Source organism: Paramormyrops kingsleyae, chromosome 4, assembly GCF_048594095.1.
Source record: "Paramormyrops kingsleyae isolate MSU_618 chromosome 4, PKINGS_0.4, whole genome shotgun sequence".
Classification (NCBI taxonomy): Eukaryota; Metazoa; Chordata; class Actinopteri; order Osteoglossiformes; family Mormyridae; genus Paramormyrops; species Paramormyrops kingsleyae.
In genome coordinates this window covers 9,336,019-9,470,328 of record NC_132800.1, presented here as the reverse complement: position 1 = coordinate 9,470,328, position 134,310 = coordinate 9,336,019, and the positions used below count along the sequence as shown (strand labels likewise).

The window sequence follows — 134,310 nt, the reverse complement described above, 5'->3', positions numbered from 1 at the left end:
GGGTATTGTTTGTATACCTGTTTCATTCATCACAACTCATGCAGTAACCCTACATTATCAAGATTATCTGGACTTAAACAGTGATTCAAAATCTCTCAAAAATCTGAACTAATTCAAGTTCAAGTTCTTTACTTATACATGTGTTTTATAGGTTTTGTAATTATTTTTTATCTCATTTTTCTCAAAGCTGAACTCAGTAGCTGGCAGCCCTGAGATCCATACCTATCTTGATAATATATACTGTGACTGTCATTGCCATAATTGTCTATGACCTGAAGGTTTGCTTATTATAAACGAAGGCGTGAGGCAAAATAATACATCAATAATTTTGTGTTTGTAAAATGTGACTATTTTTTTTTTTAACAAATTGAACAATGGCTCACCCATTTGGCAGCTGGATAAAAATGAAGGGGTGGCCCTACCTGGTTTACAACTACATCTCCTGTTCGGAAACTGTCAGACAGTAAAAGCATACTGTTCTGTGCAGCCCGTAAAGAAGTGACTTGAGTTTGTGCCATTTCCCTTAAAATGACTGTCCAAATCTGTCTGTCATGCTCCTGTTTGGCCAACAGAGGCCACTGTTGGCAGTCACACCTGCCAATCTCTCAATCCTCATTAGTATATCAGTACCTGTTTGTCTTGTGCTCCCCAGTCCAGCCACAGTCACCATCTTTGTCTCTTACTTCACCGGCCACTGTGCCAGTTACTGTTCCCCAGTTCCCCCAGTGCCATAGTCAGTGCTCTCTCCAGCCCTCTTCTCTGTTCCTAAATCTGATCCCAGTTTTTCATAGTGGCTCCTCGCTGTTCCTCCCTGCTCTTTGATTTAACCCCCATGCGATCTTTTGTTTCCAGTTATTAACATAACAGTTTCAATTTCACCTTTAAGAACATCTGTGTTGTTTTGCTTATTTTGGATACAGGAATGTAACTGGATTGGATCCTCTATTTGTAGGAGGCCTTCAAACTCAGTACATCTCCTCTTCAGCTCTGTTCTCTGCAGTCTGTTTACTTGATTTAATACAACCTTCTCCTGATCTCGGATCAGCACTTTCACCCCAGCATCTGCTTTCAATAAAATGAAAATAAAATTAAAAAAATAAATAAATAAAATCTCAGTGAGGACCCTCTCGCTGTGCTCCTCTGCCTCTTGCACAAAGAGCTGTGGGAGAGTAATAATATATATAATTATGAATGTACTCTGTAACATCTCTCCATGTATATTTTATCTTTTTTTTTTTGCCTAGACTGGGGTGCCTGCAGATCCCGAGAAGAATTTACTGCAAGAGACAATCATAACAGCAAAACAATATTAATAGCAAAACCTATTTCTTCTCAAAGCAACAACAGCTAATCTGGCCAGTTTTGATCTGCTTGCCATTTTTGCCTAAAAAAACAAAAGTTATCAATAACTACATAAGAACATAAGAACATAAGAAATTTACAAACGAGAGGAGGCCATTCGGCCCATCAAGCTCGTTTGGGGAGAACTTAGATAATAGCTCAGAGTTGTTAAAATCTTATCTAGCTCTGATTTAAAGGAACCCATGGTTTTAGCTTCCACTACACTAGCAGGAAGACTATTCCATACTCTAACTACACGCTGTGTAAAGAAGTGCTTCCTCAAATTTGTTTTAAAATGTTCTCCCGCTAATTTCCACTTATGGCCACGAGTTCTAGTATTTAGACTAATATTGAAATAGTCATTTGGCTGAACAGCATCCAGACCCGTTAGAATCTTATATATTATATAGTTATATTCCAGATTTATTACAACCAAACAGATCCTGGCACTCTGACAAACCACCTCCTCCTTATATAACCTTCCTTTCCACCCTCCCCCTCTGCGGCCTCAAAATTGGTTCCATTTGTGTTTTTCCACACTCACATCCTGTATTCCACATTCTTGCTCTGTGGAATTTTGCCTCAAAAGACTGTAAGATGACTCCCCTCCATACTGCAGAACTGCGTGCCTGAGTTGAGGCCTGACTGAACCAGAAATCGTTCAGCTGAAATATTCGGCTCTCAGGTTCAAACTCACGGTTCACAACCTTCCTCAGCTCCTGTAGCTCCTTCTCTCTCTCTTGGATCCTCTGCATTGATCTTCTCTGTCTCACCCCAAGTTGTAATTGCATTTTTTTAATTACTCCATTTTTCTATAATTACTTATCCAGCACAGAGTTACAGTGAACTTGCAGCCTATAACAGGAAGCACAGTCAGAGACACCCGGGATAGGATGTCAGTCCATCGTAGGAACACACACTATATAGGGGAATCAGAAACACTAATTCACCTGAATGCAGATTTTATATCTGGATGCATATGTACCAAAGAAATTTGAGTTCCATTATTTATTAATTCATTTATTTGTTCATTTAAAGTTTTTATTTTAATACTTTCTTTTAATTTTGTGTCCTTTTCATTCTAGTTTCTGTTTACTGTTATGAGTTTTTGACCATTTTTCAAAAATTTGTTTTTACTGAGCTTCATAATTTAGTTTTAATTGAATTTCTTAAAAAGAAAGATGCCCTCAAAAAGTAATCACACAGTATCCAATACATTATGAATAATGGCAAAGGTTAAATGAACATTGTGAAACCTTCTCTTACTGCTTTTTAAACACATCTGTGGGGGCAACAGTCAGAGACACCCGGGATAGGATGTCAGTCCATCGTAGTCCATCGTATTTCTAAACTCTCTTTTTATTCTAAGGTGCTTGAAAAAGTAGTGTTGTCCCAGTTGTCCCCCTTTCTATCTCAACACGCCATTTTGGAGCCTTTTCAATCTGGCTTCAGGACTTGTCACAGCACTGAAACTGCTTTGCTGAAAATAACAAATGACTTGCTCCTTACACTTGATTCGGGCCAAAATGCAGCTTTGGTCCTGCTGGACCTCAGCGCAGCCTTTGACACCGTGGATCATACTATCCTTCTGAATCGCCTTGAACAGTGGGTGGGCATTAAAGGGACAGCACTGCTTTGGTTCAAATCTTACCTGCAATCTAGGACTTTCTCAGTCTCTATCCGTCATTTTTCATCTGTTTCTGTTCCGGTCTCTTATGGGGTTCCCCAAGGTTCGATTTTAGGACCATTATTCTTTTGCTTATACATTCTCCCCCTAGGGAACATTATTCGTAAACATCTTGTTTCTTTTCACTTCTATGCTGATGACGTACAATTATATATACCTTTATCATCACAGGAGTCTGTTCAATCCCTCCTTGATTGTTTGGAGGACATTAAGCAGTGGATGTCAACAAACTTCTTACAATTCAATGATAGCAAGACTGAGGTTGTAATTTTCGGATCCCCTAAATTAATGCCCACAGTTATTGACAAATTATCTCATCTTTCTTTGTTTGTTAAGCCTTCAGCTAAAAGCCTTGGGGCTATCTTTGAGTCAGATTTGGGTTTTAAAAAACAAATAAATACTGTCATTAAAAATAGTTACCATCAGCTGAGAGTGATCACTCGGCTCAAATCCGTACTGTCTTTTCAAGATCTGGAAACAGTTATCCATGCCTTTATAACAACTCGGCTGGATTACTGTAACGCCCTTTACTTTGGCCTTCCCCAGACCCAGCTAGCTCGCCTGCAGTTGGTGCAGAATGCTGCTGCCAGACTTTTAACAGGTACTAAGAGGCAGGAACACACATCACTCCTGTCCTATCCGCTCCCCATCTGTTTTCGAATACAATTTAAAATACTCCTCTTGGTTTTTAAGTCACTTCATGGCCAGGCCCCTTTGTACATTTCCAAATTGCTTCAGCATTATTCTGCACCCAGGTCCCTCAGATCTGTTGATAAAGGTTTCCTTCATGTTGCTCGGTCCCGCCACAAAAACAAAGGGGACCGTGCTTTTGCCGTGGCAGCTCCACATCTTTGGAATGGTTTGCCTCCAGATATTAGATCTGCACCCACGATCACAATTTTTAAATCCAGACTAAAGACTCATTTGTACACTTTGGCCTTTGCTTCTTAGTTTATTTTTTATTGTTATTTTTATTTTTCATCTTGCTTTGCTCTTTATGTATGTAATATTTTTTTTATTTATTATTATTTTTTTTTTATTGTGTTATGCTATCATGTTGCACTGTGTCCACGTCTTTCTATGCAGGTAGTTCTTGTTTGTGTTTACTGTAATGCTTTTAGCATTTTATGTTTGCTGTTTTTATTTAAATTTAGTTGTAGTTTTAGTTTGACATTGTACAGCACTTTGGTCAGTTTTCACTGTTTAAATGTGCTATATAAATTAAACTTACTTACTTACTTACTTTAAATTCTATTCTTAGGGCCGGTCTTAGCCCATGTGACGCCATAGGCACCTTCCCGCCCTTCGCTGACTGCTACCGCCAATCAGAGACGGACATTTCAGGTCCAGAAAGTAAAAATCCAAACTACGATGTTGTTTCAACCAACCAGTTGAGTATAAAGAGTCACAGTCACAGAATACTCAACTGGTTGGTTGAAACAACATCGTAGTTTGGATTTTTACTTTCTGGACCTGAAATTTCCACTTCTGCCGCCAATACATGATGAGTGAAGAAATACTGCTCAGTGCTTACAGTTTTTTCTGATTGCTTAAGCACATTTTTTGTAACTATTGGCTATTTTTGCAAAACTCTACACACAAATAAGAAAACCTTTCACCCAATTATCAAAACATTGTAGTTCTCTTGCAAAAGCGAACACAGCTAGATGAACTCTTCACACCTTCGTAAAAATGGTGTTTTCGTATCAAACAGTACACACAAGCCATCATCTACTAAGCACACAATGCGCCAACTGCACACTGATGGTATGAATACAAAACACATCTGGCTTTTGCTTTCTCTGTGTACAGATGTCAATTTGAGGTCATACTTCTGTCATAGTGTCATGTAAACATACAAGGATCCAAACTTCAAGTATTGGTGTTTATTCACACTCATCAAAACCAAGACAAAGTCAGAACACAAAATAGTAATTTCACAAAAAAAAAGGAAAAAAAAAGACAATCAGCCTACATCATGTCATCTTTCTGGGTCCGGCCACAAAATTTCGTCCACATCGCATGCGATATCCTCCAGTCCAAGGCACCGGGGGAAATATCTCCTTGAATGCCGTATCCAGGCCTGACATGATGCCTGGTCAATATCTCCACATGTCTCCTCCATTGCCTGTAAAAGGGCTACCTGTTGATGAGGATGACGGTCGTACACTTTCCAGCGCCAGGCAGAGAAGAACTCCTCTCCCTCGGCCTCCTCGGCCTCCTCTGATTCTCACTCTTCTCACTCTTACTGCTCCTTCCATTGTACTCCACATAGACAGCTTACCTGTGGCTTATTTATAGTGCTTAGGCTGATTGCAAAGTGAACTAATTCTCTAAAACAGTTTTCACATGTGAAAGTGTGCCAGACAGTTGGCAAAATAGTGTTAATGATAGCCATACATGTGTATAATTTTGCTAGGAGTGTGTTGGAAATTTGGTAATTGAGTGTAAGCAGTGAGTTGTGCCTACAGTTTTGCAAAGTGTGTGTTACAAAATTGCAAACTGAGTGCAAAGCAGTGTTTGTGCTTTTAGTTTTGCAAACTCAGTGAGTGGTTTTGCTATAAGTATTAATAGTTTTAGAAATTGTGCTATAAGAATCACAGTTAGGGTTTAAGCAATCAGAAAAAACTGTAATATTGTTTAATTTTGTGTAATATCACAATATATGCCATTTTCATGTTATAAATAAAGCTGCAAATAATAAGATTATAATATATCTTATTTTATGGAGGCTTTGAAGTGATAACGTATTATTATTTATTTAATCGTGAGCCAGAACAAAACTGACAAGAGGCACCAGGTCCGGGTCTCTACTCATTTTTATTTCTGTTAATTTTTATTTTATTTCAGCCAGTTTGGGAGTTTGTTCTTTTAGTTCTCATTTTCTCTTTTAGTTTCATTTTGATTTTGAATGACAGAATACTTTTCGTCATTGCTGTAGTGTCAATGCGTGTTAGCAATAAAAATCTTGATTTGTTTGAAGCAGCTTTCAGTAGGAAATCAGTCAGACCATTTTTCATCACGATAAGGTTTTGCCCCTTTTGATAAAACAGCCACAAAATTTCATTAACTAATTTTCTGTACATTTTCCCTTTATATTACATAACCAGGTGTAATTTCTGTGTTTTAATAGCTGATATACAAACATGGTAAAAGACAGAAAGCATTATGTTTTCATGTTTAATTAATTTTGAATATACCATATTAATTTTATAAGAGCATTTCTGGCCAGACCTGTATCTCTGCCCTTCCTGCAGCAGCTGAGACTGTATCATGGCCTCTGTGTTCATACATCATACAGAGATAACAGATACACTGCTGGTCGGTACGGCAGTAGACCTCCAGGGGTTTGTCATGCTGGTAACAGACCTTGTCCTGCAGATGTCCAGTGACATCAGTCAGCTTGTGCTTCTTAAAAGCTGGAGACTCATAGTGAGGCTGGAGGTGAGTTTCACAGTAAGAGGCCAGACACACCAGGCAGGACTTGACAGCTTTGTGTTTTCTCCCAGTACAGACGTCACACTCCACATCTCCAGGTCCAGCATAATGGTCAGCAGGAGTAGCTACTTGTAGTCCAGTCTTCAGTTTCTCCACCACCTCAGCCAACATGGTCTTTCTGCCCAGAACAGGTCTGAGCGTGAAGGTCTGTCTGCACTGGGGGCAGCTGTAAACTGCAAGATGATACTCCTGATCCCAGCAGCTCTTAATGCAGCTCATACAAATTGTGTCCACAGGAAGTAGCCACTGGTCAGTAGATCCAGACTGATTGGACTGCTGATCCACTGCAGCACTGGCTTCTTCCATTTTACCATGAACACTGATAGGATTCAGAAAGTGGATTTTTCATTGGCTCCAGGAGTCCTTGGTCACAGACAAAGAAACAGTGATGTTATGAAGAATAAGGAATTGAGTGTCAGTCTCCACAGACCTGAGGTCAGTGAGACACAAGTAAGTTTATTTTATCTGTAAGAATCTCTTTCCTCAAGGACCCAGATTGTGTGTCTCAATAAATTAAAATTGGATTTGCGAACTGAAAATGAATTGAGAGAAACAACTGCAGATTCAAATATAGACTATTCATATTCAGTTTCTAGTGGCACAAATATCCCCCCATATGTAGCCCCTTGGTCCCCTTCTGGGCCTGTCGTTTGTGTCAAGAAGTCATGCATTGGGGGTGGGGGGGCGGTCATGTATTTTTCTACCTGACCCTCCTGTCTCCTCCTTGGTGTGGTTCTAACAAGCCATGTCTGCTGTCCGCTAGCCTCCCTTCTTGTTCCTGCACTCCTGTTGATCACACACAGCTGCCTGTTCCCTCATTACTCCAATATTTAAGTGTTTCCCAGTCTAATAATCCCTAGTTCTGCACTTGAAGTTGTTGCCCCTGGTAGTTGTGCTCTAGCCTCCGTCAGAGTTAATATGTAAGAGTTCTCATGATGGGTGGGTGCTTTGCTTAGGCCCTGATGTGATCCCAGGCAAGGTTCTGAGGGACTGTGCACACCAGCTGGTCCTGATGGACATGTTCAACATCTTGTTGTCCCTGGCCAGCATTCCATCATGCCTCAAGACATCCACAATCATCCCTGTGCCAAAGACCTCCGCAGCTTTGTGCCTCAATGATTACCGCCCCATTGCACTCACCCCTATAATCATGAAGTGCTTTGAGAGGCTGATGATGCAGCACCAGCACCATCAATGTGGCTGAGGACTTTCACCAGTACGCATATAGGCAGAACCGGTCCACAGCTGACCCCATCTCTGCTGTGATACACCAGGCCCTCTCTCACCTGGGGTATAAGGACTACATGAGGCTGCTGTTTCTGGACATTAGCTCTGCATTCGATACCATCATTCCGCAGAAGCTCGTGACCAAGCAGGCAGCATTGGGTACCTCCTCATACTTGTGTAACTGGGTCCTGGATTTCCTGACCTGCAGGCCACAGAGAGTAAGGATCAATAACAACATGTCCTCCACTATCCTCCACTGGCTCCCCCCAGGGCTGTGTGCTCAGCCCACTGCTGTACACACTAATGACCAATGACTGCAGAGCTCACAAGAAGAACAACCTCGTGGTGAAGTTTGCAGACGACACAGCAGTGGTAGGACTCATCACCCTCGGGGACGAGACGGCGTACTGGCTGGAGGTGGAGGACCTGATACAGTGATGCAGGGACAACAGCCTCATCCTCAACATCCAGAAGACCAAGGAGATGGTTGTGGATTTCCGCAGGACTGGCACCGCGCCCCCTTTACATAGATAGAGCTCCTGTGGAGATGGCCCCCTCCGTCAAGTACCTTGGGGTACACCTGACCAACACCCTCACCTGGCGCACCAACACCACGGCTGTCATTAAGAAGGCCCACCAGCGCCTCTATTTCTTGAGGAAGCTGAAGAGAGCAGGACTCGAGGCTGACGTCCTCAGGTCCTTTCACAGCTGTGTGGTGGAGAGTGTCCTGACCTCCTGTGTAACTGTGTGGTGTGGCAGCTGCACTGCGGCAGAGAAGGAGGCGTTACAAAGGGTGGTAAAATCTGTTCAGAGGACCATGGGGTGCAGCTTACCACCCATCGAGGACATTTACATCACCAGATGCAGGGAAAAGCTACCTGCATCCTTCATGACCCCACCCACCCTGCACATGAACTATTCATCCCCTTGCCATCGGGAAGGAGGCTGCGCTGCACCAGGGCAAAAACATCCAGACTGAGAATCAGCTTCTGTCCAGCTGCAGTCAGGCTCTTAAACTGCTCCACCACCCAAATACTGAACGTTTTGCACTGTAATACCATGCCTTGATGCTGCAACATGTCACTTGTTACCCTTATTTCCATCTGTGAAACGTTGCTGCTGATGTTTCTTTGCTGTTGTTACTTTTGCAACTTGCACTGATCACTTTAAGTCGCTGTTGTTCTGCCATACAATTGTGCAATATTGTACGTCTCTTTTTTATTTCAGAGGTTTTATCTTGGTTTATTCTATTTCATACCTACTTTAGATATTTTATTCTAGCATTTTATTATTTTATCTATTTACTGTTTAGTAGCCATGCTGAGCACACCGAGACCTGAGAAATTGTGTTTCATTCTATCATGTCAAGTGGTTTAAATGACAATAAAGCTGATTCTGATTTTTTATTTATTTTTCTTTAAATCAGTGTAATTTCATGCTGCACATTAAAATGTTTGTTGTCTCTAATGATATTTCATATTACACTGAATGAACATTTTTTACCCTTGTAATAAAAGTGCACAGTACATACCCCGACTATTCCAATCCTCCTGTGTGTCATGCCCCCTCATTTACCTTGTGTGGAATCCCCATGTTATCAGCTGTTTCTAGTTATGTTGATTGCTGTGATGTATTTAATTGAGTTTCTGTGAGTGTTTCCCCAGTCCGGTCATTAATGTTGTAAAGTCCTAATGTTGCCACTGCCTTTTGTTCCTTTGTGTCTTGCATTCAATAAATCCCATGTTTACAAAGACCTGTGGACACTCACTCCTGCTTCCCTGACCTGTGCACCAGAGTCGTGACAGAATGCCCAGACTCGGTAAGAAGACGCCTAGCCTGACTGAGGAGGACTACCTCGGTCTAGTTGATGAGGCGATTTACTGGCTGCGGCAGCCTGAAGTCCAGGAGGACCCAGCAGGTAGAGCCCTCACTTTTTGGCCAAGGGAAATCTCCCCACCCAAGGACCCATATCTCGCATAGGAGGTGTGGCAGAACCTGGACCAGCTGAGAGGCAGGGCAAGTGAAACAATGATACGGTGGCTGCACCTAGACTGTGGATTGCCTCCTCTCCCATCGTTCGGATTGCCCGAACTTTCTGCTACCCCTGCAGCATCCACTCGAAAAAAGAAGAAACGGAAGGATCACAAACAGGAGGGCATACCTGAAGCCCTTCCAGGATCCGTCGTGATCCCCATAGCGAATTGAGGGGATCTCCTCCAGATTCTCAACCTGCCGGTGTTCGCCACACTGGGATCCCCAGCCACTGCTTCATCCAGATCGGCGCCAAAGTCTCCGCTGCTCCCTCTGCACCCAAGGCTCATCTGCCTGCCGCGCCTGCACCCGAGACGTACCCCTTCCTGCACCCCTCACACTGAATCCTGTGGCTCTAGTCCTGGTTCCTGATCCCATAGCTCCAGTCCGTGCTCCTGTTCCCGTGGCTCCAATCCCTGTCCTTGACGCCGTGGTTCCGGCTCCGTTCCCCGTCTCTGAACCTCTTGTATTGTCAGAGGAGGAGGAGCTGTTGAGGCTAGCCCTGAGACCTACACCCCAACCACATCCTTGTCCTGGAAGAACCCGGCCTGGACCCCATCTTACGCTTACACCGGGGTCGAGTCCCACCAGCCCTGCACCCGGGTATGCCTGCGGTTCCTCTTGCTCCTGCTCGTCGGTTGTTTGTACTGCCTGTTCGCTGTTTCATTAAGTACGACCGTTCAACATTGATACACATCGGAGCGACAAATGCACAAGTCGTGACTTTTAAAGTTATCGACCAGGAGTTGTTCGCCACAATAACTCGAAACCAAGGTGGCGGTTAAGACTCACCCGATCACGCCCGGAGGACGCGGAGGAGAAAACGTGGCTGGCGTGGCGGGATCCAAGCGAGGGCGAAACGCCGTGGACAACGACTTTCACTGCCGAGCATTTGCCTGGCCAATGTCTCTGGACAACAAACTGGACGATCTCCGTGGTAGACTTCGTCTTCAGCGAGATCTGCGTGGCTGTTGTGTTGGCTCACCGCCTGCACACCGGATTCGGCTGTCCAGCCAGATGGCTGCTCTATCTACCGCGCTGATCGGTCGGTCTCCTCATCAACAATGCATGGTGTACGGATGTGAAAGTTATCTCACAAAACTGCTCTCCGGACCTGGAGTGTCTGATCATGGACGAGTATGCCACAGTGGTCACGGGCTTCATCAGGAAATGTGTGGAAGACTGCGTACCCGCAAAGTCTGTATGTGTATTTCCCAACCAGAAGCCCTGGATGTGTGCTGAAGTTCGCCAGCAACATCTCCTGTTGTTTATCCGTCTTGTTGTCTATGCTCACTGTCTGCAGGAGCACATGCAAGCAAGCATTTCGTTGTACATGGTAAAAGAATTAAATTGAATTAACAGTAATTAATATATAATAAAATACATTTTAAAATAAAGAGTTCTTTTAATTATTTTAATATTAATAATAAACCATTAATACATTTAATTATAATAATATTGTCATGCCAAGCTGGGATGGAATGGAGACAAAGGTGCAGACGTCAAGGTATCGGGGAATACGGGGTTTCATTACAGGTAAGGCAGGCAAAACGCAGACGGACAATACAATGACCGGACTGGGGAAACAAACTGAAACGCAGGCGAAATACGGAGGGCTAATGAAAACAACGAGAAACAGCTGATCACACGGGGTTAACGAGGGGGCATGGCACAAGGGAGAAGCGAACGATTGGGGCAGGACACATTGTTTTTTTTAACTTTACACATTGTTTGGATACATTTATTTTCTTATTTTACAAGTTACTGTTTTGATAAATGTGCTTAGATGTGTTTAGTACAGTATATGCTGTTTGTCACGCCCAGCTCCGTCCGCTCCTGATGTGTGCCATGCCCACCTCGTTACCTCGTGCTCAGCCCTACTCGTGATCGCCTGTGTCCTGTTAAGTCTAGCTTGTCTTTTGTATTTAGTCCTCGTCTGAGTCAGTCTTCCCCAGACTTGTCATTGTTGTATTGTCCGTCGATGTCCGTACCTGTCCTTCTGCCTCTAAATAAACCCTTTGACCGGACTTCCTGGCTTCGCCCGCCTGCTTCCTTGGTCGCACTCCCCACCGAAGCTGACAGAATGACAAGTCTCCTGGAAAGCACGAAGCAGCAGTCCGAGCACCACCGGCTCGGACTGCTGCAGGACTTCGTGTACTGGCATTCCCAGCCCGAGGTACAGGAGGACCCGGTAGCCCTGGAGCTGGCCCGCCGGGGCCGGGACCTGCTCCGGAAGGAGCGCCCAGCCGGGCAAGAATACCCGCTGACTAGGGCACGGAAGTGCCTTCAACGCCTGATCCAGCGAACAGCGAGCAGCCGGGAGAAGCGGAGCAGAGAGCTGGAGGAAGCAGCCCCGACACTCTTTGTGGGAGCCTGCTCTCTTCTCCCTGCCTGGGATGACATCGCCGCTGCCCGCCTGGTGAGCCTCCACCCGGAGAAGCCACCTCCTTTGGAGGCTTACTATTACCGGCCGGCGCGCCTGGGTCTAGGCGGGATACGCGCCGTGTGGGACGCTGTTCCCCGGGTGCCCAAAGTCCTCAAAGGGAAGGCGCCTACGCGCTCAGCACCCCTCCTACCGTCTCCGGACCTGTCTGATCCGGACCAGCATGTTCCGGATCTGCCCGCGGCACCGCCTGCTGCTGCCGCCGCCGATCTGCCCGCGGCACCGCCTGCTGCTGCCGCCGCCGATCTGCCCGCGGCACCGCCGTCTGCTGCCGCCGCCGATCTGCCCGCGGCTGCGCCGTCTGCTGCCGCCGCCGATCTGCCCGCGGCTGCACTGCCTGCTGCCGCCGCCGATCTGCCTGCAGCACCGCCTGCTGCAGCTTCCGCCGCTTTGCCAGCGGCACCGCTTGACCCGCCTGTCCTGCCTGACCCGCTTGTCCTGCCTGCTGCAGCTGCCGCCGCTCTGCCCGCGGCACCGCCTGCTGCAGCTTCCGCCGCTTTGCCGGCGAACCCGCCTGTCCCACCTGACCCGCCTGTCCTGCCTGCTCTGCCTGCAGTCCCTGCAGCTGCCACCACTCTGGCTGCGGCACCCGCCGCGGTGCCCCCTGCTGGTCGCGTGATGGCGGCACCCGCCGCGGTGCCCCCTGCTGGCCACGTGGTGGCGGCGCCCATCCTGCCGGCTCTTGACCTGCCTGTCTCGCCTGTCCTGCCGGCTCTTGACCTGCCTGTCTCGCCTGTCCTGCCGGCTCTTGAACTGCCTGTCCTGCCGGCACCTGAACTGCCTGTCCTGCCGGCACCTGAACTGCCTGTCCTGCCGGCACCTGAACGGCCTGTCCTGCCGGCACCTGAACTGCCCGTCTTGCCTGTCCGGCCGGCACCTGAACTGCCTGAGGTGGCCACGGTTGCGCCCCCTGCTGGTCGCGTGCTGGCGGCGCCCGCCAAGGCGCCCCCTGCTGACCGTACACCCGAGGCGCCTACCCAGGCGGCCCCTGCTGACCACGTGACGGCGGCGCCCGCCGAGGCGCCCCCTGCTGGTCGCACGCCCGAGGTGCCTGCCAAGGCGCCCCCTGCTGGCCACCTGCCTGCGGCCCTGCCTGAGGCCGCCTCTCCCGTCCTGCCCGCGGCCCTGCCTGAGGCCGCCTCTCCCGTCCTGCCCGCGGCCCTGCCTGAGGCCGCCTCTCCCGTCCTGCCCGCTGCCCCGCCTGCGGCCACGCCCGCGGCTCTGGCTGCTCCGCTGGCGGCCACGCCCGCGGCTCTGGCTGCCCCGACCGCGGCTCCGGCTGCATCACCTACGGCCACGCCCCCTGCTCTGCCCGAGTCTACACCCTCGGACACCTCCTTCCTGACTCCCTCGCCCTTGCCCCGACAAGGCCAACACCACCCGGGGCCCCGCCTTTCAGTGTCCCGTAAGGGAAGAGGACACAGGCGTCGGGTCCGGGTCCCGCCCTCCCTGCCCCCTGGCTCGCCCGTTCGGCCCCTGGCTGTAGCTCGGTGGCTGCCTGCGGGTCCTCCGGCTCGGGGTCGGCGGTCGCCGCCGGGTCCCCCCCTGGATCCTCGGTGCCGGTCCTCGGTCCCTCCTCCGGCTCCATGTCGGTCGCCTCCGGGCCCCCCTGCTCCGGCTGGGCGTCGGACGGCGCCTTCGCCGGCTCCGGCTGCGCCTCCGCCTGCCGCGGCTTCCCCCTTCTGCCTGCCTGCACCGGTGTTCCCTCCTGCTCCCTCCGTGTCCCCTCCGTCACTCCCTCGTCCCGTTCCCTTGGCCCCTGGGTGGTCCCCTCCTGCTCCCTTCTCCCTCTCCCCTGCGGCCCCTCCGGCCGCTGCCTGTCGCCCGCCTGGGCTCCCTCGGGCTCCCCTTTTTCCGCCTCCCTTTCCTTTGGTCCCGCCTGTCTTTGTTCCTGGTCCCTCTGTTCCTCCTCTGTGCACTCCTGGCCCCTTTGTGTCGCCTGTGGGTGCTCCCTCTGTGTCTCTTCTTTCTCTCTGCGTTCCCCGTCCTCTGTCGCGTCTTGTCCTTCTTCTCGTCCTTGTTCTTGTTCTGCGTCTCCGTTCTGTTCCCCGGTTTGGGTTGATGTCTTGCTTTTGTTTTTCCAGGTCCTGTTCCCCGGTCCCGTCCGTCGCCTCCTCTCGGGCGCGCCCGGTGTGCGCGCCTTTGGGGGGGGGTTCTGTCACGCCCCGCTCCGTCCGCTCCTGATGTGTGCCACGCCCACCTCGTTACCTCGTGTTCAGCCCTAATCGTGATCGCCTGTGTCCTGTTAAGTCTAGCTTGTCTTTTGTATTTAGTCCTCGTCTGAGTCAGTCTTCCCCAGACTTGTCATTGTTGTATTGTCCGTCGATGTCCGTACCTGTCCTTCTGCCTCTAAATAAACCCTTTGACCGGACTTCCTGGCTTCGCCCGCCTGCTTCCTTGGTCGCACTCCCCACCGAAGCTGACACTGTTCTTGTTTTATCTGGTTCATTTTGTGTTTAAATGCTAAAAAAAACATATTTAGGTGTAATTTTTTGGGGGGCCGGGAACCAGTTAATTGGTTTTCCATTATTTCTTATGAGGAAAATTCGATCAGGACTCGAACTTTTTAGGATTCGATCCGAAGTTCTGAACGGATTAAGTTCGAGTTCTGAGGTACCACTGTATTAGATATCTGACTGATATACCTGCTATCTCAGCACTCCTGAGTGTTGGCTTTGAATTTGACCATGACTGTGTCTGTGTGCAGTTTGCAGGCTTTTCATTTCTCCAGGTTCCAGTGCCCTGCAATGGACTGATGTTCTGTTGGAAGTTTACCTCACTTTACTCTAGAAAATTAAATAAATAGCTATGATAAAGCAGAGTTGAATCTTTGAGGTAACAGGGAGATCTAATTATTAGGTCTTATTAGAACATTTTATAAATACACAGCAACTCTAATTCATGAAGTCTCTTCTAGTCATGCATATTTTTTTTTTGTTGATGAAGGATTCTATGCATTGATAGTTTATTTTATTCTCTACAGGCTAATAAAAATGGTCTGACTTTCTGAAGTGCTAAACATTCAGCCTTGTGGTTTTGTCACTTCCTGTTTAAAGTTTCCACTCCCCCTTCGCTCTGCCTGCTGTGTGTGAGAATCGAAACGAGAGAGACAGTGAAGGTACAGAGAATGAGAAAGTGAGAGTCACTCTCCACAGATCTGGGCTCAGTTACACACACACGTATGGATCCTCTGATGCTCCTGTTTCTTCTCATTGCTGGGCTCACTGGTGAGTGTCACTCATTACAGTGGAACTGAGTAGAGATCTCTCTCCTGCTCCTCCACACACTGTCAGATACAGAATGGAGATCAGGAGAAATTGCAAAACTTCAGTTGTGAAAAGATTCAGCTGCTTTGCATAGTATGAAATTGTGAATACTTTTTGGATTCTTACAGGTGTTTATATCAAAACATTTGTAATTGCTATGCTATTATTTTAGAAATGATCAGTGTACCATGAATCAGATTATTGATATAGATTTAATATCTAAATATTCAATGTAATACTGTCCTGTCTTTCCTTAGTAATCAAGCAATACAAAGACAGCAGATGAAATGTCATTGTCATTTGCATCCTTTGATCTTACTGAGGTCATTTCAGCAGCACAGGTGGTTATGTGAGCAGACAGCCGGGATGCCATCAGTCATTTCTGTGTGTACAGACAGAGGGGTCTAAACACCCAGCTTCATGTGCTACTGGGGCAGGTCTCTGTTTATCAGGGGTCAAGATCAGCCTCAGAGTTATTTCATACTTCACTTTTCTGCGTGTGCTTTCAGGCTGTGGACGGTCATGTATGTGGCAATTTATGTTCATACTGCATTTGTCGGTGGACACAGATGGTGGTGGTCAATGCATGCATATAGCAGCAATATTTCATCAGACCAGGAGAGGGCAGATGTATTGCAAAAAGCAAATACAAGTAGTGTAATGAAATGGGTAAACTTATTACAAACAGTTTTAAAGTTGTTAGTTAAAGCTTGGGCAGAATTGTGTTGCTTTTGCAAACACCATATATGTCAGGACAGTATAAATTATTTGGACAGATATTTAAAAAGTAAATATGTGGATTCCTCCTCACCTCTGACAACAATTCTCCTTCCTCTGCTCTTTCTTGGTTGGTCTTCCTCTGCTCTGTGAAAGTCAGTGCTGCCACCTACTGGAAACACCTAGTTAATTACCTTGTACAAGTATATTTGATTCAGACTGATGTGCATGATCTCTCCCAGACATAAAAATCTGGGCTACACAGGCATCATCCACAGCCATCTGGCACAAACCCCTGATGACAAAATTAATGTCATCTCACTCTATGTGTGACCAAAGATGCATGGAGAAAAGTGAAGTGTAAATTGGCCTTCAAGGATTGAAATTAGACCTGGTTATCTTTCACTCTGCAGCAGGTTTGGAGAGCTGTAGTTAACCTGTAGCTGGTAGAGACTGGGGGCAGCGTGGGGGCCTCACACCTCCAGGCTTGAGGTTTCAGTATCTGGCCCAGCTCTCTGTGGACAGTTTGCAGGTTCACCCTCTGTCTACATTTGTTTTCCCTGAGTTCAGGTGAATTGGTGCCTCTAAAAGTGCCCATAGTGACTGTGTGTGAGTTTTTGCCCTGTGACAGACTGGCATCCTGTCCTGGTTGTTCCCCTGCCTTGTGCCCTGTGACAGACTGGCATCCTGTCCTGATTGTTCCCTTGCCTTGCACCCTGTGACAGACTGGCATCCTGTCCTGGCTGTTCCCCTGCCTTGTGCCCTGTGACAGACTGGCATCCTGTCCTGGTTGTTCCCTTGCCTTGCGCCCTGTGCTGCCTCAGATCAGCTCCATGCTGCCTGTACTGTTCTGACCCTGTACTGGATAAGCATGTGGCGGATGTGGCAAACTCTGAACTGAAACACAATTCAGTCCAGTCCCTCCCCCATCACAGGTCAGTAAGTCATGAATCTTAGCCATTTGCCCCTAATGGGAACGATAGCTGAGTGACCCTGCCCGAGAGCAGCAATTCTCAACCCATGGGTTGTGACCCAAATTTGGGTCGTAGTGCAAATAAGGTTAAGAATCGCTCCCCTACAACACACCTGCTTTGTTTTCCTGTGTCTTTCCCTTGTTCTTATGGCAACATGACAGTCTTGCTGTTTTACCTCCTCACTGTCCTCTTAAACCCATCTCTCTGTGCCATGACTCCTGGTACAAGTGTTACACACACTGATAATATATAATATTAACCAGAGATACTGTGATGCTAAAAATGTGAATTCAGTTGGTTGTTTTCCCCACAGGTGCTGACAGTATGTCCTCGGTGACTGCACAGGGAGGCGGATCAGTCACCATCCCATGTCCCTATAATGGCAAATATAAATCTCATGTGAAATACTGGTGCAAAGGGAGTGACTGGAGTTCATGTACAACCATAGTACGCACTGACATTCCACAGAAGGGTAAAGTGTCAATCAGAGATGATCCTGGCCAGCGAGTCTTCACTGTGACTATGAACAACCTGGAAACTGGGGTCTCTGACATCTACTGGTGTTGTGTGGAAATTACAGCAGCTCCAGATGTTGGAGAACAAGTTTACCTGTCAGTCACTGAGGGTAAGATGTCTGTACTGCAGACTGTAGCCTATGAGATGCTCAGTATGTAACATGTCACTCGGATAGAAAGGAAGGACATAAGGGGAAAATTATTTAGAAAATATTATATTTAAATATTTTAAAACTTCATTAATATTTAAGTGGGACCAAATTTTAGTTTAATTTTAGTACCTGCACCACACTGGTGTCAGACCTGAGGATAAAGGTGACAGAGCTCAGCAGGGAGCGGCATGACATGGGGACACGGCCGACCGCGGTGAAGGCCCCCCTACAGCTGCCCCAGTACAATGGGAAATGGCCCCTGGAACCCTCCCTCATACAGGTCCGGCTGGTGGTGCGGCTCAATCACTGGTCCCCAAGACGGGGGGGCACCTGGTGATGTTGCTGGAAGGGGGGGTACTGTCAGCTCTCTGAAGCAGAGCCCTAATCACCGTGCTGGAGCGGCGTTTCGGCCCGGAACAGTCTGAGGGGAAGATGAGGGAGCAGCTTGGGGACCGACAGCAGCACACTGCCGACAATCTGGGGGATTCACAGCCGACCTGGAAGACTGTGCACTGGGGCTACCCTCACTTCCCCAGGGTGGTGCAGGACGAGCTGGTCCTCCATGCTTTCCTGTAGGTGCTCTCCCCAGAGTGGCTGCACCAGCTTGTGTGCCTGCTGAAGCCAGCCATACTGGTGACGGCCAGGAATATCCAGAGGATGCTGAAGACGTCCTCGGCACGGTGTCTTGTCCAACTTGGAGCTGGGCCTGTACCGTGGAGAGTATAAAGAAAAAGTGGATCTAAGAAGCACACTCATGTTTGCCTGTGAGCTGCGGTCCCCAGTGGAGCTGGTGTTTGACTCACCCCCTGAGCTGGAGGTCCCGGTGATGTCAGGATTGGACTTCCTGTGCCAGCATAAGGGGCATGTGTAGACCGTGCACGAGCTGGCCAGACAACATCAGGACACGGCCAGAAAGAGGCGAGCCCATGACGACCGCTGCGGGGAGCAGGTCTTCCAACCTGGGGACTGTACTGTCTCATCAGGAAGATGGGGCGGCTGTCCCAGCTGGACAGCCACTGGAGGGGCCCCAGGGTGGTCCTGGACTTGATCTCCAAGGTGGTCTATAGGGTGCGGATGTCAGCGCGGCGCAGAATTGTCGTGTTGCATCAAAACCGTCTGGCTCCATACTGACCCTTGGCCCACTTGGAACAGCCATGGCCAGGACCTGGGGTGAGTCCTCTAGCAGCAGGGGCTGAGGAGGATGATGTGGAACCTTGTGCTGTGAGAAGAATTCCAATGTACTTGTACACATACACTGTAATTGTGCAAATGAAGGATTTATCACCATCATGCTGGCTGTGACAGATGCTCCCTTTCTCCAGCTGATCTAGCACATGCTTTCTGCTCTTGCCCTCAGCTTGAGGGCTACTGGACAGTGGTTTTTAAAACCATCACTGAGGTTCTTGGGGTGACACTGAGACCTTGTCCACTTGTAGCTGTAATTGGGGTAGCAGATGACAACTTTGACTTAAATGTAAACCAATCTGCCATCATTGCATTCACGTCGCTTTTGGCCTGTAGGAGAATCTGGCTGCCCTGGGAATCTCCCACTCCTCCATCTGCTGCTGCTTGGCTGGAAGACATAACTTACTTTCTAAAGCTAGAAGAGATTACATTTAGGTTGAGAGGTCTGTGAAAAAGCTCTACTCCAGATGGGAACCTTTCTTGTCATACTGTGACATGTTGCGTATATTAGAATTAGGTGATCAGTGTTAACACACCACAGCACACAGCGTGCAACAACGAAATGTGACCTCTGCATTCAACCCATATGTGACTTTTGTGACATAGCAGGGGGCAGCTAATTCAGCACCCGGGGAGCAGTGCTTGGGTACCTCAGTGGTGCCTTGCGGGTCGGGGATTCGAACCAGCAATCTTTCAATTACAAGTGCGCTTCCCTGACCATCAAGCCACCACTGCCTACAGTGCCCACCACTGCCCATATGTGTGCCTGTGTTGGGGTTTGGCAGTGACATTGTACATTTTTATTTGTGAAATGTTGTGTTATGAACTCATCAGCTGTAGAGGTGCATCGATCTGATATTTGGATCAGTATCGGCGCTGCTCTATACCTGTTAGACGGATCGGGAATCGGCTGTATGTCACGGATCCACGTCTAATATTTATTTCATTTTCATTTAGTTTTAGTTTAATGGATGTGAGCACAGTGACTTACGCCTGCTGTGACATGTCTATTGTTTTATTTTATTTTATTTTGTATAGCATATTTTCACAACATTACATGCGCATACCATGTAAGGAGGAGAACATCAAATAAGTATTTTACGCTTGAAACAGCAACTAGTAGCACAGCAGTTTGCAATCGTTTTAAAACCAATGTTTTGTGAGGTGGCCGTATGTTTAAGGGACAGTCAGTGTTTAAGCGCACACAATTACACACAAGGTGAGCAATATGAAAAAAGCAAATGGCTTGGACTTGGACTGTTTTGCGTACTCACTACAGCTTGCGATATACCAGGGGCGGCTATTGCAGCAAAGTGTCTGATGGCATTTTCACTATTCTAAATCCAGAAGAAAGTGGGGGGGGGGCAGCTCAATCGCTCTCTCTCTCTCATGCACTGCAATGTACAGCACACACACTGCTTTTAGTGATGGAGGCAGAGAGAACTAAACATTCAAAAGTGTAATTACATTTCACTGGAGTCAATGCTGGCAATGACTAAGTAACAAGTCTTTTGCGTGTAAGGGTAGAAACAACAGTAATCTGTCGAAACACCTAGCAAAAGTCCATCACATACATATGGAGACCACACACGGTGTTAAATTATACAAATATGGATTATTGGTTAAAAGTAACTATTAGCCAGCTTATTTTTAATAATAATTCAGTGTATACAATATACATGAGTGTGTGTGTGTGTGTATGTCTGTTACATTCTGTTACAAAGTATTTCAGTCATGTATTTAAGCCTGATGTTTCCATAAACATAACACAATAATCTTAGTCTCCCCCCCCACCGAGAGACATACCGTTTATTAAACACTGGTATCAGATTTAGTTTTGATCAATACCATAAATGAGACCTGGAGAAGTAAGAGGGTCAGTTCAGGAGGTTAAATATAAGTAATATGTTAAGGAATGTCCTTTAATGTAAGTTAATCTACAAAAAAATGCAAAGCATAAATACATAAATTAACGTACCACAAAAGAGCATCAGTTTGGCTCTGTAACTGATGTTTGGCCAATATATGTACATTTAAATAATTGTAAGCAGGCAAAGTAGAGTTTTGTTGCTAGTGTTATACTAACTGATCAGTTAATCATTCATTAAACTTTTATTTTTGCAAATTCGGTGAAATAAAACACTTCAGTAATCTACATAGTGAAGTACTGCAACCTATAGTGGACTGGTACTGACTTTGTGAATATGTGTATATGGTATAAGAGGGAGTGAGAGTTAATCAGCTTGGTAATTTTCATACTGTCCCTGCAGCTGTGTCCACAGTGAACACGGTGTCTGTACAGAGTGGAGGATCTGTCACCATCCCATGTTTCTATAGCAACATGTATCAACATCAGGAGAAATACTGGTGCAGAGGGAGTGACTGGAGTTCATGTACTCCTATAGTACGCACTAATAGCCCAAAGAAAAGTGCTGAAGTGTCAATCAGAGATGATCCTGGCCAGCGACTCTTCACTGTGATCATGAACAATCTGAAAATTGTGGACTCTGGTTACTACTGGTGTGGTGTGGAGATCAGCAGAGGTTCAGCTGTGGGAACACGGGTTTCCCTGTCAGTCACTGAGGGTAAGATGTCTGTACTGCAGACTGCATGAAATGCATAGTATGTAATGTCATTCAGTCAGAAAGAAATGACATTAACACAAACACAGGAGAACCTATTTTAATATATAAAAGAGATTAAGTTATAGTTTTGATCAATACCTGAGCTTGGTGATTTTCATTCTGTCCCTGCAGGTGTGTCCACACTGAACACGGTGACTGTAGAGAGAGGAGGATCTGTCACCATCCCATGTTTCTATGACAATGAATATCGACAGCAGGTGAAATACTGGTGCAAAGGGAGTGACTGGAGTTCATGTACTCCCATAGTACACACTGAATCTCCAAATAAAAGTGGTGAAGTGTTAATCAGAAATGATCCTGGCCAGCGACTCTTCACTGTGATCATGAACAATCTGAAAATTGTGGACTCTGGTTACTACTGGTGTGGTGTGGAGATCAGCAGAGGTTCAGCTGTGGGAACACGGGTTTCCCTGTCAGTCACTGAGGGTAAGATGTCTGTACTGCAGACTGCATGAAATGCATAGTATGTAATGTCATTCAGTCAGAAAGAAATGACATTAACACAAACACAGGAGAACCTATTTTAATATATAAAAGAGATCAAGTTATAGTTTTGATCAATACCTGAGCTTGGTGATTTTCATTCTGTCCCTGCAGGTGTGTCCACACTGAACACGGTGACTGTAGAGAGAGGAGGATCTGTCACCATCCCATGTTTCTATGAAAATGAATATCGACAGCAGGTGAAATACTGGTGCAAAGGGAGTGACTGGAGTTCATGTACTCCCATAGTACGCACTGACTCTCCAAAGAAAAGTGGTGAAGTGTCAATCAGAGATGATCCTGTTAAGCGAGTCTTCAATGTAACCATGAACAATCTGACAACTGGGAACTCTGGTTACTACTGGTGTGGTGTGGAGATCAGCAGAGATTCAGCTGTAGGAACACAGGTTTATCTGTCAGTCTCTGAGGGTAAGATGTCTGTACTGCAGACTGTATGAAATGCATAGTATGTAACGTCATTCAGTCAGAAAGAAAGGACATTAACACAAACACAGGAGAACCTTTTTTAATATGTAAAAGGGATCAAGTTACAGTTTTGATCAATACCTGAGCTTGGTGATTTTCATTCTGTCCCTGCAGGTGTGTTCACACTGAACACGGTGACTGTAGAGAGAGGAGGATCTGTCACCATCCCATGTTTCTATGACAACAAATATCGACAGTATGTGAAATACTGGTGCAAAGGGAGTGACTTGAGTTCATGTACTCCCATAATACGCACTGACTCTCCAAAGATGAAGGATGAAGTGTCAATCACAAATGATCCTGTTAAGCGAGTCTTCAATGTAACCATGAACAATCTGACAGCTGTGGACTCTGGTTACTACTGGTGTGGTGTGGAGATCAACAGAAGTTCAGCTGTGGGAACACGGGTTTACCTGTCAGTCACAGGTAAGATGTCTGTACTGCAGACTGTAGCCAATGAGATGCACAGTATGTAACATGTCATTCAGTCAGAAAGGACATTAACACAAACACAGAGGTAAATTACCTGCGTGAAGTTGCCCCCCCCATATGTATCAGATTTCAACCAAAATGGTCTCAATTGTATGTGCTGCGTTTGTGCCGGATTCTGCCTTTAAAATTTTTGTTTGTGCTGTATTAGTTTGTGAGATATAAATGTTTGTTTACATGGTCACGTGACACCAGCGTGAAGTTAGCCCCCCATTTGCATTTGACTTCCACCAAACCGATGGCAATCGTACGTGTGTGCTGCGTTTGTGCCGTTAAACCTATCCTTGGTGCTGCTTTAGTTTGTGAGATATCAAAGTTTGTTTACATGGTGACGTACGTGACACCAGCGTGAAGTTAGCCCCCCCATTTGCATCTGATTTCCACCAAACCAATCGCAATCATTTCTGCGTCGTTTGTGCCGGTTTGTGCCATTAAAACTGTCCTTTGTGCTGCCTCAGTGCAGAGATATTGCTTATTTACGTGATTGCTGTATAGTGCTCAGGCTCATGTTAACAGAAGGTGGAGAATTTGATGACTCCACGACAAAGCTGCACGTACAGTACAGTACTTAGTCAGCCCCGCCAGCCAGATGCCGCATTTCAAAATCGTGCCAAATAAAGCGGTTAACACCCATATGCGTTTCGTATGTAGCACTTTGTATTCATTTTATGCTGCTATTTAATGAGGGGGCGCTGTATTTTCATGTGAGCAATGCCATTTTAGAAATGGGGGGGGGGGGGGGGTTCATATTTTTGAGGTCTATATCTGTGCATTATCTATACACACACACACACACACACACACATACGTATTCAGACATACATATTTTTCCGCTATATTTTTACAAAGGCAGTAAAACTTCATTATTGGACATTTTTATTTAACCGCCATGTGCAACAAGTAAGAGGGTGCATGGGAAGGTAACTTAGACATCACAATACACAGTGCAGGAAAAATGACAAGAGTTTATTATACATTGTTGTACAGTATTAAGCATTAACTGGTCGCGTTTGGTGCTGGGGCGTTCACTACCTTGTAGCAAAACGCTATGTATGTCTGCCAGAGTCCTGCACCGGGTCGGGTACCCGTAGATAGTTGCTGAAACGGGCGGATTTTAATGTTCTGTAATTTTACGGGCGGGAAATTCATTACACACGGGTGGGTAGCAGGTCAGTCAAAACAGTATTGTAGCCTGCAAAAATAACATATAAGCAAAAATATCTATGTATTAGACTATCTTGTAGTAATTGTCATCATCACAATGTGTTCAGTATGTCGGGGGTACCTTAAGGCTTATGGTGCTTTCGATTATTTCTTTCTTGTTTTTTTTATTATGCATTCAACAATCACATCTACAACAATAAAGAGAAAAAAAACAGCAAACAACAAACAACAATGAGGGTTATATACAATAAACCAAAGCGTATTATATTAACTTAGGTTTTCGATTATTTCTCTCCAAGTTGGAACTCGGATGAAAACGTCACGAAAAACGTCACTTCCCGTCGGAAACACGCCTCTTTTATGACGTTAATGTTAAAGATGTTGTTGTCCGAGTTGCCCCAGTGACGTAATTTCAACATGGCGGCTTACATGCTCAACAATAATACTGTTTTATAAATCTTTAAAAATGTTTATTTTGTTAAATGTATTAATAGTTATAAATGTAACTGCACGTGTTCAATTTAGAGAATACCATATCATGACCGTAAACAGTATCCTATCATGCAATATCAGATTTTTACCATAGTTGTCAGTGCCTTTGGTTTGTTTGTAGTTTGTTTGCCTCTCGAAAAAAGAATATTGCTATGAATGTGCTAAAATATTTTATAAAGCTTTTAATGTGGTTTGACTAGTTTGTGTTTCTTGTTTGTTTGTCCTGGAAAAAATAATCTCACTCCAAATCTGCTAAAATATAAAGCTGGGTCACTGCACTGACTGGCTGGGGTAATTATAGTCGCCCATCGCCGTTCAAATGACATAAGATATACGTACGTCTGAAGTTCATTGTAGTAACTAATATTGGGTAACGAGTATTAAGTAACGAATACTGGACTGCTGAGTACTTGGTAGTATCAATTACTTAAAAGTAGCGGATAACCACATCACTATGGGGGACTAACTTAATGGCGGAATCACGTGACCATGTATATAAGCAATATCTCTGCACTGAAGCAACACAAAGGACAATTTTAACGGCACAAACGCAGCACACACGATTGCCATCGGTTTAGTGGAAATCAGATGCAAATGGGGGGCCAACTTCACACTGATGATGTCACCATGTGAACAAACATTTATATCTCAGAAACTAAAGTAGCACAAAGGATAGTTTTAACGGCACAAACCAGCACAAACGCAGCACACACGATTGCAATCGGTCTGGTGGAAATCAGATGCAAATAGGGGGCCAACTTCACACTGATGACGTCACCATGTGAACAAACATTTATATCTCAGAAACTTAAACAAACAAAAATTTTAACGGCACAAACGCGGCACATACGATTGAGACCAATTTGGTTGAAATCTGAAACATATGGGGGGGCAACTTCACGCAGGTGAGAAACTTAATTTACTGTCAGTTACTGATGTTTCATGGCTATAATTTCAAGTGTCTGGATAAATGTACAGGAAGATCAACTTGCATAACAGCATTACCTCTGAGGGAGACATCCCATAATACAGCCTGATGACCTCATTCGATACAGGTTCTGCTCTTTATCAAATACATGAGCATCTGCTCTGTGTCTTACACCTGGGGGCTGTACTGAGGCCTCAGGATTCACCTATTTCTAGATTATGATACATTTGTATAATTTGACAAGTATTACAGATCTGACTATTGTCTCAATCAGACACACAGTCAATTGCCTGGAATGTATTATGAAAGACATCAGCTTACTGGAAATGGACAAACAGCCATATTCATCTTACAGCAGTTTATAATGTGTACAAATCCAGTTTGGCAAACATGAAATGTACGTTTTCACTGTCATACATTAAAAACTGTTGTTTTTTTTTCTTTTCCTTTTTTTCAGACATTTATAGGGATTAATTGCTACTAAAGGTATACAGGCTGGGTGATTGTCTGCAGGTAGTTTCTAACTGCAGCAAAGGCCAGTGTTACAGCTGCACTCTGTAATGTCTGATCCAGTTCTGCCATAAATATATTGTGATATATTAATAACATCATTTATCTCACCTGTCCACTATCTCTAGTGGCACCCTGTGAACAGGGTTGTTTATTTTTAATTTAACAATCCTTTCTCTTGTTTCCACTGCTGTCCATTTTTGGCACATGATGAAGAAGGATGGATTATTGAAAAACAGAGGTAAGCATTCAGCAGCACTTAGGGCAGTGTGGTGTCCAGCTATGAGCATCTACCTGATCACACAGTGATGGGAAACTTCTGTTATTTTATGAGAACATGGTTTTTCTTTGTTTCATAATTATAATTTCCCTGTGATGGCATCACATGCAGGGTGAAAATGGATGGATGGATGGATGGACGGATTTTACAAAACAATATAACATGCTTAATAATCACAGTAATACTGACAGTTAAAATTCTCTAGCTATTTTTATATTCTTTGTTAATGTCTCCTGTTCCTCGCATGTATCCTGTGTAATAGTACAGATGTGGCTGTAGTATGTTGCTATAAAGCATGTAAGACTTTACTGTTCAAATCCACCCTCTCATTCAGCTCCTTGGTGTAGCTTGTTTCTGTATGTAGGACTGGGCTTATCGGTGCTGCTGTTGATCATCATCATCATCACATGGAAAGTGTGTGACAAACACAGTGAGTATCTGCTGATGCAGACGGTGTATAAGTGACCTGACTGTCTGAGCAGTGATGCTTGTCCCTCTGCACTCCTGTAAGCAGCAGCTACAACTTCATGCTTTTATCCTTTTCCAAAGACGGCTGGACAGAGACACAGACAGCAGCATTCAGACACACAGGTTATACAGTAACATTAAAACACAAAACATGGTCACAGTCCCTTTGGGAACACAGACTAAAAACAGTGCAGAGCTAAAAACCACTGTGGAACAAACAAGACACCAGAGCACAGCAGCCCTGAAGGATCCTTCCTCCATGATCCTGCAGACTTTCCTCTGACCCTCTGAGTCTGTGTCCACCCAGCTGAGCTTATAAAACCCTAAACAAGTTAGTTATTCCAACCAGGGCCAGCTGGGCATCATTAACTGGGTTACCTGTAAGTGTAGGTTGGTAATCAGATTTCACCTGAGATGCCAATGGCTCATATACATTTGTGTAGTTTTATACAGTTATTAGACTGACTAACATTTTCACACTTATGTACATGATAACCAAGAGGAAATTACCATGTGTTTGTCATACAGCAAATTATCAGAATCAGTTGAAAGTGAGTGATGTGATCAGAATAAATTCCTTTGGCTTTATTTCTCATTTCTTTCCTTGTAGAGAAAAAAAGGGCCATGAACCAAAATCCAGGAAGTACAGAATTAACAGTGAGTTCATGTTTAATATGGGGGGAAAACTCTAGAAAATTCCGCAGGGTTTTGTATTTTCTAAAAACAAAAAACAAAACCAAACTGTTAACAGCCAGTAACCCACTGAGAAGTTTATCTCTGTAAATAAAGCTGATGTGAGGAGTGATTGTTTTGAACGCTGAGTTGTGACTTTTTTCTAGTTGAACCCAGACCATGAATTTGCTGTCATAGACAGAACTGGCATCATAAAGGGAAACCCGCTAGAGCAGGTAAAGCACAAAAATAACATACATATGATGGTGTTTATGAGTGTAGCTCCTGTCTCTAAACATTTAATGTTATTAGTGTGTAACGAGACTGCATTTTATGGCTTATTTTATAAGCCAGTTGTTAAATTGTAATTAAAGTCTCTACATGGAAAAAAGAACAAGCATTTGACAGCACATGTAGAAGTACAAATCATTAACTGATGCACAAAATTATTACAAAATTCACCAACAATTATATTTGATTGCTGTCAATTTAAGAATGGACAGGTGGTTCTGTAGAGATACATGGTCATAATGTGTTCCTGTTTGCGGCCTCTGAGACACCACAATGAGAGTAAAACGTGTATCAATAATGTCCTCACTAGGTAGATACATCTACAACTCAACTGATCTGTCACATCCATGTGTAGCAGAATCAGATGTAATATACCATGAAGTCCCATGATACCCTGGAGTTTATGGATTTATGGTTTTTGTACAAAGGTTGGTCTTGTACCTCCACTGTAAACAGTTATATACTCTCAGCAGGTGTCCTCTAGATGTTCTTCTCACCATTCTGTTGTAAGCTCATCCAAGAGTGTGGTCTACAGCTCATTCACCCTGAAGCACATAGAGGTGAGTTTGGACAATCTGTTCTAACATGAGGTGTGATAAATTTAATTTGTGATGCTTCATACATGTTGTATGTTTCATTTGACACTGTATACAGCCATGATACCAACATCATACATGTAGGTTATTTGGCTTCAAATTAAAAGCTAGATGAAAGTGAATTAAACAGACTTCCCAGAGTCTGATTTCCTGTTCCTGTAGCAGTAACATTACCACACCACACTGCCTGAAATGCTAAGGAAGGTGTTACTGCCTAGAGTTTAGATTCTCTGCCCGAGGCCGAGCCCAGACTTGACCCGACCCGACCCGTGGGCCGGGTCGGGCCGATATTTCCTGCCACTATCTTCGGGCCGGGCCGGGCCGGGCCGGGTCGGGCTGGGCGGGGCCATGATCAAGCATTTGTGTGTGTTTTTTTTTTTTTTTAAATCATTACTTAATTAGCCTAATTGGGTGGAGAGCTATGCCATAATTATAAATGTAGCTCCCTCCCGTAAGACACGAGCACAAGAGTCCTTTGCATTTAACTGAGCCGACGGTTTATTCGAAAGACAGTGGCTTCGTTATTATCACCATCATGGCAGACGTGAGAACTAAATACAGATACGGAAACACAAAATCAAGCACATTTACTTACAATATTAGCTAACAAACATTGAAATTCAAATGAAATATAAACATAAATAACAATAAAGACAGCTTAGAGAATTCATATACAGTTAACACGAACCTCAGTTAGCATTTACATGGCTAAATACAACAAACTTAACTAAAACTTAATTAACACATACCTCGTTGGCTGCTTACGGAAGGATTTAACCTTTTTCTTAACCCTTTACTTAAAGTTCGATGCCGAGCACACAAACTGGTTCCAGCAGCAAGCGAACTGGATAAGTGAAAACGTGCTTTTCTTCTAAACGTGTCTTAATACTTGCGGACATCAGAACAACAGTTCCGCTATTACCTATTTTGTTTAAAAATATTCTAAAACTTATATTTATTAAATATGCCATCCAAAGTTAATTACTTGTTCATTTTCTGTGTTTATCATTGTTCACGTTTTTTTTTCATTCGGATCTATTTGCGATCCATTCTGAATAAACAAACAATGCAGTTTACATGCTTCGTCCTTGTTGCATTTTTCATTAAGATAAATCTAAACTAATTTCTGCAGTTCAAACAACTTAGAATTGTAGTTGAGAACGTCTGTTACAACGGCTCACGTATTAAAAAATAGTCGGGTTTAAATCGGGCTCGGGCTCATAATTACAGTTAATGTGTCGGACCGGGTCGAGCTCGGACACAAGGTGCACGGGCTCGGGTAGGATCGGGTTGAATTTTTTGGGCCCGATCTAAGCTCTATTACTGCCTCAACCTGAACTAACGCATCAAGTACCAATGTTCATGCTTATCTGTTCCTTTTCCAGTAGGGGGCAGCAACACTGAGCTGCTGTTCAGCATGACAGCTGTGAGGGACACACAGAAACTGTAGTGATGACTTTGCAGTGACTGCAAAGTAAAAAACACAAACAAAAGAAAAAGCAGAAACAAAATGAAAATGTGCTGCAAATTAAAAAACACAAAAGAAAATCTTGAATTGCAGCGCATTTTCATTTTGTTTCTGCTTTTTCTTTTGTTTGTCTTTTTTGAATTTCAGCGCATTTTCATTTTGTTTCTGCTTTTTCTTTTGTTTGTCTTTTTTGAATTTCAGCGCATTTTCATTTTGTTTCTGCTTTTTCTTTTGTTTGTGTTTTGTCTCTAGGGGCCACCGTGATAATCACCAGAGAGGAGCATCTTACAGTGATGTCAGCTGTATTTAAACGGCATGCAGCTCTCTCACATTACAGTATGACAGTAAGAATCAGCTGGTGTGAAACACACATTCATGGCTGTTGTGCCTTTGAACCACAGTCAATGTGCTATTGGCCTCACTTGTACTTTGCTTTGGACAAAATAGAAAAAATCTATTTTCTTGGCGTTCTGTGAATTGTTGCTTTTCATTCATACAAATTGAAAAAATATCAATGACTATCCTGTTTAATTAGTATAAAATAAAATATCTGTTACCACAATATACAGTTGAGAAAGTATTTGCCAATGTCTGTTTTTCTCTTGTGTATATACAGTATTTACCAGTGGGGGTTTACTGAGGTCTATGGGCTCTGGCTTTAATTTTAAGCTCTTCTTACACACTTTACTGCCCCCTGCTGGAGCAGCTTCACTATTTTGCTGCTTCCCTGCTCTCCTCTGATTGTGGAATTAAAAGCTGCCCTGTTGCTGTTATATTATGTATCAATATGTATCTGACTTGCACAGTATTTGTTTCATACATAACATTAATAAAAATGCTTTTCATCAAGCCTGCAGGCTGCAGTGGTCTCTCAGTGTGTAACACAGATGATTTTTGTCTTTTAGGTGTATGGGTTTGAATCCTGGCTCTCAGTCTGTCATTTTGTAGGTTTTCTCCAAGTCCTATGGTTACCTCCCTCAGTGTTGAAATAAATATCTGTGGCAGTCAGAAACAATAAACTGCCTGTATGTAATGAACTGGCATCCCATCCAGGGTGTCCCCTGATTTGTGTCCCGTACTTCCTGGGATGTGCCCCAGGCTGACTGTGACCCCATCCTGGGTAAGAGGGTGAAAGATAGATGGCTGATTTTTAAACTTACAAAACCCATAAAAGGGAGGCAGTGACGAAATGGAGAATCAGGAAGTGAGTGTCAGTCTTTACAGACCTGAGGTCAGTGAGACACACATAAGGGTCCTCTCATGCTTCTCTTTATCCTCTTATTCACTGATGGGCACCCAGGTGAGGATCACTTACTCTGGGACAGGCTCTCACTCCATGGGGCTGTCATCACGTGACAGCCCCATAAGCTTGTCTATGCAGTCTGAGCCGGAAACAGAATTGATTAAAAAAACAAAACAAGTATGTCTGATACTTGATTTGATCTCTGATAGTACATTCAGTGTAATGGAAAAGAACCATCATGACAGAAATTCACACATTAATAAACTAAATATACACAGACTAAATATAATAAATAATAATAATAATAACAATAATAATTATTAATAATAATAATAAACTATGCACCCGTTTGTAAGGAAGGTTGTACATTAGTAACTAATTTCTATATCCAGTGCTGTCATGTCACATAACATAAGAATGAACGACTCGAAAGACTCGAGGAATTAACTAATCAATTCTCTTTCTGGCTCAGACTGCATAGGTTAAGCTTATGGGGCTGTCACGTGATGAACGAACGACTCAAACCCGAAGACTCGAGAGATGAACTAATCAATTCTGTTTCCGGCTCAAACTGCATACTGTAGGTCAGTGTTGGGAAAGTTCATTTTCTACATGAACTAGTTCAAAGTTCAGTTCACACATTTTAAAATGAACTAGTTCAGTTCATAGTTCATAACTCAAATTTTTTTAACTAAGTTCGCAGGTTTTATTTTTTCCAGTATGTTGCTGCAAGCTGTTACCCTAAGAATACTGGCATTTTCCAGTTGTTGCCCCCCATTCAGTCCACACTCGTATCCAGCTGCAGCTTTCACCCTACAGTATATTCTCAGAAACATGAGGAAGAACGTGCTGCTTGAATGGTTTTTTTAATGAGGAATTAAGAAACAATCTGAGGTAGGAACCAGGCTGAGGTAGGAAACAAGGATGTACCACAAAAAAATTCTTTTAGGTGGACATATGAAGTTTCATTCATCATTGAGACAGAAGTAGTGCCGCTGCCTTCATCGGATTTTGCCTCCATTCATCCTTCGCAATTTAATGACGCATGCGCGGTGTGACTCTGTGGTGGATGGTGTTGCCAGATCTGGTCTTTCCCCCTATATAATAAAGCCCGTTTTAGATTGTGTTGTGGCGGTTGTAACCTAGATATTGTACAGTCAGTGGTTATAGCCGGGATTTTGCCTGGCTCCATGGAAATCTGGCACTCTCTAGAACAAAATTGAACTACGAGAGAACGACGTTCATAAACGCCAGAATGAGCGCGTTCACTTTCACGTTCATCAGGCAGATACTATACAGCACGTTCAGTTCACGTTCACCCAGAATATGAACAAGTTCATGAACGATCGTTCAATGAACTCGTTCAGGCACAACACTGCTGTAGGTTAACTTATGGAGCTGTGACGTGATGAACGAACGACTTAAATCCGAAGACTGGAGAGATGAACTAATCAATTCTTTTTCCGGCTCAGACTGCCTTGGTTAGCTAATTGGGCTGTCACGTGATGAACAAACGCCTACAAAGTTGTAATGCATTTCCAGTTAAAACTATCTGTTGAGCCAAAAAGCTACAGGAAAATTACAGTAACTGGTACAGAAAACATGTCCTCCACCATCTGGAAACATGGTTAACAATTATACACTAACTACTAAGCTACAAGTTTACATGTCGTTTAATGTAAAAGTTTACATTTACATTAAACGACATGCTCTCGTGGACAGTCAAAATACCATTGAAACTGAACCAAGAGTGCTGTACATAGCAGCAAGCTAACGCAAAACGAAAAAATCTGTGCCGTTAAGACATGCTAACTTCTGTAACCACAGCAGCTTTGGGAATTTAAGACAATAACGCTAAACTAGCTAACACTATACGTACAAATGGATATAGAATTTACTGGGCTGACCAAGCTTACCTTCAGTTTACAGGAGAACGATGGGTGGACTCAATATAGGGATTTAGGTAGTGAACTTGCAAAGCAGGCTGAAAAGCCGTGCGGCCGTTTCCATTGCCTTGAACATAAATAATCTGTATTCACATGTATTATGCTGATAACAACAATGTTGATATTTGTAAATAAAAGTATATTTCCTGCACCTGTCATAGACATCCACATGACGTCCAAAAAAATTACGTTCAAATGTTGAATGTCATATTGACGTACAAGTTGGGTCATGGATGGACGTTCAAATTGTGGACCTAGTTTGTACATTGTATAGATGTCCAGAATTGGTCATGGACTGAGAGACCCAATATAGACATGATCTGCACATCTATCCGACGTCCAATGTTTAGTGGTTTAGAGCTAATTTCGATTAAAATTTATAACTATAGATACTAGGGGTGCGACGGTACAGGTATCCCACGGTACGGTATGTACCTCGGTATTTGGACCACGGTTTCGGTTCGGTTTAAACACAACACTACAAATAATAACACAACAAAACTAATAAACTGCCTCTTATTTATGTATAAAATATGTATACATGTATAAAATTCAAACTCAAAATATAAACAAAGACACTTTTAAAAATGTTAAAGTGCCTCTTAAAGTGCTCTAAACACTATATTCCACTTGAAGCTCTGTGCTTGAGCCAAATCGTTTTCGATGCCTTTGCGCGCTTTGTCATAGAGGTCAGGAATTATAACGTCGCTGAAATGTGTACGGCAGGGCACAACATAACGTAGGTTGAGTGTTTTAATTAAGTGGCGAAACCTCGCATCTTCGACAACAGAAAAGGGTTGCAAATCTTTAGCAATGAATGTTCCCACTGCACAGGTTATTTTCTTATGTATGTGGCAGGGTATGTCTGTTGAAAATCTTTTTCGATAGACATTTGTTTACCCGCAGTTACCTTTTTGCCTGTCCTCCGTTCAGGAACCGTTATATCAGCATGACTACGCTTGAGATGCTTAGCCATATTGCTTGTGTTTTCATTAGTGTATGGGACACGTGTTAGGCAATGTTTACAAACAGTGACTTTTCTATTAACTGTTTTGACTCCCTGGTCGTTGTATTCTACAGCGAACCTGAAAAAATTCCATACTGGACATTTGTATGAAGCCGGTGCTTCTTCAAACTTCTGCCTCTCAACTGTTCCGCTAGTGCTGGCCATACTTGTTTGTTTTTCTTTTTTTCCGCGTCTGCATACGGAGCTGCGAGCTCAGCTCCAGTTACGTCAGTGTGAGAGAGAGCGAGTGGGTGGAGCCACAACAGTGATTGGACATTAACTCACGGTGGAGGGCTTTCGCTCATTGGCGCTTACTGCTTAACAGTAGTCTGATAAGCATTAAGCACCATTTTCAAAAGGAAGTGCAAAACCGAAATACCACAGTACACAAGGGCGTACCGGACCGTGCAGCGCATACCGAATGGTCCGGTATTTTACCAAGTACCGTTGCATCCCTAATATAAACTAGGCATATCATAGTGCATGCGAAAACAAATACCATAAATGAATAAATAACCCAAAACATACTAGTCTATATATTTTTAAAAATATGATTCATGCTATTAAAGTAACTGATGACAGTTACACTCCCACCAAAATCCTGTGTGATTTTTAAATATCTTAATGGGAAAATATATTAACTTTGCTATGAATTTGAACTACATCTTTAATACTCTTCTTTCATTATTTATTTAAGATCAGCTACAGATCCAGACTAAAAATGACAGAGAGTAAGTGCAAATACAGTCCCTCAATCTGCCTCCATTAGTGTGACAGTCTTCTGAATAGGGCGTTCAAGGTAAGTAGGCTTGGAAGTACGTCTACCCTTTGGATCTAGTGTAGGATCGCTGATCAACAGCTTCAGCTTCCTCACTCTTCCATCCCTTCCTGGTAGCGCTTCAGTGACCTTGGCCAACTTCCACTGGCTGCATGGAGCCATGTCATCCAGTAGAAGAACAATGTCATTAACCCACATGCATTTCTTTGGTCTTTGGTCCACTTCTGCCGACACTGAGGATTCAAGACGTATTCCTTCTTCCATCGCATCCAGAAATTGTTTGCCAAAAACTGGACCCGACGCCATCTTTTATGAAGATAAAGGTCTTCCCTAACAAATTGTCCAGGAGGAGAAGATATTATTGTTGACTTCATGGTCAAGATATGATTTGGAGTCAGGTGCTCTGGGCAACATGCATCACAGAGATAATCAGTGGTTAAATAACAGCCATGACTTCATACAGGAATGTCCTGAGAGAAGAGCAGTCAAGTTGTCTGGATGACTGTTTCAGAATAGATGTTAAGACACTTCTGATGGTGTGAATTTGCCTTTCCCAAACACCACCCATATGACTTGAAGCTGGCATGTTCATGATAAACTCACATCCTTCTTCCCTGAAGTCCTCTTTCTTCATTTCACCTAATGCCTCAGCAAACTCTCTTCTAGCACCAACAAAGTTTGTACCTTGGTCGCATCTTAACTGACGAATTGGTCCGCGAATGGAAATGGCAGCGCGTAGTGCATTAATGAAGGAGAAGATCATCAAACATCTCGATGTGCACTGCTCTAGAAGCCATTCAGGTAAGCAAACTGTAAAAAAAAAAAAAAAACTCAAAAATTCAAGGCAACATGCTGCAATACATTTTTGAGTTAAGCTAGTCAACTCAATTACAAAAGTTCAACAAACCTATAGACAGAGGTTCAGCTAACTTTGACTTAAGAGTTAAGGCGACACTGTAATACAAGTTAGCTTAACCTAGGTACAAAGTTTCAATAAACTTAGATTGTTAAGTTGTCAACACTATTTTGCAAGTTTGATTAACATAGGTACAGAGGTTTAGTCAACTTTGTTTGAGGAGTCAAATTAAATTTAAATAAACCTGCCTTGTTTAGGTGACATTTTAAGAGTTAATGTTTTCATTAACTTTTTTAAATAGTAAGATTGCCTTGTTTAGAGTACTAAAAAACTTCTATTACCATTAGAACCTACAGGCTAAAAAGGAAACATTGGATCAACTTAAAATATTACTTCATTTTTTCAAACTTTTTTCAAGTTTGGTTAATATAATTTTTTCAGGTCAGTTCAACTTAAAATAGTCAATCTAATACATTAGATTTTTTGCACTTAAAACCAATAAAACTGCTCATGCTCAACTAATGAATATAATTTGAAACAACTAAATAACCCAAAAGCCAGTTTACTGAAACAGTCCACTTTATTACAAGACATTGTTGCATCCTTGCATAAATAGCTATAAACAAGATACAGTGGCCAGAAACAGTACCTTTTGTTTTTAGACCACAACTTGGGATGGGAGAACAAATCAAATAATTTTGCTCATTTAATATTCAGATTTTTTATTAAGCTTAATTTTTAGAAACCCACCACGATTGAGGATGGTATGGCACTGATATTGGTCTTAACCACATGTAATTACAAGTTCTTCGTGGTTGATGAATGCTAATTGGTCTGAGTGGTATAGCTTTTATGTATATACATCCCCAAGGAAATCTTACTATTACGCTTTGCAGCACATTCTGTTAAAGTCAATATATCAATTGCAGAAGTACATATGGTCTCAATGCATTTCCTAGGGAGTCTAGGCTGAGCATGGAAAGAAAGCAGATTATTTTCCATAGCTTTTTCTGATGCCTTCTCTAAACCGCAGAGGCTACGCCATCTCACCTAATCACTGGCAAGCGCAAGTTTTTGTTCTCTTGCCCTATTCATCACAATCACAGTGGATTAAAAAAAAAGAAATCTTAAGTCAAAGACAGTACTGTATCATGCTATGCAAATATACATCCAGCACCATTGGTCTACAGGGGAGTGGGTGGTACCAGGAGCTGCACAGAAAAGGGTATCACAGCTGTCCTGACACCTTTCTGCATATGTTAATCATCCAAGGGCAGGACCTGCAACCAAATGCACTGCTACAACATTAAAATACATACCATTCTGGAGACATGGCCAGTACATCTCCAAGAGTTTTTCCTCTGACTTGACGTCAACATGCTATAAAACCACCAGAACCACAGCTCTCGAATAAGTCAGAACTGAGCCAGCAAAACTTCAATATCAAACAAGAAAAAGCTGTAAGTCTTTTTCATGTCGGTGGGTAAACCTGGGATGGCTCTATTGATCCTCATGACTTGTGCGCATATTAAAATGGGGCAGCTAAGAAACTGAAGTTGAACACATTACAGAAAAGAATCAATCAATCCTATATGAAAATTTTTGGTCAAACCAGCTACACCCTTGTGACACTTTTTTCTGTGGGTTCTAATGATAATATAAGTTTTTTAGTACTCTAAACAAGGCAACTTGAAATATTACAGTTGAATCTTGCTATTTAAAAAAATTAATGAAACATTAACTCTTAAAATGTCACCTAAACAAGGCAGGTTTATTTAAATTTAATTTGACTCCTCAAACAAAGTTGACTATACCTCTGTACCTATGTTAATCGAACTTGCAAAATAGTGTTGATAATTTAACAATCTTTTTATTTATTTTATTGAAACTTTGTACCTAGGTTAATCTAACTTGTATTAGTGTTGCCTTAACTCTTAAGTCAAAGTTAGCTGAACCTCTGTCTATAGGTTTGTTGAACTTTTGTAACTGAGTTGATTTAACTCAAAAATGTATTTCAGCATGTTTCCTTGAATTTTTGAGTTGGCTGAACATTTTTTTTTTACAGTGAGTAATGGTACAGGATTTCTGCATCCATTTAAAGTGTCCTCGCTGTAATTATATAGTGTAACAGTAAATGATACATAATGACAGTGTCCTTTTACAGAGAATATCCTCTCTATATTTATACAGTGTAACAGTAATGGTGCAAGATTACAGTATCCATTTACAGTGTGTCCCCTCTGTAATTATAATGTGTGACAGTAATGGTACACAATTACTGTATCCATTTAAAGTGTCCTCTTTGTAATTACATAGTGTAACAGTAATTGGTACATAATTACAGTATCCATTTACAGGGAGTGTCCTCTGTAATTATACACTGTAACAGTAAATAGTACATAATTACAATATCCATTTACAGTGAGTGTCCTCTCTGTAATCATAATGTGTGACAGTAATGGTACATGATTACAGTATCCATTTACAGTGAGTGTCCTCTCTGTGATCATAATGTGTGACAGTAATAGTACATGATTACAGTATCCATTTACAGTATGTCCTCTCTGTAATTGAACAGTATTATGGGAATGGTGCATGATTATATTATCCATTTAAAGTGTGTGTCCTCTCTTTGGTTATACAGTGTCACAGTAATAGTACATAATTACAGTGCTGATTTACAGTGTACGTCCTTTCTGCAGTTGTAAAGTGTAACAGTAATGATATATGATTACAGTATCCATTTACACAGTTTGCTCCCTCTCCAGCTCTCTGTTGACATCAGGGGTGAAGTGTCATACAGCTCAGTAACTCGAGTTCCATGCCATCAGATGTACTGTTAAATGCTATAAATGTTAAATGTTCCTTTCATGTTAAATGTTTTTTTATGCTTTTCGTGCCCATGATCAGAGGCATTATTTGCAGTTTTCTTGCATCAACTACTATCTGCCTGCAGTGTGATTAAAGTAGTTTTGTGATATTGGCTCATGGTGAAGTTCAAGGCAGTCCTGGAAATAAGTGTATCCATGCCTACAGAAGTTAACCTGAAAGGGATTCTTGTACAATCGGAGATGGAACTGCTGGTTGGACAGGTCATCACCTACTTTTCTTAGCTATTGTGCGTCTGCTTCTAAAGATTGAAAGTGCTTAATATGTATTAAACCATTTTATAATGTGCACACAAAATGAGCTTGTAATATCTTCGCATTTTATGTACCCTAGAATGCTCATATGCATTTTATTCTCCTTCGATTGGAGGGCAACAAGATATAACAGAATTTGATGATCCAGGTTTTCAGCACCACGGACAGCACCGACTTACTGTCACTTAGAATCAGAATTCACTTTGCCAGAATTCACTGGCCAGGTACATCTGCATGTACTGGAAATTTGTTTTGACAATATTGGTACATACATTTATAGACAATATAGAAAAAAAAATTAAGAAATAAAAAAATACAGTGGTACCTCAGAACTTGAACTTAATCTGTTCAGAACTCAGGTTTGAATCCTAAAACGGTCTGATCAAATTTCCCCCATAAAATATAATGGAAAACCAATTAATTGTTTCCCAGCCCCAAAAATTTACACCAAAATATGGTTTTTATTTAGCATTTAAACACAAAACAGGATAAAATAAGAAGAGCATATACAAAACACATCTAAGCACATTTATCAAAACAGTACTTTGTAAAGTAAGAAAACAAATGCCGAACATAACATTTTTTTCTTAATGGCTTCCAATACGATAAAGAATGTACCCCAACACTACCCCAAGTCATGCACCTACACTGCGCCAACACACAGCAAATGTGCCAGTGTTAAATTAACACTGCATGGTGTCTATATGTGACCACACCATTCAGTGTTACCTTTAACACTTTTCAGTGTGCAGTGAGTGTTGTTTTTACAGTGTTAATATTAATTAACTCTTATAGTGTTCAATTTACAACCTAGAGTGTTAGGACAACGTGTCTCCACCTCTTCCCAAATTGCAAGCTCATATGGGTGGCACACAAGTACAAAATGGGTGGCCCATATCTGCCCTATTTTAATGTGCACTCATTTGAACTCATTTGGGCATTCAGCTGCTGTGTTTTACTAACCCACCATAATAAGAAAGACTTAGACCAATATAGCCTTTTTTCTTTTTATGCAAGTTGCATTTCAGTTCAGCTCATTTTAATCAAAAAACTGTACTGAGAACTCTCTGTGGTATGAAAGTGCGTGAACTGTATGGCACCAAACACAGATTTTGAAGCTAGACTCTGTTAGACTGCGGCACATAATTATTTAGAAGGGCTGAAGGAGTGTATTTCCGCTAAAGCAGATGTAATGGGTGGTGGCCTCATTGGTTTTAGACCACAACTTGCAATAGAACAAATCAAATCACTTTGCTCATTTAATATTAAGATTTTCATTAAGCTTAAGTTTTAGAAACCCACCACGATCGAGGCTGGTATGGCACTGATATTAGTCGTTACCACATTTCTAATAATCGCATTATCTGTATTTTTGAGTTGCCTGTTGTATGTTAATTGATATGGGCAGTGTAGTTTTTACATATGTGCATCTCTGATGAAATCTCAATTGTAAAGATACAGAAGATCCAAATGATCTTCCTGGAAAGAGCAGACTTAGAAAAGAAACAAAATGATTGGTTTTCCATAGCATTTTCCTTCCAGCCAATGCCATAGAGGCTAAACCACCCCACCTGGTCCTTGGCTGGAATGTTAGAGCCATTTCGGTGGTTATTGTTCTCTTGCCTTATTCATCACAATTGCGGTGGATTAAAAAAAATCTGTTAAGTCAAAAACAGTACTGAGTCATGCTATGCAAATATACATCCAGCACCATTGGTCAACAGGGGAGTGGGTGGTACCAGGAGCTGCACAGAAAAGGGTATCCCAACTGTCCTAACACCTTTCCACATGTATTAATCATCCAAAGGCAGGACTGGCAATCAAACATACTACCACACTATTAATATATATACACCAATCTGGAGACACATCCTGTACATCTCCAAGAGTTTTTTCCTCTGATGCAATAACAACATGCTCACAGCTCTTTAACCTTCAAGATTTGTCAGAGAAAAGCCAGAAAAACTTTAATACAAAGCAAGAAAAAGCTGTAAGGTCCTGTTTGGTCAGAGTCTTTCTCATGACGGTGGGTAAATCTGGGATGGCTCTTCTGATCCTCATGACTTGCTCGCATATTAAAATGGGCCAGATGTGTGGAGGTGGAGACTCATTGACTTAACACCCTTAACACTTAATGGTGTGGACCCATATAGACACCATGCAGTGTTAATTTAACACTGGCACATTTGCTGTGTATTAGAATATGGCATGCGGTCCATTGTTTATTTTTATTGTTACTCTGCATTCGTTAATTTCTTTGTAAATCTCAGTCTTTTACGTTGTAACATTTGCACAACTGTTGCATAACTTTTTGGTGAGCGATGGCCACCAAAATGATTTAAAGTACAGTGTACCTGATATTTTCAATAAAAAAAGCACCAACAAACGATGCTATCACAGTGAATGCGAGGCTGAGACTGAAGCGTTACTCTTTGTTTCCGCTGAGAGACGTGCCGCGTAACTCATTTCCCGCGCGTAAAAGTCTGATGGTGTAGTGCAGTTTATCTTTGGTCTGCACCCAACCAGCCAGTTACAGATGAGGTAATTTAATGGCTGTTACACCAGAAACCAGTAGATTACACTGGGATATTTTCATTTGGTGTAGACAAATAGTTGTGCAATATCCATCTGTCTATTCAAATTCTGAATCCACATATCCTATTCATGGTTGGAATGGGTCTGGAGCCTATCCTAGAGGATATGAGCACAAGGCAGAGAACAACCAGGGATGGGGTACCAACCTATTGCAGGACACACACAGACAGCTCCAATTAATCTCAGCATGTTTTCAGGTCATGGGGGGGGGGGGGACAAAGTACCCAGAGGAAACCCGACAACAACACAGGAAGAACATGCAAGCTTCACACATGGAACTATGGCAGAGGCTTCAACCCAGGGCCTAGAGATACAAAGCAACAGTGCTAACCACTGCACCACCATGCCACCCCCTGATAGCCATTCCTGTGGGATTTCCTGTTACTTTAACTATGTATACCTACTATTGCAATTTTTTTCCTGGGAAAAATATTGTGTATAATCTAATTCTGTTATACTATTAATAGTATATAACTAACTCCTGCCTATCAAACATCTGAAAGACAAAAATCATCTGTGTTACACACTGAGAGACCACTGCAGCCTGCAGGCTTGACGAAAGGCATTTTTATTAATGTTATGTATGAAACAAATGCTGTGCAAGTCAGATACATACTGATACATAATATAACAGCAACAGGGCAGCTTTTAATTCCACAGTCAGAGGAGAGCAGGGAAGCAGCAAAATAGTGAAGCTGCTCCAGCAGGGGGCAGTGAAGTGCATAAGAAGAGCTTAAAATTAAAGCCAGAGCCCTTAGACCTCAGTAAACCCCCACTGGTACATACTGTATATACACAAGAGAAAAACAGACATTGGCAAATACTTTCTCAAAATACTGTATATTGTGGTAACAGACATTTTATTTTATACTAATCAAAAAGGATAGCCATTGATATTTTTTTCCACTTGTATGAATGAAAAGTAATTCACAGAATGCCAAGAAAATACATTTATTCTATTTTGTCCAAAGCAAAGTACAAGTGAGGCAAATAGCACATTGATCATTGTTCAAATGCACAACAGCCATGAATATGTTTCACACCAGCTGACTCTTACTGTCACACTGTAATGTGACAGTGCTGCATGCCGTTTAAATACAGCTGACATCACTGTAAGTTGCTCCTCTCTGGTGGTTATCCCTCCCCATCACTGCAGTATCTGTTTGTCCCCCACAGCTGTCATGCTGAAGAGCAGCTCTGTGTTACTGCCCCCTACTGGAAAAGGAACAGATAAACATGAACATTGGTACTTGATGCGTTAATTCAGGTTCAGGCACTAAAACCTTCCTTAGCATTTCAGGCAGTGTGTTGTGTTAATGTTACTGCTACAGAAACAGGAAATCAGATTGATTGATTAATCTGGGAAGTCTGTTTAATTCACTTTCATCTAGCTTTTAATTTGAAGCCAAATAAACTGCATGTATGATGTTGAAATCGTGGCTGTATACCAGGGTTCTTCAACTCTGGACCTCGATTCCAAATCCAGGCCGTGTTTTCAGTTCTCCCAGGTAGTTGTTTAATAATTACTGATTCTGATTGGTCAGAGGCATCACACCTGACTGACAGGTAAAGGAAGGCTGCAAAACCAGCAGTGCTCAGACCTTGAGGACCGTGAGTTGAATAACCCTGCTGTATACAGTGTCAACGGAAACATATGACACGTATGAAGCATGACAGACTAAATTTATCACACCTCATGTTAGAACAAATTGTTCAAACTCACCTTGTACAGAAACCACAAATCCATAAACTCCCAAACCTCCCATGTGAATCACTGTGAAATATCAGGGTATCATGGTACTTCTTGTGACATTACAGCTAATTCTGATACACATGGATCTGACAGATCAGCTGAGTTGTAGATGTACCTGCCCAGTGAGGACATTGCTGATACACATTTTACTCTCATTGTGGTGTCTCAGAGGCCTCAGACAGGAACACATTATGACCATGTATCTCTACAGAACCACCTGTCCATTCTTAAACCGACAGCAATCAAATTTTGTGATAATTTTGTGTATCAGTTAATGATTTGTGCTTCTACAAGTACTGTCAAATATTTGTTCTTTTTTCCATATAGAGACTTTAACTACAATTTAATAACTGGCTTATGAAATAAGCCATAAAATGCTGTCTCTTCACACACTAATAACATTATATGTTTAGAGACAGGGGCTACACTCATAAATACCATCATATGTATGTTATTTCTATGCTTTACCTGCTTTGGTGGGTATCCCTTTATGATGCCAGTTCTGTTTATGATGTCGTATTCATGGACTGGGTTCAACTAGAAAAAATCACAGCTCAGCGTTCAAAACAATCACTCCTCACATCAGCTTTATTTACAGAAATTAATGTCTTAATGAGTTACTGGCTGTTAACAGACTTTGGTTTCTGTTTTTGTTTTTAAAAAAACACAAAACCCTGCAGAATTTTCTACAGTTTCTCCCCATATTAAACATGAACTCACTGTTAATTCTGTACTTCCTGAATATTGGTTCATGGCCCTTCTTTTCTCCACAAGGAAAGAAATGAGAAATAAAATCAAAGGAATTTATTCTGATCACATCACACGCTTTTTTGTTTTTAGTCTGTGTTATCAAAGGGACTGTGACTATGTTTTGTGTTTTAATGTTACTGTATAACCTGTGTGTCTGAATGCTGCTGCCTGTGTCTCTGTCCAGCCGGCTTTGGAAAAGGATAAAAGCATGAAGTTGTATCTTCTGCTTACAGGAGTGCAGAGGGACAAGCATCACTGCTCAGACAGTCAGGTCACTTATACACCGTCTGCATCAGCAGATACTCACTGTGTTTGTCACACACTTTACATCTGATGATGATGATGATGATGATCAACAGCAGCACCAATAAGCCCAGTCCTACATACAGAAACAAGCTGGACCAAAGAGCTGAATAAGAGGGTGGATTTGAAGAGTAAAGTCTCACATGCTTTATAGTAACATGGTTCAGCCACATCTGTACTATTACACAGGCTGCATGTGAGGAACAGGAGACATTAACAAAGAGCATGAAAATAACTAGAGAACTTTAACTGCCAGTTTTACTATGGTTATTAAGCATGTTATATTGTTTTGTAAAATCCGTCAGTCTATCAGCCCAATCGTCCATCCATCCATCCATTTTCACCCTGGATGTGATGCCATCACAGGGAAATTATAATTATGAAACAAAGAAAAACAATGTTCCCATAAAATAACAGAAGTTTCCCATCACTGTGTGATCAGGTAGACGCTCATAGCTGGACACCACACTGCTGTAAGTGCTGCTGAATGCTTACCTCTGTTTTTCAATAATCCATCCTTCTTCATCTTCTGCCAAAAATGGACAGCAGTGGAAACAAGAGAAAGGATTGTTAAATTAAAAATAAACAGCCCTGTTCCCGGGGGCCACTAGAGATTTTGGGCCCTATGAAAGCAAATCAGATTGGGCCCCCAGCCCAGACCAATCCGATTAAGTTCCTAATTTCTTAGGGCCCTGTCACTTAGGGGTCCATGGAATCATCCTTATGCCCCCCCTCCCTTTTTACGGCACCCCTGCCCTGTTCTGTCAGTCAGTACAGACTGTGAAAGGTCATTTCTAAAACTAAAAAAGAATATCCAAGAATATTCAATAAAATAGCTGTTTGGATGCAGAATATTACATTAGGGATGTGACCAAAGTGTCCACATCCCAGGGCACTGATAGTGGGCAGGTGAGATAAATGATGTTATTAATGTATCACAATATATTTAAGTACACCTTTAGTAACAATTAATCCCTAAAAATGTCTGCAAAAAGGAAGAGAAAAAAAAGAACAGTTTTTAATGTATGACAGTGAAAACTTACATTTTATGTTTTCCAAACTGTATTTGTACACATAATAAATGGCTGTAAGATGAATATGGCTGTATGTCTGTTTCCAGTAAGCTGATGTCTGTGATGTTTTATGAAAGACATCTAACTGGGTGTCTGATTGAGAAAATAGTCAGATCTGTAATATTTGCCATATTATACAAATGTACCATAAACTAGAAATATGTGAATCCTGAGGCCTCTGTACAGCTCCCAGGTGTAACATACAGATCAGACATTCATGTATTTGATAAAGAGCAGGACCTGTATCTGATGAAGTCATCAGGCTGTATTATGGGATGTCTCCCTCAGAGGTAATGCTGTTATGCAAGTTGATCTTCCTGTACATTTATCCAGACACTTGAAATTATAGCCATTAAACATTTAAAATATTGATACTGAAAGAATTTTCTCCTGTGTTTGTGTTAATGTCCTTCCTTTCTGACTGAATGACATGTTACATCAGGGGTGGCCAATCTTATCCACAAAGGGCTGGTGTGTATGCAGGTTTTTGGGATAACCTGTAGGTCAGCTGCTCAAACCCAGGTGTGAGGACTCTTTCAGCCAATCAGTCCTCTAATTAGTAATCTAATTAGGGAGTTGCAGCGAAAACCCACATACACACTGGCCCTTTGCAGATATGAATGGCTACCCCTGTGTTACATACTGAGCATCTCATTGGCTACAGTCTGCAGTACAGACGTCTTACCCTCAGTGACTGACAGGTAAACTTTTTCTCCAACATCTGAAGCTCCGCTGATCTCCACACAACACCAGTAGTAATCAGAGACCCCAGTTTGCAAGTTGTTCATAGTCACAGTGAAGACTCGTTGGTTAGGATCATCTCTGATTGACACTTCACCCTTCTTCCGTGGAAAGTTAGTGCGTACTATGGCAGTACATGAACTCCAGTCATGCCCTCTGCACCAGTATTTCACATGAGATTCATATATGCCTTCATAGAAACATGGGATGGTGACAGATCCTCCTCTCTGTGCAGTCACCGATCCCACTGAGGACACACTGTCAGCACCTGTGGAGAAAACAGCCAACTGAATTCACATTTTCAGCATCACAGTATCTCTGGTTAATATTATATATTATCAGTTTGTGTAACAGTTGTACCAGGAGTCATGGCACAGAGAGATGGGTTTAAGAGGACAGTGAGGAGGTAAAACAGCAAGACTGTCATTTTGTCAGGACCATAAGTCACTGGTAATAAGGCACAGTGAGGAGAATGAATGGGCTCATCACTTTGTGGTGACCACACCCCTTTAACACTAGGGCTATATTTGTAAACACATTCAATTCAGTCATTTTTGTCTTTTGAATGGCATACAGTAAGTACTGAACTGTATTTTAGCTCAGTTATCCATCTGCCACATACTTGTCATATGAGGAAAGGTTAGTTGAGCTAAATCTGTTCAGCCTCAAGCAAAGGAGACTGAGATGGGACATGATCCAGGTCTATAAGATTCTAACAGGTTTGGATGCTGTTCAACCGAATAGTTACTTCAGCATTAGTTCAAATACAAGAACTCGTGGCCATAGGTGGAAATTAGCGGGAGAACATTTCAAACTGGATTTAAGGAAGCACTTCTTTACACAACGTGTAGTCAGAGTATAGTCTTCCTGATAACATAGTGCAAGCTGAATCCTTGGGTTCCTTTAAATCAGAGCTAGATAAGATTTTAACAACTCTGAGCTATTAGTTAAGTTCTCCCCAAGCGAGCTTGATGGGCCGAATGGCCTCCTCTCATTTGTATAGTTATTATGTTCTTATGTTCTTATCTAGTACAGGGTCAGTACAGTACAGGGAGCGTGGAGCTGATCTGAGGCAGCACAGGGCACAAGGCAGGGGAACACCCAGGACAGTATGCCAGTCTGTCACAAAGGCAGGGGAACAACCAGGACAGGATGCCAGTCTGTCGCAGGGCAAACACTCACACACAGTCACTATGGGAACTTTTAGAGGTACCAATTCACCTGGACCATGTTTCTTTAGATGTGAAACCAGAGAGCTCATAGGAAACCAGTATAGATACAGGAAGAACATGCAAACTGCCCACAGAGAGCTGGGCCAGATACTGAAACCACAAGCCTGGAGGTGTGAGGCCCCCACGCTGCCCCCAGTCTCTACCAGCTAGAGGGTAACTAGCTCTCCAAACCTGCTGCAGAGTGAAAGACAACCAGGTCTAATCTTGACCCCTGAAGGCCAATTCATACTTTCAGTAACAAACAGGGTGAGGTGACATAAATTTTGTCATCAAGGGTTTACGCCAGATGGCTGTGGATGATGCATGTTTAGCCCGGATTTTTTGTTTGGTGGAGATCATGCACATTGGTGCACGTCAACTGCGCTTGTGCAAGATAACTGACTAGGTCTCTCCAGTAGGTGGCAGCACTGACTTTCACAGAGCAACCAAAAAACAGCAGAAGAAGAAGAATTGTTGTAAGAGGTGAGGAGGTATTCGCAAATGTATTTTTACATTTTTACTGTGCAGATAATTTATACTGTCCAGACATTATACAGCTATATATGGTCTTTTCAAAAGCATTCTATTCTGCCCAAGTCTCTACTGAAAACTTTAAAACTATTCGGAAAAAGTTTGCCCATTTCACTACACTGCTTTTGTGTTTGTTGCATCATATCTGCTCTCTCTGGGTCTGGTGGGATATCACTGTTGCATGCAGGCACTGACCATGACAATCTGCATCCAGCAATAAATGCAGCATGACCGTCTGCAGGCTGAAAGTGCAAATGGAAAAGGGAAGTATGAACTGGGCTTGAGGCTGATCTTGACCCCTGATAAACAGAGACCTGCCCCAGTAGCACATGAAGCTGGGTGTTTAGACCCCTCTGACTGTACACACAGAAATGACTGATGGCATCCCGGCTGTCTGCTCACATAACCACCTGTGCTGCTGAAATGACCCCAGGAAGATAATCCTACACCTCACAGAACATCAAAGCATGCAAAAGACAAGGGCATTTTATCTGCACTAACAGTCTTTGTACTGTTCGATTACTAAAGAAAGACATGACAGTATTACACTGAGTATTTAGATATTAAATCTATATTATCAATAACCTGTTACATGCAACATTGTTTAAAATATTATCATAGCAATTACAAATGTTTTGATATAAACACCCAGGGGAGTTTATAGAAATTGAAAAGATCAGGGACTAATTCAAGTTACCGGGGACTTGACTTTTTTCTTTTTTGAAGGAAGATTGACATCAGGGGTAAAATACTTGGGGCTACAGCCCCAACTGATCTGGCCTAACGACGCCCATGCAAACACTCGTAAGAATCCAAAAAATATTCACAATTTTCAAGACAACGTTTCACAAAGCAGCTGAATCTTTTCACAACTGACATTTTGCGATTTCTTCTGATCAGATCTCCATCCTGATCTCCAAACTGTATCTGACAGTGTGTGGAGAAGCAGGAGAGAGATCTCTACTCAGTTCCACTGTAATGAGTGACACTCACCTGTGAGCCCAGCAATGAGAAGAAACAGGAGCATCAGAGGATCCATTCGTGTGTGTGTGTCACTGAGCCCAGATCTGTGGAGAGTGACAATCACTTCCTCATTCTCTGTACCTTCACTGTTTCTGTCGTTTCTATTCTTACACACAGCAGGCAGAGTGAAGGGGGAGTGGACACTTTAAACAGGATGTGACAAAACCACAAGGCTAAATGTTAAGCCCTTCAAAAAGTCAGACCATTATTATTAGTCTGTAGAGAATAAAATAAACTATCAATGCATAGACTCCATTCACAAAATAAAAAATCTGCATGTATAAAGAAGACTTCATGAATTAGAGTTACTGTGTATATATAGATTGTTCTAATAAGACATAAAATATAGTTGGATCTCCCTGTTGTCTCAAAGATTTATCTCTGTTTTATCATAGTTATTTATCAGTAATATAATTATCTAGGTCCTAATGCTGGAAACACACAGAGTAAAGTGAGGTAAACCTTCAACTGCACGTCAGTCCATTGCAGGGCACTGGAACCTGGAGAAATGCCATGTGATCAGAGGAAGCCTGCAAACTGCACACAGACACAGTCATGGTCACATTCAAAGCCAACAGTCAGGAGTGCTGAGATAGCAGGTGTATCAGTCAGATATCTAATATCATAATGAGCTAAAGACACAGAGGGACTTTGAGGAACCACAGCAAGACCAACAGAGGACATGGACTCCTGACAGTAAGGCCTCAAAATCCACCAGTTCACTGCTGCAGTCCAGTTGCTCTTAGCTGCCTTTGCAGCCAAAGAAAAAAAAACTTAAATCTGCAACTTCCCTACTTTCCTGTGTTAAACATATGACTCACAGCCATTTTCTGCGGCTTCACAAGTAAACAGAAATAAACTGTGAGGTATTAAACAATGATGTCATGCCATGTCTGAGACAAAAAGTACCTGTTTGTCTCCTCATTGCTTGTCTCGTGATTAATATCACTTCTCCTGTCAGTCCGTGTCCCTTTTTGTCCTAGCCTTCTCATTCTGATTCCTCTGGTCCCCTTAATTTCCAGTCCCTGTGTGTGTAGTTCAATCAAACCCCCTTTCTGTTTTGCCAGACACCTGCCCTTGAGTCCTGCATGTTGTGACAGAGTGATTGAACTCTGCAATTCAATTCAATTCAATTCAATTCACTTGTATAGTGCATTTTCCCATTATAGTGTCTCTAGGCACTTTAAATTATCCCTGTCCAAAGCCCCCAGTGAGCAGGCCAGAGTCACCTCGCCCATGTCGAGGTCATACAGGGCTCACCTCCACTACGAAGAAGACACGCCCACATTGACCCTCCATAGCCCCGCGTCTCCAGTGTGGGCTGGTTTGCCACTCTATCCTCTATCCCAGTGTTATTCACTGCTGGTTTTCCAGCCTTCCTTTACCTGTCAGTCAGGTGTGAAGCCTCTGACCAATCAGAATCAGTAATTATTAAACTAACTACCTGGGAGAACTGAAAACAAGGCCTGGATTTGGAATCCAGATTTGAAGAACCCTGCTGTATCCTAAGTCCTGTTGTAGTCAGCGGTATCTCCTGGGGCCCAGAAGAGAGGCTGGCTGAGTCTCCGTCTCCATCAGAGGGAGACAGGGACACACTATCCGGATCCGTCACCCAGACTCTTGTCTGCTGGACGTTATCCCGCCTGATGACACTCCTGCTGCGGCTGAGAAGAGAGGAGCCACAGCGTCCTCCTGCTCCTGCCCTGAGGTTCTCTCAGCACCCTCCGGCCTCACTGGCCCTCCGAGGCTCTCCGGTCCTCTCAAGAATCATTGTAGCTCAGAGAATAAAAATACATGCAAGTGAAGCAAATATGTCAGATTTATTTCTGAACTGTTTGATTTCCTTGTTCTTCAGTCATGCATGAGCAGAAAGCAGCTAAATCATGAGCATGATGCAGAAATTATTTTAAGACGGGCACTTATTCTGAAAAGCAGAAATGTCGTCATGCAGTATATGAGGGTGAGACTCTGCAGAAACACTGTGTGCTGCATACAGAGGGTCTGACCTCAGGCCTTTGGTTCAGCCTTTATTATGTGTTATACAGTTTTCTATAGTGCCACTGCAGTAGGTCCTTTTAATCTCTGTGGATCAGTAGGAAACAAGAGGCCTATTAGGAAGGTGTGGGGGCCGTCCCGGGGGGGGGCAAAGTCAGGTGATGAGCACATTGATTCACTTCACCTGGGCCTTATCAGCAGTCCTATCAGACTGAGTGCTGTTTGTGTTTCTCTCAGCCCCCGATAGACACACGCAGACACAGACGCCCAAGTTCATAGCCTGTTTCATTACAGAGATTATGATTCTCCATACCATCACTGTTTCTCTGTCTGTGACCCTGGACTCCTGGAGTCCAATAAAAAACCCACTTTCTCCCCTCCGCTTGGTTTATACTGGTTCTGCTCTCTTCTGTTCGGTTTGCATGGGGTGTCGGCCGCTTCTCACCAACTGACCACAAACTTTATCATCATGCTGCCTTTGCACAGCCCACCTGACTGACATCATCACTTACAGAAATGACTGACTGTGGCCTGTGTGGCCGGGGCTCTACATCACCCTCACCCTCCACTTCTACTTCCTGTTGCTTCCCCCTCTATTGTGACCATGCTGCCCCCCCCCACCCCAACACCTAGATCACCCAGTGCTGTCTAACTGGACCACTCTGCAGCTTCCAGACAGCTTACTGGCTGGGGAGTGGGACCTGGTCTGGGCTGGTTTCCTGTCCTGAGAAGCTGGGGGCTCAGTGCTGGTGGTGGATTAGTGTCATTCTTACAGTCTTGTTTCAGCTTTTGGCAAAGTTCCCTTAAGAACCCATTCCTGTTGGATTTCCTGTTACTTTAACTATGCAACTATGCAATTTCCTAAAGAAAAGATATAATATAATATAATTCTGTCACTGTTGTTAGTATGTAATTCACTCTTACCTTGATCCCTCAGACACGAAGTTGGAGGCAGAATTCCATGCTATCAGCGTATATGAATTTATACACACACCAGCCATGAGACAGAATAAGACCATTCCTGTATACTGCTGCCACATAGTGGACACAAATAAGACTGCAGTCAAGTGTAAAATCATTCTGTCAGTCTACATTTAACCTCCGCACTACAAACAGAAAGTGATTAAACCACAATAGGTCACCCATTATTCTACATGTAATGGAAAAAAAAATCATTCAATAAGCGTCTACCCTTTCAGCTTATTAGTGATTACGGAATACTGTGAGTATTTGATTATACAGCAGAGGTCATTCATCCATCCATCCATCCCCTAGCTGCTTATCCTGTTTCTTCATCTTAATCATGATATTGTGATTTAGTGCAAGTACTGACATTTTCATTTACCATGTTTACAGTGGATATAAAAAGTTTACACACCCCTGTTAAAATGCCAGGGTTTTGTAATGTAAAAAATGAGACCACAATAAATTATTTCAAAACTTTTCCCAGCTTTAATATGACATGTAATCTGCACAATTCAATTGAAAAGCAAACAAATCTGTTAGGGGGGAAACTATATTAAATATGCTAGTTGTGTAAGTGTGCACATCCTTAAAGTAATACTTTGTTGAAGCACCTTTTGATTTCATTACAGCATTCAGTCTTTTTGGGTACACACCTTTTGGGTACTTGATATGCCAGTATTTTATAGAAGCAACAATTTACAATGGTAAAATGCAAACGTTTTGAAAAGTGGGTAATTAATATACACATTTATGTTTCACACCCATGTACATAACTAATATTATTCTGATAGTCTGTGTGTAGACTATGGTAAGCTCAGTATCATTTCATGTGTCATCCGATCATTCATTATCCTTTATGCACTAAAAATTGAAAACTGGGCTGATTTCAGCATGCATTTTTGAGGATGCCCTGACACTAAGTCAGAGAGAAGTTCCTCGAATTCTCTCAGAAACAAAGTGCATGATCCTGGTGGTCTGTATACCATAAAAATATACAGATGGGTGGGTGTGTACCTTAGTATATATGTTCCTGTACATTTATTGGAAAGACACTTTCTAAAATTAAACGAAACTAATCAATCTCCGCACAAGCAGTTCCTCTCACCAGTAAACCGTTATGAATTTCTTTCACATTATCATTTTTATTTTTGATGTGTACACAGCAAATGTGCCAGTGTTAAATTAACACTGCATGGTGTCTATATGTGTCCACACCATTTAGTGTTATCTTTAACACTTTACAGTGTGCAGTGAGTGTCGTTTTTACAGTGTTAATGTTTATTAACTCTTAGAGTGTTCAATTAACAACCTAGAGTGTTACTTTGCACTTGGAGTGTCACGATCGGCTTGCAGGCGAGCCGTGGAAGCAGGAGAGCGAGCCAAACTGACGGGTAATCAGGGTTTTTAATCGTCAAAAGACAGACAGGTAGGGACATCTAATGGACAATACAATGACGGATCTGGGAAGACGGACTGAGACTCGGACTAAATACAAAAGACTAGGCAGACATAACAGGACACAGGTGATCACAACCAGGGATGAACACGAGGTAATGAGGTGGGCATGGCACACATCAGGAGCGGATGGAGCGGGGCGTGACATGGAGAACCTCTTTTTTGTTTTTTTTACATTAGCATTTCAGTTGTTCTTTTTTTCTCAATTAGATGCTGTGAGAAAAAATAGCTGGACCACAGCCTCAGAGGCGTAATCTTCAGTTAATTAAAACATGGCTAACTATAAAGCTCCCGTTCTCTCGCTTATACCCGAAGTTAAGAAATAACCGTTTTTTTCTCTTATGTAGAGAGCACACGTCCCACACTTATTACATGTTATGTCCTTGATCCTCCTCCTCCTCGCGTTTAGCAACGCGGAATATTTTACGACGCCTTCGGCAGGAAGTTCAAGGGTCATTGAACCATCCAATCAGAGTCAGAGATAAAAAGTCAGAATTCTGAGATGAATGGTTTTTTTTCTCCTGCGGGTGGCGGAAATGGGCTTCCACAGCAGTGCCTCCTTGGAGGGCTGTAAGCTTTAACTTAATGTGTGATGTAATGAAGCCCATTGTTTGGTGTTGCTGGCTGCCTCTGCCCTCGCCTTTCTTACTCTTATTTGCAGAAAAGATGTCCATGAATTAATAAAGATTGTCGATCCTTCTACATAAATCTTGGGCTGTGATCATTACAGGCTCGGGTATTTGTTGCAGTCTTCTGCGTTAAAGAACCCACATTTATTACAGTTATGTAGTCGGCATCATTACCCACAAGTCCTGTCAGTAACTGCTCAGAATGTAATATAAAAATATTTTGTACAGAAAGGTTATGTAGTCATTAGTAATACAACTTTCCAGTAGTTGCTGTGAATGCAGTATCTCGTAGGCATAATAATTTAGTGAAGCGGCAAGAACATGCTGTGCTCTCCATGGACATCCCTCTCCCCAACCCCAGCCTGACAACAGCCACCCCTCATCCTGAGCCCAGGTAAACCTCCTTCTGACCTGAGGCCGTTCAGCTTTTCCTCCCCTCCAGACCTGTCTGGGCAGGCTGTGAGGAGACTGCAGCAAGCTGTCGCTACTCCTACTCCACAACCCCAGCCTGCTCCTTTGCCCCCTGCATCAGTCCTGCCTGCCTCGCTGACACCTGAACCAACCATAGCCGCCCCGCCGACACCGCAGGCTCCCTCACAGGCAGACTCCCCCGGCAACCTGCCCGGGTTAAAGACTTGGAGCCGGACCACCGAGTGGAGGCCGAGGAAGGCAGCCTTGGCCAGTTCCCAGGGACTCCCCATCCCACCACGTGTGAGCCATCAGCACTACATGTGTATAAAGTGTGAGCAGCCACGGAGGCAGCAGTATGGACACAGATGGTTTAAAAATAAATTATTCTGTGAAGGGCAGAAGGGATGCCCTTTGAAGAGTGGAAGGCACAGCACGAGGAGCTGCATTAAATTAAATATGATAGGTTAATTACTATATTTCATTAATAAATATATTATATATTTATTTGAATCATTTTTAATTTATTAATTAAAATGTATGACAGTTTTGCTGAAGCAAAGTGTGAGATTTCCCCCCCCCCCATTGGTTATGGCTGCAGCTGGAAGTACTGTAAGTTTTCCTGAATAAGGTGTATATGACTTTTCAGAGCTATTTCAGAGATAAGGCTGGAGCTGGATGGACCCATGACCTCTTGGTCTAAATATTTTATCATAAATATATAATGTGATTATATTTTGCTGAAGCAAGGTACATTTGTTTTATATTTATGCCAAGTTGGGCATTTTCAGTTATTTTAGAGGTACGACTGAAGCCGGATTCGAGCCCACAACCTCATATGCTGGAGCTCCATCTCTCAGCCTGAGACAGATGTCTTAAAGGGGCAATGGCACTAGGGTGTGGGGCCCACAACCTCTGGCCCCCAGACAAGTCAGCTTCGGAGAGGCAAGGCGACCCTTCTGGGGTGAATTTCAGGGGCCCCTGTAGTGGGTGGGGGTAGGGTGGGGCTGGGCAGGGCCCACAGAGAAGATCAGGGCTTAGAGGCAGCAGTGCTAACCACTGCACCACCGAGTGTTTGTCCATATGTTTCATACTTAACCTTCTGAGTCCCAGGCTTTTGTTTGGTGTGCATGTTTTATTTCCTTTAGCTATTTGGGATTAGTAGGACCTCATAATCATAAAAACCAATCATTTTTTTGAACAATTAGTAGTTTTAAACAAAAATTATGTCCTTATATGAGGACGTAGGGTCTCAGGAGGATATATAAAATTAAACCAAAGAACATTTCGTAACAATTTTTAAATATTTTCTAAAACGATACAAAAACAGCAGAAAATAATGTCCTATCTACTGTGTATCTTAATATCTCCAGTCTGCAGTACAGACATCTTGCTCTCAGTCACTGACAGGTGAATTCGTGTTCCCACAGTTGATTTCCACACCACACGAGTAGGAACCAGAGTCCCCAATAATCAGATTGTTCATGGTCACAATTAGGAGTCGCTGATCAGGATCATCTCTGACTGACACTTGACCATTTATCCCCAGAGAGTCAGTGCTTACTATGCAAATACATCCATCCCTATAATACTGTAGTGCCAGGCAGACTAAGGCGTTGTGGTGACGGCAAATATAGAGGACTCTTGCATGCAGGGAAGAACAGGCTCTTTTATTGTCGTCCTTGCAAGGACCGAACACAGGCACCCAATGAGCACCGAATCAAATACAACAGAGGAAAAGCGGGGAGGTTAGATGCCAGGCAATAAGGTACCCATAAGGTGCTAAAGACACACGAGGATCACACAATGTTCATGCAAGACACAGGCAAACACACACTCCACATTCAGGAATACAGCAAGTACTAACAATAACAATTAACGACAGGGCTGTGTACGTGGCTCGCGAACATCCCGGGACATGCAAATTCTGATGCCGTTACAATACCCACTGCACCTGTATTTCACATGTCTTTTATAACTGTCTTCATAGGAACATGGGATGGTGACAGATCCTCCTCTCTGTACAGACACCCGTCCCACTGAGGACACACTGTCAGCACCTGTGGGGAAAATCCATCCATCCATCCGTCCATTATCATAACTGCCCCCGGCGAAAACCCACGCTAAAGTGATAATATATGCATAGATGTATTATTAGGCGTAACTGAAATGTATATTTGGGTGTCGCTGATGACAGGGACACATTCATTATTATAGGTCTTGCTAGAACTCCCAGGGATTCTTTAAGAAGTTGAATCGGGATTGGGTACAGTGGACATTTGGTTTTAGATATAGTTGTTTACTCCTTTTCACAAATTTGTTCAGAAGCATTAAGGGTATGTGTGCATTCTGTTTGCATCAGAGTTATTTGTGAGCCATTTCAACATTTTTGAATTCTAATGTTTGTAATTTTATCACCTGCCGAGTGTTGGGAGGACCCCCTCCCGATTCTAAACCCGGTGGTGTTCGCACTGGCAACTGCTAGCTCCGCTCGTCCGCCCGCCGCTCTGCTACCAGGATCAGCAGCCTGCCCCTTTTTTGGAACGCACCTGTTAGGGATGCCATCCCACGGATCCCTAAGTTCCCTTAATGGGCAGCGCCTGTAGCCAAGGCACAAACCCCAGCTGCCACCCCTGTGGTTCCTGTGCTGGCGGCTCCAGCTCTGCCCCCAGTGGTTCCCGTCCCAGTGGCTGATGCTCAGTACCCAGAGGTTCCTTTGTGGGTGGTGGATGCTCTGTCCCCTGTGGTTCCTGCTCAGCTCCCTGTGGTTCCAGACCCTCCAGCTCCAGCTCCGACCCCTGTGGTTCCAAACTCTTTGGCTCCAGTTCCCCCGGCTCCAGATGCAGATCCCATGGCCCCAGACCCTGTCCCCGAGAAGGTCCCAGACTGCCTGACCACCGCTCCTCCCTCCTTAGTAGAGTTTGAGGAGGAACTTGAGTGGGACCCCTTGGGGATTTTCCTAGCAGCCCAGCTAGGGTGGGTTGTCCATAAATTTTACAGTTTATTTCAAGGAAAAATACAGTAACAGTTATACTAATAGCTGTGTATAATCTGTATTATAAACTTGTCATGATCCGCTCCGTCCGATCCCGATGTGTGCCACGCCCACCTTGTTACCTCATGTGATTCCCTGATTGTTTCTGTGTGATGTGTTATTGCTGCTACCTGCCTAGTTTTTGTTATTCAGTTTTTGCTAATTAATCCCTTTTTAGTTTTTTTTTGACCCCTCGTGGTCTTTTTGTTTTTGTGCTGTTTTCTGTTTTATTTAATAAACCCCTTTTTGTTCCTTGAGCTGCAAGTGGGTCGTCCACCCTTTTTTGTGCCTGCACCATGCCACGCTCCCGTGCCCGAACCGCCCTGATCCCTGACAGAACGAACCACTCCAAAAGGACGATCCCCAGGCTCCACAACGCCTGTTGAGTTGGAGGAAGGGCTGCGCCGATGTTTATCACAAATTCCAAGATGTCGCCGTCAGTCATATCAGTTGCCTGGATTTCAGCGATTTTTTTGCATTTGTCTTAAGCAAATCACGCGAGACGAAGAAGACAACGATATCTTCGGCACTTAAGTTTGCTGGTGGATCACACTGGGGTGTGTATGATGACGGCAAACATGTTTTGTTGAATTTAACATAGCCAATTGCATAGCTCACTAACATATGTTAGCTGGACATGTAAAAGAAATAATAAGTACGAATAGTGTAAGCACCGTTCATTTACATGTACACATATGGCCGTAAGCAAAACAAAACAACGCGTTACCACATGCAGTCAGTTACCGGGTAACGTTATATGACATAAAAATATATTTCCTAATATTGTGCAATCAGTGCTATCCACAAGCAAACTTTAGCGATTTTTTTTCAAACGTTTCTTTACAGAACATCACCGTAAACACAAACACAAGATTGATGGTAATATACATGTAATGAAAAAATGTCATAAAAATCCTTATTAATGGCAAAAATTACTTACATTTATGGGTCTGCTTGCTCGAGTGGGCAGCCATGTTGTAAATTTCTCTTACCCCTTCGTTTGAAGTGAGGTCCCGAAAAATCTTCGTTTCGAGGGCTATCTAGCCCTTCCCCTTACCCCTACCCCTCCAATCAAAAGAGAATTGAGACACCCCTACCCCTACACGTGAACGCGCCAAACGGAGGGGTAGGGGAAAGTGTAGGGGTAAGGGGTAGAATTGGGATTAGGCCTTAATAAACCCCTTTTTGTTCCTTGAGCTGCAAGTGGGTCGTCCACCCTTTTTTGTGCCTGCACCATGCCACGCTCCCGTGCCCGAACCGCCCTGATCCCTGACAAAACTATTCTATTTATAAACTCCAATGTTTGTCCAGTCTGCTCTACTCAGTCTGGCCTCAGTCCAAAACCACACCTACTGCAGCCTGAGAAGCAGGAAGTTCCTCCCGCTCTCACATACAGATGACGAAACTAAATTTGAACAGTGTTCGTGGTAAAATGGCAGCACTAGATCCAAACCAGTTCTGCTGTCCAATTTGTCTGGATCAACTGAAGGATCCAGTGACTACAGCCTGTGGACACAGTTACTGTATGAGCTGCATTAAGAGCTGCTGGGATCAAGAGGATCGTCGTGGAGTTTACAGATGCCCGCAGTGCAGACAGTCCTTCACACCCAGACCTGTTCTGCGCAGAAACACCATCCTGGCTGAGTTGGTGGAGAAACTGAAGGAGACGCCTGCTGACCATTATGCTGGACCTGGAGACGTGGAGTGTGATTTCTGTACTGGGAGAAAACGCAAAGCTGTAAATTCCTGCCTGGTGTGTCTGGCATCTTATTGTGAAACTCACCTCCAGCCTCACTTTGAGTCTCCAGCTTTTAAGAAGCACAAGCTGACTGATGCCAGTGGACATCTGCAGGACAAGGTCTGTTCCCACCATGACAAACCCCTGGAGGTCTTCTGCCGTACCGACCAGCAGTGTATCTGTGATCTCTGTATGACGTATGAACACAGAGGCCATGATACAGTCTCAGCTGCTGCACGAAGGGAGGAGATACAGGTCAGGCCAGAAATACTCATATAAAATGAATTAAACATGAACATGTAATGCTTTCTGTTTTTTACAGTGTTTGTATATCAGCTTTGATGACACAGAAATTACTGTAAGCCTGGCTACTCAATCTAAATGGAAAATGTACAAAAAATTAGTCAATGAAATTTTGTGGCTGTTTTTTGAAAAGGGGCAAAACCTTATTATGATGTTGCTATAAAGTGAAAAATGGTCTGACTTATTTCCTACTGAAAGCTGCTTCAAGCAAGTCAAGGTTTTTATTGTTAACATATACTGACCCTATAGCGATGACAAAAGTTTTCCGTCATTCAAAATCAAAACGAAACTAAATCAGAAAATGAGAACTAAAACAACAAACTCCCAAACTAAGTGAATAAAAAAACTAAGTGAAAATAAAAATGAACATAAATAAAATGATATTTTGCCTCTGATGTCAGATTTGTTGTGGCTCGCGATTAAATTAATAATAAGAGGAAGGGAATCGGGTCGAAAGGCTGGTCTAAAAGAAAGGAAGGCGCGAAAGAGAGGGAGAGAAAAAAAACAAACTTCGCGCCACTGCACGTAATACACGTAATGACTCCAAATCTCCGTTCAATAAGATATATTATAATATTATTATTTGCAACTTTTTTTTATTACATAAACATGTCATATGTCGTTACACAAAATTAAAGTATATTATAATAAGGGCAAGGGAAACAATCGGGTCGAAGGGCTGGTCTAAAACAACGGAAGGCGCGAAAGAGAGAGAAGAAAAAAAAACAAACTACGCGCCACTGCACGTAACATACGAAATGACTTCAAATCTCCGTTCAATAATATATATATATATTATAATATTATTATTTGCAACTTTATTTATTACGTAAACATGTCATATGTCACAATATTAAAAGCGAAAATTAAACTCTCTCTCTCTCTATATATATATATATATATATTAAGCACAGCAATATTTCTTCACTCTTCTCATGTATTGGCGGTATTGGGCAGCGAAGGGCGGGAAGGTGCCTATAGCATCACGTGGGCTAAGACCGACTCTACGAATAGAATTTAAAGGTGACCACAAATGTGCTTATTACGGAAGAGGATTAGGACCACCATGAAAATATTATTTTAATTCTGATTTTAATGTCAGAATTCTGAGACTAAAGGCAGAATTCAAATAATATTTCCATGGTGGTCTTAATCCTCTTTCATAGAAATGTGATATCTAGAATCCTACAAAAGGTTCCATGTCAATAATGTCAGAATTCTGACTTTTTTTTCCTCAGGAAAAAGAATTCTGAGTTTAGAAAAAAAGTCAGAATTCAAATAATATTTTCATGGTGGCCCTAATCCTCTTCCGTAGTTTATAAAGCGGCGAGAGAAGGGTTCACAATGTTCATTTAAGCTTTGCTATTATTTATAATATATAATATATTGCATGCTGTACGTCTGATTACTTTTTGAGGGCATCATTCTTTTTTAAGAAATTCAAATTAAAAGTAAATTATGAAGCTCAGTAAAAATACAAATTTCATAATTTAAAGAAAAATGGTCAAAAATGGTCAAAAACTCATAGCACGAAACAGAAACTAGACCGAAAAAGACATTAAATAAAAAGAAAGTATTAAAATACTTAAATACCTTTAAACAAACAAACAAATAAATTAACAAATAAATAATGGAACTCAAATTTATTTGGTACATATGCAGCCAAATATATAAAATCTGCATTCAGGTGAATTAGTGTTTCTGATTCCCCTATATAGTGTGTGTTCCTATGATGGACTGACATCCTATCCCGGGTGTCCCTGACTGTGCTTCCTGTTATAGGCTGCAAGTTCACGGTAACTCTGTGCTGGATAATTACTTACAGAAAAATGGAGTAATTAAAAAAAATGCAGTTACAGCTTGGGGTGAGACAGAGAAAATGGCAGCAGATGATCCAGGAGAGAGAGAAGGAGCTACAGGAGCTGAGGAAGGTTGTGAACTCAGTCACCGTGAGTATGAACCCGAGAGCCGGATAATTCAGCTTTTTGGAAGAACCATGTCTGGCTCAGTCAGGACTCTAAATTCCACTGAGCAAGACTTTGGAAAACAGGGTGTGAGTGTACAAAAAACACAAATGTAACCATTTTTAAGGGGATGGGGGAAGGATGGGCATGTAAGGAGAAGGAGATTTCTCACAGCTCCGAGATCTGCTTGGCTGACAATAAATCTGGAATATAACTATATAATATAATTTTTTATAACAGCAGCTTTTGTTTTATAGGCAAAAATGGCAAGCAGATCAAAACTGGCCAGATAAGCTGTTACTGCTTTGTATTGAAAGACAAAATGAAATTTAAAAGTGTGGAAGTTTGAATCACTGTGTTTGTTTTAATAACTTTATATTTGGGTTAAAATGACCCCTACTGGTTTCATCAAATAAATAGGACACAATATTTACATAAAATTGCTGAAAAGTAAGTTATACCACAGTTAAAGGATGGTCAATAAGCTTTGAAGTAATAATGCTAATTGTACTTGGAATAAAAGGTGCAAGTTATACTAAAGAAAAGTATAGATTTTTGTTTTACAAAATATGTAAATTAATTGTAATAATTATTTCTTTAGATGACATTAATTACGGAACTAATAATGCTTTCAGAAGAAATACATTTTGCTGTAAATATTATTTTGCTGTTATGATTGTGTCTTGCAGTAAATTCTTCTTGGGATCCGCAGGCACCCCAGTCTGTAGGCTGGAAAATATTAAAAATATGTCAGTAGGATGAGGGATAAGACAAAATATAGATAGAGAGATGTTACTGGGTACATTTATAATGGCTGTTCATTCCTCTCCAACAGATCTCTGTGCAGGAGGCGGAGGAGCACAGTGAGAGGGTCCTCACTGAGATGATCCATTTAATTGAAAGTAGACGCTCTGTGGTGAAAGGGCTGATCCGAGATCAGGAGAAGGCTGTATTAAATCAAGTTAATGGCCTGCAGGAACAAGTGGAGGGGGAAATTACAGAGCTGAAGAGGAGATGTACTGAGTTTGAAGGCCTCCTACAAATAGTGGATCCAATCCATTTTCTCCAGGTTGCATTCCTGTCTTGTTGGAAGCAGTTTCCACTGTTGTTCTGAACTGGAAGTTCACTCTTCTGCTCCTGTCTTGCATTAAAGGAATGTCTGTTGCTCTTTTTGTAGACCACATCTGCCCCTCTGGGGTTTCCCACCTCTCCCAGGATGCATTTGATTGTGGACATGAGGAGTGCTGTCTCTGAGCTGAAAGGGACTTTGGAAGATGTTTGTAAGAAGACATTATTTTCGAAACTGCAACATTTGACATACTCTTGGGCTCATGGAAATGACACGATTGTTTTGTCCTACACAGCAAATGTGCCAGTGTTAAATTAACACTGCATGGTGTCCATATGGGTCCACACCATTTAGTGGTACCTTTACCACTTTACAGTGTGCAGTGAGTGTTGTTTTTACAGTGTTAATATTTATCAACTCTAATAGTGTTCAATTTAAAACCTAGAGTGTTAAGACAATGTGTCCACAACCTCTTCCAAATTGCAAGCACATACTGTATGGGTGGCACGCAAGTACAAAATGGGTGGCCCATATCTGTCCTATTTAAATGTACTCTCATTTGAACTCATTTGGGCATTCAGCTGCTGTGTTTACCTAACCTACCATAATAAGAAAGACTCAGACCAACATAGCCTTTTCTCCTTTTATGGAAGTTCTAATTTCAGTTCAGTTCTTGATACCCAAAGAACTGTGTTCATGTACGTTGGAAAACACTGAAAAACTGTGTTTTTAGATGCATTTACTTAAGCGTAAATAAGGTAGATCTTTTTGATTAGCGTAAGAAAGAACCAGTGAAACTCACCTGATAACTGCCTGTGGTCTAAAAGTGAGTGAAATGTATGGCACCAAACACAGATTATGAAGCTAGACTGTGTTAGAGTGCATAACATAATTTAGCAGGGCTGCAAAAAGGTAAGAGCTATCTTAATGGTTGAAGAAGTGTATTTCCGCTAAAGCAGATATAATGGGTGGTGGCCTTTTTGCTTTTAGACCACAATTTGGGATAGAAGAACAAATCAAATCACTTTGCTTATTTAATATTCTGATTTTCATTAAGTTTAATTTTTAAAAACCCACCACAGTCGAGGATGGTATGGCACTGATATTATTCTTCACCACATTTTATTACTAGTTTTTCTGGGTCGCCTGTGTAATTTGTCTGCGTAGGTCTGGATGTCCTCCCTAGAGAGCATAGGCTTAGAAAAGAAACAAAATAATTGTTTTTTCATAGGAACATGGCTTCTCTAGTTAATTTGTAGAGGCTAAACCATCTAGCCTAGAGACTGGATAGCACTCAAAAGCCATTTCTGTGGTTTTTGTTTTCTTACCCCATTCATCACAAGTGTGGTGGATAAAAAAAAAAAATTATGCAAAGACAGTACTGTGTCATACTATGCAAATATACATCCAGCACCATTGGTCTACAGGGGAGTGGGTGGTACCAGTAGTTGCACGGTAAAGGATATCACACCTGTCCCAACACTTTTCCACAGATGTTAATCATCCAAGGGCAGGACTAGCAAATACACCACAATACCATTGAAATATAAATCACTCAGGAAACGTGTCCAGTACGTCTCCAAGAGTATTCTTCTGACTTGACACCAACATGCTAAAAAAACCACCAAGCCCAAAGCTCTCTAATTTCCAAGATCAGTCAGAACTAAAGCAGCAAAACCAATGTACAACCAGAAAAAGCTGTAAGGTCCTTTTTGGTCAGAGTCTTTTTCATGACGGTGGGTAAATCTGGGATGGCTCTTCTGATCCTCATGACTTGCTCGCATATTAAAATGGGCCAGATATGTGGAGGTGGAGACTCATTGACTTAACACCCTATGGTGTAAATTGAACACTATTAGAGTTAATAAAGATTAACACTACAAAAACAACACTCACTGCACACTGTAAAGTGTTAAAGGTAACACTCAATGTGGACCCATTTAAACACCATGCAGTGTTAATTTAACACTTGCACATTTGCTGTGACAAATCCATAATAGTTTCTGTTTTTTGCACAGTACAAGAAGTCGATGATCTTCAGGTTGCAACACCTAGGTCATGTGAGTATTGTCAAGCCCTGCCCAGCCGATCGTCCTGTTTCTTTCCCCAGTATAGCCCTAACGAGCCTCAAATGTTTCATAATAGTCTTACCACTTGTTCCTGCCCTTCTGTGATTCACTCCAGCTGCCTCTTGTTTTGTTCCCTTGTTACTCTTGTAAAACCATACATACACTCACCAAAAGGATTATTAGGAACACCTGTTCAATTTCTCATTAATGCAATTATCTAATCAACCAATCACATGGCAGTTGCTTCAATGCATTTAGGGGTGTGGTCCTGGTCAAGACAATCTCCTGAACTCCAAATTGAATGTCAGAATGGGAAAGAAAGGTGATTTAAGCAATTTTGAGCGTGGCATGGTTGTTGTTGCCAGACGGGCCGGTCTGAGTATTTCACAATCTGCTCAGTTACTGGGATTTTCACGTACAACCATTTCTAGGGTTTACAAAGAATGGTGTGCAAAGGGAAAAACATCCAGTATGCGGCAGTCCTGTGGGCGAAAATGTCTTGTTGATGCTAGAGGTCAGAGGACAATGGGCCGACTGATTCAAGCTGATAGAAGAGCAACTTTGACTGAAATAACCACTCGTTACAACCGAGGTATGCAGTAAAGCATTTGTGAAGCCACAACACACACAACCTTGAGGCGGATGGGCTACAACAGCAGAAGACCCCACCGGGTACCACTCATCTCCACTACAAATAGGAAAAAGAGGCTACAATTTGCACGAGCTCACCAAAATTGGACAGTTGAAGACTGGAAAAATGTTGCCTGGTCTGATGAGTCTCGATTTCTGTTGAGACATTCAAATGGTAGAGTCAGAATTTGGCGTAAACAGAATGAGAACATGGATCCATCATGCCTTGTTACCACTGTGCAGGCTGGTGGTGGTGGTGTAATGGTGTGGGGGATGTTTTCTTGGCACACTTTAGGCCCCTTAGTGCCAATTGGGCATCGTTTAAATGCCACGGCCTACCTGAGCATTGTTTCTGACCATGTCCATCCCTTTATGACCACCATGTACCCGTCCTCTGATGGCTACTTCCAGCAGGATAATGCACCATGTCACAAAGCTCGAATCATTTCAAATTGGTTTCTTGAACATGACAATGAGTTCACTGTACTAAAATGGCCCCCACAATCACCAGATCTCAACCCAATAGAGCATCTTTGGGATGTGGTGGAACGGGAGCTTCGTGCCCTGGATGTGCATCCCACAAATCTCCATCAACTGCAAGATGCTATCCTATCAATATGGGCCAACATTTCTAAAGAATGCTTTCAGCACCTTGTTGAATCAATGCCACGTAGAATTAAGGCAGTTCTGAAGGCGAAAGGGGGTCAAACACCGTATTAGTATGGTGTTCCTAATAATCCTTTAGGTGAGTGTACATTCATACATACATATCTAGTTATCTCGCTTAATGAATTTTCTTTATTTTCCTTCTAGTGAAAAAAATCATTAACCTACTGGAACCCACTCTCACCACACGCACAGCTTGTAAGTGTTTTGAATAACAGAATTATTTCTCACCGTGTGTAATGATTTAACTCAACAGGCCAAAGAGGAAATTTTGAAATCAGGGAAGGACTCAAGTCTCATTCACATAAGATTTTGGTTATCTGACATGTTAGGGGAACATTCTCTTTCACAATGGGGTACTGGTCAGTTACAGCTAATCAGTGAATTATATATGTCACATCCTGATTGATGGGGATAATGGCACATATGCATAGTTACGGCCCCTAGTGGGTATGCATGTATAAAAGAATTACAGGAGATTTATTCGTTAACATATTGTTTCCAGTGTGGGCAGTGAAAGTTGTTTCTGACGTGTGTCTTTATCAAAGGCTGGTGTCCTCTGCACAATGTAGTTTACTCACAGGATGTTGATGTTAATGTCTTTTATTAAGTGTTTTAGCAGCATTCATCCATGCACACCAATGCCAAGCACCCACATTGTTCGGTATGATGCATATTGTTTCATTTTCATTAATCAGAACATAAATAAGGTACATCACAATATGTCACAGCCAAAATGGTTCCAGCTTCCACACTGCAAGCACACTATTCTGAAACAACACAGATATTCTTAAAGGTGCAACGTGACGACATTACACTTCCAAGCCCGACAGGTGACCCATAAACTTCACGAGCTCAATCATTACCAAAACTGTCTAATAACATTCATGACAATAATAGCACAGGATTAACCATTTGTCAAAATATAGTAACTTTAGCAGGAAAATATAACATGATATTGTGTATTAATGTCACGACAGGGAGGAAGCACAACCCAGGTGTAGCCATAGGAGAAACTGAAAAGGGCTTTATTGAAACTATTATGTCAATAACTGAAAACAAAAGATCATATGGGGGTCAAAAGGGCAGGGAGGAACAGCGAGGAGCCACTATGAAATACCGGGATCAGATTTAGGAACAGAGAAGAGGGCTGGAGAGAGCACTGACTATGGCACCGGGGAACTGGGGAACAGTAACTGGCACAGTGGCTGGTAAAGTAAGAGACAAAGATGGTGGCTGTGGCTGGACAAACAGGTACTGATATACTAATGAGGATCAAGAGATTGGCAGGTGTGACTGCCAACAGTGGCCTCTGTTGGCCAAACAGGAGCATGACAGACAGATTTTGACAGTCATTTTAAGGGAAATGGCACAAACTGGCTGCACAGAGCAGTATGCTGTGCTTGTCTGACAATTTCCGAACAGGAGATGTAGTTGTAAACCAGGTAGGGCCACCCCCTCATTTTTATCCAGCTGCCAAATGGGTGAGACATTGTTTAATTTGTATGTACCTGAGTTGAAAAATACATGCATATGGAATGACTTTATAAGTAAATCAGAGAAAATGAAACAATATCCAAATGTGCTATTTATTCCCCGGCTCTCCCTTGAAATATTAACCAGAAAACACCCCCCTTTGACATATATACCCTTAACGTCCAATCCAGAAAGCAAAATCAATTACAATATAATATTCATAACTTGGCACTAGCAGTGAACTGACCCTGACAAAAAACACAGTCGCATTTTACCAAAAAGGCACAAGTTAAGCCTTAAGGCACGTTGTTTTAACAGCTACAGCAGTAGTGCAGCCTCATGACCGCAGATTGTGAATAAATGTTGAAAACAATTTATATCAATATTAGTATAAGTGATTTGAATCTGTGACCAGGTGATAGTAAAGCATTGTGGCTCTCTGTTCTGCACCAGTTGCCTGTCAGCTTACGTTGGACCCAGATACAGCGCATAGAGACTTACGTCTGGAGAAGATGGAGGTGGAATTCTGCGGGCAGCCCCAGCCGTACCCAGATAGCCCACACAGATTCAAATGGCACTGCCAAGTGCTGTGCAAGGAGGGCTTGTCAGGATGGGGCTACTGGGAGGTTGAGCGGAGCATGGACTGTGAGGTTCAGTTAGCGGTCTCGTACCGGGGGATCGGTAGAAGTGACTGGGGTACAGACTGCTGTTTTGGATATAATGAGTATTCCTGGAGTTTGGCCTGCACTCCTTCTAGTTATTCCTTCAGGCATGATAAAGCAAACACCAATGTATCTGGCCCCCTCACCCCCAGGATAGGAGTGTACCTGAACCACAAGGCAGGAACTCTGTCCTTCTACAGCATCTCTGACACAATGACCCTCCTGCACAGGGTCCAGACCACGTTCACCGAGCCCCTCTACCCTGGGTTTGCTTTACCTTGGTTTTGGAGTAAATTAAAAATCTGCAACATCGGTAATGGGAGCAACAAGAAAAAATGAAAAAAGAGAGGGGGTGCTAATTTTTACAGACACTTCCGTCAGATACTTAAAATACTAAGAATGTTCAAATAAATAAATGATTAAGAAAGATTAGGTGCATGTTAAACACCAATTCCAGAAAATAAAGGAAGGAAAATAAGACTAATCACTCAACCTGTCGGAGATGGATGACAATCCAGTCTGTAGAATTAATTCACTCAAAATATTCAGAAGGAAATGCTAAGATATGGGCCGAAATTTAATCAGAAGAAGTGTAAAATCATTATATCAGAATCAGGAAAAGAAAGGGATTAATTTGACATTTAAATTCACACTTACAGGACTTTGGCTTGGCATGATGACTGCAGTAACAGATAACAATACACAGGGTCCAAATAGGAGGACGGTGATAACATACCACAGTAGAGAAATATGGTACACAGGGGTGAAGCTAGGAATTCTGGGGCTCCTCACAAAATGGCACCTTGGCCCCCTCAGCAACTGGGGGGTGAGGCTCCACTTTGGTAGATTTGGTAGATTTTGCTAACCGAAGTCTCCCCCTGCCCCAGCGGCCCTGGGTGTCATCACAGACAGCGGAGATTTATACTTAAAGAAAATTAACCAGCCAGTGCTTTCCGTATGAACGTCACCTCAAGCTACCAAGCCATGCTGCTGTATATTCATGGTAAAGCAGCGATATCAGAGATTGCAGTTATAAAACTAATCCCGCCTTGACATTACTGTCCGATTTAGAGCGTCTGGAAAGCAAATGACAACAGATTTTTTTAATTTTTGTGTAACCAATCCCTATAACATACAACACAAACAACACTTTTTTCCCTTACCAACCATGCAGTAGCTTACAAATTGGTTTACTCAGTAGTGTTGTACTGCTCTGAATTTACTGAAAACCCTGATGCAGAAGAGGTTGTAGGTGTATGGAGGACGAATATCTGAATCATGATTAAATAAATCTTTGGAAAAGTAAACTGATTTAATTTTTCATTCCAAAAATTTATAGAAAAAAAAATTTAATTTAATATTTCAATGATTTATAGAAAAAAGATTTATTTATTGATTGTTTTTTATTCTAAAGATTTTTTTATTCATCTGTATTACCGTATGTAATTGAGTTGGCCAGCCCTAACCCTTTTTCTAAAGCACTATTGGGCTTAAAATCCCGTGAATGCCCAGAGTAATTCTATTCCATTGTGCCCTTGAGCAAGGCCCTTAATCTGCAATTGCTTCGTCCTGGGTCTGCATTAATCTACATCCAGCCCTATAAGGAGGTCCTCCAACTTACAGGGAAAAACCTACAGGGTTGGTGGAAGGATTGACACTCCAGCCACTGGAAACAAAAAACTCACACTGGTTCGTTTGGACTGGTGTGGTGCTGAGCTATCACCCACCACATGGCTGCACTCAGATTCTCACCACTGAGGTGGTTTGTCATGTGATGAGTGCAGCAATGCCCTGTATCAGTGCATGCTCCTTACCTCACTATCGGCCAGGGGGACTTTGCTGATCTGTGCTCCATTACCTTGACCTTGCTCAGAGAAGCAGAAGTGCTAGCTGGCGTCCATGTTAGTAAGTTCACACTACATGACTTTTCAAGTTATCAGATCATCCCCATGAAGGACAAGCAGGGGAGGGGACCGAGGGGGCAGAATGACAGGGAAGACAGACGGGCCTGGAACACTCGACAAGACAGGGTATGACAGGACCGACAAGACAAATAGGAGTGACCAGAGGGACAGTGCCCTCAGACCAGACAGGACACAAGGGAGTGACCAGAGGGACAGTGCCCCCAGGCCAGACAGGACGTATGGGAGTGACCAGAGGGACAGTGCCTCCAGACCAGACAGGACACAAGGGAGTGACCAGAGGGAAAGTGCCCCCAGACCAGACAGGACACAAGGGAGTGACCAGAGGGACAGTGCCTCCAGACCAGACAGGACACAAGTGAGTGACCAGAGGGAAAGTGCCCTCAGACCAGACAGGACACAAGGGAGTGACCAGAGGGACAGTGCCCTCAAACCAGACAGGACACATATGGGAGTGACCAGAGGGACAGTGCCCTCAGACCAGACAGGACACATATGGGAGTGACCAGAGGGACAGTGCCCCCAGACCAGACAGGACTCAAGGGAGTGACCAGAGGGACAGTGCCCCCAGACCAGACAGGACTCAAGGGAGTGACCAGAGGGACAGTGCCCGCAGACCAGACAGGACGTATGGGAGTGACCAGAGGGACAGTGCCTCCAGACCAGACAGGACACAAGGGAGTGACCAGAGGGAAAGTGCCCCCAGACCAGACAGGACACAAGGGAGTGACCAGAGGGACAGTGCCTCCAGACCAGACAGGACACAAGTGAGTGACCAGAGGGAAAGTGCCCCCAGACCAGACAGGACACAAGGGAGTGACCAGAGGGACAGTGCCCTCAGACCAGACAGGACACAAGGGAGTGACCAGAGGGACAGTGCCCTCAGACCAGACAGGACACAAGGGAGTGACCAGAGGGACAGTGCCCTCAGACCAGACAGGACATATGGAGTGGCCAGAGGGACAGTGCCCTCAGACCAGACAGGACACAAGGGAGTGACCAGAGGAACAGTGCCCTCAGACCAGACAGGACACAAGGGAGTGACCAGAGGGACAGTGCCCTCAGACCAGACAGGACACAAGGGAGTGGCCAGAGGGATAGTGCCCTCAGACCAGACAGGACATATGGAGTGGCCAGAGGGACAGTGCCCTCAAACCAGACAGGACACAAGGGAGTGACCAGAGGGACAGTGCCCTCAGACCAGACAGGACACAAGGGAGTGACCAGAGGGACAGTGCCCTCAGACCAGACAGGACACAAGGGAGTGACCAGAGGGACAGTGCCCCCAGACCAGACAGGACACAAGGGAGTGACCAGAGGGACAGTGCCCTCAGACCAGACAGGACGTATGGGAGTGACCAGAGGGACAGTGCCCTCAGACCAGACAGGACGTATGGGAGTGACCAGAGGGACAGTGCCCTCAGACCAGACAGGACACAAGGGAGTGACCAGAGGGACAGTGCCCCCAGACCAGAAAGGACGTATGGGAGTGACCAGAGGGACAGTGCCCTCAGACCAGAAAGGACGTATGGGAGTGACCAGAGGGACAGTGCCCTCAGACCAGGCAGGACGTATGGGAGTGAGCAGAGGGACAGTGCCCTCAGACCAGGTAGGACGTATGGGAGTGACCTGAGGGACAGTGCCCCCAGACCAGACAGGACGCAAGGGAGTGACCAGAGGGACAGTGCCCCCAGACCAGACAGGACAGGATGGGAGTGGCCAGAGGGACAGTGCCCTCAGACCAGACAGGACGTATGGGAGTGACCAGAGGGACAGTGCCCTCAGACCAGACAGGACAGGATGGGAGTGACCAGAGGGACAGTGCCCTCAGACCAGACAGGACACAAGGGAGTGACCAGAGGGACAGTGCCCTCAGACCATACAGGACACAAGGGAGTGACCAGAGGGACAGTGCCCTCAGACCAGACAGGACGTATGGGAGTGACCAGAGGGACAGTGCCCCCAGACCAGAAAGGACGTATGGGAGTGACCAGAGGGACAGTGCCCTCAGACCAGACAGGACAGGATGGGAGTGACCAGAGGGACAGTGCCCTCAGAGCAGACAGGACACAAGGGAGTGACCAGAGGGACAGTGCCCTCAGACCATACAGGACACAAGGGAGTGACCAGAGGGACAGTGCCCTCAGACCAGACAGGACGTATGGGAGTGACCAGAGGGACAGTGCCCCCAGACCAGAAAGGACGTATGGGAGTGACCAGAGGGACAGTGCCCCCAGACCAGAAAGGACGTATGGGAGTGACCAGAGGGATAGTGCCCCCAGACCAGAAAGGACATATGGGAGTGACCAGAGGGATAGTGCCCCCAGACCAGGCAGGACGTAAGGGAGTGACCAGAGGGACAGTGCCCTCAGACCAGGCAGGACGTATGGGAGTGACCAGAGGGACAGTGCCCTCAGACCAGACAGGACGTATGGGAGTGACCAGAGGGACAGTGCCCCCAGACCAGACAGGACACAAGGGAGTGACCAGAGGGACAGTGCCCCCAGACCAGACAGGACAGGATGGGAGTGACCAGAGGGACAGTGCCCTCAGACCAGAAAGGACGTATGGGAGTGACCAGAGGGATAGTGCCCTCAGACCAGGCAGGACGTATGGGAGTGACCAGAGGGACAGTGCCCTCAGACCAGAATGGACGTATGGGAGTGACCAGAGGGATAGTGCCCCCAGACCAGGCAGGACGTATGGGAGTGACCAGAGGGACAGTGCCCTCAGACCAGGCAGGACGTATGGGAGTGACCAGAGGGAAAGTGCCCCCAGACCAGACAGGACACAAGGGAGTGACCAGAGGGACAGTGCCCTCAGACCAGACAGGACAGGATGGGAGTGACCAGAGGGACAGTGCCCCCAGACCAGACAGGACACAAGGGAGTGACCAGAGGGACAGTGCCCCCAGACCAGACAGGACAGGATGGGAGTGACCAGAGGGACAGTGCCCTCAGACCAGACAGGACGTATGGGAGTGACCAGAGGGACAGTGCCTCCAGACCAGACAGGACGTATGGGAGTGACCAGAGCGACAGTGCCCCCAGACCAGACAGGACAGGATGGGAGTGACCAGAGGGACAGTGCCCTCAGACCAGACAGGACGTATGGGAGTGACCAGAGGGACAGTGCCCTCAGACCAGACAGGACGTATGGGAGTGACCAGAGGGACAGTGCCCTCAGACCAGACAAGACACAAGGGAGTGACCAGAGGGACAGTGCCCTCAGACCAGACAGGACATATGGAGTGGCCAGAGGGACAGTGCCCTCAGACCAGACAGGACGTATGGGAGTGACCAGAGGGACAGTGCCCTCAGACCAGACAGGACAGAATGGGAGTGACCAGAGGGACAGTGCCCTCAGACCAGACAGGACGTATGGGAGTGACCAGAGGGACAGTGCCCTCAGACCAGACAGGACGTATGGGAGTGACCAGAGGGACAGTGCCCTCAGACCAGACAGGACACAAGGGAGTGACCAGAGGGACAGTGCCCTCAGACCAGACAGGACACAAGGGAGTGACCAGAGGGACAGTGCCCTCAGACCAGACAGGACGTATGGGAGTGGCCAGAGGGACAGTGCCCCCAGACCAGACAGAAAGTATGTGAGTGACCAGAGGGACAGTGCCTCCAGACCAGACAGGACAGGATGGGAGTGACCAGAGGGACAGTGCCCTCAGACCAGACAGGACGTATGGAGTGACCAGAGGGACAGTGCCCCCAGACCAGACAGGACGTATGGGAGTGGCCAGAGGGACAGTGCCCCCAGACCAGACAGAAAGTATGTGAGTGACCAGAGGGACAGTGCCTCCAGACCAGACAGGACAGGATGGGAGTGGCCAGGGGGACAGTGCCCCCAGACCAGACAGGACGTATGGAGTGACCAGAGGGACAGTGCCCCCAGACCAGACAGGACAGGATGGGAGTGGCCAGAGGGACAGTGCCCCCAGACCAGACAGGACATATGGAGTGACCAGAGGGACAGTGCCCCCAGACCAGACAGGAAGTATGGGAGTGACCAGAGGGACAGTGCCCCCAGACCAGACAGAAAGTATGTGAGTGACCAGAGTGACAGTGCCCCCAGACCAGACAGGACGTATGTGAGTGGCCAGAGGGACAGTGCCTCCAGACCAGACAGGACGTATGGAGTGACCAGAGGGACAGTGCCCCTAGACCAGACAGGACGTATGGGAGTGGCCAGAGGGACAGTGCCCCCAGACCAGACAGAAAGTATGTGAGTGACCAGAGGGACAGTGCCTCCAGACCAGACAGGACAGGATGGGAGTGACCAGAGGGACAGTGCCCCCAGACCAGACAGGACTATGGGAGTGGCCAGAGGGACAGTGCCCTCAGACCAGACAGGACACAAGGGAGTGACCAGAGGGACAGTGCCCCCAGACCAGACAGGACGTATGGAGTGGCCAGAGGGACAGTGCCCTCAGACCAGACAGGACGTATGGAGTGGCCAGAGGGACAGTGCCCTCAGACCAGACAGGACGTATGGAGTGACCAGAGGGACAGTGCCCTCAGACCAGACAGGACACAAGGGAGTGACCAGAGGGACAGTGCCCCCAGACCAGACAGGACTATGGGAGTGACCAGAGGGACAGTGCCCCCAGACCAGACAGGACGTATGGGAGTGGCCAGAGGGACAGTGCCCTCAGACCAGACAGGACGTATGGGAGTGACCAGAGGGACAGTGCCCCCAGACCAGACAGGACGTATGGAGTGACCAGAGGGACAGTGCCCCCAGACCAGACAGGACGTATGGGAGTGACCAGAGGGACAGTGCCCCCAGACCAGACAGGACGTATGGAGTGGCCAGAGGGACAGTGCCTCCAGACCAGACAGGACGTATGGAGTGGCCAGAGGGACAGTGCCCCCAGACCAGACAGGACATATGGAGTGACCAGAGGGACAGTGCCCCCAGACCAGACAGGACGTATGGAGTGGCCAGAGGGACAGTGCCTCCAGACCAGACAGGACGTATGGAGTGGCCAGAGGGACAGTGCCCCCAGACCAGACAGGACATATGGAGTGACCAGAGGGACAGTGCCCCCAGACCAGACAGGACGTATGGAGTGGCCAGAGGGACAGTGCCTCCAGACCAGACAGGACGTATGGAGTGGGCAGAGGAACTGTGCCCCCAGACCAGACAGGACATATGGAGTGACCAGAGGGACAGTGCCCTCAGACCAGACAGGACGTATGGAGTGGCCAGAGGGACAGTGCCTCCAGACCAGACAGGACAGGATGGGAGTGGCCAGAGGGACAGTGCCCCCAGAGCAGACAGGACAGGATGGGAGTGACCAGAGGGACAGTGCCCTCAGACCAGACAGGACGTATGGGAGTGGCCAGAGGGACAGTGCCCTCAGACCAGACAGGACGTATGGAGTGGCCAGAGGGACAGTGCCCCCAGAGCAGACAGGACAGGATGGAACATACCACACCAGGGAACAGCGGACAGATAAGAACCTGGCACATGGGACAGGACCCAGGACACAACTAGGTGCATGGAACAGGTCTGGGTAGGACTAGGGACGACACGGAGAATATCCAACACGACACACCATGACAGGGCAGACAGGTGGCAGATCCAGAGGGACAAAGACAGGACTACAGGGGAGATGTAATGCGACCAGAACAGAGGCATGACGAATAGGAACGGCGTTTGGTCTGGGTGTCTTTTGGAGCCCGGGAAGCTGGGCGGTGACCCTGGGACACAGATCCTCCTGGGTCCGTTTACTGGTGAGGCATATATGCAGTATATACAGTATACCTTAGGCAATATGTCTTATGGAAATCCTCTCTGCTATTTCCTGAAGAACCCACTATACCGCGGGTGTCTGAATCTGAGCGTTGGTAGTTTGTGAGCCATGCCAGCCATGGACCCTGAAGGGGGGCCGCGCCTTTGGCGGGTTGGGAGTGGAATTCCCCTAAAGTTTGGGGTTTTTGCCCTCCTTTCTTGGCTGGATGGACAGGATTATGTGCGGGACTCATGTGAGTCCCAAAGGGGAGAAATACAGTGGTACCTCGGTTCTCGAACTCACTAGAACTCGAATTTCTTGAAAGTCGAACAAACCAGTTTGACCTAGAACTCGCTCTGAATATCAGAAGTCAAACCATGAACGCTGACCTAATATAAATTGTACGCGCCAGGAAATGAGTCATACTACAATGCAATTCTTACTTGAACGCCTTCTTCACAGACTGGACGATTAACCAAATAAAGCAGCGCAACCTTACAGTAACTAACAATAAATAAACCACTAACTTACGTGTACTATTAGAGCATTTATGTAATTTATTTAAACTTTATTTTACCAGGTAAATTAACTGAAAACCAATTCTCACTGCTCCAGTTCCAGTTTGTGCAGCCGGGTGAGAGGTCGCAATGCATCTAACCGTAATGCATTGCATCAGGATCAGAATGCGTTGCTTTAAGCCAGCGCTGTAAGCAAGTCAAACACACCCAATGACTGGACTGGGGAACCAAATTGAAACGCAGACTTATTACAGAAAACTAATGACAACAACCAGAAACAGCTGATCACATGGGGATCCCACATGAGGTTAACGAGGGGGCGTGGCACACGGAAGGAGTGGACAATCGGGGCAGGACAGGGGTAATATTGGGATAAGATCTTCATCGTTTTGGAAGCCGTTAAGAAAAAAATGCTCTTTTTGTTTTATCCTGTTCATTTTGTGTTTAAATGCTAAAAAAAACATATTTAGGTGTAATTTTGGGGGGCCAGGAACCAATTAATTGGTTTTCCATTATTTCTTATGGGAAAAATTCGATCAGAACTTGAACTTTTTAGGATTCAATCCGGAGTCCGGAACAGATTAAGTTCGAGACCCGAGGTACCACTGTATATGGAATATTATTTAGCTCTGCATAATGCATAGAGAATGTAATCATTAGGACTCTATTAAGAAGATGTAATCAACATAAGTATGTATCCACACCTTATGTTAGCCTCGAAGTTTCTGTATCTGTATGTTATGTTAGATTGCATGAATGTGCACTTTAGTTACAGTAGCTCTGCAGCTTATCAGAATGCTGAAGGCCAGGAATATAATCAGTTCTGTGGCTGAGTACCACGTGGCCCCCTTGTTACTGTTTATTCTGGCAGAAACCTTGGTTCTGGGCTTCTTGCTGTAAATTCATAAAGAGCCATATTGCCTCAATAATTTTCCAGAATGTTCGACCAACAAAAGAAATGACTGGTAGCCCTATCATATGGGTGCGGGGAAGTAATTGGACCCCAAAACACAGGAAATAATGGTGGAGACACAAAGGGGCATGGAATACCTGAACCCTGCAAGGAGAAACGATCAAGGCAAATGAAACATAAACGGTGATACTTGGAACATCCCCTGTGATGAACATCTTGATAAGAGATATGAAAAGTACATAAATAACAGTGTAATTCAGCAGGGAGCATTCCTGTAGTGTCCAGTCTTGGACGTATCCTACATGAATACAATAAAAGACTGACTTTGGAATTCAACACAAGCAGCTCCTGACTCCTGATTGGCTCACAGGGAATAACCACAGGAATATCAGAATATAAGGTTTTATTCCACCACCACCTCCGAACCAGGATTTCCACCAATGCGAGGAGGCGGTGCAGGCAGAAGAGGGAGCACAGGCTGAAAATTAAAATCAGAGCCCTCAGACCTCAATAAACTCTCACACATGGTCACAAACACTTGGCCAGTCCCTTTTAATTAGCACATACATATATCTAAAAATATTATCCAGTCTAATCACTATGTAAATCTAGCTACACAAATGTATGGGGGCAACTGGCATCTCAGTAGAGATGTATAAAGTACTAGAGACCCAGACTTGAGTAAAAGTACAAGTGCTCTATCAAAAAAGTGACTTGAGTAGAAGTCGAAGTGCTCTTTAAGCACCATACTTAAGTGGAAGTACTAAAGTATTCAACGTTTTTTGTACTTAAGTATTGCAAGTAGTTTATTTTAAAATTTACTACTCAAATACTGAAAGTAAAAGTACAAGTATTGTGTTATGCAGTTATTAAAGAAAGCAGTCAAAAGACATCATATATATATATCAAAAACACCATTCAGCGTGACAGCCTTTATGATAGCCAGCTAGTTAAGTGAACATCGCAGCATGTTATGAACCGCGCGTACCTAACGTTAGTTAACTTATCTAGCGCTTAGGGATAGCTCAAACTGCTGTGTTTTGTGTATTATATTATTTTTAACTTACCTTGATATGTTTCTTCAAATTCGACGGTGAATTTCTGAAGGCCATTATTTCGCAATCTTTCGGGAGGCAGAGTAAGCACTTCATTCTATATGAATTGTCTTTCGCTCCGACAAATGCAAACATGGACTCTAAATAGGGCCACGGCTGGTCTTCTTTCTCATCGCCACGATCAGTTGAAAGTGAAGGAGTTGAAGGTGGAATTTCTGGGTTTTCCATGTCGAAAACAAACTAAAGTGACAGACCTGTGTGACAGAGCCATCTACTGCTCTGGCAGTGATAATGTGGGTTTGGAATGATTCGTAACATTTTTATAATTGTAACGAGTAACGATGCAGCACATAAAAAATCTATCGGAGTAAAAGTATTAAACTCATCGAAAATATGTACTGAAGTAAAAGTGGAAGTAGGAGAAAAAAACAATACTCCAGTAGAGTACAGATACGGCCTTATAGTACTTAAGTACAGTAGTGAAGTAGTTCTACTTCGTTACTATACATCTCTGCATCTCAGATTAAATATTTCATTTTCATGAAAACTGAAAACCAGCCTGTGTTTACCGGTAACCCAGTTAATGAATCCCAGCTAGCCCTGTTTGGAATAACTAACTGCAGTTAGAGACAATGATTTCTATTGTGTTCCTGCAGAAATTCGCTAAGAGCTGGGAGGGAAGTTTGGCTCTTTTAAGTTTCCTCAGGAAGAAAAGCCTCTGCTGGGCTTCTTCACCAGGTGGGAGGTGTTAATGGTCCAGGTCACAACAGGTACATACATCTAAAAATACTAGACAGTCTAATAACTGTAAAACTAGCTACACAAGCATGTATAAGTGACTGGCGTCTCAGGTGAAATTTCACATTTCTGTGACCACTGTTCACTACCATGCCCTTGTAGGTAATCGAGTTAATGATGCCCAGCTGGCCCTGGTTGGAATAACTAACTTGGTTAGGGTTTTATAAGCTCAGCTGGGTGGACACAGACTCAGTGGGTCAGAGGAAAGTCTGCAGGATCATGGAGGAAGGATCCTTCAGGACTGCTGTGCTCTGATGTCCTGTTTGCCCCACAGTGGTTTTTAGCTCTGCACTGTTTTTAGTCTGTGTTCCCAAAGGGACTGTGACCATGTTCTGTGTTTTAATGTTACTGTATAACCTGTGTGTCTGAATGCTGCTGTCTGTGTCCCTGTCCAGCCGTCTTTGGAAAAGGATAAAAACATGAAGGTGTAGGGGACTCTTTTATTATAGTCCTTATAAGGACTGCACACGAATATGACCACACTCCAACACAAATAACAGGGAAAGGCAGTGAGGTCTGATGCCAGACAGTAAGGCACACACATGGTAAGGCTCTGCAAGACCTGGCTGGCTAGATACACCTTATGGAGCAAAAACATCCAGACTCCCTTCTCAGTATTCTGAGTGATTTCGACATAGCAAACCTCACCCACAACACATTAAGTGCCCCACCAGGGAAGGAAACACGCTGGACCACTGCTACACTGTTTAAAAAGGTATACTACTGTTCTGTCCCCCATGATTACTGAACTTTGAAAAACTCATCTTAATACGTAAAACAAAGGGTCCCAGATACAGGTGCAGCATGTGTAACCGGTGCTTCCCGCCTGCACTCTGTGAGCCGTCAGGTGTGTGGGCTGCAGGAGAAGGGGATAGAGCAGACGCTGCTGTCGATCATGACGTTTGTTAAGCTCCCTGATAGGATACAATTAGAAAGCAGTAAGTCTCCCATGTACTCAGGCCCTCTTGCTCTCTCTACACAAGGCAAAATAATGTATATGCTTATAATTCAATAGGCCACGCAGCAGGTACTGTATATGGTAATGAATACATTTACAAAATAATGAGGTAAAATAGGATATTAATGGAACTTAATTTACCCTATTAACACAACAAACACACAGAGCAGATGCAGAAATGGTGGGTGGGTCTGCTTTTCTTACTGATTAATGTTTAGGCAGAGATACACAGCAATTGTGCAAGTGTTAAATTAACACTGCATGGTGTCTATATAAATACTTCCTCTAGTTAAGCCATAGAGACTGAACCATCTTGCTTAGTCACACAAGAGCCATTTCTGTGGTTTTTGAGGTCTACCTCTGTGCTGGGATGCCCTCTGGAGACTGTGGAGGTGGTGGGTGAGAGGAGGATATTAGCTAAGCTGACATCCATCATGAACAACCCACATCACCCTGTGCATGAGACTGTGAGTGTGCTGAGCAGCTCCTTCAGTCAGAGACTGATACACCCTCGCTGCAGAAAGGAGCGCTTTCGCAGATCATTCATCCCGACAGCAGTTAGACTCTATAACACATCATGATGTCATGAGACTGTGAGTGTGCTGAGCAGCTCCTTCAGTCAAAGACTGATACACCCTCGCTGCAGGCAGGAGCGCTTTAGCAGATCATTCATCCCGACAGCAGTTAGACTCTATAACACATCATGATGTCATGAGACTGTGAGTGTGCTGAGCAGCTCCTTCAGTCAAAGACTGATACACCCTCGCTGCAGGAAGGAGCGCTTTCGCAGATCATTCATCCCGACAGCAGTTAGACTCTATAACACATCATCATGTCATGAGACTGTGAGTGTGCTGAGCAGCTCCTTCAGTCAAAGACTGATACACCCTCGCTGCAGGAAGGAGCGCTTTCGCAGATCATTCATCCCGACAGCAGTTAGACTCTATAACACATCATGATGTCATGAGACTGTGAGTGTGCTGAGCAGCTCCTTCAGTCAAAGACTGATACACCCTCGCTGCAGGAAGGAGCGCTTTCGCAGATCATTCATCCCGACAGCAGTTAGACTCTATAACACATCATGATGTCATGAGACTGTGAGTGTGCTGAGCAGCTCCTTCAGTCAAAGACTGATACACCCTCGCTGCAGGAAGGAGCGCTTTCGCAGATCATTCATCCCGACAGCAGTTAGACTCTATAACACATCATGATGTCATGAGACTGTGAGTGTGCTGAGCAGCTCCTTCAGTCAAAGACTGATACACCCTCGCTGCAGGAAGGAGCGCTTTCGCAGATCATTCATCCCGACAGCAGTTAGACTCTATAACACATCATGATGTCATGAGACTGTGAGTGTGCTGAGCAGCTCCTTCAGTCAGAGACTGATACACCCTCGCTGCAGAAAGGAGCGCTTTCGCAGATCATTCATCCCGACAGCAGTTAGACTCTATAACACATCATGATGTCATGAGTCACCCAGATACTTACCTCTACGGTCACCACTACTTACCACCTCATACATAACGCACCTTATAGAGGTATGGGCATGTGCATTTATATGGGTATGTACTGTATATGGTTATGTATCTACAGCAGGGGCGGACTGGCAATCTGTGCGTTCTGGAAAAGTCCAGAACGGCCGTCTGATCCATGGCCGTCGGCCTGCCTTTTCTCTTAAATGGGAAATCAGCTAACAGCAGATGGCGCTAATACGATCATTTGCCCGGTGAAATCCATCAGTAAAAGCCAACAAAAAAGAGCGAATCATAAGTTGCAGCTGCGGGAATAATGGCAAGCCGAAAACGTAAGGAGAAAGGAGGATGGGAAAAGTTAAAAGAAAAGAACGCCAAGTCTCTCGAAAATGATGCGTCAAAATGTAAAAATCTCACAGAGCTTTTTGGCTGCAGTTCAACTGCCAGCAGCAGCAGTAATGTAGATCAAAACGCTAAATCACCCAGCAAGAGTGTTGAAGAGCAGGTGAAAGTTGAACCTGTTGAGCATCCACAGACTGGTCACGAGGGACAGACAGCAGAGGAAATTTCATGGGAGGAAGAGGTACTGGTAAGTGGCCTCAACATAAAACAACAGGCCTATTCTACATTTATTCTTATAGTCATCCAGTCAGCATCTATTAACTGGACTTGCATGATGATGAAAAATATATTTTATATAAAAAATAGACGCTCTAAAAATTAATTGCGAGATGGCTGTGATTTTATCTTGTCAGTAGTAAGGTCATCTCTGCAGCTAGACAGAAGACCATGGTATTGAAAGAAACTGGAAAACAAACCATCCACTCCTAACACTCGTGACATGCTAGCAAGTGGGAAAGAGGGCTAAATAAAGCTCTATGTTAAACCAAAAATTTGGGGAGGGAAAATCTCATTGTTTTCCATTTAAGTGCAATTTGTTTCTGTCTTTCTGTGGTGGGCTATTGTGGAACTGACACTTAACATACAAATTCTGGGGTTTGTCTAAAGCTTGATTAGTATTAGCTGGTGGGCCTATTTGGGAGAAAGTCCAGGGCTGTTTTTTAGTCCCAGTCCACCCCTGATCTACAGTATACGTATATGTAGATTTATATGTATGTATATCTGTATATAATGTATGGATGTATGTGCATTGTACGGGTGTGTATATGTACATGCCAATACCCACTACCTGGATAGTAAATTGTAGCTGTAGTAGTAAAATAGTTGATATTTATTATTACTTGCACTTTTTCCCACAACCCACTATCCATATTATATATCGTATATGGGTGTACATAGGCACTACTGCTGTATTTAGTGTTTGATCTTATTTTTTTGTATTCTTATTCTTGTATTTTTACATATTTGTACTCTTTTCAGGCTATCTGTCTAGAGCTGTGATAACGCACAAATTTTCCCACTGCGGGATCGATAAAGTCATATCTATTTATCTATCTATCTATCTTTGTTCTCTTGGACTATTCATCGCAATCGCGGTGAACTGTTAAGTCAAAAACAGTACTGTGTCATGCTATGCAAATATACATCCAGCACCATTGGTCTACAGGGCAGTGGGTGGTACCAGGAGCTGCACAGAAAAGGGTATCACAACTGTTCTAACACCTTTCTGCATATGTTAATCATCCAAGGGCAGGACCTAAAACACCAATAATGACTTTCCTTGCTTGTGTATCACTCCAGGGTTGAGACCAGCTTGTGGTCACTGTGGTTTGGGTCCCGTAATGCACTTTGCTGCAGCAGTGGTCAATGTATATCCATGCAATGGATGGAAGTTGTTAGGCGTGATGCTAGATCCCTCCATTTTAATCAGATAAGATGTAACAATCAAATCTGTGGTTTAACCAAAGTTATATTATAAAAGCTAAATCTGACACAGTCCATATTGCACAGACCTGCATGTTGCACCTGATACCACATGATAGTTTCAAATCCTGTGATCATTTTGCTGTAAATCTACATCATCTGGGGAATTATATAATCAGATAAGATGAACTTAATTGATCCCGGCAAAAATTTTGCATACAGCAGCAAGGTACATAAAGTACAGACAAACACACAATGACTGTGGCAGTGGATCAAAGCCCAGCTGTCCAGTATGTTTGGATCTACAGCAAGGGCTTGAAATGGTGTAAATAGGAATGGGACAGCACAAAGCAACATATCATGTTACCTTGACAACGGCAAAACATGTTAGAGAATTTTTATTTTAAGATTTGCATTTTCTTCACGACTAAGGCACTTATGGGACCGACTGCCTAATGCGATCATGTTTCAGGCCCTAAAGAGTGGACTGAGGTTCCTGTGAAGTAATCAATTCACTATATATTTTAAAAAGCATCATTAAGCAATAGCCAAAAGAAATGATTTGTTTACCTTTTACACTTCTGGGCCTTCCCTGCTAACCCCATGTTTCATGTCACAGTGCTATAATCTGTGGGTAATTCCCTCAGGCATAATATGCAGAAATGCAGACACATGAAGAGTGCGCCTAAGGCCTCAAAATGTCTGCGAGAGAGCCCTCACTAACCCCTTAATGACTTCTGACACCCTGAAGCGGGATTTGGACCCAGAATCTCTATCTATCCACAGTGCTTTTTTGGGAATGTGAGCAATGCAGTTTGTGAACTGAAGAATCAAATTGTTTGTAGAAAGAAAACAGCGATCCTTCATGCAGGTGAATAAATAATTTTTCCAAGTTCTTTCACATCTTTAAATTACATTAAGTCTTGGCACAATTAAAATCCTTTTACTCACATCTCCGTGTCCTTCTAGTTCTTAAAGACAATGTCTGATAGACAAGTGCCCAGGACACGTATCTACTCCATTCCTGCAAGACAATTCATACGAATCGAATCTGAACCTGGAGCAAGTTCGGGTCATTCCTAAGGATTCGCATCGGTGCACCTGTATAAAAGTTCACAAAGTGACTGCACGATTTAAAAAGTGTGCACCGGATACAATTTGGGATGAACTAGGGATGCATTGTTTCCAACATATTTGCATCGGCTAAGTCATATTTATTACGGTAGAATAGTGAGTTAAATCATTTTGCTTTATTGATTTCATATTATTTGAGATTATATTTAGTATAACACGATAAGATCGTGCTGTCATATCAGAAACATCATTCAATGGAAACGCAGAGACTTCGTTATCAGATGTTCAAAACATTGCTGAAAACCACTTGGTGTCTCCCTGTATTTGAAAAACAGGTTTGAAGACTCAAAACACATTCCGGCACAGTAGAATGCCTCAAAAGTTTCATCAAGCTTCATCCGCCCATCACTACGAAACACAGGCAGGTAGAAAATGAGTATAAAAGCAGCACAAAGAGCAAACACAGAAACACAATGAACAACTCCAGAATGGGGCAAGGGCAGGCACTTAAATACACATGATCATGGGGGCTTCACTAAGGGACAGGTGTAGCCTGTCTGACGAGAACAGGTGAGGGAAATCACAATCAATCAAACATTAGAAACTAGGGCTACATTGGAGACACATGGAACACAGGTGAAATTACTACAAAACTACTGAAGGTACACACAAGGATAACCAGACACAGATACAAAACAAGGACCAGTATAGAAATAACATGATTGAAAAACAACAAAACAAAACAAAAACTCAAACAAAGTTGAAGCTGGCCTCTGGAGAACCTCAAACTCACAACTACAGGGAAGATTCTTGGTTCTCTGCTGCACACTCAACCAATTCAGCCACATGGTGGCCTGAGGAGCAGAAGAACACACTAGGACAGGGGTCCCCAAACTACGGCCTGAGGGCTGATTGTGGCCCGCCCCCAAATTTGGACCGGCCCTCTGAACATTGCCAGAGACATATTTTGTAATTTTAAAATGTAATTTTAAATATACTTGTCTGTATTTCATAACAAAGGTTGGCTTTCAAACTAAAATTTCCCTTAGTTATTAACGTAGCCTAATTAATTTTAAAAATGACATACCAACAGCACGGTACGTTTGACGTAACGTGCCATTGCAATCGAACTGATGATGCATGAGCTCAAAGAGAAGACACATTTAAAAAGCACCCTTAGAAACCTTGGACGGTCTACTTTTCAAATATATATAGGTAGAAACTAAATATATTTTTACAGCTTCGTGATACGAATAGAAAGAACAAGAGTGACTGACTTAAGCGCCTGCGTCTCGAAGCAGTTCTGATCGCCTGCCCACTTGCAAATCACGCTATTCGCATGATAATAACATGATAATCTGACAGCTGGTACAGTATTAGGTAAAGAAATATATGAATACACCCATTGTTACTCAAATAAACAAGAGCACATGTCTGGGTAGTGTTTACACTGATCGGCTACAATATGGCACACGGATACGTTTCTGCCGCTGAAGCTTTGCGCCAGTGTTGCCATTTTCAGCAGCGAAACTCCGGTCTTTGTTCATGGGTAAGCGGGCTAAGCCTGTGTGTCTATAATCACAAGGTTGTCTGTTCAAGCCCGCGTTTAAATATGCGGTAATGCTGCTATTTAGAACGTGAATACTACACGCCCCAGATGCAGATAAAACAAAGAAAGGTGACATGGTTTACATTTTTGCCTATTTAACCTAATTTAAAAAACTTTAATACTTTTGACAATGGAAGTTTTGAAAAGATTTAGTCAGTGTTTTTTCATGATTCTACATAATGATTTCAGCGAGATGAACTGAAATACACGAGAAAGATACGCGGTCGACGGTGCCCTCGTCCCCAGAGGGTTAATAATATTGAATTATTTAATTTCCGTTAACTCTGCATAGGCACTGCGTCATATTTATCGCTTTCTATAGCGACTGCTCACAGTTTTTCATTTTTCATTCCATCTACCAATTAACTGTGAAAAGGATTTTATTGTTGCTATTTTTCTTGTGTTTCAAACTGCCTTTCCAAAGTGATGGGTGTGGGGTGCAGTGACATTCCAGATTGATGGGCCATTGACAGTATGCAAAGTACTACATGTGTGTGGACACCTATCTCACCAATATTCATTGTGCAGGCTGAGCACTGACTTTGAGAAAAAGAGTGTCACTCCAAAGTTCTAACACTTTAGTAATCAAACCTCAAAAAATTTCAGAATGTCTCTTTCACCTAAGTGTAGCCAACCCCTGTGTCTATAATTCAGAGCTGAAAAGCCTTGGCTAGAAATGTTTATAATGTGATTTTTTACAATTTCTCAATAAGTTTTTGAAAAGTATATGTTTAAAGTTCATTTTAACAAAAAAATGGAATATTAACATTCTAAGTGGTCTCAGATTATTGATGCTGAGTTTGCGCTGAATAAAAGCTGAATAAATGTTTTTTAGATAGGTGAAATATTTTAAAATGTCAAGGCATGTCAGACTACCCCGAAGGTGGCTGAGAGGCCTCAGACTCCAGAGGATTCAAATCATAATAAAATCTCCACAATAATACTAGTAGTCACTCGTGTAATTTTCTGCTATAAACCAATCCGGCCCCCTATTAATGCAGGAAAAATTATGTGGCCCTCGCAGAAAAAAGTTTGGGGACCTCTGCACTAGGACCTGTGAAGCAAGCAAGTCTAGGGCGACATAAAATAGAATGACCAGCGACACATGCTGACCAACAAGGGAAACAGACGTGGGAGAGACGGATCCTGACAGTGACCTGAAAACCACAAAAACATTCACTTTAAGTTTGAAAAATTATTCATTTTTAATCACTTTAATAACTCCAAAAAAATACAAAATGTACAACAAGCCAACCCTTTATCAATCATTTATTAAATCAGAACAAATAATAAAATTTTCACTAATGAGTAAATTATTATTAACACTTTATACTACAGCGGTGTTTCCCAACCCAGTCCTTGGGGAACCCTGGACAGCTCCCAGGCACTCAGGAACACCAAATACCTGGTACAGGTGCACTAGGACTGTCCGGGGTTCCCCAAGGACTGGGTTAGGAAACACTGTACTACAGCAATAAGACAGCAAGTGAAGCTTAAGCAGAATGAAAGACAAAGGTGTGAATGTAACCAGCAGGTGGCAGCAAAGAACTTTTGAAGAAGAGGCCATCAGCCATACAAAGCACCAGCTGTACAGCTTCCCAGCAGATAATCCAACACTACAGACCAAACCCTCTGTGTTTAACTGACTCTCATGGTATGACTGGACAGACTGAGCAGGGCCATGTGAGAGAGGCCTCACTGCAGTTAGCATAACCATTTATTTTACAGCTCTTCTGAGTCATTCTGCTACACAAATGTCATTCTGCCTCCCAGCAACCTCTGATCTGGGGAGATTTATGTACAAAAAATTACTACAGCATAAACTGAAATGCTACTGAAATATAAAGACACATTTCATACGAGCACAGAGTAACTTTACCTGAGTAAAGCCTTAAGGTTTATTTGTATTATTATTATTATTTTAAAACTAACAGAGGCTGTATGATAATCCTTTTAACAGGATTACCAAGCTTGTATATTTATTCAGAATTTTCTATGACCCATGGTTTGTATTGGCCCCTCCCTCTGCTTCTCTCTGATTGGATCCCCTCTTTTTACAGGTGCTACAGTGCAGCTGAATGGCGATGATGGTGCAAATCAGATACAACACACCAGTCCCAGCTTTCAGTGCAGCATCCAGAACCTGCTCCCACCTGTCAGACATATAATACATCAGTGTGTCTGTCAGTCACACGTATCACATTTAAACCTGAAGAACAATGCAGTGAATCTACTCTGACAGAATTATAACCCTCAACAGCAGCACCAATAAGCCCAGTCCTACATACAGAGCCAGCTGGACCAAGGAGCTGAATAAGAGGGTGGATTTGAACAGTAAAGTCTTACATGCTTTATAGTAACATGGTACAGCAACATCTGTATTATTACACAGGCTGCATGTGAGGAACAGGAGACATTAACAAAGAATATAAAAACAGCTGGGGAATTTTAACTGCCAGTTTTACTTTGGTCAATAAACATGTTACACTGCTTTGTAGAATCCATCCATCCATTCATCCATCCATTTTCCAAACAGACCTGCAGCCTTTCCCCAGCAGCATAGGGCACAAAGCAGGGGCTCACCCTGGATGTGATGCCTTCTCAAGTATATTCTAATTTGAAAATGAAAAACTATGCTAATATTCTCATAAATATCATTGAAGCTTTACATTATGTGTGATCACATAAACAATGCTAGCTGGACCAACACACTACTGTAAATGCTGTTGAATGCTTACTTCTGTTTTTCATTATTCCCTCCTTCCTCATCATGCACTGAGACTGTCTGTAGGACCATTTTGGTGGTAGATACAGCAGCAGAAGCTGTGGTGGTTTCTGAGAAAAACACAGAAGTGGAAAGTGGAATTGTAGAAAATATAATAGTTTTTATTATAATTACAAAAAACACTGTTCTGTCAGTTATTAAAGAATCATAAAAAGGTGCTAAAACAAACATGAATAATGAAAATATTCAATACAGGAGGTGGTTGGATACAGAGTAATTAATTAGAGGTATAATCAAGGTGATTAAATCCCTGGACATTTAAAGTGATGCTGAGAATAATAATTTTATTATACTTTTTCTCGATTTCTTTGGCACATTTCATGAAAGATGCTCAACAGTCTCAAGACTATAAGAGCGTTTCTCAAACCAGTTCATGCACATAGCATATAGTACTGTGTCTTAAGATCTAAAAAAGTTACATGTGCATGCGAGTGCTTTCTCTTTCCAGTAACTACATACTGTAATGTAGAGCCTTGCAATGTCGAGACTGGTGTCTTTGGCATAAAAGTGATCAGTTAGAGACAATGAGAAAGTGGGAACTGATTATCATTCAGATTCCTGGAGCTCAGGAGTGTACTCACACTGACGTTTTGACAACATATCTCAGCAGTTTGGCTATCATGCTTAAAACGAAGCTGATTGTACTTTTGTTTTGGTGGCACTGACTAAGGCCCCGTTTACACTGCAGGTCTTGATGCCTAATTCCGATTTGTTGCCTATATCCGATTTTTTGGACCGTCTGTTTACACGGTCTTTTTAATTGTGACCCATATCCGATTCGTGTGTTTACACTTGCTATAATTTCACGCATGCTGAACGGGGGTTTTTGCACGACACCGTAGCCAAGACGGACGAACGCGAAATTTGTTTTATGATAGCTTTGCGATGTATGCGAAGTTCGCCGAACAACATCACGATTTTGAGGCGAAGGAGGAGGAAAAGGGCCATCATTGCAGCCGAAATATCCTCGAAAACAGATTTGTTTCTGTAGGAACCTTTAATTTTATCCTGAACGGATTCTTCTCCCCACAGGGTGAGAAGGTAGGCTATTTCAGGCGCCGACCACTGCCCTACACTTTCCTCCTCCATGTTTCGTGTGTTTTTTTAATGTTACGCTTCCACACGTACTTCCCACGTACTTTTCACGTACGCTTCACGTACGCAGTTTAATGACGTACAGAACGCAATGCCTCAGAAAATCCGATCTGCCTGTTTACATTACAGTCGCATTGGCCCATATCTGATTTATATCTGATTTATTTCCACATATGAATGAGGCCTGAAACCGATCTCGAAATATCCGAATGCATGCGTTTTTTTCCCATTTACACTGTCACAGAACAGATCCGATCTGTGTCACATATGAGCAAAAAATCGGAATTAGGTCGCATTTAACAGACAGTGTAAACGGGGCCTAATTCATTGGTGGAGTTATTTGCTTTTGAGACATGACTTAATCGTTGTGGGTAATTTATAGACTTTTGCAGCTAATCCATAGAGTTGGCTATATGCATGAACAGTTTTGAGAAATGGTCTTATAGACATGAGAGTGGTAAGTACTGTAGCGCTGGTGAGATCTGCACATCCGAGCATCCTCGATAATCTTCTGGTAAACGCTGCTGACTTCCGAATCCGAAACTTAAAGAGTATGTTCTCCCTGGCAAGCAAGTCTCCTTGTTCTTTATTGCTTTCGCGATGCCTTGGTCTGCCCAGCACTACATTGGTGTCACAAACGGGTCGCCGGAAACGATCCCATTGGCGTTGCTGGAGTGGGAGATTACAACATCATCTGGCAAGTCTGCTCCAGTCTGGCGAACCTCGAGGCAGCTGAGAAGCGACAACACGGGTGGAGGACAAGCGACATGAAGCTCGCCTGCTGCACCTGCTGCAGGAAATAAGGGCACCAGGCATGTCACTGCCCAGAAGCCCACCAGGCATGTCACTGCCCAGAAGCCCACCAGGCAGCCACTAGGCGTCTCTGGCCAAGGCAGCAGAGGCGGCATTCCGGGGCTGCGAGACGGCGCTGCTCAGCCGGGAGGAGGCGTGTTAGCTTTTTTTCTGACTGAATGACATGTTACATACTGTGCATCTCATTGCCTACAGTCTGCAGTACAGACATCTTACCCTCAGTGACTGACAGGTAAACCCGTGTTCCCACAGCTGAACCTCTGCTGGTATCCACACCACACCAGTAGTAGCCAGAATCCCCAGTTTTCAGATTGTTCATGGTTACATTGAAGACTTGCTTTTTGGAATCATCTCTGATTGACACTTCATCTTTCTTCTGTGGAGAGTCAGTCCGTACTATGGGAGTGCATGAACTCCAGTCACTCCCTCTGCACCAGTATTTCACACTTGTTTTATATTTGCCATCATAGGGACATGGGATGATGACAGATCCTCCACTATGTACTGTCACCCAACTCAGTGTGGACACATCTGCAGGGACAGTATGAAGATCACTGTCACTGTCACTCCCTCTTACACCATTTATACACATATTCATGCCAGTCCACTGTAGGTTACATTACTTCGCAATATCAAATGTTGTTCTGATTAGTTGCTGTATTTATTATCACTGTATTTGTAAAAGTTAAATAGTGTAATGCATAATTGATTATTTATTAAATACTTCAACCATCAATAACAGAGCCAAACTGATGCTCTTTTACAGCATGCTAATTTATATATACTATATTGCCAAACAATTGGGACACCCCTCCAGATCATTTGAATTCAGGTGTTCCAATCACTTCCATAGCCACAGGTGTATAACATCAAGCACCTATTCATGCAGACTGCTTTTATAAACATTTGTGAAAGAATGGGTTGCTCTCAGGAGCTCAGTGAATTCAATCATGGCACCGTGATAGGATGCCACCTGTGCAATTCCATTCGTGAAATTGCCTGACTACTAAATATTCCACAATAAATCGATAGTGGAATTAAAACAAAGTGGAATCAATTGGCAACAACAACAACTCAGCCACAAAGTGGTAGGCCATGTAAAATCACAGAGCGGGGACAACGCATGCTGAGGCGCATAGTGTGCAAAAGATGCCAACTTTCTGCAGAGTCAATAGCTACAGACCTCCAAACTTCATGTGGCCTTCAGATTAGCTCAAGAACAGTGCGTAGAGAACTTCATGGAATGGGTTTCCATGGTCGAGCAGCTACATCCAAGCCTTACATCACCAAGCGCAATGCAAAGTGTCTGATGCAGTGGTGTAAAGCACGCCACCACTGGACCCTAGAGCAGTGGAGACGTGTTCCTTGGAGTGATGAATCACGCTTCTCTGTCTGGCAATCCGATGGATGAGTCTGGGATTGGTAGTTGCCAGGAGAACAGTGCTTGCCGGACTGCATTGTGCTAAGTGTATGGTTTGGTGAATTATGGTGTGGGGTTATTTTTCAGAGGTTGGGGTTGGCCCCTTAGTTCCAGTGAAAGGAACTCTTAATGGTGCGGCATTCAAAGCCATTTTGGACAATTTCATGCTCCCAACTTTGTGGGAACAGTTTGGGGATGGCCCCTTCCTGTTCCAACATGGCTGAGCCCCAGTGCACAAAGCAAGGTCCATAAGTACATGGATCAGCGAGTCTGGTGTGGAGGAACTTGACTGGCCTGCACAGAGCCCTGACCTCAACCAGATAGAACAACTTTGGGATGAAGACTGTAAGTCAGGCCTTCTCGTCTAACATCAGTGACTGACCTCACAAATGCTGTCCTGGAACAATGGTCAAAAATTCCCATAAACACACTCCTAAACCTTGTGGACAGCCTTCCCAGAAGAGTTGAAACTGTTATACAGTAACTGCAAAGGGTGGGCCAACTCCATATTAAAGCCTATGCATGAAGAATGGCATGTCATTAAAGTTCATGCGTGTGTAAAGGCAGGTGTCCCAATACTTTTGGCAATATACTGTATTTGTGCTTTTCATAGAAATTCATTAATTTATTTTAAATACATTTAAACTAAACCGAAGGACATTCATGAACATTTCTTATCATATTTAACTCCCTGAAGTAGCCCATTTAAAGTGATACTGTTACTTCTCACAGATCTACTTTATGTATTTGATTTAAACTAAAATTTGGTTCCTCATATATAAAAAGTGAAGTGTTAAAATATTTAAATAGAATATTTTCTCCTGTCTTTGTGTTAATGTCCTTTCATTCTGACTGAATGACATGTGTCATCTCATTGGCTACAATCTGCAGTTCAGACATCTTACCTACAGTAACTGACAGGTAAACCCAGGTTACCACAGGTGAACCTCTGCTGATCTCCACACCACACCAGTAGTAACCAGAGTCCCCAGCTGTCAGATTGTTCATGGTCACAGTGAAGACTCGCTGGTCAGGATCATCTCTGATTGACACTTCATCCTTCTTATGTGGAGGGTCAGTACGTATTATGGGAGAACATGAACTCCAGTCACGCCCTCTGCACCAGTATTTCACATTTGTTTTATAACTGTCTTCATAGAAACATGGGATGGTGACAGATCCTCCTCTCTGTACAGTCACCCATCCCACTGAGGACACACGGTCAACATCTGTGGGGGAAATCACATCACAGTGGCATCACAGTATCTCTAATTATTGTACTAGTTTATTAGTTTGTGTAACACTTGTACCAGGAGTCATGGCACAGAGAGATGGGTTTAAAAGGACAGTGAGGAGGTAAATCAGCAAGACTGTCATTTTACCATAAGAACAAGGGAAAGACACAGGAAAACAAAGCAGGTGTGTTCTATGGGAGGGGCACTCAGCTATCATTCCCATCAGGGGCACAGAGCCAAGGTCCACATCATTTACTGACCAGGGATGGGGGGGTTAGTCTGGGGTCTACAATATTGCTGAACAAGGGTTGGGGGGGTATGGATTGTACTGTCCCCCATTAATTAAACCTGCATTGGGCAGCTCAGCTTTAGGGTCTGGGAGGAAAACCAGGACCTTAAATCAGTGGTGAGAAAGCACAGGCTCTCAGGCTATATCTGAACACATTAATTCTGTCATTTGTGACTTATGAAAGACATACAGTGTATAATGAAATATATTTTAGGGATTTTTCCACTGCACCAGGTACCATACTTTCGGTACTTCCATGAAGTGCCGAAAGTTTGGTACTGCTTTCATGTCATTTTTCCACTGGCGTAAATAATGGTACCGGCACCAAATGACATCATCAGTGACCGCCCCTGACTGACAGCCCAAAATTAAAACTAACAGTTGAGGCTGGAAAATGCGGTTTATTGTTACAGGGCTCTCAAGTGTCACGCATTGAGAGTGACAGTCACTCTTTTCAGTGTTTTGTCACGTACTCCCGCCACACATTGTATTTCTCACGCGGAAAAATAATTTGTAGGCTAATATGCCGCAGAGCCAGGGGCGGACTGGGACAAAAATTCAGCCCTGGCACTGTAGCCACACCAGCCCACATTACCACACTGACACAGCCCCACCCACGGACACGCACATTCACTACTTTTATTGGTGTACAGATGGTGAAATAATATAAGCAGTACCATATGTAATAGATATTTAAACATGTAATGTACAGTATGTGACTGGAACAAAAATAACCCGTTTATAACAAATTTATACATACAGTAAAAACTAAATAAAAAACAATCTGTGAATCTTGTAGAGTCCGTGTGCTGTCTGTTTATGCCGTTTGTCTGCTATTACTTATGATAGGAGTAACCTGTGAATGTGTATCACACACACACACACACACCTTTACACACAAATGGACATGCAGCACTAGCAACACTTCAGCATACTTTTATTCACAAATAACTATATATGTCATTCTCTGCAGTGTTGTTCTTTATTGCCACTGTCTATATGTTCGCTTCTCCTTGTTTCTATGTTGACATTGTACACATTGTCTGTCTGATTCTACATCTTCTCATCCATTTTAACTCTGTAACTCTGCAATTTTAATACATTGTCTAACTATTGCATAGATATATTACACTAATGCCTGTAATAGAAGTCTATGTTCCACCCTACCTAAGGATTAATTACATACTGTAACCTATGAATGTATTTAATGTTTTACTTTAAAGACTAGCTATGTATTCAGAGTTCACTACAAATGCCTACAGTACTATGGCTATAGCTATAGGTTCTTTTGCATGTTAGACTATATTGCTAGTAGCATACAGCAGTCTGTATACCCTAAATCCCACGTTATCTGCTGATAATGACATTTTAAAATGTACGGGAGTTCTACGCTAAGCTTACAACTGTTAAACACAGTGTAGGTTACTGTCAAAAACTGTCAGAAGTAGCGTGAATGGTGTGAAAACTACTTAGTATATTTTAGTATAATGACTTAGAAGTATATTTTCTGTTTTCTTCTTACCTCCTCTACCGCACTACTGTCCTCCGACTTCATAAAAGAAACCTTTGGAGAATATTTCAGTAAATTTTATGCATTTGGCAGCGTCTGATTTTAGAGCCTTTTTTTTGCTTTCTCTGAGCTTTTCGGCACCGCCTTTCCTTTTTTTACGGTCCATCTCTGACAATTAGCTTGTGTTGCACTTACTGTTTGACATTCTTGCCAGATTTTGATTACGTCCGCGTAACCTCTGATTGGGTCGGATTGGGTCGGCCCATCTCGAAACCAGCCGGCTGTCGCCGATTGGGCCAAATTATTATTATTACTATTATTATCATCATCATCATCATCATCATAATATTCACATCTTGCAAGAGATAAAAGCTGCCTGCATGTAAAAACAATACATATAAAAAAAAAAAAAAAAAAAAACTGACCGGCCCACATTTAAAAAATGGTCCGGCCCTTCTGGCATTTGCCAGAATTGCCAGATGGCCAATCCGCCCCTGCGCAGAGCCCAATTTTTCCTCAGACCGCGGCACAGTAGCGCCTCACTATAAAACAAGCGGGTCTCCGCTGGAGTCTAATGGTGCGTTCCGTTTTTCTCTCGGAACTCGGAAATTCTGAGTTGAGTGACATTATGGTGCGTTCAATTATTTCTCTCCAAGTCGGAACTTGGATGAAAACGTCACGAAACGTCAAGAAAAACGTCGCTTCCCGTCGGAAACACGCCTCTTTTATGAAGTCGGACAAGATTTGCCCCAAGAGCCTGTCACTTACCAGCCAATCAAAAAAAAAAGAAAGGGCCTACACGCCAATCAGAAAATAGTACTATTGTATCTGGGTAAAATACAACACAACAACACAACAACCAATGAAAAGCCCTGTTGTTATGTCAGCTTCTATCACAGTATTCAGTAAAATCCAAATCATGCTGCCATCAATTACGTTTACGTAGGTACACTTACTTTGGCTAAGCCTATCAAAGCAGTAAGAATTAGCTTACTGCTAATTCAGTCTTTTGAAAGCAAACACATGATTTAATTATGTTTTTTGATTTTCAAGCGGCATTGTTCGGTGTTTCGCGTGTGCCCCATTTCTTCCAAGCGGCTTGGTATTACGGTGTTCCGGGCAATTCAGTTTCCCTATATTTCTCCTGTCTATCAGGAAATAATGTTTCCCCTAATATTAAAGCAAAGAGGTATGTGAAATGTCTGAAAATCACTCAGGTACATTATTACATGTGAATACAGTAGATCGTCATGCATAATTTAGTCTTATAAGCAATAGTATACCGTTTTCATCTATCCAGCGAATTAAGTAATTTGATTTATTATCTGTAAAAACAAAAAACATACAAAAGGCATGTGATGTTTTAAAATTAATATATGGCTTGTTTACCTCGTAAAAAGACATGAAAACAACAGTGAAACCGTGTACAAATCAACGCGCGACAGGGGAAACTGAACTGCTCGGAAGGAGAAAAACTTTGTTATTTCGAGTCGTGCCATCCAAATCCCACTGGATCTGTTCATCTGACCATATGGCGATTAAAGCCTGTTTCCTCGTTTGTCCATCCTTCCATTTTTATATTTTTGTTTCTACTGCTTTTTATTTTGTTTCTCGCTGTGTATTTCAAAAGATGGCGGTTGTATTTTGTGTTTCAGCGGCACACTATTTGCATAACCAATCGACAGCAAATACGTTTGCAAGTCCCACCCCAAAGTACCGAAATACCAAAGAAGTACCCCAACTGGTTTGGCACTTTCGGTACTCGAGATTTCGGTACTGGTACTCGACCGGAAGTCAATGGAAAAGCGAAAGTACCGTACCGAAAGTACCGTACTTTGTGCGGTGGAAAAGCGCCCTTAGTTCAGTTATTAATTTCATTTACATTTACAGCATTTGGCAGACGCCCTTAGCCAGAGCGACTTACATAAGTGCTTTAAGACTCTACAATGAATTTTTCCCGATACTAGCTCAATAAAACCAAGGCTATGAATACCATCGATCTAATACTCTGTTGGGAAAGTGCGTTTTTTTTTTTTTTTTTTTATAAAAGGAAAAAACTGAGTATAATGCCAGAAGTGCTAATTCAGGTATTTCTGGAAAAGGTGTGTTTTAAGTCGTCTTTTGAAGACATTCAGTGACTCAGCTGTTCGGACATCTAGGGGGAGTTCATTCCACCAACTTGGTGCCAGAACAGAGAAGAGCTGAGAGGTGTGTCTTCCTTGTGCCTTGAGGGGCTGGTGGGACCAGTCGAGCAGTGCTGGAGGATCGGAGAGATCGTGGTGCAGTGCATGGTGTGATGAGGTCTTTTAGGTACTGTAGGATGGAGCCAGATCATTTTTGGCTTTGTATGCGAGCATCAGTGTTTTGAATCTGATGCGGGCAGCCACAGGAAGCCAGTGTAGAGAGCGCAGCAAAGGAGTGGTGTGGGAGAACTTGGGAAGGTTGAAAACAAGTCGAGCAGCTGCATTCTGAATGAGTTGGAGGGGACGAATGACGCTCAGTGGTAAACCCGCTAGAAGCGAGTTGCAGTAGTCAAGGCGGGAGATGACGAGGGACTGAACGAGTATCTGGGTAGCCTGTGTGAAAAGAAATGGACGTATCTTTCTGATATTAAACAGGAGAAGCCGACAAGAGCGGGAAACGTTGGCGATATGTGAGGAAAAGGACACGATTGTCCATGGTAACTCCAAGGTTGCGAGCAGTAACTGAAGGACGGATCAGGGAGTTGTCGAGGAAGATCGCAAGGTTCAGGAGGGGGGATGAGTCAGCGGGGATGTACAGCAGTTCCGTTTTACTAGGGTTGAGTTTCAGTTGGTGAGTGGTCATCGAAGTTGAGATATCTGCTAGACATGCAGATATCTTAGTGGAGACGTGAGTGTCTGAAGGAGGGAAGGAGAGGATGAGTTGAGTGTCATCTGCATAGCAGTGGTAAGAGAAGCCATGAGAGGATATGACCTCAGCAAGAGATTTGGTATAGAGGGAGAACAGGAGTGGGCCAAGAACCGAGCCCTGAGGGACACCGATGAAGAGACTACGTGGGGTAGATGTGGGTCCTTTCCATGTCACTTGGTATGATCACCTTCGAGGTAGGATGCAAGCCATCACCAAGCCAAACCACCATTGCCAAGACTCCTAAGGATGGACAGGAGAGTCTTGTGGTTAACCATGTCAAATGCTGCTGATAGGTCAAGAAGGATGAGGACAGATGACAGTTTGGCTGACCTAGCAGCATGCAGCTTCTCAGTGACTGCTAAGAGGGCAGTCTCTGTGGAGTGAGCTGCTTTGAAGCCAGACTGATTAGGATCCAGGAGGTTGTTCTGAGAGAGGTAAAGAGAGAGCTGGTTGTAGACTGTGCGTTCGAGGATTTTTGAAAGGAAGGAAAGAAGTGATACTGGTCGGTAGTTGCAAGTGTCCGAGGTATTTAGAGTGGGTTTTTTCAAGATGGGAATCACCCTGGCTATTTTGAATGCTGTTGGTCATGACCGGAAGTTATGGAGCCATTAATGATAGTGGTGATGAAGGGGAGAAGGTCCAGAGAGATTGTCTGGAGCAATGTGGAAGGGATTGGATCCAGTGGGCAGGTGATAGGGTTGGAAGATGAGATGACTTTCATGATCTCATCAGCCGTAAGACTGGAAAACTGGGTCAGTGAGGGGGAAGGGAAATCCTGGGTGTGTAGTGTAGTGGATGGGGAGGGAGAGAATGTCTGGCAGATTTCGCCAATCCTTTCGTCAAAGAAGTTGGCAAAGTCTTCAGCAGTCAGGGAGGATGGAGCAGGAGGAGTTGGAGGGTTGAGTAGTGATGAAAAGATATTATGGAGTTTACGGGGATCATGTGAGGATAGCTCTAGTTTTTCCTTATAAAAGGTAGTTTTAGCTGCAGTCACATGCGAAGAGAATTTGGATAGCAGAGTACGGTAGGAAGACAGATCTGCATCAAGTTTAGATTTCTTCCATGTCCTCTCTGCTACCCGCAATTTTCTTCGGTTGCTGTGTAATGCAGCTGAAAGCCAAGGAGCAGGGCGAGTTTTCCTGGGGTTAAAAGACAGTGGGCGGAGGTGATCCATAGATGTGGAAAGTGAGGAGAGGAGAGGAGAGTATCAGTTGCAGGCTCCAGTGCAAGGGAGGAAAAGGAGTTAAGGTCAGGAAGGTAGGACAGGGTGCAGGAAGCAACAGATGAAGGGGAGACAGAGTGGAGGTTTGGTCTAGTGGGCGAGAAATGTTGAAAGCCAGGATTGGGCAAGACAGGTAGGGTGATGGTAAAGGATACTAAGTGGTGATCAGAAATGTGAAGAGGGGTAGTGGTGATGTCGGTGGCTGGAGAGGGGCGGCTGAAAACCAGGTCGAGAACATTACCTCCTTTGTGTGTGGGAGAGCAGTTGTTGGATGTCAGAGAAAAGGAATAGAGAAAAGGGAGGAGACCAGAAGAAAGGAGCTTGTCATGGGGGAGATTGAAGTCACCAAGGAGAATGAGGGAGGAGCTGTCAGTGGGGAAGAGACTGAGGAGAGTATCCAGCTCCTCTAGAAAGTGGCCTAGGGGGCCAGGAGGGCGGTAGACAACAATGATAAGAATATTGAATGGAGAGGAAACTGCAACTCCATGGAATTCAAAGGATGAAATGTTGAGCTGGGGGAGAGAGAGGGGTATGAAGCACCAGTTCCGAGGTAGTAACAGACCTGTGCCACCTCCCCTGCCAGTCTGGCGTGGAGAGTGAGAGAAAGCATAAGCAGATGAGACAGCAGCTGGTGTAGCCGAGTTCTCTGGGGATATCCAGGTCTCAGTTAGAGCCAGAAAGTCAAGAGATGGTGGGAATCAAGGGCGGAAATGAAATCAGCCTTCTTTACAGCAGACTGGCAATTCCAGAGACCGCCCAACACCCGACGTTAGGACTGGGATGACAGGGGAGGGTAGATAAGATTACTGGATGTGCGCCGCCTGGATGTTGGATGGGATCTTCTAGAACTAAGAGATAAGTGGACTGGGATAGGTCTGAGGCACATGTCTGCAGTGATGGTGTGAGTTCGCAAAATTGAGAATAGAATAGAAAATAAAGGAAGGATAGAACGAGTAGTAACAAATTAACTGCGTTTGTCTCTAACCGCCACAGACACGCGTGGCGGACTCACCTTCAATATAACTCAGTTAGCCCCGCCCCTAATTTACACCTTCAGCGAGACCGAAACTACACTTGATTGGCTACCTGAAACTAGCAGACACTACAACAGTTTCAACTGAGTCCAAGACAGAAAGTAAACAAAGACAGAGTCCTACCTTACTAGCAGAGAAGAAATCCAAATCAGAACTTAAAGCACACTGCATGCTTATCCAGTACAGGATCAGTACAGTACAGGGAGCATGGAGCTGATCTAAGGCAGCACAGGGCACAAGGCAGGGGTACACCCAGGACAGGATGCCAGTCTGTCACAGGGCAAACACTCACACACAGTCACTATGGGCACTTTTAGAGGCACCAATTCACCTGAGCCATGTATCTTAGAATGTAAAACCAGAGAGCTCATAGGAAACCAGTATAGATAGAGGAAGAACATGCAAACTCTACACAGAGAGCTGGGCCAGATACTGAAACCACAAGCCTGGAGGTGTGAGGCCCCCACACTGCCCCCAGTCTCTACCAGCTAGAGGTTAACTAGCCCTCCAAACCTGCTGCAGAGTGAAAGACAACCAGGTCTATTCTCAAGCCCTGAAGGCTAATTGAATTTCACTTTCCTGTGTGCATTTTTTGTCTTGTCCAGGGTGACATGGTGTAAATTTCATCATCAGGCGTTTACACCAGATGGCTGCGGACAATGCACATTTAGCCCAGATTTTCTGTCTGGCAGAAATCATGCACATCATTTCATGTCCACTGGGCTTGTGCAAGATAATTGACTAGGTGTTTCCAGTAGGCGGCAGCACTGAGTTTCACAGAGCAGAGTCAACCAAGAAATAGCAGAGGAATAAGAGGTGAGGAGGTATCCGTAAATTTATCCATCCATCCATTTTCTCCCGCTTATCCGAGGTCGGGTCACGGGGGCAGCAGTCTCAGCAGGGAAACCCAGACTTACCTCTCCCCGGCCACTTCATCCAGCTTCTCTGGGGGAATCCCGAGGCGTTCCCAGGCCAGCCGAGAGACATAGTCCCTCCAGCGTGTCCTGGGTCTTCCCCGGGGCCTCCTCCCAGTGGGACATGCCCGGAACACCTCACCAGGGAGGCGTCCAGGAGGCATCCTAATCAGATGCGCGAGCCACCTCATCTGACTCCTCTCAATGCGGAGGAGCAGCGGCTCTACTCTGAGTCCCTCCCGAATGACCGAGCTCCTCACCCTATCTCTAAGGGAGAGTGCAGCCGCCCTGCGGAGGAAACTCATTTCGGCCGCTTGCACTCGCGATCTCGTTCTTTCGGTCACTACCCAAAGCTCGTGACCATAGGTGAGGGTAGGAACGTAGATCAACTGGTAAATCGAGTGCTTCACCTTTTGGCTCAGCTCCTGATCCGCCTGTCGACCTCCCGCTCCATCGTCCCCCCACTCGTGAACAAGACCCCGAGATACTTAAACTCCTCCACTTAGGGAAGGATCCCATCCCCGACCCGGAGAGAGCATTCTACCCTTTTCCGGCTGAGGACCATGGTCTCGGATTTGGAGGTGCTGATTCTCATCCCAGCCGCTTCACACTCGGCTGTGAACTGTCCCAGCGAGAGCTGAAGGTCACGGTCCAATGAGGCCAACAGGACCACATCATCTGCAAAAAGCAGAGACCTAATCCTGAGGTCACCAAACCGGACACCCTCAACACCCTGGCTGCGCCTAGAAATTCTGTCCATAAAAGTTATGAACAGAATCGGTGACAAAGGGCAGCCCTGATGGAGTCCAACCCTCACCGGAAACAAGTCTGACTTATTGCCGCCCATGCGGACCAGACTCTGGCACCCGTCATACAGGGACCGAACAGCCCTTAAAAGGAAGCCCGGCACCCCATACTCCCGGAGCACCCCCCACAGGACTCCCCAAGGGACATGGTCGAATGCCTTCTCCAAGTCCACAAAACACATGTAGACTGGTTGGGCAAACTCCCATGAACCCTCCAGAACCCTGCGGAGAGTATAGAGCTGGTGAACTGTTCCACGGCCGGGGCGAAAACCACACTGCTCCTCCTGAATCCGAGGTTCAACAATCCGGCGGACCCTCCTCTCCAGAACCCCCGAATAGACCTTACCAGGGAGGCTGAGGAGTGTGATCCCCCTATATATAGTTGGAGCACACCCTCTGGTCCCCCTTCTTAAAGAGCCAAGACAGCCCCACAGCATCCAGAGCCTTAAGAAACTCTGGGCGGATTTCATCCACCCCCGGGGCTCGGCCACCGATGAGCTTTTTAACCACCTCAGCGACTTCCGCCTCCGAGATAGGGGAGTCCACACCCAAGTCCCCATACTCTGCTTCCACATCGGAAGGCGTGTCGGTGGGATTGAGGAGGTCTTCGAAGTACTCCTTCTGCCAACCCAAAACGTCCCTGGTTGAGGTCAGCAGCAACCCATCCCCACCATAAACAGTGTTGATGTTGCACGGCTTTCCCACCGAGAGCCGCCAGATGGTGGACCAGAATCGCCTCGAAGCCGTCCGGAAGTCGTTTTCCATGGCCTTGCCAAACTCCTCCCAAACCCGAGTTTTTGCCTCAGCGACCGCCGAAACTGCATTCTGCTTCACCTGCCGGTACCCGTCAGCTGCCTCTGGAGTCCCACAGGCTAAATAGGCCCGATAGGACTCCTTCAGCTTGACGGCATCCCTCACCACTGGTGTCCACCAGCGGGTTCGCGGATTGCCGCTGCGACAGGCACCGACCACCTTACGGCCACAGCTCCGGTCAGCCGCCTCCACAATGGAGGCGTGGAACATGGCCCATTCGGGCTCAATGTCCCCCGCCTCCCCCGGGACATGGGAAAAGTTCTGCCGGAGGTAGGAGTTGAAACTCCTCCTGACAGGGGATTCCGCCAGACGTTCCCAGCAGACCCTCACTATACGCTTGGGCCTGCCAGGCCTGGCCGGCTTCCTCCCCCTCTCTTCACCCGAGTGTCCAAGACATGCAGCCGCAAGTCCGATGACACGACTACAAAGTCGATCATCAAACTGCGGCCTAGGGTGTCCTGGTGCCAGGTGCACATATGAACACACTTATGCCTGAACATGGTGTTCATTATGGACAATCCGTTGCGAGCACAGAAGTCCAACAACAGAACACCACTCGGGTTCAGATCGGGGGGGGCCGTTCCTCCCAATGACGCCACTCCAGGTCTCATTGCCCACGTGAGCATTGAAGTCCCCCAGCAGAACAAGAGAGTCCCCAAAAGGAGTGCTCTCCAACACCCCTTTCCTGAGACTCTAAAAAGGGTGGGAACTCTGAACTGCCGCTCGGCGCATAAGCGCAAACAACAGTCAGAACCCGTCCCCCCACCCGAAGGCGAAGGGAGGCTACCCTCTTGTCCACTGCGGTAAACCCCAATGTACAGGCGTCGGTAAGTATGCCCACCCCCGCTCTGCGCCTCTCCCCGCAGGCAACTCCAGAGTGGAAGAGGGTCCAACCCCCTTCAAGGAGACTGGTTCCAGAGCCCAAGCCGTGCGTCGAGGTGAGCCCGACTATGTCTAGCCGGAATTTCACAACCTCGCGCACCAGCTCAGGCTCCTTCCCCCTCAGAGAGGTGACATTCCATGTCCCAAGAGCTAGCTTCTGCAGCCGAGGATCGGACCGCCAAGGTCCCCGCCTTTGGCCACTGCCCAGCTCACATCGCACCCAACCCCTATGGCCCCTCCTATTGGTGGTGAGCCCATTGGAAGGGGGACCCACGTGCCTTGTTCGGGCTGTGCCCGACCAGGCCCCATGGGTATAGGCCTGGCCACCAGGCGCTCGCCATCGAGCCCCACCCCCAGGCCTGGCTCCGGGGCAGGGGGCCCGGTGACCCGCGTCCGGGCAAGGGAAAACGTGTTTCCAATATTTTTCTCATCATAAGGGGTCTTTTGAGCCGCACTTTGTCTGGTTCCTCACCCAGGACCTGTTTGCCTTGGGTGACCCTACCAGGGGCATAAAGCCCCAGGCAACTTAGCTCCTGGGATCACTGGAACACGCAAACCCCTCCACCACGATAAGGTGTCGGCTCCAGGAGTGACCGCAAATCTATATTTTACATTTTCACCGTCCAGACATCGTAGCGCGGTGTATGGTATTTTCAAAAGCAACAATATTCTGCCTGAACCTCTACTAACAACTTTAAAATTATTCCTAAAATGTTTACCCATTTCACTGCACTGCTTGCATTTATGTTTGTTGCAACACATCTGCTCTCTCCTGGACTCGTGAAATATCACTGCCATAGGCACCGACTGCATCCATCTGCATCCACTGGTAAATGTAATATGAACACAAGTTGCCATGTGTATGACCATCCTCAGTCTGAGAATGCACACAGAAAAGTGCGCTTGAGGCTGATCTTGACCCCTGATAAACAGAGACCTGCCCCAGTAGCACATGAAGCTGGGTGTTTAGACCCCTCTGTCTGTACACACAGAAATGACTGATGGCATCCCGGCTGTCTGCTCACATAACCACCTGTGCTGCTGAAATGACCCCAGTAAGATCAATCATAGGCCTCACAGAACATCAAAGGATGCAAAAGACAAGGGAATTTTATCTGCACTAAAAGTCTTTGTACTGCTTGGCTACTAAAGAAAGACATCACAGTATTACACTGAATATATAGATATTACAATTATAATATCAATAACCTGATACATGGTACATTGATCATTTCTGAAATATTAGCATAGCAGTTACACTTGTTTTGATACAAACACCCACAATAATTCAAAAACTATTCACAATGTTATGCAAATGTTATGCAAAGCAGATGAATCTTTGCAGTTTTCACATTTTGCAGTTCCTTCTGACCAGATCTCCATCATTATCTCCAAACTGTACCTGACAGTATGTGGAGGAGCAGGAGAGAGATCCTGTAATGAGTGACACTCACCTGTCAGCCCAACCATGAGAAGAAACAGATGCATCACAGGATCCATACATGTGTGTTTCACTGAGTCCAGATCTGTGGAGAGTGACACTCACTTCCTCATCCTCTGTACCTTCACTGTCTCTGTCGTTTCTATTCTCACATACAGCAGGCAGAGCGAAGGGGGAGTGGACACTTTAAACAGGAAGTGACAAAACCACAAGGCTGAATGTTTATTCCTTCAGAAAATCAGACCATTATTATGAGTATATAGAGAATAGTGCTACTAAGACACAAAAATTTGTTGGATCTCCCTGTTGCCTCAAAGATCCATCTCTGTTTCATCATTCTTATTTATAATTTATCAAAATGCTGGAAGCACACAGTGTAAAGTGAGGAAAACTTTCGATAGCACGTCAGTCCACTGCAGAGCACTGGAACCTGGAGAAATGCCATGTGATCAGAAGAAGCCTGAAAACTCCAAACATACACAATCATGGTCACATTCAAAGCCAACACTCAGGAGTGCTGAGATAGCAGGTGTATCAGTCAGATATCTAATATCATGAAGAGCTAAAGACACAGATGGACTTTGAGGAACCACAGCAAGACCAACAGTACATGGGCTCAAAATACATCAGTTTACTGGCAATGTCTAGTTGCTCTGAACTGCAATTGCAGCCAGAGTAGAACATTTAAAAAAAATAAACCCTTCAGCTTGCCTGCTTTCCTGTGTTATACATGTGACTCACAGCTACTTCCTGCAGCTTCACAGCCAAACCGAAATGAAAACCTGAGAGGGACAGATGCTGTAGAAAACAGTGAGGGCCAGTACGTACCATCAAAGACAATAATCTTTACATTCAGGTCAGGTGAGGTCAGGTTGGGGAGTATGAGCTGATGCTGATCCATGTTTCACAGCCATACAGCAAGACAGGGAGCAACAGGACTCTAAAGACTTGGACCTTTGTCCTCTTGCAAAGATGTCAGGAGCTCCACACACCCCTTTCCAGCGACCTCATGACCCCCCATGCTCTTCCAATCTGTCTACTGACTTCATTTGTCCTGCTATTTACAGGAATGAACAGTTCAATATCATCTGGAATCTTATTTTAGAAACATGACTTAAAAGTAAAACAATTCAGAGTTGGTCTTTACAAAGAATCATTGTAGCTCAGAGATTAAAAATACATGCAAGTGAAGCAAATATGTCAAATTTATTTCTGAACTGTTTGACTTGTTTTTCTGTCACACATAATAAAGCAGCTACATGTTTGGTATGATGCAGAAATTATTTTAAGACAGGCACGTATTCTGAAAGGCAAAAATGTCATATAGGACGTGAGGGTGAGACTATATGGAAAGACTGTGTGCTGTATACAGAGGGTCTGCCCTCAGACCCTTGTTTCAGCATTTATTATGTGTTATACAGTTTTCTGCAGTGCTACTACAGTAGGTCCTGTTAGTGTAATGGGATTGCAGATTAGCTTTGATATGAGGTTACTAGTGGACAGCCACCCCAGTTTTATATTTTTTAATTGGAGCTATTGTGGCTGACTGCACGTGACCATTTCACCACCACACCAATGGATGGCGCCATCGCGTCTCAGTGGGTGGCTTGGGAAACATTAGCTCAACCTTCGGCAGAATTAAACTGCGAACGTCTTGAGCAACACGTAAAGTTTCGCGTCTCCTTATTGTCACCCACAGGTAGGATGCAATTATTCCTAAGAGGGGTTTGTGTCGGCCAGGCACGATCGTTTGGCAGTGGCGGTGTTCTGGTCGTGTTTGAGCAAAGCGTGAATGCAGTGTTTGATGGTTGGGTGTTTTGTTTGTGTGAACGGTCGCGTTAGCGGGTTGGCCCGGGGGCTGTTCCACGAAGCGAGCTAACCTCAAAAGCCAGCCTTATTTGACAATCCCGGCTTAATTTTTCCAAATTCGGTTCCACAAACGAGGCTAACCTGAAGCTCCGCTTAGTTACTATGTCAACATATGCTCTTGGACAAGCCTGCTCCGTGGCAGGTTAGCTGTGAAGCTTAGCTTAGCTTGATGAATATGATTGGACAAGCCATGTGATGTCACAGCACGACATTCTGCGGGGCTGGGATTATTCTGCTGCTGTTCTCTCCCTCTCTCACACACATCGACCCTCCAATATAAAATTATTACAGTTTACATGCAGGCAATTCCAATTACTCAGAAAGTATAAAATGACAAGGAGTGCATTGAAGGCGTTTACATGAATAACTATGGCGTGCCCGTTTATTCATAATCCAGTTGATGAGGGAGCGCGGGTCATTCATAGAGTTTTAAGGCAACAGGTTCCACAAGTACTTCGGCCCAGGATAGATCCGTTGCATTTACCGTATGATTATTTGTACGAGCACTATAGATTTAGTTGACGCAGTATTACATATTTGTGTCAGTTATTGGAACCTTACATTTCTAAGAACACACATCGCTCTAAAGCCCTTACGGTTGCACAGTCTATGTGTATCACTTTGCGTTACTTTGCCAGTGGTTCATTTCTGTACAGTGTGGGGCCCGCATACCAAAATTGGTATGGCCCGGATCTGGCCCACACTATGCGCTTACACCCGGCCCACATACCGCAATGAATGACGGCCCCTTGATGGCCCAGATCTGGTTTGCCAGAGGTGGCCCACACATGGGCCAGCACAAAGCCAGATGCAGACATGTTGGTGGCCCTGTTCTGGCCCAGAACAGTTTCAGCTCGGGCACCAAATGTCAGCCTATGTGTACCTTAATCAAGTCATGTAATACCTACTTAATATTAATTCAATATTCATTGAAATATTAAGTTACCTCATCATTCAAATAAAGTTGCTCTACCTTAATTTTTTTGTTTTCTACTCAGAAATGTCCATGAAAATAGTTAACAGACTTTCTTTAGTATTAGTACTCGGCTGCAGAAGCTAGCTCTTGGGACATGGAATGTCACATCTCTGATGGGGAAGGAGCCTGAGCTGGTGTGCGAGGTTGTGAAGTTCCGGCTAGACATAGTCGGGCTCACCTCGACGCATGGCTTGGGCTCTGGAACCAGTCTCCTCAAAGGGGGTTGGACCCTCTTCTACTCTGGAGTTGCCTGCGGGGAGAGGCGCCGAGCAGGGGTGGGCATACTTATTGCCCCCTTGCTGGGCGCCTGTACATTGGAGTTTACCGCAGTGGACGTGAGGGTAGCCTTCCTTTTGCCTTCGGGTGGGGGGACGGGTTCTGACTGTTGTTTGCGCTTATGCGCCGAGCGGCAGTTCAGAGTACCCACCCTTTTTAGAGTCTCAGGAAAGGGCTGTTGGAGAGCACTCCTTCTGGGGACTCTCTTGTTATGCTGGGGGACTTCAATGCTCACGTGGGCAATGAGACCTGGAGTGGCGTGATTGGGAGGAATGGCCCCCCGGATCTGAACCCGAGTGGTGTTCTGTTGTTGGACTTCTGTGCTTGTCACGGATTGTCCATAATGAACACCATGTTCAGGCATAAGGGTGTTCATATGTGCACCTGGCACCAGGACACCCGAGGCCGCAGTTCGATGATCGACTTTGTAGTCGTGTCATCGGACTTGTGGCCGCATGTCTTGGACACTGGGGTGAAGAGAGGGGCGGATCTGTCAACTGATCACTACCTGGTGGTGGGTTGGCTCTGCTGGTGGGGGCCAGGCCTGGCAGGCCCAAGCGTATAGTGAGGGTCTGCTGGGAACATCTGGCGGAATCCCCTGTCAGGAGGAGTTTCAACTCCTACATCCGGCAGAACTTCTCCCATGTCCCGGGGGAGGCGGGGGACATTGAGTCCGAATGGGCCATGTTCCGCGCCTCCATTGTGGAGGCGGCTGACCGGAGCTGTGGCCGTAAGGTGGTCGGTGCCTGTTGCGGCCACCAGTGGTGGACACCAGTGGTGAGGGATGCCGTCAAGCTGAAGAAGGAGTCCAGAGGCAGAGCCTTTTTAGCCTGTGGGACTCCAGAGGCAGCTGACAGGTACCGGCAGGCCAAGCGGGATGCAGCGGAGTCACTGAGGCAAAAACTCGGGTTTGGGAGGAGTTTGGTGAGGCTATGGAAAATGACTTTGAGGCGATTCTGGTCCACCATCCGGCGACTCCGGGCAGGAAAGCAGTGCAACATCAACACTGTTTATGGTGGGGATGGGGTGCTGCTGACCTCAACCCGGGACATTTTGGGTTGGTGGAAGGAGTACTTCGAAGACCTCCTCAATCCCACCGACACGCCTTCCAATGTGGAAGCAGAGTATGGGGACTTGGGTGTGGACTCCCCTATCTCGGGGGCGGAGGTCACTGAGGTGGTTAAAAAGCTCCTCGGTGGCTGAGCCCCGGGGGTGGATGATATCCGCCCGGAGTTCCTTAAGGCTCTGGATGCTGTGGGGCTGTCCTGGTTGACACGCATCTGCAGCATCGCGTGGACATCGGGGGCAGTGCCTCTGGACTGGCTGACCAGGGTGGTGGTCCCCCTTTTTAAGAAGGGGGAGCAGAGGGTGTGCTCCAAGTATAGGGGGATCACACTCCTCAGCCTCCCTGGTAAGTTCTATTCGTGGGTTCTGGAGAGGAGGGTCCGCCGGATTGTCGAACCTCGGATGCAGGAGGAGCAGTGTGGTTTTCGCCCTGGCCGTGGAACAGCTCTATACTCTCCGCAGGGTTCTGGAGGGTTCATGGGAGTTTGCCCAACCAGTCTACATGTGTTTTGTGGACTTGGAGAAGGCATTCGAACGTGTCCCTCTGGGAGTCCTGTGGGGGGGTGCTCTGGGAGTATGGGGTGCCAGGCTTCCTTTTAAGGGCTGTTCGGTCCCTGTATGACTGGTGCCAGAGTCTGGTCCGCATGGGCGGCAATAAGTCGGACTTGTTTCCGGTGAGGGTTAGACTCCGTTAGGGCTGCCCTTTGTCACCGATTCTGTTCATAGTTTTTAGGGACAGAATATCTAGGCGCAGCCAGGGCGTTGAGGGTGTTCGGTTTGGTGACCTCAGTATTAGGTCTGTCTTTTTGCAGATGATGTGGTCCTGTTGGATTCATCGGACCGTGACCTTCAGCTCTCGCTGGGACAGTTTGCAGCCGAGTGTGAAGCGGCTGGGATGAGAATCAGAACCTCCAAATCCGAGACCATGGTCCTCAGCCGGAAAAGGGTAGAATGCTCTCTCCGGGTCGGGGATGGGGTCCTTCCCCAAGTGGAGGAGTTTAAGTACTTCGGGGTCTTGTTCACGAGTGGGGGGACGATGGAGCAGGAGATGGACAGGTAAAAAATGAGTACCTTTTACGTAAAAAATACGGTACCTTTCACATAAGACTGCACACGACTGGAAGGAACAACGTCTGAGGATGTTCCTCCCTCAATCCCCTCAATAATGGCCCTTGCACAGAACCATACACGGCCTATCACCTCGGCTGGGGTACAGGCTGCTGGAGGTGGGCCATCACCTCGGCTGGGGTACAGGCTGCTGGAGGTGGGCCATCACCTCGGCTGGGGTACAGGCTGCTGGAGGTGGGCCATCACCTCGGCTGGGGTACAGGCTGCTGGAGGTGGGCCCCCACTGGTTGCAGCAGCCGCAGCACTCTCTTTGGTGGCTAAATTATACAATGCAATGTGGGCTTTAAATGAATTCTTTAAAAATGTAGTTCTAATTTGATTTACTTTTTACCGTTCTCAAGAATATTTTTGTATTTAATCTTCACTTGCTGCCAGGACCTTTTCATTCCACTCATGTTGCTCCTGAAACGAAGCATTATTAATAATTACAATTATACTGTACATTTTGAAGGCTTGAAACTGTTCTCATTTAGTTGTTAAATATTTTTACATCCTTAACACAAAGGTTACTTAAATCATGTTCTTACGCATTTAACCTGTCAGCTATTTTCTGCCATGCAGCCTCACGAGATTTGATGATGCAGCTCGTTCCCCTTTCTGGTTATTATGTCTTTGTAGTCCTCATAGGCTTGCAGTAATAATTCTTGCTCCACTTAGGGGGGCGAAACGCTCTTTCCTTTCCTTCCATTCTTACTTATCCAGCATCGATTAACAAGGCTGCCTTTTATATCGCGTGGACGCGCATGAGCCATTCTTGTCAATCTTGGTTTGAATTAGCGGAGATTAAATACACCTGAATTTTGTTCGTGGAACTCAATGAGCCTGAAGTGAACTGTTAGGCTAACTCAAGTGAGGGTATTACAAATAATCCTCGATTTTATAAGCTCGCTTCGTGGAACAGCCCCCCAGTTAAAGAGAGTAGTTGAACACAAGCGAGAGATCAAATACACCAGGAGACAAAACAAACCAAAGCAAACGTACCGAGGGGCAAAGCAAGAAATCAAAATCCGAAAATCAAAAACCGTCATACACTAATAATCAAACCAATAACAATCCAAATCACAAATACAAAATAATGAGCAGAGCTCCCGAGGTAACTTGCTGTCCGGCTTTTCTTCTCGGAACCTGGAACAGGAAACGGCCGCAGATGGGAGGCGTGGCCAGGTCCGGGGCGGAGTCGAAGGAACGGTGGACGAATGGGCGAGTGGGCAGGGCGTCCGAAGAACCTATACTGTAGGCATCCCCAAACTTACGGCACGTATCTGAAACTTACGGCACGTAACAGCCCACTGAATATCGAGTAGATTCAACTTAATATAGCTTTTAATGTATTTAATGATTTCTGTTGGTGTAATAATGATAGTTTAGTAACAATTACTTAATAATACTGAATTCGGACAGTTAAGTTGGGACAACTTAAAAAGATCAATGCAAATAGTTAACACACCTTTTTGAGTAGACCCAAACACATTCTTTTTAGAGTGCATTTTCAACATTGTGATGCTCTACATTACAGTTTGTAAAGTTCACTGGCAAGAGAAAGCACTCACATGCACAAGTAACTTCTTCAGATCTCAAGACACAGTACAATAGCAAACAAAATAGTCACACAACACTGTATAACACAAAAACAGCAAAACCACAATGCAAGAACAAGCAAAAACACAACAATGCAGTATCACTGCAGTTTATAAAATGCATGTTTCAATCATTTTGAAAGTTTAGTTTAACTCTTTTGCGTGGGATCACTAACATGATGATCAGATACATACATGTTATTGGGTATAGAATTATTACAGTGGGAAACTACATAATCTATTTTAACCAACAAGTCTAAAGCAACTGAAAATTGTACCAAGCCATGACAATTGTACAAAACCATTTGCATATATGTATTAAAACATTTGGAAATTAGTGTGAAGTAATGAGAAATGATGTTCAGCTGTGCATGAGTGACATCATGGCATGGGGATTACACTTGTTGTTTCACAAATGTTAATTGTCATTTGAGAAATGCTCCAAAGCAATCGAGAAAAACTATAATTGTTTAGGGTAAGTGACAGGCCTTTGCAGCTAAATTCTAGTGTTCTGCTATATGCTTGAACTGAATAATGTGAACTATGCAGTAGAGCAGCTGGTTGGATGCAGAATTATTTTATTATTTACCTTTATTTTACCAGGAAGTCCCATTGAGATTAAAAATCTCTTTTACAAGAGAGACCTGGCCAAGGTAGCAGCTGTACAAACCTACGACATGTTAAAAGTAAATATAAAAAAGGGATCACGGCAATAGGCCGTCCCCATAAGGCAGGGTCGTGCACTGAGGGGCAGTCTGCATCATTACACTGAATACCTGTGAGAATGATTTCTCTGATCTTTTCATAATATTATTTAATATTATGTTTTTGTGTGTGTCATGGACCAACTGAACACTGCAAATCCCAGAATGTACCTCACCTCCACCCAATCAGTCACACTCCCCTAGGACTGCAATTCCCAGAATCCTCTACAGCACCACCTCGCCTGTTAATCAGTCAACAAGTTACACCTGCGCCTAGTTACATCTGTTATTTAAGATTTCTTTTGCTCTGACTCTTTGTGAGATTGTTGCTCTGGTTTGCAATTTTGAGTGGGTTTCTTCTTCTTCTTCTTCTTCTTCTTCTTCTTCTTCTTCTTCCTCCTCTTCCTCTTCCTCCTCCTCCTCCTTTTTTTTTTTTTTTGGTGTGATTGTCTTATTCTTAGTGATGGTAAAACGAAGCTTTCCAAAGCACTAAAGCATCCTTTTCAAGTGTGTCGAAAAAAGGTTCAGTACTCGAAGCCTTCCGAAATGACCATTAGTGACACCAAGTGGTCAAATAAGGAAATAACACTTAATTTTGAGTGAGTGCAGTGAATCTGAATACAGATAAATTGGCAAAAATGCTAATGGTCTGTAGTGCGTCATGAACATTAATGACCTGGTGAAATTGAATGTGACTTCTTGTGGACTGGGAAACCATTGACTGAACTGGGAAGGGGTGCTTGTGTAACGGAAGAGGGGCCATTAGTCTACAGATTTTTATTCAGGAACAGTATTTGTTCAACAGCGCGGGGGCTAAGTTGGTTACGTTTTTTATTCACCACTTCTCCTGCTTTGGAGAATACCCGCTCACATGGAACGGAGGACGATGGAGTGCATAAAAACTGTACTGCAAGTTCGTATAAGTGTGGATACACAGCCTGCTGCATATCCCAGAACCCCAAAGGGTCTTCAGTACGTGGTATATTGGGGTCACTGAGGTACTGCCGAACCTCCACAGTAGCATCTGCTGTTGAACTCTTGATCTGTCTGCTTTCCCCCACATCACTGTCCAGAAGATCCCACAGACCTGGAACCACAATGACAAAGCATGAATCATTTTCTACACTATGCATTATGTACTGTGCAATTATATATCCCAATTCAGTGTAATTGAACCATATCATAGAAATGTGAAAGGCTGCAACAGTACCGGTGGCTATTGCAGTACCAGATGAGGTTCCTGCAGGCTCTGGTGACTGAGTGTATGTGGAAGTGGATGGGTTCTGCTGGGTCTCCTGCGATCGTATGATGGATGCACACTGTGCTGTAAGGCGTCTCACAGCAGTCTGAGCATTAGATTGGTTACAGACACCTGCAATTTTATATCTTGGATCCAGCAGTGTGGCCAGTGTCATAATGCTCATGGTTTCATAGATGGACAACCTCTCAGTGAGCAACCTCAAGAGGTTCTTGCACAACTGCTGGGCCTTGATGTTCTGTGCCTGGGACAGTTTTATATTCACAGCATGTCTAAGCATGCGGATAAGAGGAATTACCTTGGATCCTGACACTCTCTTTTCTTCAGAAAGTGCAACAGTTGCCTCATTGAAATGACATAAAACACCCAGACACTCATGAATCATGTCATACTCCTCTGAGGTCAGGGTCATGAACTCTGTCTTCAAAGTGACCAATGCAGCACCAACTGGCTCTCTTTCACCATGCAATCGCTGTAGCATGGAATAGGTGCTATTCCAGTGGGTTTCCACTTCTTGAATCATTCTGAGAGTGGGCCTGCCCATCTGCTGTTGAATTTGGGAAAGCCTTTCTCTAGCAGTTGTACTGGTTCTGAAGTAAGTCACAATCTGTCTTGCCTTGGATCTGATATCACGAAGTCCTTCGGTCTGATCAATGGCCTTCTTCACGACCAAATTTAGTGCATGTGCAATGCAAGTTGTGTGTCTGACCTTTAAATTGCTGGCACAGGCAATCATGTTTGGTGCAGCATCAGTCACAAGGCATCGGACTTTATTCTGTATTCCCCACTCCACCATCAAGGCTGCCTTGACTGCAGCCATGTTTTCTGCAGAATGAGACTCTGGGAATTTTCCTGCTCCCAATAATACAGCAGACAGCTCAGTCTTATCCTTTATAAAATGGCATTTGACTGCTAAATAAGCTTCCATATGTATGGATGTCCACGTGTCAGATGTTAGACTTACTGCCTTAGCCTTTTTCACCTCTTCCTTTGCTTTCTCTTTTTCTATCTTAATTATTTCTGCCACCAGACCCTTTCATGTTTGCCTGGATGGGAGAATGTAGGTTGGATCCAGGATTCCCACAAACTCCCTGAATCCAGCATCGTCCACTATGGTGAAGAGTTGTGAATCCTTTACAAATATTTTCACCAAAGCCTCATCAATCTTTTGTTTCTTGGTCTCTGTGACGGGACTCGAAAACATACCCAGTAACATTATACAGATTATAGGGTAATACCCTCACCCATGATTGATATTAAGTATTTGTACAATTAAGCTTTTCCTTGAACACAATCAGGACAAATTCATAATAACTATGCTTATTCATTAATCATATTAGTTCTTCATTAAGAATACTAATTATAATAATTATTATTAGGAGTAGTAGTACATTGTTGGTTATTATTAGTATAGCTGCAAGACTGTGCTATACCTGGACTTCTTGTAGACTGACATGGATGGAATATTCTGGACATTGTCATGCTTTGCACAGAAATGTCTGAACATTGATGAGGTGTTCTTACTATAGGACAACTGCTGAGAGCACTCCAAACATTCCACCTAGACCAGGGCAGTACAAGAATAACAGAATCAATACTTTTACACACATAAATAAATATTACCCAATTTATCAAACAACACACCTTATTTGTTGATACAAGTTTGAAGTGTTGCCAAACTTCAGAACGACCTCTTTTCCTTTCTGGTTCCATTGCTCAAACACTTCCAATGCAGTGTGTTTGCTCCCACGTATATGTACTCAACAACACGTTCGAAACCGGCACTGAGGTTCGCGCCTCATTTTCACTTTTCTGAAGCAGTCACGCGGTTGAGCACAGAACGAAGCTTCGGATCACCATGGTCACGTGTTTCGGGTGGAACGGAAGAAGCATCGAAGTTCTGCTTCAGAACGTACTGTATCGTTTTTTTTGACACATGCCTCGGAGCTTCGGTGTCAAGCTTAACATCACTACTTATTCTGTTTTTTTGGGTCTGCTTTGTCCTTTGATTCTGAGATTTTGTCTGCCTATTTGGATTTGTTGCTCCTGTTTGTTAACTTATCTGACCATCTCCATTTGAACCTGTTTTTCCCTTCGGCTTGGAGTACCCTAATTGTACTGGCCTCACTAAGTTTCGCTGCCGAGCTATCCAGTCAGCTAAACATGTTAAAATAAGCATGAAGAACCACGAATGCAGCCTGATCCATCCCTTCTGTCCTTATTCTTTATTTTGTAAAAAACTGTATACGTCTTGTGCACTGGTTATTACAAGCTAGCATTCACTCAAGTGGTTTAGCCGACCGCAACCAGCCACCATTACATTTAAGGCAAAATGTTTTATCATAAATCCACTGCACCAAAGTTACCCGTCTCATCCTAGTAAAACACGGAATATACTCACAGGGCACTGGCTCCAAATGGCATAAAGTTTAAACCGCTATGAACACCGCCTTTAAACTAGAAAAATGACGAACCGCCATCCAGCCTCGCCTCTAACAGAAAATCAAACCAAACGCAATATTTCCTCCACTACCAGCACTGACCAGCAGATGGTGTCCATGCAGCACAGATAACAGCCCAGACATTATGCTTCAAAACTGCAAATGCACCTCCAGTCTTCTAAAACCATGACACTCCCTGTCTGGTATCTAAAGGATACCATATTCCATAACCACATTATCTAAAAATATTCAACATCATGTTTGGGAGAAATCAGCAAAACAAGTTCAGAAACTGGTCTGCTATACACTTTAGCTGTGCCTTGCTTAATTGCTCTTACATCTACTGTTCTCTCAACAGTGTCTGTGCTGGGAAGTGCTTTTATGACCATTGCCATAGGCCAATGATTTCAATTCACAACACTGTCTCTCATCAGAACAATGTCACATTCGCTCAAGTTAGGCCTTTTGTCTTGCCATTTGGCCCTGCTTCGCAAAGTGTTCAAGTACTCTCATTGCCATTTGTGCCAGAATGTCTCTGCCAGGTGCTGAAATTGCTTCCACTGCTGCCGGAGACTCTCTGCTTTGCCAAAGTCTGCTGGAGGTGACGATGGAGCATTGATGGAGTAAGGATGAGTGGGTTTTCCTGGTCAGTGGAGACAGGCAGAAGCGGCCTTGCACTGATTATGGCGCAAACCTCTGCCATTAGTGTGACGAGGACTCCGTGCGTCAGAGAGGCAAAGCGCTGCTGTAGCAACATGGAGTCTAGGATGCGCCTTGCCACACCAATGAGACACTCCCACGCACCTCCCATGTGGGAGGCGTGCGGAGGGTTGAAGATCCACGTGCATTGTTGATCTTGGAGGTATCTTTGAATGTCTGTGTCTTGTTCTAGACTGAGTTCTTTCAAAGCACCTGTGAGATTTGTGCCTCGATCGGACCGGATTTGAAGATTTGGAGAAAAATCACCTGAGCGCATTAATGAAACTGGAAGCACTTAAAGTCTCTATTATTCCTATGAGTACTGCTCGCACGCTAAGACATGTAAACAACACGGCCCACCTTTTGTTGCTCGCTTGGCCGTCTCTGGTCTTATGATAGCTGACTTCTCATGGGCCAAAGACATCTAGGCCAATGTAGGTGAACGGTGGTGCAATTTGTAGTCTCTGCAGGTAAATCTGACATTAACTGATGCTCCATTTGTCCGCGTAGTTTTCTACAGATGACACACCTGAATAGTTTGCCCCTTATGCACTTGTTTCCGCCTACCAGCCACAGCTTAGGTGATGGTTGAAAATCGAGCCGGTAATCAAGATAAATCTCCCCTCTGGATCCTTCACCTCCTTTTCAAAAACAATGGGGAGGTTTTTATGTATGAGGATGGCTGTAACCTTTCTGTTTTGTGTATGAGAGGAAAAGTAGACTTTGCCAAGCCAGTCTCTCCTAAGTTTTAAATGTTCAGTTTTTAATAATCAGGTTTCCTGGGAGACGTGCTATAGTGGTCTTTTGTTTTAGTAGGTGCATTAAACACTTTTCCCTTTTTTTATCACATGACCAATCCCTTGAACATGCCAAGTTGTAAATCTAAGAGATGTAGACATGCAGATCCTGTGATCTGTAAGTAAACAAGTAAGAAAAATTTAAAGGAGACAAATTGATCTGAAGATCCTGAGAAAAGAGGAAAATAAAAAGGATAATATAGAGCCAAATATTTAGAATAATACCAAATGTAAAGTGTGTAAAACCAAAGGGACTGTACTGTCCCTCCTTCACCCTGTTCCTGAACAACAGGGTAAAGAAACATGAACAAAACTCACTTTCTCAAATAGACCACAACTACAACCTAGACACCTAAGACGACCCCAAGTAACAGCCTCTCTTTTGAGCCCCATGACATATTTAAAATACAAATGGAACAGTATATATAATACGCTAGAAAAGTAATAAGTAGTGGTCAGAAAGGAAAAAAAATCTCCTCTACAGCTCACAGAGACAAACTGAGTGAATCAGTCGCTTCATCGTTTCCGAGAAAATCTGCAGCTGATGCCGGAGAGTGTTGAAAAGGGGAAACCGACCTTCATGGTGAGATGTGCTGGGTAGGCAAATCCTCGAGAGAAGTTCACACGTTCAAACTTTCCCCATGCTGTCAAAGACTCGTCTTCTCCGCAAAACTTCTGCTGATAAATCTGGGAAAATGCGAGGGTGAGATCCTCCGTAGGCGATGTTGTGTTTCTTCAACGCCGCTCTTTGGGAGAAACGCAGAAAGCGCACAAGGATGCTTCTTGGCGGCTGATTCGGGGTTAGAGTGGGAGCCAGGGTTCGATGAGCAGGTCCAGTTTCCAGTGGAGGAAAATCCTCCAGGAGCCTGAGCCAGGTCAGTAACATAGACTGAAGAAAACCCATGAGAGAAGTACCATCCTCGGCCTTCTCGGCAAGATTGATAAAATTCAAATTCTTGCTCCACCTTGCTCCACCAAATCGTCACCTATAAGCAGAAGCCAGTTCCCTGTTTTCTGCAGGGTGGGTAAGTCGCTGTTGTGATGGTCGTAGCTATCATCCATACTGGAGATTCTGCTCTCGGCCTCGTCTAAGTGCCTTTCTACATTGGTCACTATTGTGTCAATAGGAATTGTATTCGAACGGACCTGTTTAGGTGCGACACCGGAAGGGGCTTCTTGAGAGTTAGAGACGAGGAATGTAAGAGTTTTGTACCTGTGAGCCGAGCTACTGAGAAACTGTTATAATAAACGTTGCCCGGTTGGGCCGATATAAAGTTATTCTGCAGTCCTCATTTATAGAAAGGAACGAGACTAAAACATGGTGGCAGCGGTCACGGACTTGACCGGTTGTGGAATTGTCTGATTTAGAGTGTGGACGTCGGACGAAATTACCATTCAGCTAACCAGAGACTAGCATACCACCACACATAAATGGACGGCCTTAAACCCCCTCCGGCGTTGTGCGTCGACTCCAGTAACCTTGCGAAGTCTTGGAAGTCATGGAAGGAAGAATTTATGCTGTATGCGGACTTGACACTGGACGATGACGACGAAAGGACAAAGGTAAAACTCTTCAGTTATCTCGTTGGGGACGGTGGAAGAGAACTACTCGAAACGCTAATGGGGGACACCCCGAAGAAGGATTGGAAACTTGGGGACATGATTGAGAAATTTGATGCTCATTGCAACCCATGCGTTAACGAGACGGTGGAACGCTATTGGTTTTTCTCAAGAAACCAAGGTTTGAGTGAAACTATAGACAGTTATGTGATGGACCTGAAGGTGTTGGCGAAAACGTGCAACTTTGAAACTTTGCGAGACTCGCTGATTCGCGATCGGATCGTGTGCGGGCACAACAACAACAGCATGAGGGAGCGATTGCTCCGTGAGAAGAACATGACACTGGACACCTGCATCCAGCTGTGCAGAGCCGCGGAGCTGTCGCAGGCGAATGTTAAAACTATCACCGGGTCGGCAGTGGAGGAAATACATGTGGTACAGAGACCAGGCCACCACAAATGGACAATAACGAAAGTGGACTGCAAATTCTGCGGGAAAATACATGAGAAAAGCAAACACAAATGCCCAGCATACGGTAAGAAGTGCAAGAAGTGTGGCAGAGACAATCACTTTGCAGTTAAATGTATTGGAGGTCAGCAGCCAAACGTAACTGAACGGAGAAATAAACCAGTGCATAAGGTGGCAGAATGTGTGAATGATGAGTTTGAGGAAATCCTCTGTGTAACTACAGATGGGACAGAAACTGTGAGTTCAGTAAATTCTGATAGACGCCATGACACACAGCTTTTTGCGGGAATGTTGTTAGGAAAGAAATCTGTGAAATTTCAAATAGACTGTGGGGCTACCTGTAATGTCATCCCAATCGATTTGCTTGACGCAAATACCGAGATTAAAGGCACAAAGAGTGTGCTAGTGATGTACAACAGAAGCAAGCTCAAGCCTCTGGGCAAATGTAAGCTCAAGCTGAGAAACCCCAGAAATCAGAAGCTGTACCAACTGGAGTTCCAAGTTGTGGATAAATGTAGTACAGTACCACTACTGGGGAAAAGGGCCAGTGAGGGCATGCAGCTGATTAAAGTGCACTATGAGAATATTATGGCTATCGATAGCATAGTTACAGAGGTGCCAGTGATGAAGGCCACAAGGGACCAGTGGACAATAGAGAAGATACAGGCAGAGTACGCTGACGTGTTCACTGGTGATGGCTGCCTTGAAGGAGAGTACACGTTGGAGATTGATGACTCAGTGAAGCCAGTACAACTACCAAAGAGGAGGGTACCAGTGGCCTTGACGAAACCGCTGAAAGCGGAACTGCAGGACCTACAGCGCAGAGGAATCATCGCACCTGTGGAATGCAGCACAGACTGGATTAATGGCATGGTGGTGGTGCAAAAGTCAAACGGCAAGCTGAGGGTATGTATAGATCCAAGACCCTTGAACAAGGCGTTGAAACGTAGTCACTTCCCACTGCAAACTATTGAGGACGTTCTTCCTGATCTGTCTAAGGCTAAAGTCTTTTCAGTATGCGACGTCAAAAGTGGGTTCTGGCATGTAAAGCTAGATGATGAGTCCAGTTTTTTGACCACGTTCGCAACGCCATTTGGACGATACAGATGGTTGAGACTCCCAATGGGGGTCAGTCCGGCTCCAGAGGTGTTTCAGCGGAAGCTCACACATGCACTGGATGACCTCCCAGGTCTGTATATCATCGCTGATGATGTGCTGATCACAGGACAGGGTGAGACACCAGAAATGGCCCAGAGAGACCATGACGAAAAGTTGAGATTGTTTCTGAATAGATGCAGGCAAAAGAACATCAAACTCAACGCAGACAAGTTCAAACTGAGAGTAAGGGAGGCTACATACATCGGACATCTCCTGACGGCAGAGGGTCTGAAGATAGACCCAGAAAAGGTGCGTGCCATCAAACAAATGCCAAAACCAACCGACGTGAAAGCAGTACAGAGACTGTTGGGTATGGTGAACTACCTGGCCAAGTTCTGTCCTCATCTCTCTGACCTCTGTCAGCCACTCAGGCGGCTGACACACAAAGACAGTGCATGGACATGGACAGAGCAACACGACCAGGCATTTGCTGGACTTAAGGAGATTATTGCGAACACACCGGTGCTGAAGTACTACAGCCCGGAGGAAGAACTGACAGTACAGTGTGATGCCTCAGACACAGGTTTAGGTGCAGCGCTGGTCCAGAGAGGTGAGCCCATAGCATTCGCAAGCAGAGCGCTCACGCAAACGGAAAAGGGCTATGACCAAATAGAAAAGGAATTCTTGGCAATGATCTTCAGTTTGGAGAAATTCCATCAGTACACGTATGGACGTAAAGTAACAGTACAAAGTGACCATAAACCTCTGGAGAACATAGTGAGGAAACCACTATTGAGTGTACCCAAAAGACTGCAAAGGATGATGATGCGTATCCAGAAATATGAGGTGGATGTTGTCTATGTCCCAGGGAAAGATATGGTGTTGGCAGACACCCTGAGCCGAGCCTACCTGCCAGAGTGCACAGCCTATGGCTCAGTGGAAGCTGAAATAGAGACTGTTAACATGTTGCAGCATGTACCCATCTCAGCTGACAGCCTCAGCTCAATCCGCTCTGCAACGACAGAGGATTCGACGCTGCAGAGACTTATAGAGACCATACAACGTGGATGGCCTAACGACAAGAGACAAACACCAAGGGAAATCGGGCCATATGTCTTGTTCCAGGACGAACTGACCCACCAGGATGGAATTGTGTTTCGGGGTGAACGTGTTGTCATACCGGATGTGCTGAGGAGAGACATCATCCGCCGCATACACTCCTCTCATCTTGGAGTTGAAGGATGTCTACGAAGGGCCAGAGAGTGTGTCTACTGGCCGGGAATCAATGAGCAAATCAGGACCTATGCAGCCAAGTGTGACATTTGCAGGTCAATGGACTACAAACAGCAAAAGGAGACACTGATCCCACATGAGATGCCGAACAGACCATGGACTAAGGTAGGCACAGATCTGTTTTCTTTCGACAACAGGGACTACCTCATCACTGTAGATTATTATTCCAATTTCTGGGAAATAGATTATCTTGCAGACACAAAATCTAAGACTGTGATCAAGAAACTGAAAGCACATTTTGCCAGACAAGGCATCCCAAATGTTGTCATTTCAGACAATGGGCCACAGTACATGTCGCAAGAATTCCAAAGATTCAGCGAAAAGTGGGAATTCCTGCATACGACCTCGTCCCCTGGACACGCTCAGAGCAATGGCAAAGCAGAATCAGCTGTCAAGACAGCCAAGAGACTCTTGCAGAAAGCTAAAATGGCTGGACAGGATCCTTACCTTGCTCTTTTAGATCACCGCAACCCGCCGTCACAAGGCCTGGACAACAGCCCAGCACAAAGGCTGCTCAGCCGGCGGACCAGAACACTGCTGCCCACAAAAGTCAGCCTTTTGCAGCCAAGAGTCGAACGGGCACAGCAGAGACTGAGAAATAACCAGAGACGTCAATCTACCTATTACAACAGATCAGCCAGAGATCTGGACACATTGAAACCAGGGGACTGGGTGCGCATACAGCCATTTGAGCCTCACACTGTCTGGAGACTGGGCAAGGTGCTGAGGGCTGTGGATGCGAGATCCTACGAAGTCCAACTGCAATCGGGAGGTGTTCTGAGGAGAAATCGCAAGCACCTCAGGCGTGCTCATGAGCCTGCCCTCAGTGAGAATATGGCATCCGAGTTGGACATAGACACGGTTGTTCCCATGCAGACGGTCCCTGAACCTAACGCAGCTACGGACGTGGGTGACACGGATTCACCTGGGGTTGAGGTCATACCTGTGACCACTGGGGCTGGTCGCACCGTGAGGAGACCACGACGGTATAGAGACTTTGTGCCAACATAGTGTGGACCACTAATGGGGACAGGAAAACGCTTAACCTTGTTCATGTAGAGGGAATATAGTATTGATTTGAAATGTTAAGCACTTGCAAATGTTTATTTCGAGAACATCACAACAGGTGCTGGTAATGTGTGTTGTTGTGGGTGCACGTCAAGCTCTAATGGTAAGGCACTAGAACAGAAGCCATGATAAGCCCTCTTTTGGATTTGAAATGTTGAACTGTCAGTGGATTTCGGCAAATGTGAGTGTCTGGTATTAAAATATATCTCTCCGGTTAAGTTGGGGAGGATCAGCTACTTGAATTGACAGAGATGACGTGATTTGCATTAGGGGAGGTGTTGGAAAAAAAAAAAAAAAAAGGGAAAGGATGTGTCAATAGGAATTGTATCCGAACGGACCTGTTTAGGTGCGACACCGGAAGGGGCTTCTTGAGAGTTAGAGACGAGGAATGTAAGAGTTTTGTACCTGTGAGCCGAGCTACTGAGAAACTGTTATAATAAACGTTGCCCGGTTGGGCCGATATAAAGTTATTCTGCAGTCCTCATTTATAGAAAGGAACGAGACTAAAACAACTATGTTGTAGAGGTTTGAAAGAATTTTCCAGTGAGGTAACAGACGTCTTTATGTCGCTTACGGCCAGTGTTGGGAAGATTACTTTGGAAATGTAATTCGTTGAAGTTATAAGTTACTCTATTTAAAATGTAATAGTAGTGTAACTATTTCAATTACTGTATGAAAGTAATGTAACTAATTACATTTAATTACTTTTTGATTACTTTTCTAAATTATGAATGAATATTCTCAACTGTTAACCATTTTGAAATTTTGTAACCTGGTAGTGTTTACCTTACAGCAGTACTAAACACTGACTACTGTCAAACTCCTTTCAATATATGAATTAACATGATCAATTTAATAAAGATACCAAACATACCATACAGGCCTAATAATGATTTTAAACAACGGGTAAGAATAGATCCTCGCTTCATACTCAGTGAAAACCCAGATTCCCTCAGTGTAACAAGTCATAACATTAATGTTACATAAAATATACCTAAAATGTCAAAATAATTGTTAAAATTCAGCCTACAGTTATTAAATTCTAATGTGTTCATAATATAAACTTTTTGGGAGTCAAAACAAGATAAACTACGAGTGATTTGAAGCGTCACTCTGTGACTCTTCAGGATTACATTATGATAAAAACATTTTATATACAGTGGTACCTCAGAACTCGAATTTAATCCGTTCAGAACTCTAAAAAGTTCGAGTTGTGATCGAATTTTCCTCATAAGAAATAATGGAAAACCAATTCATTGGTTCCCGGCCCCAAAAAATTACACCTAAATATGTTTTTTAGCATTTAAACACAAAATGAACTGGATAAAACAAGAAGAGCATATACTGTACTAAACACATCTAAGCACATTTATCAAAACAGTAATTTGTAAAGTAAGAAAATAAATGTATCCAAACAATGTGTCCTGCCCCGATCGTCCGCTCCTTCCGTGATAGATAATAATAATAATAAGATAGATAATCCATCTGTCTTTCACCATCTTACCCAGGATGGGGTCACAGTCAGCCTGGGGCACATCCCAGGAAGCACGGGACACAAACACCACACTGAGAGCCAGGGGCAGCATTCAAACCCAAACCCCTAAAAGTATGAGGCGTCCATGTTACACACTGAGACACCACTGCAGCATGCAGGCTTAATGAAAAGCATCTTTATTAAGAGTATGTTTGATGAGTCACACAATCTGTGGTCTGCATTTTAAATAATAATCCATATATCAATAAGCAAAAGCCTAACATTCTGTGGAAACCTAAAAGTAAAGCTTTTATCCTGAAATGTGATATGATGGTAACAGGGCAGCTTTTAATCCCACAGTCAGAGGAGAGCAGGGAGGCAGTGAAACAGTGAAGCTGCTCCAGCAGGGGGCAGTGAAGTGAGTAAGAAGAGAGTAAAATTAAAGCCAGAGTCCATAGACCTCAGTAAATGCTCAACAGTACATACAGAAGAGACAGACATTGGCAAATACCCTGAAAATGATGCATATTGAAATAACAAGCATTTTATTTTATACTAATCAAGCACGATAGCTAATTATATTTTTTTCCATTTATATGAATGAAAAGCGGCAGTTCACAGACCGCCAAGATAATACCTTACGTTTACATTTATTCCATCTTGTCCAAAGCAACGTACAAGTGAGACAAACAGCACAGTGATCATGGCTGAAATACACACTGTAATGTGAGAGAGCTGCATGCCATTTAAATACAGCTGACATCACTGTAAGATGCTCTGGTGATTATCCCTCCACATCACTGCAGTATCTGTGTGTCCCTCACAGCTCTCATCCTGAGCAGCAGCTCCCCACATGTAGAGGAGCATCTCTGTGTTGCTGCCCCCTACTGGAAAAGGAACAGATAAGCATTAACATCTGCTACTGGATTCATCATTTCAGCTTCTGAGGCACCAACACCTTCCTTAGCATTTCAGGCAGTGTGGTGTGTTAATGTTACTGCTACAGGAAATCAGACTGATAGATTAATTTGGAAACCCTCTTTAGTTCTCTTTTCATTTCATTTTCATCACTTAAATATTAAAGCCAAATAATCATCTTGAATCATGTTGTAATAATGGCTGTATATGGTGTCAAAGGAATCATACGACACATATGAAGCCTCACAGAATAAATTTATCACAGTTCATATTAGAGCAGATTGTCCAAACTCACTTCTCTGTACTGCGGGGTGACTGAGCTGTAGACCACATCGCTGGCTGGGGTTACAGCAGGACGGTGTGAAGAACATCTAGAGGACACCTGCTGAGAGCATTTAGCTGCTTACAGTGGAGGTACAAGACCAACCTTTGTGCAGAAACCACAAATCCATAAACTCCCAAACCTCCCATGTGAATCACTGTGAAATATCAGGGGTATCATGGTACTTCTTGGTATATTACATCTGATTCTGATACACATGGATCTGGCAGATCAGCTGAGTGTAGATGTACCTGCCCAGTGAGGACATTGCTGATATACGTCTTACTCTCATTGTGATACTCATGCTGGATACTGATTTACATAAAACCATCTTACCTTTTTTTTTTTCAGGAGAATGGAGCTGTAGGTGACATCAGCACCAGGTTCCACAGAGGCCTGAGAGAGGATCACATTATGACCATGTATCTCTACAGAACCACCTGTCCATTCTTTAACTGACAGCCATCAAATGTCATTGTGAATTTGGTGATATTCTGACATACCAGTTAATAATTTGTACTTTTACAAGTTTTGTCCAATATTAATTCTTTTTAATTGCCATTTAGAAAATATTTTAACTGCAAATAAACTAAACTGGCTTAAGAAATGTGCCCCCACAAAATGCAGTTTCTTCACACACTAACATGACATGTTTAGAGACAGGAGCTACACTCACAAATACCATCATATGTATGTTATTTCTGTGCTTTACCTGCTTTGCTGGGTCTCCCTTGATGATGCCAGTTCTGTCTATGACGGCGTATTCATGGTCTGGGTTCAACTAGAACAAAGTCACAACTCAGCGTTCAAAACAATCACTCCTCACATCAGCTTTATTTACAGAGATAAACTTCTTAATGAGTTACTGGCTGTTAACAGACTTTAGTTTCTGTTTTTATTCTTTTATAAAAGACAAAACCTTGCAGAATTTTCTACAGTTTCTCCTCATATTAAACATGAACTCACTGTTAATTCTGTGCTTCCTGGATTTTGGTTCATTGCCATTTTTTTCTCTTCAAGGAAAGAAATGAGAAATAAAGTCAAAGAAATTTATTCTGATCACATCACTCACTTTCAACTGATACTGATAATTTGCTGTACAACAAACACATGGTAATTTCCTCTTGGTTATTATGTACATATGTGTGTAAATGTTACCCAGTCTAACAACTGTATAAAACTACACAAATATTTATGAGCCATTGGCATCTCAGGTGAAATCTGATTACCAACCTACACTTACAGGTAACCTAGTTAATGATGCCCAGCCAGGCCTGGTTGGAATAACTAACTTCTTTAGGGTTTTATAAGCTCAGCTGGGTGGACACAGACTCTGAGGGTCAGAGGAAAGTCTGCAGGATCATGGAGGAAGGATCCTTCAGGGCTGCTGTGCTCTGATGTCCTGTTTGCTCCACAGTGGTTTTTAGCTCTGCACTGTTTTTAGTCTGTGTTCCCAAAGGGACTGTGACCATGTTCTGTGTTTTAATGTTACTGTATAACCTGTGTGTCTGAATGCTGCTGTCTGTGTCTCTGTCCAGCCGTCTTTGGAAAAGGATAAAAGCATGAAGTTGTAGCTGCTGCTTACAGGAGTGGGGAGGGACAAGCATCACTGCTCAGACAGTCAGGTCACTTATACACCGTCTGCATCAGCAGATACTCACTGTTTTTGTCCCAAACTTTCCATGCGATGATGATGATGATCAACAGCAGCACCAATAAGCCCAGTCCTACATACAGAAACAAGCTGGACCAGAGAGCTGAATGAGAGGGTGGATTTGAACAGTAAAGTCTCACATGCTTTATAGCAACATTGAAAGGGAGTGGGGGAGGAGAGAACATGCGCTGGGGAGGAATGTTCAAACCACTGCGGGGAGTCCGGTTACAACTCTGATGTAAGTGCAAGTAGGATCCGGGTCACCAGTACTTCTCTGATAAAAGAGTCCTTTATCTGATTGTACTGTAATTCTACCATAGGGTAGTATGCCGGGAATAGAGGAATATATGGTATGTATAGGTATGTGTGGTCTGTAAATATTGTAGCGTGTTACAGAGGTTGCTGGGAGGGATATTTTCTGTGGGCATGCACCCATCCAGGGGAGAGTGTGTGGGAGGAGCCAGAGGAGGCGGGAGGGCTGAGAGACTGACGGGAAGAAAGAAGAACGATCTAGAATAAGTAGAGAGGGTGTAGTGCAGGACTGTTCTGCGACTGTTTCTTTTAGGAATATAAAGTGTGTACGGTGTGGCTGTGGCCCACAACAGGCAAATAAAGTTAGTTTTCGGCCACTTGCCTCATTATTCCCATAGCGGGAACTTTACAATATAAACAACACAATATGATATAGATTTAGCACAGCGATTAAAATGGCGGGTGACACTATCCAGAATAACATGAATTAGTACCGATAATGCAAATTATCCTGGAAACATTACAGTATGCGCTGCTCTTATGCAGCGAACACAGATTTAATCAATGCATATATATAGTTCTCTAACATAAAGATAAACTGAGGGCTATAACCATTAATATCTGGAAGGATAACATATGCCATCTTACATCTAGCATCTCCACCGTAACAGGCGAACTTACTAATTACATTCACTTAATGCATGAACTCCACATCACTCACATACTACAGTACAACAGCTTACGATTTTCATGGACGCACGCAATATCGGTGTAACAAATACCAGGTTGCAAACTAGGCTAAGTAACAACTAAATACAGTGGTACCTCAGAACTCGAATTTAATCCGTTCAGAACTGCGGATCGAATCCTAAAAAGTTCGAGTTGTCATCGAATTTAATGGAAAACCAATTAAATGCTTACCTCTGTTTTTCATTATTCCCTCCTTCTTCATCATCTGCCAAAAATGGACAGCAGTGGAAACAAGAGAAAGGATTGTTAAATTAAAAATAAACAACCCTATTCCCGGGGGCCACTAGAGATTTTGGGCCCCATGAAAGCAAATCAGATTGGGCCCCCAGTCCAGACCAATCCGATTAAGTTCCTAATTTCTTAGGGCCCTGTCACTTAGGGGTCCATGGAATCATCCTTATGCCCCCCCTCCCTTTTTACGGCACCCCTGCCCTGTTCTGTCAGTCAGTACAGACTGTGAAAGGTCATTTCTAAGACTAAAAAAGAATATGCAAGAATATTCACTAAAATAGCTGTTTGCATGCAGAATATTACATTAGGGTTGTGACCAAAGTGTCCACATCCCAGGGCACTGATAGTGGGCAGGTGAGATAAATAATGTTATTAATATATCATAATGTATTTATGGCAGAACTGGATCAGTTATTACAGAGTGCAGCTGTAACACTGGCCTTTGCTGCAGTTAGAAACTACCTGCAGACAATCACCCAGCCTGTACACCTTTAGTAGCAATTAATCCCTATAAATGTCTGACATCTGAAGAAAAATAAATAGTTTTAATGTATGACAGTAAAAATCTACATTTTACTTTTTTTATTTTTTACTTTGTACACATAATAAATGGCTGTAAGATGGATATGGCTGTATGTCTGTTTCCAGTAAGCTGATGCCTGTGATGTATTATGAAAGACATCTGACTGGGTGTCTGAGAAAATAGTCAGATCTGTAATATTTGCCATATTATACAAATGTACCATAATCTAGAAATATGTTAATCCTGAGGCCTCTGTACAGCTCCCAGGTGTAACATACAGATCAGACACTCATGTATTTGATAAAGAGCAGGACCTGTATCTGATGAGGTCATCAGGCCTGTATTATGGGATGTCTCCCTTAGAGGTAATGCTAATTCTTTCTGTACATTCATACAGACACATGAAATTATAGCATCAAACACCAGTAACTGACAGTAAATAAAGTTTAAAAAATACTGATACTGAAAACATTTTCTCCTGTGTTTGTGTTAATGTCCTTCCTTTCTGACTGAATGACATGTTACATACTGTGCATCTCATTGGCTACAGTCTGCAGTACAGACATCTTACCTTCAGTAACTGACAGGTAAATCCATGTTCCCACAGCTGAACCTCTGCTGATCTCCACACCACACCAGTAGTAACCAGAGTTCACAGTTGTCTGCTTGTTCATGGTCACATTGAAGACTTGCTGGTCAGGATAATCTCTGATTGACACTTCACCAGTTATATTTGGAGAATTAGTGCGTACTATGGGAGTACATGAACTCCAGTCACTCCCTCTGCACCAGTATTTCTCATGTTGTTGATATATGTTGTCATAGAAACATGGGATGGTGACAGATCCTCCACTCTGTACAGTCGCCCTGCTCACTGTGGACACACCTGCAGGGACAGTATGAAAATTACCCAGCTGATTAACTCTCACTCCCACTTACACCATTTATACACATATTCATAAAGTCAGTGCCAGTCTACTGTAGGCTGCAGTACTTTACTCTGCAGAATATTAAAATTTGTTTTGAGTAAATGTTGTATTTAATGTCACTATATTTGCAAAAATATGAAAACTGATCAGATAAAATTGGCTTATAGTTGCTTCTTCACATCAGCAGCCAAAGCACCTGCAGGTCAGACCAGCTAATCCACCTGGAGCCAAGCAGGTTAAGCCCTGGCCAGCACTTGGATAGGAGACCAAGTAGGAAAACTAGGTAACTGCTGGTAGAGGTGTAGGTGTGGTGAACAGGTTAGTCTGTCCTGTGGTCTGTGTGGGTCCCAATGGCCCAGTGCAGTGACGGGGACACTGTGCTGTAAGAATGATGCCGTCTTTCAGATGTGATGTAATACCCAGGTCCTGTGACTCAGATGTCATAAGCGATTCCTGGGCATCTTTCAATAGAGTAGGGGTGGTACCTGATGCTCTGGCTAAATTGCCCATTGTGGCCCTTTCAAATCTGGTCTCCTAATCATCCTCTATATCTAATTAGTGAATTCTCTCCTGCTCCTTCACCACCTTAGCTACTGTGTGGTGAGTGTACTGGTGCAGAATGGCTGCCATTGCATCATCCAGGTGGGGGCGACACAGTGGTGGTTGAAGCGGCTCCCCATTGCTTCCATAAAGTGCTTTTACAGCTGTTCTTCTACAGAATGTTTCTTTATAATTTTCCATTTCTATAAGATTTCTACTTAAAATTCAAACCAACTGACATTTTTAAACATATTTCTTCTCATATCTAACCCCCTGAAGTAGCACATTTAATGTTACTTCTCCCTGGTCTCATTTATGCTGTTGATCAAAACAAAAATTTGGTCCATGTTATACATTAAAATATTTTCTCCTGTGATTGTGTTAATGTTCATCCTTTCTGACTGAATGTCATGTTACTTACTGTGCATCTCATTGGCTACAGTCTGCAGTACAGACATCTTACCCTCAGTGACTGACAGGGAGACCGGTGTTCCCACAGCTGAACCTCTGCTGATCTCCACACCACACCAGTAGGAACTAGAGTCCCCAGCTGTCAGATTGTTGATGTTCACAGTGAAGACTTGCTTTTTGGGATCATCGCTGATTGACACTTCACCGCTTATCTTTGGGTGATCTGTGTGTACTATGTGAGAACATGAACTCCAGTCCAACCCTTTGCACCAGTATTTCTCCTGACGTTGATACGTCTTGTCATAGGAACACAGGATGGTGACAGATCCTCCTCTCTGTACAGTCGCCCTGCTCACTGTGGACACACCTGCAGGGACAGTATGAAAATTACCCAGCTGATTAACTCTCACTCCCTCTTACACCATTTATACACATATTGATACAGAGTCAGTGCCAGTGTACTGTCCGTTACACTACTTCAATTTGCAGAATATTAAAATTTGTTTTAAATAAAAGTTCTATTTACTATCACTGTATTTGCAAAAACAAAACAGCATAATGAATGATTAACTGAACTAATCATTTAGTATAAAATTAGCCTGCAAAAATATCAATAAATGACAGCCAAACTGCTATTCTTTTACAGTATGTTTATTTGAAATTTTCCTTTTCTATAAGATTTCTACTTAAAATTCAAACCAACTGACATTTTTTAACATATTGCTTCTCATATTTAACCCCCTGAAGTAGCACATTTACTGTTACCTCTCCCTGGTCTCATTAATGGTGTTGATCAAAACTAAAATTTGGTCCCTCTTATACATTAAAATATTTTCTCCTGTGTTTGTGTTAATGTCCTTCCTTTCTGACTGAATGTCATGTTACATACTGTGCATCTCATTGCCAACAGTCTGCAGTACAGACATCCTACCCTCAGTGACTGACAGCTGAATCCATGTTCCAACAGCTGAACCTCCACTGATCTCCACACCACACCAGTAGTAACCAGAGTCCCCATCTGCCAGATTGTTGATGGTCACAGTGAAGACTGACTGATTACGATCATCCCTGATTGACACTTCATTGTTCGCCTGTGGAGAGTCACTGCGTACTATGGGAGTACATGGACCCGAAGAATTATTTTCTCTGCACCAGTATTTCTTATACATTTTATAACTGTCTTCATAGGAACATGGGATGGTGACAGATCCTCCTCTCTGTACCGACACCGATCCCACTGAGGACACACTGTCAGCACCTGTGGGGAAAACAACCAACTGAATTCACTTTTACAGCATCACAGTATCTCTGGTTAATATTATATATTATCAGTTTGTGTAACACTTGTACCAGGTGTCATGGCACAGAGAGATGGGTTTAAGAGGACAATGAGGAGGTAAAACAGCAAGACTGTCATTTTACCATAAGAACAAGGGAAAGACACAGGAAAACAAAGCAGGTGTGTTGTAGGGGAGGGGCACTCAGCTATCATTCCCATCAGGGGCACAGAGCCAAGGTCCACATCATTTACTGACCAGGGATGGGGGGTGACTGGATTGAATTGTGTTTCAGTCCAGAGTTTGCCATTTGTGCAGCACTGTTTTAGGGTTGGAGAGGAAAACCAGGACCTTAAGTCACTGGTAATAAGGCACAGTGAGGAGAATGAATGGGCTCATCACTTTGTGGTGATCACACCCCTTTAACACTCAGGCTGTATTTGTAAACACATTCAATTCAGTCATTTTTGTCTTTTGAATGGCATACAGTAAGTACTGAAATGTATTTTAGCTCCGTCGTCCATCTTCTACATGCTTATCCAGTACAGGGTCAGTACAGTACAAGGAGTGTGGAGCTGATCTGAGGCAGTACCCTTGTTAGCATGTAATTCACTCCTACCTAAATCCCTAAGACAAAGTTGGATGCAGAATTCTGTGGTATCAGGGTAAATGAATTTATGCACACAACAACCACGAGACAGAATAAGACCATTCCTTTATATTACTGCCACATAGTGAACAAAAATAAGACTGCAGTCAGTTCTGAAATCATCCAGTCAGTCTACATTTAACCTCTGCAGTGCAAACAGGAAGTGACAAAACCATAATAGGTGATCCAGTGTTCTGCATGTAATGAAACCAGAGAGAGTGGTAAGGAGTGTGTGCTAATACAGTGCATTACCTCAGCACCACACTGGCTTGGATGGAGTGGAACAGTGTTAAGCTTTTTTTCCCAGTGGCTGGAGGGCCAATCCTGCCACCAACCTACAAATATTCTCTGAATGTTGGAAGACCTGCTTGCAGGGCTGAATGTAGGTTAATGTCATAACCAGGACAAAGCAATTGCAGGTTAAGGGTCTTGCTCAACAGCCAAATGGAGCAGGATCACTCCTGGCATTGAAAGGATTCGAACCAGCAACTTTCGATTTACTGGCAGAGAACCCCAGCCTCAGAGCCACCTCTCTGCCCCATAGCCCACCTGACCAACATTATTATTGTTTTGTAAATCATTCAATAAACATCTCTCTGTTCAGCTTATTCATGATTACGGAATAAAAAGAAGATTTGATTTTACAGTAGGGGTAACTGCCCATGACATCATAGCTCCTAGGATCACAGAGGCACACAAACCCCTCCACCACGATGAGGAGGCGATTCATGGAGGGGAGGATTCATCCAAGGGTTTGACCTTGGATCTCGGATGAATAATGCAGATTTTGTCTTGCTAATGGAACAGTGAAGCAGCTCTTTAATCTCACAAAAATACTGGAGCGAACATGGGAGTTTGCCAAATATGAAGTAGCTGTGATGAGGATCAGCACCTCTAAGTCAGAGGTCATGGTTCTCAGCCGGATGAAGATGGACTGCTCCCTCAGGGTGGTGGATGAGTTACAGCTTCAAGTGGAGGAGTTCAAGTATCTTAGGGTCTTGTTTACATGTGAGGGAAGAATGGAGCAGGAGATTGG

At 44.0% G+C, this 134,310-nt stretch overlaps 3 protein-coding genes and 1 long non-coding RNA gene across 10 annotated transcripts; 2 read left to right on the top strand and 2 right to left on the bottom strand.

Annotated features, from left to right (window-relative positions):
* The first annotated feature begins 21,289 nt into the window (after positions 1-21,289).
* Positions 21,290-30,857, top strand: LOC111841546 (polymeric immunoglobulin receptor-like). Of its 6 annotated transcripts, none has more exons than XM_072710596.1 (10): positions 21,290-21,621; positions 21,793-22,107; positions 22,279-22,593; positions 22,765-23,076; positions 26,453-26,474; positions 26,861-26,943; positions 27,592-27,638; positions 27,821-27,889; positions 28,415-28,504; positions 30,261-30,857. In XM_072710596.1, exons 1-10 carry the CDS (start codon positions 21,378-21,380, stop codon positions 30,270-30,272), a joined length of 1,509 nt encoding a protein of 502 aa, XP_072566697.1. In that variant the 5' UTR covers positions 21,290-21,377; the 3' UTR covers positions 30,273-30,857. The 6 variants fall into 6 exon arrangements, with proteins under 6 accessions (XP_072566697.1, XP_072566696.1, XP_072566695.1 ...); XM_072710595.1 differs by having other exon boundaries at positions 26,450-26,474; positions 28,418-28,504; XM_072710594.1 differs by having other exon boundaries at positions 26,450-26,474.
* An 11,270-nt stretch (positions 30,858-42,127) lies between these two features.
* LOC111841102 (uncharacterized) lies at positions 42,128-44,095 on the bottom strand. Its single transcript, XR_011990198.1, has 3 exons — positions 44,049-44,095; positions 43,797-43,865; positions 42,128-42,790 (listed from the first exon to the last, which is right to left on the bottom strand). It is a non-coding gene; the product is annotated as an uncharacterized lncRNA (long non-coding RNA).
* Positions 44,096-58,873: 14,778 nt separating this feature from the next.
* On the top strand, positions 58,874-69,343 carry LOC111833796 (tripartite motif-containing protein 16-like). Of its 2 annotated transcripts, none has more exons than XM_072710578.1 (7): positions 58,874-59,440; positions 61,348-61,437; positions 62,288-62,521; positions 62,630-62,732; positions 64,540-64,581; positions 66,034-66,084; positions 67,816-69,343. In XM_072710578.1, exons 1-7 carry the CDS (start codon positions 58,880-58,882, stop codon positions 68,361-68,363), a joined length of 1,629 nt encoding a protein of 542 aa, XP_072566679.1. In that variant the 5' UTR covers positions 58,874-58,879; the 3' UTR covers positions 68,364-69,343. The 2 variants fall into 2 exon arrangements, with proteins under 2 accessions (XP_072566679.1, XP_023648162.2); XM_023792394.2 differs by having other exon boundaries at positions 61,342-61,437.
* Positions 69,344-87,171: 17,828 nt separating this feature from the next.
* On the bottom strand, positions 87,172-105,187 carry LOC140588702 (polymeric immunoglobulin receptor-like). Its single transcript, XM_072710577.1, has 5 exons — positions 105,081-105,187; positions 92,935-93,258; positions 90,826-91,140; positions 88,655-88,751; positions 87,172-88,069 (listed from the first exon to the last, which is right to left on the bottom strand). Exons 1-5 carry the CDS (start codon positions 105,124-105,126, stop codon positions 87,910-87,912), a joined length of 942 nt encoding a protein of 313 aa, XP_072566678.1. The 5' UTR covers positions 105,127-105,187; the 3' UTR covers positions 87,172-87,909.
* Between the last annotated feature and the right edge of the window lie 29,123 nt (positions 105,188-134,310).

Coding starts and splice junctions, on each gene's coding strand:
- LOC111833796 (XM_023792394.2), top strand. CDS start 58,880: ATGGCAGCACTAGATCCAAACCAGTTCTGCTGTCCAATTTGTCTGGAT. Junction 61,438..62,287: donor AGGTTGTGAACTCAGTCACC/GTGAGTATGAAC, acceptor CCTCTCCAACAG/ATCTCTGTGCAGGAGGCGGA. Junction 62,522..62,629: donor ATCCAATCCATTTTCTCCAG/GTTGCATTCCTG, acceptor CTCTTTTTGTAG/ACCACATCTGCCCCTCTGGG.
- LOC111841546 (XM_072710594.1), top strand. CDS start 21,378: ATGTATCAACATCAGGAGAAATACTGGTGCAGAGGGAGTGACTGGAGT. Junction 22,108..22,278: donor TTCCCTGTCAGTCACTGAGG/GTAAGATGTCTG, acceptor CTGTCCCTGCAG/GTGTGTCCACACTGAACACG. Junction 27,890..28,414: donor AGGGAAACCCGCTAGAGCAG/GTAAAGCACAAA, acceptor ATATACTCTCAG/CAGGTGTCCTCTAGATGTTC.
- LOC140588702 (XM_072710577.1), bottom strand. CDS start 105,126: ATGGATCCTGTGATGCATCTGTTTCTTCTCATGGTTGGGCTGACAG. Junction 93,259..105,080: donor TCTCATGGTTGGGCTGACAG/GTGAGTGTCACT, acceptor TTTCCCCCACAG/ATGTTGACCGTGTGTCCTCA. Junction 91,141..92,934: donor TTACCTGTCAGTTACTGTAG/GTAAGATGTCTG, acceptor CTGTCCCTGCAG/ATGTGTCCACACTGAGTTGG.